Raw genomic sequence first — 141,709 nt, 5'->3', positions numbered from 1 at the left:
GCCCACAGCTCCCTCCAGAGGATGGAAACTGTAATTTCAAAAAAAAAAATACATGTGGTCTGATTAAAAAAATAAATCTTCCAATGATTGATAGTTGCATTCACATAACTTGACATAAGCAGATGGTTCACTACAGCCATCTACAACAGCTTGCAGCAGGTGGTCAGACTGAGGAGAACATGGACGGATTTGCCATTCTTCTCCTCCCCTTGCACAGTGTACATCATTTCTGGCTCCAGGTTTGCTGTGAGGTAATTCATTAAACACAACAAAAATAGAAATATGCAACAAATAAGCACAACATCAGCTAAAATAATGAATGTCTTAATTCGATATAGCCTAATTAAGCAGAAACTTCTGTAAGGCCCTTATCATGTTAGTGATTTATCTCTACACTCCACAACAAAACACAAACTAAGACCCTTGGAGGTCTGTCGGTCTAGGGCCCAGGGGCAGTTCCCTGCTTTGCCTGATTGGTAATCCAGAAATAAGGATATTAATGATATAAAAATATTAAATAATAAAATATTGAACATTAGATTTAAAAATTGATCAAATCTTCTAATCTTTTGGTCTTTTAATCTGTATAATGAGTAAGATAGCCTACCCTAATATTATTTAAACACACTTTAATCCGAGAGTTCATCCTGATTTTAATTAATTATCTTTTGTTTACTTGAGTGGTAACTTCATTTTCTGTTATTTTACAGAAATCTGCTTGACCTATTTAGTTCTGGTGGATAAAGCATCATACCCTTAAGGCAAAGGGCTTTGGCAATGGACATAAATCAAACATAAAAGGATATGGGCATTGAAACCCCACCCCTAATTAGTGTGCTATTTTATATTAACTATCTGTGTTGAATGTTTAGATATCTTTAAATGTTATGTACGTGTCTGTATTTCTTTTTTGATTACTGTTTGCAGCCAAAAAACAAACAGAAACATATAATTTAACATATTTTTCTATTATTAAATATTTTAAAGTAAAATAAGGGACATAAATACAAACAAATAATCTAAAAATGAAGAAAAAACACAAAAATAAAAGACCTTAAAGGGCGCGGCTGAAGCATAGACTGTAAATACCGGTTTATTTGTAATGGAATAGAATAATAGCTGACAGTTAATACCAGTAGGAGGCAGTAATGCAACATACGGGATGCCAAATGCAGTAAGCGTAAAACCAATGACAGTAGCCTATATGAACCATAGACATAATATAGTCTATGCGTAAAGCGTAAAACTCGTTCTCCATGGTAAAAAGAAGTGGAGAAGAAGAGGAGGGCGCGGCTGAGTGAGCGAAGTGAGTCACGTGACTTTTCTGACGTCACTGCTCAGTCTCTTCCGGGTGTTTTCCTTCAGCTGGACGGTGGACGGTGACAGTGAGCTACCTTAGCTTTTTTTTTTAAGTGTTAAAGCCTTAATTTTTGCCGAAATGAACCGAATTTTTGGCAGGGGAACACCCAAAGCTCCACCGCCGAACCTTACGGACTGCATAGGAACCGTAAGTACATTCCCAAAGTAACTTTTTGAACGCTGTCTCGAACAAAGTAAACAAAGATGGATCCCTTCTCGGTTGGGTTAGCTAACTTTTATGGGCAAAAAACAGGCCACCGTTTGCCATATTTATCTGCCATGTTGTCATTATAAACAAGCCTTATAGTTAATAGTTGTTGCAATATTGATAGCAGACATGATTAGATCACTGGGCGTTTTTACCTAACACAATGTAACGTTAATGGTAGTATCGGTCGATAAACAACATATTTAACCAAAACAATTGGTTGATCTGTTAAGTAATGAATCAGCATTATGTAATAGTGAGCAGGAGTTTGAGCTTTTTCACTGGAATACAACAGAAACCAATGTCGCTCTCTCGGTGAAACAGCTGACATTAACCAGTTATACAGGTTATGCGTCTGGGCAGAGCTTTTGTTAGCTAACTGGGCTAAAGGAAGAAGCACAGGATATTATGAATGGTGCTCAATTAGCCTTAACAAGCTACTGTGTAGTGTATGTGTACTTAAAGCTTTCTATGCAAGTCATTAGTTCAAATTGACTGTTTATTCTGAAAGGCCTATTTTTAAGATTATCGTACCGTTAGTAATCAGAAGTTGATGTCCTTATCTCTGTTTTTTTAAGGTTGATTCTCGTGCGGAATCTACTGACAAGAAGATTGCCAGACTAGATGCTGAACTTGTGAAATACAAGGACCAGATGAAAAAGATGAGAGATGGGCCCTCAAAGGTGAGATTTATTGTCTAATGCTGCTGTAAATCAAATAAGGGAATGGGCTCTTCTCTTGAAACCCTTAGGGTGCTGCCAGCCCGGACCAAATTCCACTCACATATCAGTAAGGGAGCATTCACAAACTTGTATCCTTTTTATTATAACACATACATAAGCTGGGAAAGGCAGAGCTCGACACGTGGGTGTGAGTGGACTGTTGGCTATTCAAATGAAACATTTAAGAACAAATTAATGAGTTCTCATTCTTTACTTTTATGATATAAAATACGGTAGTTTTGCACAAGAACACCAAATACAGATCCTATCATTATTATAACAATATGATATCCTTCAGTATCATGAGATATGGCATGAAAATTATACTGTTTCCAAGTCTGTAATGTGTGAAATGTAAACATATTTTCTACAAAACAAATTTTCTTCATTTAATAAATTAAGTCAGACTTCTCAGATGTTAAATACAGCTGCACCAGAATTTTAAGGAGCTATACGATCAAAGAATGAGTAAAAACAAAACATACTCATTATATACTTTTGTCCAGTTCATGTTTCGTGTTGATCATCAGCTGGTATCATTTGTTAAGCATTCTCAATCATTTTTTCATTTACTAGAACATGGTCAAGCAAAAAGCTATGAGAGTTCTGAAGCAGAAGCGAATGTAAGTACTTTTATTTCCCAAAGTCAGTGTTTATAATATTAAACAAGTCAACTTAACCTTGAAAGCTTAAAATGTTTATCTTATTAACCAAAGTTATTCTCGTCAACTGCTGTGAAAACCAAACTTTATTTCATCATAATATCTTCCAGGTATGAGGGCCAGAGAGATAACCTCATGCAGCAGTCGTTTAACATGGAACAAACAAACTACACACTCCAGACCCTTAAAGACACTAAAACCACTGTAAGAGAGTAAATTATCTACCAGATATGATTTTCTTCCACTGGAAAGATAATATCAGAACAAAATGGGTCTTCCTGTTAACATTTGCTTTTTCCTTTCAGGTTGATGCCATGAAAATCGGCCTCAAAGACATGAAGAAGGCATACAAGCATGTGAAAATTGATCAGATTGAGGTAAAAATTTTTGGACTACGAATTTACTTCAATAGGATATATAACTAAGATAAATGATGTCAGCTGATAAGATGGTGTCACAGTAAATAATTGTGTATATATTTAAAGATAACACACCCCTATTCCCCTCCTAGTGTAACATTTACACTACAAAAAAATATTATTGTGGACTAGAAGTGATGAAGGGTACCACACACTGTTCGAAGTGCACAACCAGAACATTTTATTAGCAATGAAGTTACTGTGGTAGATGGTTTGTTAGCTTGGGACAGTATGTGGGACCTTCATTAACCTTTTGTACGGCATTCAGCACAATACAAAAGTCTTTGTTACAGAGTCGATGGATGAATTGCAAATTAATTATTAATTAATAATAATTAATGTGAAAATTCAGGATCTTCAGGATGAGCTCGGGGACATGATGGAGGATGCCAATGACATCCAGGAGGCGCTGGGAAGAAGCTATGGCACGCCTGAAATTGATGACGACGACTTGGAAGCAGGTCAGTAAAATAATTCCATGCCAGGGTTTTTACATTACATGTCATTTAGCTGACGCTTTTATCCAAAGCGACTTCCAATTGCTACATATGTCAGAGGTAATTTGCCTCTGGAGCAACTAGGGATTAAGTGTCTTGACCAGGGACACATTGGTTGATGTATCGCAGTTGGAATCGAACCCAGATCTCCCACACCAAAGACATGTATCATATGCACTGCGCCTTCACCACCTATATCTATATTGATATCCTGTAACATATAATGCTGAGGCCACTGTTGCAGCGGTACAGATAGCAGTCACACAGTGTACAGCTTATGAAGAGGGGATGTTTGTGGTAATATCCCCAACCGGTCGCGGCAGATGGCCGCCCACCAAGCGCCAGGTTCAGTCTGGGGTTTCTGCCTGTTAAAAGGAAGTTTTTCCCTCACCGCCGTCATACCAATTGCATGCTCTTGGGGGGAATTGTTGGGTCTCTGTAAATTATAGTGTGGCCTAGACCTACCTCTGTAAAATCTGTAAAGTGCCCTGAGATATGATTTGATGCTATAACTAAAATTAAAAGTAATTTTAGCCACTCTGTGTCAGTGTTTCTCCAGGGCTTCTAGTGCTCATTTGACTTTGGTCATACTTTAACAGTAATGATTAAATGCCCATTACTCATAAAAAAAAAATGATTTTGTCATCGAGATCCTTCTTTCACACGAGGCGATAGTGCTAATGATGGCTGCCATTTGCTGTTATGTTGAACTGTTGGTGTGTCCACAGAGCTGGATGCTTTGGGAGACGAGCTCCTGATGGATGACGACAGCTCCTACCTGGACGAGGCTTCAACAGCTCCTTCCATCCCAGAGGGCATGCCCGGCGACAAGTCTGTCAACAGGGTACTTCACAGTTTTAGGATTTTTCAGTTTTTTTTATGAGTTTGATAATTATTTTAAAGGGCTTTTTCCATGAATGGACATTCTTCTTTTTGTGTTTCAGGACGGTGTCCTGGTGGACGAGTTTGGCCTTCCTCAGATTCCTGCTACATAAAGGAGCAATCCGAACACTCGTGCTAGTTTTACATGTATCTTCGCCTTTTTTTGTATTTATCTAACTGACACTCCCAGCCTTAGGGTGCAGCATTGAAAACCAGAACATCTTCTGTGCAACGAATGATGAACTACAACTTCAGGCATCTTTAATTAAAAGTTCACTATTATTCTATGAGTGAGCTTCTATGTGTATCTGAGGTGATTGTTTGAATTGGGATTCTCTTAACTTTGTACAGTTTCTGCAGCGTTTGTCGCCAAGAACAAAATAAATTTTATTTTTCAAACAATAAATTGAAGTCATTCAAAAGTCAGTATTTATACAAATGCCACTTTATTGTCAACTTAAATATGTAGAAGTGATCAATAACTAACTATAAAATAATCAATAACTTAACTTTTTTTTTTTACATTTATTTGAAAAAATAAATACTGATTTCTTTAAGCCAGAAAGGGCTCAACCAAAGTAAAGACCCCTGATTTAATGACACAGCATACTAATTTGTATCACCAGCTCAGCCTGTAAGTGTGAGGGAAGATTCTTTGGTGCAGATACTCCACAACACTGGTCTTGTTTTGCAGTTTTTCAAATTCATAGTAAGGAATCTAGAAAAAAGAAGCAAAAAATCCTGATTCAGTCATTTTATAAAAACAAAAGATTGAGCATGTTAACAGAAAACTAAATGGGTAAAACAGTCACAAGGTCTTGTGATACTTGCATTTTATGTAACATTTTGCAATAAAAAATCTGGCAGAAGATGCTCCAAGAACACAAATTGCTGACTCACTAAAGCATAAATGTGAAGATGTAGGCCTAACCTGAACAACTTCATATCCCAGAAGCCTCAGATGTCGCTGCTTGATAGCCTCTTTTCCAAGTAGCTGCCTCGTGTTTGTAGTGAACCTCTTTTGTCCATCAATACAAAGAGCTATCCTGCAACACACGACAGTGCAATGTGTTAAAACGCTCCAGCTCTAAAATTTAGTACATCAACAAGCTAGCAACCTTGTGAAATATATTACTATTACCTTTTGTATACTTCATCAATATGACTGGCAGGCAGCACATATCCCTCTTCATCAAGTTTTATCTCCACATCTACAAGAACAAAAAAAAAAAAGTTAAGCCCATTTAGGTAGACTACTGGAATCCTTTAAGAGATTAACAGCTCTTATATTACCGAGTGTGTAGCAGTACGGTGTGAGAACTTTGGATCCAAAGTATGAACGAGCCCCTAGCAAATCCACCAGCCCGTTTTTCACAGAGTTGTACAGATGTGCGTCCACTGGCGTCTCAAGAGAGCGTCCAGACATGAGGAAAGACTTGACGCGGTACTTGGGAAGGAGCCTGGGACCCTGAGGAGACGACAGAAGGTGTGAAGGAACACAAATACGTTAACACTCTGCAAGTATTGCATAGCCATTGTCTTAAATTCCTACTTTACAACTAAATCCACAAGTACTTATTTCTGATTTCTTGTGAACCACTAACCAAAATAACATTTTCAGGAAAGCTACAGTGGAGTCTGATGTACAATATCTGTTTTGGTCTCAGCCTTCAGAATAAAAAAAAAAACATGGGCATCTGTACCAAACCACATGGTAGATGCACGTGATTCAAACTTGAGTGCTTCAAGATACAATGCCTTTTATTATTGCAACTGGAAATTCGAACCCAACAGGTTTGCATCTGGTTTGTGTTGTTCTACAGTCATTATGGTAAAATGCAGAAAGTCACTTGTACAGGTTTTATCACAGATAACTGGAATGCACTGAACCTCACATACTGATGACATGTTAAGTAAGAGGGTGTGTATTCAGGTTTCTGACTTTTGCATTATTCTTGGCATAGTATCTACCTCATAGAAAGGACACTCCAACTTCAGAGTCATGTAGAGCTGGGTCAGCTGTGCCAGGACTATCCGGTCCATTCCTGTGCCCTGCTCTGGAGCACATTCAATGTTTTTATTTTAGTCAATTGTATCTATATAGCCCAATTTCACAAATCACAAATTTGCCTCAAGAGAAAAAACTCCCCCAAAATAGTAGATAATAGACCAACATAGTAAAATGACTGTATGGACAATCAGAATGACAAAATTATAGCTGAATTGCAAGATAAACACACAATACATGCAACATCAGACAATTATTTGTTTGTGGAAAGGTTATAAATATTGCAAGTGTCTTGACAGGATGTTTTACCTTGCAGTTGCTGGAGGAAGTAACTGCTGAAAACTTTGGATACAAAATTAACAGGGAACCTCTCCACCAGGGTGCATGAGTGGAGGAGGTTAAGCAGCGTTCGGGGCTGAAAGTGTGAAAAGCGTGTACGCAGGATGGTTTCAACTTTCCTGAATACCTCGCCAGCGTTGGGAGGAAGGTAGCCGAGTTTTCCGAGAGCCATGATCTGCCTGGCTACCTGGCTGGTGCTGTAGTCGTCTGCTCTGTACACAAAGCTCTCTGCAACAGCATCAAACACAGTCGGGGACAGGATGTTCCTCCGACCAAAGAACTGAGCCACCTTGGTAACTGTTTCTGGGTGGGAGGTGAAGGCCATAGTGGGCACATACCTTTCCATCGCCTCCACAAAGTAATGATCGCTGTGACCAAAGTGCATTAGGGCCCCAAGCACAATTGTGAGCTCCTCATCAGTGAAGTGAGGTACATGCCGTACAGCCTGCTTACAAAGATTGATCACAAGAGGCATGGCCTGCGTCTGGTTCAGGGTCACAAGAGCACTGAGCAGCCCACTGACAGCAGGGGGATCCATGCGGGAAGTGACCCTCACGGCGTGGGTGTGCATGGCGTTCAGCAGATTGCGGAATTTTCCATATTCACCCACTCCACCTTGCAGAAATCTATAAGCAGCGATGAGATCTGCTAGGCTCCACTTGGCAGGCTCCTGCTTCTGGATTTGCTCCATCACCTGCTCCAGCATCACACAGCCAGGACCCCCCACAGCCAGCATCGCCTGGCCCAGGGTACACAGCTGCCCTACACTCATCTGCCCTCTGTCTAGCCTCTCTTGGCTCTCAGACACCAGCCGTACCATCAGCGTGCTCCAAGGATCCAAGAAGAGGCGAGTGCAAGCAAGGAGAGCTGATACTAGCCCAGCATCCGTCAGACGCCCAGAGTCCTGCTCCAGCTGGAAGCACAGAGCTCTGATGGTGTCCTTCTCCAGCACTGTAGGGTCCTTCAAAGAGTTACCCTCCTGCTCCAGGTCGGCCACACGGTGAAGTGCTGCTGCAGCCATGGTGTCAGAGATGATCTCCACTGTGCGCAGCAGTGTGAAGACCTGCCGGGAAGAGGAGCAGCTCCCTAGACGCTGCTGGAAAACCTGCTCCTCTGCAGCTGTGGGCCGGTGCAGCTGGGTCAAACGGAACCGAGGGCCTGAATCTCTGTGGAGTCCTACAGAGCTGCTAGCGACGAAGGACGGCTCCTTCACGATGGTGGTCAGGCTTCTTATCCCGCAGTCCGACTGGAGCTTTTTGCTGCACTGTCTCCGAATGGCTGAGGTACACAGGCAGGCTACACATAAGGGTAGACCTTGACTGCTGATACTCAGGAGCCTGGTGGTGCACACGGATCCAACAGGAGGGTATCGTTGAATCACGATCTGCCCGAGAAGCGGACATCTCTGGATCAGCTTCAGAGCCATAACCCTGCACCAGGACTCTTCAGACCCAGCTGAAACAATGAACAACAAAAACTTAAAAAAACAACAACAAGAAACTGTTTTAAAGGGTTTACTTGAGGACATGGCACATATTCACACCATGTAACAAAATCAGAGAACAGAACTACTAGCAATTTAAGTACTCAGATCCCTCCTTCCTGACAGTTAACTAACGTTACCCAACCTTGAGGTTGCTGTTAGCTAACGTTAGCTACTTAGCGGCTAGCTTGCTGTCTAGTCTAGAAGAGTCACACCGCTCTGTTTTAAAGGCTGACGGCTAGGTTCAGAGAGACAAATAAATAAGAAATGACAAGATGAAACCGGCAAAATTCATACCTGGACATTCCGACAACTACACAGGGTCACAGAACCGGTGACAGCGAAGATGCTGTCCTAACGTGGTTCCAAGGGATCGTGAGGCGTTCAGGGAACCTCGTTTTTCGGTAGTTGTATGGCTCAATCCAGTGTTTTGTTCGGAATTAAACTAGACCACCTAAAGGTATTCCTCCACGGGGACAGAACTAATACATCCATGGGACAGAAGAGAGAGAGGTGTTTAACGCATACATTTTACGTAGCCTAAACCGCTCCCATGATTTTCGCAGCTCAAATTTTACATCCCAATTAATGAACTGAGATATACGGGTTTATCGGTGTTTTTTGCCCCCAACGGTGCCTTCCAGGCAGCGCTGCCTGGAAGGCACCGTTGGGAGGCACTGCTTATGGTTAGGGTTAAGGTTAAGTTTAGGGCCGGTTAGGTATCTATATATCCATAGATATATCTATGACCATAAGTCATTTTATTGACCTTTTTAGCTTTTGATGGACGTTATGCGCCTCAGGTGTAAATCCTATTTTTAGCGACAGCAAATGAAGGCAACCCAGTTTCACTTAGAAACTTTCGTTCGGACCACAGTCTATGGTTGGTATGGGGATATATAACCAGGGTTCAAAATTAGCACCGTTTACCAGCCAAATGCTGGTGAAACATGCAACTGGCTGGTAGATTTGCATCACTCACCAGCCAAAATACCAAATGGTAATCTATTGAGTGGCTGGAAATATTTGAACATTCACCTTTTTTGCCATTTGGCTGGTAGACGAAAAAGTAAATTTTGAAGCCTGTATATAACCCATTTAAAAACTGCGTAATCCAACTCAAAAAGGTAAAAAAAAAACATGGTAAAAATGCGTAGTATTTATGACATACTATACTATGACTTTTAAGGACTTTTTATGACATACAATATATAATTTTTTATGACATACTATTATATACTACTTTTAATGTCTAATTATATTTTTGATTTAATAGATTTTTTTATCAAAGGCTTCCTATGACTTTGTTATGACATACTATACTATTACTTTTTATATTTTAATGGTATACTTTTGTGATATTTTTATAACATACTATCCTATAACTTTTTATATTTTATGACATATTACTATACTATGATTTTATATTTTAATGACATACTACATTATTACTTTTTATATTTTTATGACAATCTTTACTATGATTTTTCTTTTATGAAATACAATACGATGACTTTTTATGATATTTGTATGACATACTATACTATGGCTTTTTGCATATTTTTAAGACATATTTTAGAACTCCTATGATTTTGTTACGACATACTATACTATGACTTTTTTGGACTTTTTCGACAGCTGGGAAAAAAGAGAACAAAAACTCTGGTTTTGGATTGCTGTTACAGAAACTCTCTGTTAAACTACTGTCACTGAAGGAGTTCTTAATGAAAATAGTCTTCATGCTGTCATCATTCATAATATTCTCTGAAACACCTAAGATCACAATTTATCTTCTCATTATCCATTTCTATTCTTTTCATATTCTTTGTTTTGTGTTGGTGGAGTGGAGGTGTTGCACAGTATTGACACTGTTGCAAAAAAACAAGAAGAACATCCCGTGACAACATTTATTTTTTCAAATACATTTCAAAACAGTTTTTTGTCATAGTCATTGACATCTATTTCACATTTATGCAATCAGGTTATTTCATGTGTAATTTTAAATGATTTGGGGTCGGAAAACCACATGTCCACTTGTATTAAAGATGATATAAAATCACAAGATATTTGTCTTGAATCTGGTGCATCATTATATCTTATCTTAAGATACACTTTTGAATCTGAGCTGATTTAGATGGACCAAAGGGTCTAACTGATGTACTAAATAATGAATAAGGATAACAAGTTAAATATTGTTCATTTCATTAACTTAAGTATTCATGTAATGCATAACTTTTCATTAAAGAAATTTATGTAATCCTGTTTTCTTTCCTCATTTCTGTATATGAAAAAAGTCATAGTAAAGTATGTAAAAAATTCATAAAGTCATACTATAGCATATCGAAAAAAGTCAAAGTATAGAATGACAAAGAAAAGTCATAGTATTAAAAAAAAAGTAATAAAAGGTCATAGTATGGTATGTCGACAAATGTATAAAAAAGTCATAGTTTGGTATGTCATAAATAGTCATAGTATAGTATGTAGAAAAAAGTAATAAAAAGTCATAGTATAGCATGTCAATATGAAGTCCAAAAGTCATAATATATTATGTCAAAAAAGTTAAAAAAGTCATAGTATAGTATGTTGAATAAAAAGTTAAAAAAAGTCCTAGTATAGAATGTCGAAAAATAATAAATAGTCATATTATAGTTTGTCGAAAAAGTCATAAAAAGGTCATAGTATAGTTTATCGAAACAAAATCCTAGTATAGTGTGTCTAAGAAGTCATAGAATAGTATGTCAAAAAAACTGAAAAAGTCATAGTATAGTATATCGAAACAAAATCATAGTATAGTATGTTGAAAAAAGTCATAGTATAGTATGTCGAGAAAAGTGGACATATGTCTAAATAAGTGGAAAAAAGTCATAGTATAGTATGTTGAAAAGAGTGGAAAAAAGACAGTATAGTATGTCGAAAAAGAGTGGGAAAAAAAGTCGTAGTATAGTATGTTGAAAAAAGTGGAAAAAGTCATACTATAGTATGTCGATAAAAGTCTTAGTATAGTATGTCGAGAAATGTCATAATATACTGTGGAAAAAAGGTCATAGTATAGTATGTCGAATAAAGACCGTATAGTATGTAAAAAAAAGTCTAAAAAAGTCATACTATAGTATGTCGAAAAAAGTAATTGTACTGTATGTCAAATAAAGTCATAGTATAGTATGTCGACAAAAGTGGGAAAAAAAGTCATACTATAGTATGTTGAAAAAAGTCATAGTATAGTATGTCGAAAAAAGTCATAGTAGGCTATAGTATAAAGTCATAGTATAGTATGTCAAAAAAAGTCATAGTACAGTATGTCGAAAAAAGTCATAGTATAGTATGTCAAATAAAGACCGTACAGTATGTAAAAAAAAGTCGGAAAAAGTCATTGTACTGTATGTCGAAAAAAGTCATAGTATAGTATGTCGACAAAGGTGGAAAAAAAGTCATACTATAGTATGTTTAAAAAAGTCATGGTATAGTAAGTCGAAAAAAGTGGAAAAATTTCATAGTATAGTGTGTCGAAAAAAGTGGAATAAAGTCAGAGTATAGTATGTCAAAAAAAGTATTGATATAGTATGTGGAAAAAAGTCCTAGTATATAGTATGTCGAAAAAAGTTGTAAAAAAGTCCTAGTATAGTATGTTGAAAAAGGTGGAAAAAAGTCATGATATAGTATGTTGAAAAAGGTGGAAAAAAGTCATAGTACAGTATATCAAAAAAAAAGTCATCCTATAGTATGTTGAAAAAGTCATCAAAAAGTCATAGTACTATGTCGAAAAATTCATTAAAAAAGTCATAGTTAAGTGTGTCGAAAAAAGTGGAATAAAGTCATAGTATATTATGTCGATAAAATTCATATTATAGTATGTCGAAAAAAGTCATGGTACAGTGTGTCAAAAAAAGGGGAAAAAAGTCATACTATACCATGTCGACAAAAGTGATTTTTTGACATACTATGTCAAAAAAAACGTCAGAAAAACTGTCGAAAAAAAAGTCATAGTATAGTATGTTATAAAAATAAAAATATAAAATGTAATTGTATGGTATGTCATAAAAATAAAAAGTCATAGGATAGTAAGCCATACAAATATCATGAAAAGTCATAGTATAGTATGTCATAAAATATAAAAAAGTCATAGTATAGTATGTCATAACGTTTCATAAAAGGTTGTACTCTAGTATGTCATAAAAATATCATAAAAAGTCATACAACAGTATGTCATAAAAATATCATCAAAGGTCATAGGATAGTATGTCATAAAAATGTCATAGGATAGTATGTCATAAATTATAAAAAGTCATAGGATAGTATGTCTTATAAATGTCACCAAAAGTCAAAAGTATGTCCTAACAAAGTTATAGTATGTCATATAAATATAGTCATAGTATATGTAATAAAAAAATCATAAAAAATCATAATATAGTATGTCATTAAAATATAGTCATTGTTTACTATGTCACACAAATTTCATAGTCCATCCATCCATCCATCTTCGTCCGCTTATCCGGTGTCGGGTCGCGGGTCCCTTTCCCGAGCAACATTAACCAGCTCCGACTGGGGGATCCCGAGGCGTTCCCAGGCCAGGTTGGAGATATAATCCCTCCACCTAGTCCTGGGTCTTTCCCGAGGCCTCCTCCCAGCTGGACGTGCCTGGAACACCTCCCTAGGGAGGCGCCCAGGGGGCATCCTTACTAGATGCCCGAACCACCTCAACTGGCTCCTTTCGACGCGAGCAAGCGGCTCTACTCCGAGCTCCTCACGGATGACTGAGCTTCTCACCCTATCTCTAAGGGAGACGCGCCAGCCACCCTCCTGAGGAAACCCATTTCGGCCGCTTGTACCCTGGATCTCGTTCTTTCGGTCATGACCCAGCCTTCATGACCATAGGTGAGGGTAGGAAAAACGACCGGTAGATCGAGAGCTTTGCCTTCTGCAGCTCTCTCTTTTCGTCACTACGGTGCGATAGATGGAATGTAATACCGCACCCGCCTGCGCCGATTCTCCGACCAATCTCCCGCTCCATTGTCCCCTCACTTTCGCAACAAAACCCCAAGGTACTTGAACTCCTTCACTTCGGGTAAGGACTCATTCCCTACCCCGGAAAAGGCATTCCATCGGTTTCCTGCTGAGAACCATGGCCTCCGATTTAGAGGTGCTGATCCTCATCCCAACCGCTACACTTCGGTCCGCGAACCGATCCAGTGAGTGCTGAAGGTCGCAGGCCGATGATGCCATCAGGACCACATCATCTGCAAAAGCAGCGATGAGATCCCCAGCCCACCGAACTGCAACCCCTCCCCACCCCAACTTCGCACCGATATCCTGTCCATAAATATTACAAACAGGATTGGTGACAAAGCGCAGCCCTGGGCGGAGGCCACCCTCACCTGAAACGAGTCCGACTTACTGCCGAGAACCCGGACACAGCTCTCACTTTGGTTGTGTACAAGATTGGATGGCCCTGAGTAGAGACCCCCTCACCCCATACTCCCGCAGCACCTCCCACAGTATCTCTCCGGGGACCCGGTCATACGCCTTCTCCAAATCCACAAAACACATGGAGACCGGTTGGGCATACTCCCCGGGCTCCCTCCAGGATCCTTGCGAGTGAAGAGCTGGTCCGTTGTTCCACGACCAGGACGGAATCCGCTTGTTCCTCCTCAACCTGAGGTTCGACTATCGGCCCGAACCCTCCTTTCCAGCACCTTGGGGTAGACTTTACCAGGGAGGCTGAGAAGTGTGATACCCCTGTAATTGGCACACCCTCTGGTCCCCTTTTAAAAAAGGGGAACCACCACCCCAGTCTGCCACTCCTTTGGCACTGTTCCAGACTTCCACGCAATGTTGAAGGCGTGTCAACCAGGACAGCCCCTCCACACCCAGAGCCTTGAGCATTTCTGGGCGGATCTCATCAATCCCCGGGCTTTGCCACTGTGGAGTTGTTTGACTACATCAGTGACTTCCGCCCGGGAAATCGACGACAATCCCCCGTCATCCTCCAGCTCTGCCTCTAACACAGAGGGTGTATTAGTCGGATTCAGGAGTTCCTCAAAATGCTCCTTCCACCGCCCTATTACCTCCTCAGTTGAGGTCAACAATGTCCCATCCTTACTGTACACAGCTTGGATGGTTCCCCGCTTCCCCCTCCTGAGGTGGCGAACAGTTTTCCAGAAGCACTTTGGTGCCGACCGAAAGTCCTTCTCCATGTCTTCTCCAAACTTCTCCCACACCCGCTGCTTTGCCTCTTTCACGGCAGAAGCTGCAGCCCTTCGGTACCCTGCAACTGCCTCCGGAGTCCTCTAGGATACCATATCCCGGAAAGACTCCTTCTTCAGTCGGACGGCTTCCCTGACCACCGGTGTCCACCACGGTGTTCGTGGGTTACCGCCCCTTGAGGCACCTAAGACCCTAAGACCACAGCTCCTCGCCGCAGCTTCAGCAATGGAAACTTTGAACATTGTCCACTCGGGTTCAATGCCCCGAGCCTCCACAGTGATGCAAGTCCGTTGGACAGGGGCCTCCTCCAGACGTTCCCAATTTACCCGCACTACCCGTTTGGGCTTACCAGGTCTGTCCAGAGTCTTCCCCCACCCCCTGACTCAACTCACCACCAGATGGTGATCGGTTGACAGCTCTGCCCCTCTCTTCACCAGTGTCCAAAACATACAGCCTCAGATCAGATGAAACGATTATAAAATCGATCATTGACCTTCGGCCTAGGGTGCTCTGGTACCAGGTACACTTATGAGCATCCCTATGTTCATAGTCATAGTATATATAGTAGGCTATGTCATACATTTTCATAAAAAAGTCATTGTATAATATGCCTCAGGAGTCATAGTATTTTATAAAAATGTCAAATAGTATAGTATACTATAGTATGTTTATATAGCATAGTAGGTCATAAATATCAAGTCATAATATAGTATTTTATTAAAACATTTTTCTATTTTTTGATAGTCTGCTCTCTAGGGTTTAGGCCTATATGTAGGCTTATGTGCTATGTGTGTGTTGTCAGTAGCTGCACCTAACTAACTGCCCCTTGTGGGATTGATAGTCATTTAATTGAATGTTCTTAAATATCTAATACTAGTATGCTATTAAAAGCCCTTTTCAATAGCACTTATCCTGGTAGTTTAGACTGAAATGTGACTGTGCAGCGTGACTTGATCCACTACAGGGCACAGTTAAAACCTTCCATGGACATCAAGTGCCCTCAAAAGTTTATAAACTCTTTCCTCATTCAAGTTTTGGCATTAATAAACTGTTTACTGCTGCTAAATTAAATTGCACCCCGACACAGTTATAGGATGGGATTACCTTTATTATGCTTGTCTGTTAAATAGGGGGTTTTAAGGTCCCCTGAAGGTAATCATGGGATTGTTTCTCAGGTTGAATTTAACCATCTGACAAAATGCACCCTAGTTTTCAGTGTAGACTGTATTTCTGTTAACTGTGCATTTGCCTTTTTTTCACCCCCCAAGAAAGAATTCAGCTAGTGCTAGTCAGCACACGAATGAATTTTGTGAGGGAGTTGACTTGTGAAGACTTGAAAAGCACACACAAAAAAAAAAAAAAGTGCTTTAGCATTTTAGTTATGCCACAGAAAAAATAAAGAGAATAAAGCAACACGTATTTCAGTTGTCATTTATGGAAGTGAAACAGTCAGCAAAATACAACTTGATAGAAGACTTTATTTAGAAAGTTTATATTATAAAATGTAAAAATTCAACTAAACCTGATCAAATGAATAGCAAAGACTTATCCCTTAGAGTTTCCAAGATGCTGCCACCTCACATCTTTTCATGAAAGGAAAAAGCATTTTTACAACCAATTACATTTTTCCTTCTCATTAGAGGTGTGTACATTTGGCAGTACTGGAAGTTCACAGCAAACAGTGGATAGTTATTGCTTTGGTTTGTTTAAAATTGGGTTTATATTGGAGAGTTGAGACATGCAGCATGGTGATCTAACTGACGGAAGAGGCGAACAGGCTGAAAGTGGCTCTTTAATCGTCCTTGTCCTTGGCACCATGCTTTAGGATGCGTGTGAACTCCACGTAGTTGAAGTTGCTTTTCTTGTCGATCGGGGCCTCCCTGAAGAGCTCGTCCACCTCCTCATCTGTAAAGCGGTCACCCATTGTTGTGAGCAGCTCTCTGAGGTATTCTTCCTGGATGACACCTGAGGGTCAAAATCAGATAAGGTTTACAGAATAAACATTGTCCTGAAGAATTTTCTTTTGCTTGCAATGATAGCATTACCATCTTTGAGAAACCATTTGACTTGAAGCTGGATTGTTTTAGGCAAGGTAACTATCTGTCAAATATAGCTGTAATTCAAAGTGCTTTTATAAAAAAAAAAATAAAAATAAAAAAAAAATTGGAACAAAAAACAAAACAAGCAAAGTAAAATTCACATCTTATTTTAAGGCTCAGAGAGGAAAATGGCCAGGTATTTATTAGGGCAAACTAGGATTCTTGTGTGTATAACAGGAAAGAAATTACAACTGTCAAAATGTACCTGTCCCCTCCTCATCGAAGCAAGCAAATGCATTCCTGATCACATCCTCAGGGTCTGTGCCATTGAGCTTCTCCCCAAACATGGTGAGGAACATGGTGAAGTTAATGGGTCCAGGAGCTTCCATCATCATGGCCTCCAGGTACTCATCAGTTGGATTTTTCCCTATTAAAAAAAAATAAAATAAAAAGACGGGTATATGCACTTAGTCTGAAGGGTTTCGAGTACAGAAGTGACATTAACAACTGATGAAACTAGTTTAAAAACAGCAAACTGGAAAGAGATGTAGGTGCAGACCAGCATGAGTTAAGTGCATAACCGCTAACAGTTTACAGACTTGTTGGTTCAGCTCATCCTGAAGTAAAAACAGACTAAAGAGACTCTTCTACTTACCCAGTGAGGCCAGCATGTCGTGAAGGTCCTCTTTGTCCACAAACCCATCACGGTTTTGGTCAATCATGTTAAAGGCCTCCTTGAACTCCTGAATCTGAGACTGGTCAAACATGGCGAAGACATTGGAAGTTGCACGCTGAGGGCGCTTCTTCGTGGTCTTTCCCTTTGCTCTTTTGCTAGACATTTTGACTTTTTTTTTTACCTATGTAAATAAATATATACATGTTAGATTATACATCCCACAGCCAGGCATTATGACAGCTAGGCGCTTACTCCTTAAGACAAACAATCAAATCAGTGTAAACAGACAACAATAGGGACAGAGGAACAAGACAAAAGGCAAGATAACAGACAATGATGACACACAGAGAGACAATTTGATCAAAGGTAACATGGATCATGCTGTTACTCAAAATAAGAGGTCGTCATTTGTGCCTACAACTCAGTTGCAGGGTATTTTAATTCTCTGGCAGTGATTCCCCAGTGTGGTGTCCCTCACTGGGCTATAAATGGAAATGTTCCCCTTCTTTCTAGGTTGAACAGCTCCCTGCCTTTACGGACAGCCAGAGAACTACTGATGTGAGGACAGATGCCCTTATCAGGCAATGTCTTGAATGAAGACTTAAACTGTCTACATTCACATCTTTATGTTGACACTGTATTTTTGCCACTGGGTGTTGATGGAAAATGGACTCAACAAGTACGGTGTACAATTTGGCTTTGTATTGAGACACTGTCAATATGGTGAGCTAACTATTATTTAGGAGACTGGTAATTAAAAAAAAAAAAAAAAAAAAAAAAAAATGTATCAGGTATAAAATGTGTTCCTAATAAAAAGAAAAGGCTAACGTTATGGTGGCATTTGCTTTGTTTGTGCGCACAACCCGTACAAATCAATAGTTAAACAAAACCAACTTATCCTCACGTTAAATTGTTTTTAATATGGAAGCCCATTTCAGGCAGTGTGATGAAAAAACAAACAAAAGAAACTCCTGTAACGTTATAACGTTTAATGAGAACCGTTCTTACTTAGCATCTGAAAATGATAGAATCTTAAAATTAGCAAGTATCTCAACACAAAGAGAAGCTTTCTCAAAATATACTAAGTTATTATTATTTACAGGATCTGTTTTTTTTTGCATCATATGGGCGGAAATTTCATAGTTTGAGGACCATCTTATCACAACTCCTACCGCATTATTATTAAGTACGTACACAGCCTTAATGGTTTGCGGCCTAGCTTGAGTTAAATTACTGTGCAGACAGCTGTGAACGTTAACACCGAGCAGACGCGGAAGTTACCCATGTTCACAGGTAGATGTTTACCTTTATTAAGATAACAATTAAAATAAGTCAAAAATACACATGTAATATCAACCGATTTGGTTTTAGCCATAAAGTGATTAGCCGCGCAGCTAACAGTTAACGTTAGCAGTGTTTTCAGTGCAATCAACCATACAAGCAAAATGGCACGACAGCATTGTTAATCAGATATACGCCTTTAATATTGGTAACTTACCAGCTGTGTGGTGTCCTAATAGCAAAACACGTATAATGTAAGTAACTGTAATATACAGAAAAAGGAGATTAAAACACAGCCTTACCTGACAACAACCCGATACTTGTCAGCTAGCCCGATGCTGCTCTTTTTCTCAACCACCGCCCTTCACTTCCTGATAATGATGTTGGGTTCCGTACAAACATTCAGAACAAACCAACTAAAGAAAATAGGGGGAATCATTAAGTATTAAAACAATGATACGCTCTTGAAAACGAATGGATATGTTGTTTCGGTGTAAATTCTACAGTTAGATTATTCTTATTTAACCTTATTCGAAAACAGATCCTAATGTTTCATTATTAGTCGTAATAAAATACATAATGTACCCTTACATCCCCGGTGGAGTAAATGTAACTTCCAGAAACACTCCCTTGCCTGCGTTGACATTCCTGGATATGTCCTTTTAAGGGAAGAAAAAAGACATCCTATGTGCAATTAAGGCAAGGAAAAACTTAAATGATCCCGGTGGGGGGGAAATGGGCGTTACTATCAATACGGCAAACATATCAGGAAATTTATATGTAGTATCATATTCAATTGTTTTATTATGCCATATAGTATGCCAGTCACATGCAAATAATAGTTAATTATTCCCTATTGACTTGATATTGTTTTTCAGGGATTAAAGCAGACTAAAGTATTGCTTTTACTTTATTAGGGTCAAATTAAGCACTCAAATACCTAATTTGCATCTCAACTAGGTGTCATTTATGCTCTTTTGTAGCATGTGGCAGTTGTCTTAGCTTGCTTATGGTGTTTGTGTTGTATTTCTTGCTGTAAAAATGCTGTTATGCTGCCTTCTCGACCAGGTTTCTCTTGGAATAAGATATTTTAAACTCAATGTGACTTGGCCTGGTTAAATAAAGTGAAAGAAAAGGAAAAGAAAAGGCAGCTCTTACCATTAAACCTAAACAATAGAGGGAAAAATGTTGATAGGATGGATAATAATAGATAACAGTTGGTGCAGTACCTCATTGCTGTTAAGGAAGGCTTAATTCTGCAGGGCTTCACAATCAAGATGTTAAACTGTTGACTCACAGGTTAAAACAAGCCACATCTGTCTTTTTTGTCCAGTTGTCATATCACTTTCAAAGTTGATAACAAAATGGTTGAACATGTGCCATGAGTCACTCATTGTAATGCGATAGGCCTATTTTGTAACTAAACAAGACACCAGTCTAGAGCTTTATAGTCCTAAAAAGACATGACCAGTGTTAATGATGGTTACAATAGGAGTTGAATTATTGAAAAAAAATTTAAAAAATATAACTACAAATCTCACTAATGGTTGTCTGATCTTTCAAAGGAGGAGACAAACTAAACAGAGTAGTGTCACCATAAACCACTAGAGTGTGCTAGCTTCATAGAAAACCTTACCTTTGCTCAGTGATATTATAGACCGTTTCTTCTTGAGGTCATTAACAGTTTGTCTCATCATGTTACCCAATCCAATGTGAGAGCTCATTTAATTTGTTCATGTCTAGAACTGTTATCTTAAACATTCTAGTAGCTTCAATGTGTGGGTGCCATACTAAGCAGAGCATAAAAATACCCCTAATAACCCCATGAGACGTCCATACAGTTGGAATTTCCTGGACAGCTGAACCTAGTGGTATGGTGCAAACATAAATGTGATTCATTACAAGCCTGATCACTTGGAAAATCAAACTAGTGTGGAATGGACACAATATTAGAAAACCTTTCAATATAATGCCATATAACACAACTTCATCACTATCTGCTATATTGCTCAAAATGACCAAAGATTTGAATCAACACCTTGTGTCAACAAAACTGAACATTATAGGCTTTACAGCTGCATTAGATTATACAGATGTACTCACTGTAATGAAACATTTTATTTACAAGGTGTTACAATTGTTACAATTCTGACAACCATCAAGCACAAAACAGAATCATGTGACATACGATACTCTATAAATAGCATAGAATGAAGTCATTTTTTGGCTTTCTTGCCAAAACTGTCATGTTTGTACGCTGGATATGAAACTACAGCCAGCAGCGGGTTAGCTAAGCTTAGCGGAAACAGGGGAAAAGAGCTAGCCTGACTCTGTCCAAAGGTAAAAAAAATAAAAAATAAGATAAATGATATGATGTGAGCTCAGCATTAGGCAGTAACTTTTGGACAGAGACAGGCTAGCTGTTCCCACCTTCCATTCTTTATGCTAAGCTAAGCTAACCAGCAGTTACAAGCTGCTACCTGTAGATTCATATTTACCTTACAAACGAGAGTGGTATCAATCTTCTCGTTTAACTTTTGGCAATAAAGCAAATAAGGGTATTTCCCAAAGAAAGTATTCCTTTAAGTAAAAATATAGTCCAAATGCAGTTGCATTACAGCACTACAGGCTTAACTGGACACACAGCAACTGATTGTAACAAGCTGTTCATATCACTGTTGCTTTTCTGATGATTAGTTAACTGTCTTGCCTCTTAGTTAATCAAAGCATAATGTTAGCCAATTATTTAGTGGCTTGTGTCATCTTACATTACACTTGTAGAATATCCCAAATTCATTAGACAGCATGTAGTGTTATGGCTCTGCATAATGTATTGTATTGTTCTCCTCAGTGTTGATCTCTTTTAATGTGTTTGCACTTCAGATTGCTGCCATAACATTTTAGGTATGTTGCCATGCTGACTGTTGTGTCATGTGGGACAGTGGTGGCTGAGGGCCAAAAAAGAATAGTGTTCAACACAGAGGCCTTAGAGGTGTTCACTGACATATTTTTGCCATGGAAACTTACCAGGTGTGTGTTGTTGTATTAAATTTCCAGAACAATTTCCAAATATCTGTGGTATAATAAATCAGCATGCTAAATGGCCTTTATTTAACTTTATTTAAACAGGAAAGTCCTTTCTTTACAGGATAACTTTTATACATTTATGTCATCCTGGCACAAGCAGTCTCTCATAGTCTTTGATATATTTAACATTATCTTTTAGTAGCTGTTAATGAGCAGAGGGACAAGACGGGGCATGACATTTGTGTAGTAGGACTGAAAGAGAGAGCGACAGTAACTGGCATGTGAAGCAAGTAACAATAGCATAGCTAAAGTTAGCAACAGTCACAGCTGAGAGTGCTGCGCAAAAAAGTCAAAACAAAAGCTGCTGGGGATTAAGCAGTGATGGCATACTGCGAGCTAAAAGCCAGCAAGAACTTCATGTTTGTGTGATGGACTTAAAAAAAAGGGATATTGAATTAAAAATAAGCCAATCCGGGGATCACTGTCTCTGTAAAAGTTGGACTGTGAGGTGCTTTTGTAATGTGACATTAAATGTAGAAACTGGATAAAGGAGGCAAAAGTAGTGAAAGAATGTGGATAAAACTTGGACGAAAAAATATGGAGAAAAGAAATACAGAAGTAAGCTTGTGCTGTGTTTACCTGCATATCAGGCAGGAATGCTCATTGGCAGAGACCTGCACCCATAAATGTGTTGCCCTACAGGAGTTCACTTGCCCCCCACACTCTGTTCTCAGCTATATTTATCTCCACCCTCACCATAAAAGGTTGTGACTGCTGCTTGGACACTCTGGTAAGGGCCAATATTATTTTGGTTGTGTAGAAACTGCAGCCCTGTACGCACCTACCTGTAGGTTTCCTGGGATATCAAGCTTTAAGTGTGGAGTTGCACCATCTTTTCCTTTAAAGTTTGGAGTTTGAGACTTTTTGTTCAGGGTAAGTGTCAACAGTTGTGTTGGGATACAATGTGATAAGCCAGGTTGTAGTTGTTGCATATGCCTGTCTAAGCATGCTGAGAAAGTGCCTGATTAACTGAATCTTATATTGTGTCTAGCTAGCTGATGTTACAGGTTTGGATGTTCAATTTCATTATGGTTAAAAGTATTTTCCCTGTCGTTTTCTGATCAACATACTTTTTCCATAATATTATACAGTTGATTGATTTAATCTTGAGAGCTAGATTAACAGTCCATGTTCAACTATAAAGTGCATGTTAAAGTAAATAAAAGCATGGCCAGCTTGATGCAGCCAATTACTGACTTCAACAAAAGTCTGTAACGTTTAAAATTAAGTGAAAGTCATGATGAACCTACAGTATAATATAATATTCAATCCACCTGCTCTTGAAGACTAACCACACAGACAAACAGATCAAAAAACTCAGAAACCCTGGGCTCATACCAGGAGCGGCCTGCAGCATGTCTGGATCTATACCATTCTACCAGAAGCACCATCGCCACTATGACCATGGCTACAGAAGCAGGGAGACAGAGTCTAAACTAAGCCAGTACCAGACCAGCAGCAGATATACTGCTGGCAGCAGCACCTCAGCCATCAGCACGAGTAGGGGGTAAGGAAGAGGAAGAGGATCATACCTTTATCAAACCACTTCTTTCTCACAGGGATGCTCCCCTTAACACCATCACCCAACCCAACTGATCAAATTCACCTCCGTCACCCTTGTTGGATCACTTCGCTGTCACTGCCCTGGGATCATCTTTCCTGCTTTGCTGCCATATTGACACCAAAGTAACCATCCTTCCCTCATCTGAATTCTCTTTTATCAACCCTCTCACACACACACACACACACACACACACACACACACCTGAGGATAATTGCTCCTTACTGATTGAAAACTGCTCAGAATCATGCATGAAGCTTTTTTGCATGAAGGCTGAGAGATGCCCTGTTTGCCTTTGTGCATGCTGAGAAAAATCTTACCTGTAACACACCCATTCCTAAATAACTAAAATGATTATGAGAAATAACCTTTTCTGTTTTTTGTCTAGTTTTTGCTGCACACCCCTTTGTTGGATAAGCTGTAAGGGAATGCAAATGTTATGTAATGGCTGAGTTATGGTATATGGCATAGACTGAAATAGAATCTTGACCTTTACATACCAGGATGGAGGCAAAGTAGCAAGTGACAGTTTGTCAGTCTATCTTTAAAACCTGGTAGCATTTACATGTGTTATTATATTGTGGAAACGTAGTTGCTTCCCTTTCTTTGCAATAGACACAAGTTGCTGTTCATCAGTGGTCATTTTTGTTTCCCTGATTTGTGAAGTCCCAGTTGAATGCATTGGTCAGCTGTCCAGTGTTTCTAGTAGAGAATGGGTCAAATGAGGCTTTGTCAGTGTATGTGTCGGTTGTTTAATGTTTTAATAAGTACATTAATAAAGGAACACTAATTTTGCAAGGAAAAAGTAAAAGAGTTTTGAAAAATTTAACAAAAACTGCAACAAAAATAAAAATGATAGCTGATTCTCCAAACTCTTCGATGATGTGGATTCTCTCTAAAAATCTGCTTATCATTCTTATTTTACGAATAACAAAACATCCAGTTTATGGCAATCCTATCTTTTACAGTGTCTTTAAATACACTGGCCTGGAGAGTGTGAACAGGTCAGAGGGCTTAGGTTTTAATAACACCATCTGATCTTGGCCTTTACACTCATGTGGCTGGGCAGCCCACCAGTCACCAAATCTGTGATGAGGAGATTATGATGTGATGAGAAGTTAACAGTCAGTGTGGTTGCGATAATGTTGTTATGGCAAAGATACTGCATTTATATAGACATGAACATTGGATTTGTTATATGAAATAACCTTTGCTGGATATCAGTAATGAAACCGAAGCGCTCCATGTTATAATCTGTTTTAATTGGAGTTGTTGCAGCCTTGATCCTGGAAAGCTGAGAGTGAGTAGATAGTCAGAGTTAGGTGGACAGTGACTCAGATAGATACAGGAAATGTAAGTGCAGTTGCCCTGTCCCCCTTCTTGCCTCCGCCTCCTTATCAGGTTCTTGTTATCTCATACCTTTAGCTCCCAGCCCAACTCTCCGAGGGCTGCAGATAGTGTTGCCACAGACAAACTGTGTGATGTTCTTCTATTACTCCTCTTGTCATAGCTTCCCTAAATGTATTTTAAGAAAGCACATAGAGTGAGATAATTAATAATTAGATTAGGGTCTGTTAAGGATTGAATAATTACATGGTGCTCATATTGTCATATCAGATGGCTTTTGTTGATTGTGAAAATTCAATTATTGTGGAGGTGTAAACATAATCAAAACTAAACTACCTACACTACTTTCCCACTGAAACTTCATCTACAACTCATCTACCCTGGCTTCATCCCCACATGTTGATGTTATTTTATTAGTTGCACTGGCTGGTTGAGTGCCTGACGGTATTCTATATGTCCCAGACTTAAAGTGTCTTCACATTCTGGGCTGGAAGCAAGCAGACTGAGCCCTGTACCCAAGAGAGCCAAGCCAACTTACTTGGCTGTGGATAAAGAGAACCAAATCATCGGCTATGTAGTGCCTATCTTCAGGGGCAGGTAATGAGTTCTTCACCGTATGAAAATGGAACTTCCAGAATGTTTTACAACAAAAGTTATTTCAGTTTTAATGGTGTGCCTTACTCCCCACATCCATCCCTGGCTCTGCACTACAAACTCCTAGTCAAGAGTTTGTTACAGGATTTTCGAATACAGAGGAAGCAAGGGTGAGGGACACTGCTGCATACATGGCCCGCAGGGATTTGTTCACCAGTGGCCTGGAGATGGAGAGGTCAGAGCAGATCTCCAGGAGGGAGACCATGCGCGAGTCGGCGGAACGCATCTCTCTGAACAAAAGGGTCAGTGGGGGAATTCTACATGTAGCTCTTTTGAGGTCATACAGGAGGCCATATACTTATATATATATATACATAACAACATGACTGTGTATTACTTTTACATCACAGAACATCGGTGACATATATTATGACACTGTCATACGGTATTAGTGTCCAGTTTAGTCCTTAGGGTTTGTTCTTATGTGTCTTTGCAAATCAGTATCCTTCATGACATCACTGATGGGCTTTTCATACCCACAACATCACTGTAGACAAGACGTCACAGACTGGCTTTTGTTACTTGTGACATCGCAGCAAACAATCTCAGTCATGACATTACAGATTGACTTCTCCTACTTGTCAATTCGCTGTAGACCATTCTCTTTCAGATTGTTTTTTGCTTGTTGCTTGGGTTAATTGTGACTTCACAGTATGCCCATTCTGCTTTTTTACATCATAGAATGGCTTTTCTTGTTTGCAACATCACAGTAGACCGTTCTGTTTCATGGTATAACATAATAATAATTATGCTATACATAAACATTATTTGTAATTGTGACTTCACAGCAGAAAATCTCAATCATGGCGTCACTGATTAGCTTCTCCTACTTTTGACAGGACACAACATCATAGAATCACATTGTTACTTGTGACATAACAGAAGGCTGTTCTGTTTCACGACATGGGATCACATTGTCAAAATCAAAACTATGAATGAACACATATGGAATTATGTACTTAACAAAAAAGTGTGAAATAACTGAAAACATGTCTTATATTTTAGATTCCTCAAAGTAGCCACCCTTTGCTTTTTTATTAATAAGGGAAAAAATTCCACTAATTAACCCTGACAAAGCACACCTGTGAAGTGAAAACCATTTCAGGTGACTACCTCATGAAGCTCATTGAGAGAACACCAAGGGTTTACAGAGTTATCAAAAAAAGCAAAGGGTGGCTACTATGAGGAATCTAAAATATAAGACATGTTTTCAGTTATTTCACACTTTTTTGTTAAGTACATAATTCCATATGTGTTCATTCATAGTTTTGATGCCTTCAGTGAGAATCTACAATGTAAATAGTCATGAAAATAAAGAAACACATTGAATGAGAAGGTGTGTCCAAACTTTTGGCCTGTACTGTAAATGTTATCTACATAGTCACATTACTGAGCATAATTTATTGCAGTTCTGCTTAGGAACACCAAGCACCTGTGAATAAGTAGTTGTTACTACTACTTACACAATTAAGTTATTAATGCCCCTTGTGGTAGAATTTTGCTAAATTGAGACTAGTAGTCCTCTAGTCACATTCAAGTCACAGGTTAAGCCCAACATGTTCAATTTGGAAACACTTCATCACAACCTGTGTAGACAGAGTTTAGGGAGACTGAGCAGCTGTATGATAACAAAAGTCTCTCAAGGTCCCTGGCATTAGATAAGGCCCCCCACACACAGGGAAGACAATTGAATAAACACACACACCTAAGGATAGGCTCTACTGCAGAATGGTCAGGGTGACATTGTTTTTAGTCTGTGCTGATGTGTTTGGGTTCATGATTTAGAAAGCACATGTGTTCATGGTGCCAGTAATATCTTTGTTTGCATAGAAAGCCTGTATTTTGGTAAACAGCTAAATTTAACTACTCCAGGATAAGTTAAATACTCCTTGGAAATGAAGATATCCTCAGAGTTGGGATTACACTACATCAAACTACACTGTGGTTAAATCATACTGGAAATTGTACTGCTTCATCCTAATTCTCTTTGATCAAGATTCATTAAATGCTTCTACATAAGTCATCAAAGTCTCCTGAAACTTCTTCAAGTGTCCCAATTTTGGCTCTCAAAAATTCTAAGACATCCCTGGGTGATTATGTGAAGTAGTAGCCGGCCATTCATTAAGCATCATAAATCATAATCACAGTCTGTCTCCACTCTGCCATATAGCCGTTCTGCTGCGTGACAAATTCCTCAGGAGATCATGTTTCTTGAGACACAGGGAAGCAGTGTCCCAACAGTGTTGTCATAGTATGTGTTGAGTTACTGGATGCACAACGAGACAGGCTCCTTGACACCTCTACTATTCATAGGACATGAACAACACACACTCACACTCATAACACGTGTCACGTTCAAGCATGTGTAAAACAAATAAAGACATGTTGGGATCTTGCTCAATTTGTGTTTGTAAAAGCTTGGTTTTTGCCTCAACCATGCATTGTGAATTCCTGGTGAAATTATGGGGATTTTCTTTTTTTTTAAGCTTATGGTTGGCAAAGGTAAAATTTTCCTGAGTGATTTAATGCATAAGTACTATTCTGTTTGTAGATCCATGAACACGGGGAACACTTTAAGCGCATGAACGAAGACAGCCTGATGCACGCCCCGGAGTTTGTGATTAAACCACGGTCCCACACTGTGTGGGAGAAGCAGTGTGTGCGACTGCATTGCACTGTCAGTGGCTGGCCCGACCCAAGGGTCGTCTGGTAGGTCACAGACATACATCACCTATAACATAATCTCTAATATTTCCTTTCTGTTCCATCAACATCCTGCTTATTCCTTTATTATTTTCCTCTTGATTCTGTTTAATCTTTTTCAAGTGTTTTCTGTTTCCTCTGGTCTGTTATCTTTCATGTATTCTGCCTCCCATTACAAGGTACAAAAACAATGTGGCAATTGACCCGATTGGCAATGCTGGGAAGTATAAACTTGAGAGCAGATACAGCGTGCACTCACTGGAGATTAACAGGTATGTGTAGCTTCTCCTTTCCACAGTTCTCAAAATAAAGTATTCTCAAAAATCCACTGAAACATCTTGTTTCATAGTTCAAAATTGTCATGTCACCACCATAATGGGTTTTGTAAATCCAGAGGAAGCATTGCAAAAACAATTCCAGAATATGCATGCACTTAGCTTGTGTAGATTTATTTTTCTTGTGCTAGCTTGGCTTGTTATAAGCTCTTTTTTCCACAGGCTTTATCCAGAAATATTGCAATTCTCAGGCCCTATCACTTGAGTTTAATGCAGCCAATATGATTATTCACCTTGATAACAGACCATAGACTGTAGAAAAGCATGGAATGGAAGTAATGTCAATAATATCTCCCATTGACGGGGGTACGTAGTTAACATTCATATAACCGCCCCAGAGTTCAAGCACAGTCTTTTAAAAATATGTTTATGTTTTACAGGAAAAGAGAGAGATCTTTATATAAAAATAGTCAACACTTACATATACAGTAGCATATAATGAGAGATTAATTCATAATTTATACAATTATTTAAATGGACAATTATCCAAATTACCAACACGCAGGAGAATGAGTGAATTAAGTGGTTAATTTGGACTGTTTAAACATAACCAGTCAAATAATTTTCATACAGCACCTTACTTTAGCATTGGCTTCATCTTTTAGTCATGATTGTACCCAGTGGAAAAGAACCAAAGCTTCTGTCTTTGTGTGTGTCATGGCCATGTTGATATATGCCTTTGGCCCTGCATAACTTGTCCAAACAGACAGACTGTGAGCCAGAGAAGAGCCACACTATTTCCTAGGCTTCCACAGATAACAAAGAGCCTGTCTAAACATAGCTAAGACCTTTTCACCATTTCAACAAGCAGCCAAAACTCACAAAGAGGAATTTACAGTATGAGATTATCTTTATGACGTTTTAGTGGAATATGTCGGCTCGACTCAGCCGTAGATACTTTTGTGTACAGCGACCCAAACCACCTGGTGCACATGACATCACCAGCGGTGTCTAGTTATTGCCCGAGTATTCCTGGCCAGGAGTTATGGAAGGCTTTACAGTCGGGGCTCACATAGTTGGTATTATTTACATGGTTGATGAGGGCTGAGGTTGAGGTGGGGGAAGGGCACTGTACAAGTTAATCCTTAAAACAGAATGTGCGAATCATGGACATTTATCATCTGATGCTCTCCTCTTTCAGATGTGATTTTGATGACACGGCGCAGTATCGCGTCTCTGCCATGAACTCCAAGGGAGAGCTGTCTGCATATGCCTCTGTCGTTGTTAAAAGTGGGTTTCACCAATAGAAGTCTTATAAACATCACACCCCCAATGCTCTCAACACGAACAAGCTCTCAAAACTGTTTTGTCGTGATTACAAAATTATTTTAAATCACAAGAAAAACAAAGTACAGCTCACTATAAGTCAGTACTATCAGTGTATAAAGTTTCTAAGTTATTCTTTATTACTTTTCAATATCTTTGTCAATATTACTTTATTTTACAAAATTGATCTTACATTTTTGTTATTCTATAGGCACTGGTGTTAGCATAAATCCTTATACACTTTACATTAATTTCTCTATTGTTTTATTCTTATGTTGTTGAAGTTTTTAAACAATCTCTGGCACAAAACTTTTATTCAGGATTAATAAAGTTCTATCTTATCTTAAATGTAGCTTTAAAGGTTTTCTTGTTAATAGATTCTGTAAAACTGTAATAGGTCTCAAACACAGGAACCAAATGTAATTTAAGTTGTAAGTGCCATTATGATTAGAGACCCACTATGTGAAAAGTGATTTCTCATGTGATTTTGATATCTTGTCAGTATAATACTGTTAACACTATATGTGTGTGCTGTAATTGCTGCTATTCTCCACAGGGTTCAAAGGGGAAATTGATGAGTCCCTGCCATCCCCCAGACGTAAGTGTGAATTTACTGTGTATTTGTTTTAATTTCCAATTGTGCTGTTTTGTGAAATTTAAAGCTGCATATATTCACTTATGGCCACCAGGGGGCAGATGAAGAAGCTGAAAGACACAGCCTTGACACAATTTTTTTCGATGTTAAGTTGTTACGGCTTACGTGTTAGAAAAGTTGCTTATCTAAACATTCAGCAGATGCTGAGCAACATCAGCACTCATTTGGAGCTATGTTTTTAGTCACCTAAAGATTATAAGTCACTCTCCTTACAGCTCTGTTTTGGTCTCTTGAGAAAAATATCTGTGTCTTCAGCTGCAAGATGTTCGATTCTCTTCACCAGCTTGCTAATTTTGTCTGCCTGCTATGTGGTGCTGTGCCTGTAGCTACCGTACAGCTGAGACTATTTGCTGAAAACATCTGCCCTCTGTTCCTGGAAGCAATGTTAATGAGAGCAATGAAACTAGATAGCAAATATTGTGGCAAAAACAAAACGATGAGCTAAAATAAGCTAAAAAAGCTCCAAACAAGTGTGTAATAATGCTCTATTGGTTTCTGGCTCATTTCACATAGCATGTAGTCATTTGATTCAAAGTTAAAATAATGCAGCTTTAATGTTAGCATTATGCATTTATCCCAAAAATAATTCAATATTATTAACATTATCATGCTAACTGCTCAAACATGACTGACTGCAGCGATGAGTGCGATGTGTTGGGTTGGGGGCTGTTAAGATGGGTGGGTGCTACTGCACTAACAACTTTTCTGTTTCCTTGATGCTACGGCGACAATGCAGGGGCCAGTACTGAAGGTAACAGGGTCACTGGAATCTGGTTTGAAAACATTTTGGTGAACTTGATCGTTTTCACTGACTACATGTCCATGCATGACTCCTCCTGTCTGTGTAGAGTTCACGGTATTCTCCTGAAGTTGTTCATATGGAAAAATCTACCGATTTTTCAGCAAGTATGCAACCTTGTAAGTTTATGTTCTCGTTAGGTAGATAGCCTGTGATGCTGTGAGAAGATGCATCTGCATAAAATGAGTACATGTTGTTGTCATTTGATAATAATAGAGCCTAACTAGGCCTACAATGTATTGGGAAAAGTAGCAAACTGTTAGTTAGAAGTATTTCTTTTTATTTTAGAGAACAAAATAATTGTATTTTCAACTATCAACAACTAAAATCACTGGATATTAAGTTAATTTTTAATTTTCACATGTCTGCTGTGCTTCACTGTTTAATGCATGATAAGTTGCAATATTTCCCCCACTTCTTTTTGTGAGCACTGTACTGCAGTTTCAGAGTAACTCTTTTGGTCTGTTTTGTCCTTTATTCTTACAAACGTGATACATGTTCTCTTCTCCACCTTCTTCTGTCTGGCTGAAAAGTTTTGATCCAGCTTATTGGTTTTTCTGTGGATATGATTATTGATGTGGTAATGTTCTGTCTCTTTTACAGTGCAGTGTTTTGTTCTTCGACTTGATTTGAACACTCTTTTTACTTGTTATGTGTGTCTGCACAATAATGCCAGTCGGAGCTCTGATTCTGTTTCATGCTTTGTCTGTAGATGGCCCAGTGTCTGAGTATGGCATCAACTTCCAGACTCACATTGTTGATAAATTTGGTGTATCGTTTGGAAGAGAGGGTGAGACCATGAGTCTGGGATGTACGGTCATCATTTATCCTACCCTGCACCTCTACCAGCCAGAGGTCCAGTGGTACAGAGACGGTAAGAAGATGATGCCAAACTGTGGATTATTTAGCCACGTCAAACCTAGTGCCTGTATTAGGGCTGGGCAATATGGAGAAAATCAAATATCACGGTATTGTTGACCAAATACCTCGATATCGATACCGCAACGATATTGTAGTATTGACTATTGGTGCTTTCACAAAATATTTACACAATGAGATTTTTTATATATAATCATCAATAATGTGGATATAATGACTAAGTGAGTAAAGGGAAATAATAGAACAGTTACAACGGTCTGGTAAGTTCAGAAAATGACATAACTTTACTGTTATGCAGCCTTTAAAACCAGGACAAGACAACACTGATGCCATATTACGATATTACGATATCCAAAATCTAAGACGATATCAAGTCTCATATCACGATATCGATATAATATCAATATATTGCCCAGCTCTAGCCTGTATCCAGGGGCGTAGCACAAAATTCTGGGCCCTGTAGAAAGGCATATTCTATGGGCCCCTCCCCGCATCCACAGCTATTCATTCTAGCATCTTTTTGGGTACTCAGTCCCCTTTTCCCCCCCAGTCCGACGCCCCTGCCTGTATCAATATCACTGGGATAAGACTTCAACAGTGGTGGAATAAGTACTCCAATATTTTACTTAAGTAAAAGTAGCAATACCAGAGTGTAAAGATACTCTGTTAATAGTCCTACATTCAAATTTTTCTTAAAAGTATTGGGATTAAAATATACTTAAAGTACCAAGAGTAGAAGTGCTCATACAGAATGGCCTATTTCAGAATGATATGTATTGTTAGTGGATTATAATTATTGATGAATCAATGTGTTCATCACTCTAATGTTGCAGCAGGTAAAGAAGGAGCTAATTTGAATCTCTTTATATGCTGCTGGTCAGCTTGTGAATTTTTTATCTTAACCGATAATAATACATCATAATTTATTTGTTGATTATATTTTCTATTAACAATCTGAATCTGCAGTCACTAAAGGTAAATATAGTGGAGTAAAAAGTATAATATTTGCCTCTGAATTGTAATGAAATTTAAAGTAGCAGAAAATGGAAATACTCAAGTAAAATTCCTACCTCAAAATAGTGCAGTACTTGACTAATTGTACTTAATTATTTTCCACTTCTAGATTTTAAATTCATTATTTATCTGATCTGAATACATCACATGTATTATTTTGGTTGGGACAATAACTAAAAGTATGAAATGAGTAGTTACTTTGTAAGCTTCCCTGTGCATGTCTCTGCTTGGTATATTATTTTATAAAGAAGGATTAGATTAGTAATTCATGTTACTGAGCCACCCTCCATCTTTTTTCCCTCAGATGTTCTGCTGTCTCCTTCTAAATGGAACCACATGCACTGGAGTGGAGATCGAGCCACGCTGACACTCACACACCTCAACAAAGAGGACGAGGGTCTCTACACCTTACGTGTCACCACCAAGTCTGGATATGAAACCTACTCCGCCTATGTTTTTGTCAAAGGTGGGTGCACCTTCCTTAACTTGTCATTAAAACGTTAGATGACTCTCAGCTGCTCACTAGATAATGGATTATAATCTAGTTTGTGTAAAGATGGCTGCTGCTGCTGCTGCTGCTGTATGTAAAATATCTAATTTGGGAGATTACAGTCCCAAATCTGTCCAGATCCAATGTTGCTTCCAAGACTTAGACTCCTTCAGAGGTCTCAAAGCTCTGACTCCTTAGTGATTATCGATTAAACCTCAATAAAGCCTGTTCTAACACCTCACTTCATGCACATTAGGAAAAAAGTCTTCAAGCCTTTAATTCTGTAAAATGTTACGTATCTAAGATGTCTCCGATCAGACACTTCACTACCATCCTAGTCAACACACGCTAAATGAAACCTGATTCCCCCCAACTTTGTTTTCATCAAGTATGTCATTAGATCATGGTTAAAGGCACAACAGCACGTCCTCTGGCACCTGGTGACAACACCACATCTAATAGTCAGGGTTTGAATGTGAGTGACTGGTTTTAAATAGGATATATCTAATAGAGACAACAATAGAGTTCCAACTCCCAGGCATCTGGTTTTGATACAGTGGAAAAAATGGTCAGTGAAGCCTATCTTTGCTGCCTTCAGAGACAATCTGACCTTTAAAGCTTCAGCTTCTACACATAGACCCTGTTGTTGACTCTGTTACGGCTCAGGGTCGCCCAGTAAAGAAGAGGTTAGGTACAATCTCCTAAGAGCCTTGCTGCAGTCAGGCTATTCTCAGAGAGCTCAGCTATGGAATGAGTCTGGCTGTGAGCGCGCAGATAGATACTGTAAATATCTGCTTCAAGGAGAAACAATAGGCTGCCCTGTTTCCTTACTGTTCTTTGTGGCTCTTTGTGAGAAAACACACTGTCTGATTATAACCATCTTCTCTTTATGTATCTCTCAGTATGTTGTCATAATAGACCGATCATTATAAAGTTGCTTAAATAAAAAAATCCTCTTTTGTAATTTTTTGACCTGTTACATTTTTAAAAAGTGTCATTTTGTTGATGGTTTATGGTTGTATAATGCAGGCTGCATATGTACATGTACCCAATAATGATATGCCCTTACTTTATGATGGAACTCTTGGAGGCCTAGCTTTACCCCTTATGTTTCTTTAAGAGTCACCTCTCTTATCCCCTTTCACTCTGGGGGCGGGCTGCAGCTAATTCTGTCCTCCTGCCACTGATTGCTCTCGGTTCTCTTGTGTTTGACTTGATGACCAGAAACATTCCAGGCTTCATGCCATGCAGCTACACAGTTACGCACAGGGCACAGCTCACAGCTCACAGCTCACAGCTCACTTTCAAACCACCAGCTACAGTAGAACAAAAAACAAGAGTGTGTAAGACAAAAGAGAGTATGCATCCTGGCAATCCTGATGGTGTTGTTACTATTTGTTTGTGTTAGATGCTGATGCTGAGGTTGAAAGAGCTCCCGGTGCCCCTCTGGATGTGCGCTGTCTGGATGCCAACAAGGATTACATTATTGTCACCTGGAAGCAGCCAGCGGTCGATGGTGGCGACTCCATCCTGGGCTACTTTGTGGACAGGTCAAGCAATATGTCGCTGCTAAACATGTCTGTCAGTCGTCTCACAGCAGTGGTCATCTGGATAAAAACCCTTAAATAGTTAAGGGAATGGGAGAATCACAGTTTTAAAATACAGTAATGGTCTGTGACATGGTTAGTGATTTGACACTCCATAGTAGGTACTAAAATCCATGAAAACGTCACACAGCGCACATGAAGCAGCTATATTGGTTTGCTTTAAAAACTAAAACTGGATATATACCACAGAAATCAATACCAACTACAGAACTTCTTATCAATAACAATAAAAAAATAAATAGAAAAAATACAGAAAAAGAAAAGATTAAAGAGCTTTTTTAAAACCAGGTCAGGTGTGAAAATAGAGTAATACCAAGAACACTGCTCATCATTAAAACTATTCCTAAAATAAAAACAAAAGCAAGAATATCACTGACTTGATATTTTAAAATCAAACACCTCTGCACACATTATCCCACAATTGTAATTACTTGGAAGCATTTGAATAAAAACTTAAGTATACTAACAATGATTGTAAAATGTGTACAGATGTGAGGTTGGAACCACCCACTGGATCCAGTGCAATGACACTCCGGTTAAGTTTGCCCGTTTCCCCGTCACTGGCCTAGTGGAGGGCCGTTCCTATTTGTTCCGTGTGCGTGCCATCAACAAGAGCGGCATGAGCCGCCCGTCCCGAGTCTCTGAGCCAGTGGCTGCCATGGACCCATCAGACCGCGCCCGCATGAGAGGTACTGCAGCTTTTCCTGTATGTCTGATTACAGCCTACCAGTCTCCTATCCATATTTAAATAACCTTTATTAACACAGGAAAGTAAAAAATTGTAGAATGAGAGTAATAGCAATGTATTTGTTGACAGATACATTGATATCGGCACATAAACAGTGATTAAATTTATACTTTTTTAAATTACAATGTATTAATTTTTGTACAGAATTTTTGTACAGAATTTTTTCTATGGAATAGGTGTTTTTTAATGTTTTAATAAAGGCGTTTCCACTACTACTACCTAACATACAATTCTGCTCAGAAACACAAATAATTTGAAAATGGACCAATTCAAAAATTGTAGAATAATATAAAAATATAGAAATGTTAAAACCTAAAACAAAAACTCCTGATTTACATCAGATTCCTAACTTTTCATGATGATCATATACTTGCTGTCAGGTACATCTGCTCCCTGGACTGGCCAAATCATTGTCACAGAGGAGGAGCCTGCAGGTAGGACATTTTATACAACACAATGAGGCCACATTTCATCATTTACCTGCTGCTGTGTTCAGGGACCTCATTCTTTATCTTTGACCATCAGAGGGCGTTGTTCCTGGCAGACCTCTTGAGCTGCAGGTGACAGAGGCAACCAAGAACTATGTGGTGCTGAGTTGGAACCCACCTGGAGAGAAAGGCCTCGAGGGTGTCATGTACTATGTAGAAAAGGTAAATTATTTATCAGCATTTTCTTACATGTTACCTGTGAAAGGAAAAATCCACACTAACACCTTGTATCCTTGTCTGTCAGTGTGTTTCGGGCACAGACAGCTGGCAGAGGGTGAACACAGAGATCCCAGTCAAGTCTCCTCGCTTTGCGCTGTTTGATCTCGCCGAAGGGAAATCCTACAGCTTCCGCGTCCGATGCTGCAACTCTGCCGGTGTCGGCGAGCCATCTGACCCAACGGAGGCCATCACTGTTGGCGACAAGCTTGGTCAGAAAACACACATACATGTATCTTAACAGCAGCAATGTTACGTTCTCAGTTAATTTGACCCAAAACATGTTAAACGTTCTGGTCCACAGATATCCCATCTGCCCCAAGCAAAGTTGTTCCTACCAGAAACACAGACACATCAGTGGTTGTGTCTTGGGTAGCATCCAGTGAGGCCAAAGAGTTGGTGGGCTACTACATTGAGGGGAGCATTGAGGGCAGCAATGTGTGGGAGCCATGCAACAACAAGCCTGTAAAGGCTACCAGGTAAAATGAATCCTCTTTCTTTTTAACCAAGGTTTATATCGTCCACTTATTTCATATAAATGCATTGCCCCTATCATATTTGCAGGTTCATCTGCCATGGTCTGATGACGGGAGAGAAGTACGTGTTCAGGGTGAGGGCAGTAAACGCAGCAGGGCTCAGCCAGTTCTCCCCAGAGTCTGAGGCTGTGGAGGTGAAGGCTGCTATAGGTGAGTACAACTGAGGGTTCACATCTGAATACAAAAAGCTAATGCAGGAGTTAGAGGACACTGAGACATATAGATTATTATTGTATATTCAGATGTGTGGCTAAAAGGAAAAATGTAGAAGAAAAAAAAACTAATGTATGTAAGTAATGTTTAAAAATCAGCAGTTGGTGTTGTAGCTTGCATTTCTGAATTAATTAATTTTGTTATTAATTAGAGTATTTTTATAACATCCTTAACACAGAAAATTATGTTAGGATATATTATGTTAGAAAATGTCTATGATATTTAATTTCTCATAAGAAATAATTACGCTATCTGTGTAAAAAAAATTAAGGGCTTCTCCCTAGACTATTTAACATTGAATTTTAATAATCAAAAGGCAACAGCTAAATTAGAAAAAAATATAATCTCCTGAATTTTAGTGTATATAAAAGACACCTTAGTTCAAAAGCTATTCTGGGAAATGTAGGAAACCAGAGCCTGAAATCTGAAGTAGAGGTAGGTGAGGCAGGTTTAGGGGAGTTCACTAAAAAGAGGAAATGTCACCACAAGATGACTCCTGAAATGCATGAACACCAAAGAATGAAGATTGGTTCAAATATTGGCCCTAAGGGTGGAATTGTCCTTTAAAGTTTGTCTACATTTTTAAGGGAGAAACGTTACAAAAGACATGCAAGAATTGGCATTTTAACATGATGTTGTCTTTTGAGAGATGTCTTCAGTTTTATATATCATCAGCATCTACACTCCAACACTTTCTTCACCATGGTTCCACCCTGTCACCCTGTCACATTATGCTGCACTGTTATGTGCCCCCACCTACCCACCACCCTGTCCAGCCACATCCACCCTCCCTCCTCCTTCTCCCTGCACAGCCTGAGGCGGGGTCAGGACTTGTAGACTTCCTCTAATTTGGGTCAGTGCGATCCAATTCAGTGGTTGTTACAAACCAGCCCAATGTCACACACCACCACCCCCCATTTCCCTCTCCTTTCCTGGGCACAAGGCGTGTCGGCAACCCCACATGGTGCTAAAGGTACCAACACACACACCTCTCCCACTCCATCGGTACCCTCCAACTACAGTTTCTCTGTCTTAATCTCAAAACAGCTAACCTGGCAGTGGAATTGCTCTGTTGGATAGCCAACCGAATTTTAATGCATAGACTATGAATTATTTATGAAATTAGTACAGTTAAAATACACACAGTCCCATGGCACACACACATTGATGCCAGATTAGCCTATTAGCCTATATGTGTCACATGAACCAAAAAAAACGTTCCTACTGTATATCTGAATTGTTTCACTCAAATCTGAAACACTGTACACACACTAGGGCTGGATGACATGGCTGAAATCACTCAGCATTTTTCAAATAATGTAAAAAAGTAAAACTTCATCAGAAAAAAACTCTACACATTAAAACATGAGCTCTATTTTATTAGTTAAAAAAATCATTAAAGAAATAACTTAGTATCTTTACGATATAGTCGATAAATGATAATATTGAATTGGAGCACATACTATGTAAAACAGACCAATTCTGCTGCTGTGATAATTGTCAGAGTCACTCTTTCTGATCTCCTGCATGTGTTCCCTAAAGTCTCTCTGCATTATGATCAGCATAACAAAAGCCTTTGGATGCCTGACATTCAATGGCCAGCTTTGTTTTGAGCGGCATGCTCTGTTTTCCCTTGTGAAACACACTCACTTAGTGTACCATCAGTAAAAATGCCAGTGTGTTTCTCTGCAGGCAGACGTATTGGACATATTGGTAAATAATCATTTCTACTTTGTTTAATTACAAAGAATGGAATGGGCTGTGCTATACTACCATCTGTACTACAAAACCCCAATCTACTGTACATTTAAATAGAAGAAAGGCTACAGCTCATATGAGTTATATCATTCAATCTCAACACACAAAATTTCATATTTTCAGTAGAAATGTAAGAGGTGATGGAATCCATTGGCATTGTTACTAAAGTACAGTGTTGTTTCATAGAGGGTTGGTGCAAAGCCTGCACATCCACTGTCATTGTATTTCTACTTCACTCGCCTGCATGCTCCCATAATCGCAAATGAAGCCTACTCACCTCCTCACCTCCTCACAGGGATGTCACTTGTTGGTCATCTTGTCTTCATTTTTCACTTCCAGTCAGATGAGGACATTTTACTGTATTTGATAGGCTGATGTACTGTTTCTGCTCATATTCTTTTTGCTCTCTGGATGTTGTGTGATTGAGAGGAGCTGTGACTTGTGAACCGATCTGTTGCCTGTTTAAAAAAATAAAAAAAACTCTTCTGCTTTTCTTTGCTAACTCCTGTAGGGGGCGGCATCCCTCATGGTGTGTTGCCGGAGATGGGGCCGGGGGGTAACGCTGGCCAACTAACCGAGCACAGGCCACGCTGGACGGGCACGCATGAAACTGTCCAGTCCCTCCCTGACACTAAGCAAAAGCGCAGTAAAGCTCAGGCTGACACTGAAGCCAGGCAGGGGGTCGGGGCGGCTAGCTCGGCCCTCACACAGCCCGACCCTGTGGATAGTAAACGCAAGGGGGGCAAGAGTGGCAATGTGTCCTGGGCCCCTGACCTGGCAAAAGACCTGGTGTCAGAGTCTGTGTCAGACTCAGTTTCTGAATCACTAACTGACATAGCCACAGCTACACACTTAGACCCAGTCACTGCAGAGGTTCAGAATCAGGCTGTAGAGACAGCAAATGAGTCTGATGCCCAACAGGCACGTAAGTTCTCTGTAGATGCTTCTGCTAATCGGGAGAAAGCGGCGCCCAGGAGAGAGTCGGCAGGTGAGCACCGGTCACAGATGGAAATCTTTTCGTCAACTCCACAAAAAAACCAAAACATTTCCTCCGACTTAGAATCCATGAAACTATTCTACCCTGACTTAGAGATTTCCCTTCTGCAAGGTTCTACTTTTACATTCACATGCTTTTGACACAATAATCAATAAACAGTGGGTGAAGTTATCTACTGGTAGTCTCTACTCTTTAAGGTAAGTAAATCAACACCAAACTTTAACTCAACACAGTCACGCTTCTTAATGGTTTAACTGGCCACCACTTTCCCACAACCTCCTCCCTGGGTGGCTCAACATCAGTCACCTGGCACCTCAGGACCTGCCATCATATTGAGTACCCAGAGCACATTAACACACACATACAATTAATTCATGGCAGGAGCCGGCTAGTCACACCCTGTACTTGAAAAGTGGGTCATCCAACCAACACAAGATCAGGACACTTGTGACCTGAGACCCTTTTGGTAGCGCACTGTGTATTCCTTCAGATGTCCACCTCTTTGACACTTTGACCAATTTCTCACCCCTAAATAGGGGACAGTATCAAGTTGATGTGACTATTTGTGTACGACAGGCCAATTTATTATCACCATGTTACATTATCCTGCTTTTAGAAACCCTTAGCTCACAGTTATTCCTTCTTTCAAGTCCCAGAAATCACTGTGTCCTTTGTTGGAATTTTCCTACCTATATAACTAGCCTATTTTACCCAATAGTATAAAAATAGTATAAAAATAGTTTGACATTTGGGAAATATGCATATTTGTTATGTGTTTCTTTAAAATATTTAAAATGTTATATCTGGTTCTTTGAATCTGTTCAAAAACTGAAGTGTAAAAGTGATGGAAAAAATTTAGTTTTACAGGGGCTTTTGTGTCTGACCTGTTTTTAGCCGGGCGCATGACTTCCTGGCCTGTCTGGTTTTCACACTTCGGTTTTTGCATGAATTAAACAAACAAGATACAACATGCTAATTAGTGAGCTTTACTTTTCAATTACCTTTTTGGACAGAGTTAGGCTAGCTGTTTACCCCTGTTTCAAGTATTTATTCTAAGCTAAGCTAACCTAACCATCTTCTGGCTTTTACACAATCGAGTGGTGACTTCAGTGATGCTTGGGCCATGGCAGACATTGACCCAATACCTGCTGTAACTAGAAAAATAAATCAGTAACGGGACGCTGAAGCTCAACATCAACAATAAACTAAATAAAAAAGAATTTCGAAGATTTCAAAGGATTATAAATAAATTAGGAGAAGTTTGGGAATTAAAAGTATCATCTCATTGTAGTGCTTCAGTTTCCCATTACAACACTGTGTTCCCCTAGTGAGGCATTATGGTGTTAATTTGTGTTTTCTGTCATCTCAGCATCCCCTGCTCCACCCTATGGCATCACTGTCCTGGAGTGTGTGTGTGACTCCATGGTGCTGGCCTGGAAACAGCCAAGCTTCATTGGCGGTGCTGACATCACTGGCTACTTTGTGGATTACCGTGAGGTCACTGATGGCGTGCCGGGGAAGTGGCACGAGGCCAACATCAAGGCTATCAGCGATAGGGCCTACAGGGTGAGTTATTAAATTTAACAACCTAAATACAGGGTTCAGTTGATTAGATTTTAAAGGACAATTCCATAAGTAAGGTTTTGTCTTCATGTCCCTTTGCCTCCAGGTGTCTGACCTAAAGGAGAACAGGAAGTACCAGTTCCAGGTGCGCGCAGCCAACATGGCAGGTGTCGGCATCCCTTCACTGCCCAGTAACACCTTCCTGTGCGAGGAGTGGACCATCGCCGTGCCAGGTTGGTTAGACATCCTATTTAACCCACTGAAAGGGTGATGAACTATGAACTCTTTTTAGACAGTCTCTGTCCGCATTAAATCAAGGAAGAATATGGAACAAGAAAGCAGGGTGCAGACATTTTTCCATTTTACTGTGTATAATTGTTAACCCAATGCCTGTGAGGTATTTATGAACACCTTTAACATTAGTAAAACATATTTTAACCTACTGATCAGCAGTTAGTTTTTAGCCGGTGTGTGTTTCTCATTTCTTCTGTTTTGGACCACAGGACCTCCACATGACCTGCAGGTAAGAGAGGTGCGAAACGACTCTCTGGTGTTGCTATGGAAACCACCTGTGTACCAGGGCCGTGATCCGGTCAACGGATTCTACGTCGACATCAAGGAAGCGGATGCACCAGAGGAGGTGTGGAGAGGAGTCAACAACAAGGCTACGGAGAAGACGTACATCAAGGTCGCCATCGTCCGGCTGAGCACTTCTTCTTCTTCACTTACATGTGTGGCAGCAGCTGGTGTGTAATCTGATTATTTTCTTTTATTTTACAGATTAAGAATCTGAAGGAAGGAGAGAGGTTTGTGTTCCGTGTGCGCGCTCAGAATAAAGCCGGTGTTGGAGAATGCTCAGACGTGACAGAGCCGGTCCCAGCTCTCACCAAACCAGGTAGGAAAAAAACGTTTGATGGTGAAGAACTGCAGGTGACGAGCTCCTTATGTCAAGATGTAACACTATACCGTCTCTGGGTTTCAGGCACCAAGGAGATAGTAGTCGATGTTAACGATGACGGCATCGTCTCCCTGAACTATGAATTCTGTGACTTGACCCCCGACTCTAAATTTGTGTGGTCCAAGAATTACGAGGAAATCACAGACCAATCCCACCTGACAATAGAGACCAAGGGAAACAAGTGAGATGACTTTTTAAGTTCTTTGATCAACACACTATCACTTAGTAGTCTTATTTATTATAACTCCTATGCTGTGTTTACCCTGCAGATCCAAAGCCATTTTCAACACTCTTGGGGAGGAGGACATTGGCATTTACTCATGTCTTGTCACCCACACTGATGGTGCTTCATCCAGCTACACTCTCTCTGAAGAAGGTGGGTTACAAAGTCACACGTTTCAAGAAGTAAACGTATAAAACAACTTCAGTTTTTTGCTTTTTATCCTATTTATGAGTCCCTTTTTCATATCTTTGTCAGAGTTGAAAAGGCTGCTGGAGGTCAGCCATGACCACAAATTCCCCAGTAAGTGTAATCACAGCTGTTTTCTTTTTAAGTATGTCATGGACTGGACTGTTTCTTTGAGCTGGCTCTCACTCTATCTTCAAACTAGTTATTCCCCTGAAGTCAGAGTTGGCTGTGGAGCTGCTGGAGAAGGGTAAGGTTCGCTTTTGGCTGCAGGCGGACAAGATTTCAGCTAACGGCAAAGTCGATTATATCTTCAACGAAAACGCTCTCTCTCAGGGGGAGGTCAGTGAACAGTTTGTATTCGTAATATATCTTGGAGATATGTTTTTGTGTCATTTTTGTGTGTTGGTGAGAACAGTTTTAAGAGTGCTGTCTTTGTTTTGTAGAAATACAAGATGAACTTTGACAAGAACACCGGCGTGATTGAGATGATCATGGAGAGTCTGACTCCGGCTGATGAGGGCACCTTCACCTTCCAGTTGCAGGATGGGAAAGCTACCAACCAGTCCAGCTTGGTACTGATAGGAGACGGTATGTTCAGTCAAACAATAAAATCCTGAAGATGATAATAATTACAAGTTCTATTAAGATGGAGTTCAGTGATAGTTTTGTTCAGTTTCAATACAAAATCATATTTTAGAGGCTAAAACGCATAGAGAATCATTGAATACTTACTTTTTGGCATAGAAATATAAATAAGTGGTGCAAGAAATCAGTTGTTGTCAGCTTCAGTTTAAACATATTATTATAACAGTAGTATGATTAAGATTTACAGGCCACTAAGTTCAGTAAGCTCAGCTACAACACGCAATAACCAAACTGTCTTTTCAGTTTATTACAACTAAGTTGAAACAATTATCCTATTCCAATCATTATTTTGTCAGAGCATTGTGATAAAAGACCTGCAAACACTTCTGTTCAATATGAGTGAAAATGTTTAACATTTAATGTAACATTATCTAAAATATGTTTATTTTAAAAAGCGCTTCCCTAAATGCAAATAAAAAACTGGGCTACTCATATGACGATTGGGCCAGTTCAAGGCTCTGATTGGGCGACTATTTGTCAGTCCAATGGCAATACTGATCCCAAACTATCAGTACATTCATGTTATCACATAATTAAACAGCAACCAAACATGTATCGCATGTTATAGATATCATGGATAGATGAAGCGTTGTTTTGAGCCATAAATTGTTAACATTGTAAACTCTTTTTATTTGCAGTGTTCAAGGAGCTGCAGAAAGAATCAGAGTTTCAGAAGAAAGAATGGGTCAGAAAGCAAGGTGTGGGACACTCACTGCAGCCCTAAATACTCACGTGTTTATTGCTGCATACTCATATATTACTCATGTATTTAGAGCTGCAACTAATGATTATCATTACTGATTAATCTAGTGATTATTGTCTCGAAACAATTAGTTGTGTTGTCTATAACACGTTAGAAAACAACAACAAAAAGCCTGAGTTGACATCTTTTAATGCCTAGTTTTGTCCGTTGCAAAGATAGGAAAGAGAAAAGCCGAAAAATCCTCACACTGGAGAAGTTGGAACCAGAAAATATTTGGCATTTTAGCTTAAAAATGGACTTAAACAATTAACTGATTATGAAAATATTTGCAGATTGATTTCCTGTTGATCAATTAATCAAATAATTGACTAAACGTTTCAGCTCTACTTGAGTCACTGTTGAACTACATTTACATGATACGATTTCCATTTTTGTAACTGTCATGTTTGTTCCAGGTCCTCACTTTATCGAGTATTTGGGTTACGAGGTGACACCAGAGTGCTGCGTTATACTGAAATGCAAGGTGAGACCGAACTGTAAAGGGTGTTCATGCTGCTTTCTTTTTAAAGAAATACTTTGAGTGTTCATTTTAATCACATCCTTCTGTTGTGATGCATTTCAGGTCGGCAACATGAAGAAGGAGACCTCTGCGCATTGGTACAAAGATGGACGCGAGATCAAATCAGACGAGCATCTCGGCTTCACTGAGGGAGTGCTGAAACTGGAAATTGCTCAGGTAAGAATATGAGAAAGGAAAGCTTTGTGACGTGTACATTTATGTATATATACAGCATATACATGTATATTTATGTACTGTATAATTGTCAATTCATTTGCATATATAAATGTTAATGTGGAATCCTTGCACAGCTCTGTTTATGTCTACATTTCAAAAAACATATGGATCCTTCACATTTTATGGCATTCTTTCCCTTCAATGCTGGCCCACAAGAATCAGGTCTTTGAGTAAGTTGGAATAAAAAAAAAAATCATCAAAAGGGAGTTGTTAAAACTTTTTTTTAACTAATTACACTAAAATGTTTTATTATAACAACCAGCATTACTTGTCTTAAATTCTTTTTTTTTACATATCATATTTTAATTCCTAACTATACAATTAAATGAACTCATTCCGTTATTGCTTTCTTTCTCTAACTGTTCTGTCTTCTTCTACTCTGTTTTCATTCAACCCTCTTTTCCATTCTACACCTCACAACTCATTGCCATCCCACTGTGTCGTCTCTAAAAGTCTGTCCCAGTGTCATTCAGTAACCTGACATCCTTCCAGGTGGTCTAACATAAATGTGATGTCACATGTGTCCATTTCAGCGCGACTCCCCTGCAGACACAGCAGACTATGCCGACGGCCTAATCTGGAGAAGACTAAAAGTGTGGAACAGTTATCTGTTGTCGGCACGGGCCAACGGCCACTTCTGGTTTTGCCGTTCTGCCTGAGAATGCTTTATTTATTCATGTTTGTTTGTTTGTCTGTTGGCTTTTTTGCTTTTGCGTCATATATGTGTTTTCTGCAGCACCCATAGCAGAAGAGAAGCGCTTGCCTTTTCAGATGAATACAAATCATATTCTTTGTCCGGTGTTGTTTTTACGACTGAATTTGACGTTCCTGCTCTCTCTGTCAGATTTCCAAGAAGGACGCTGGTGTGTATGAGGTCGTTCTGAAGGATGACAGAGGAAAGGACACTTCTACATTGAATTTGACAGATCAAGGTAACCTTTGGGAGTCACAAACTGAGATAACCAATTATGACTGTAGCAAATGTATCACTTAGGATGATGATTTGTTCTCTTTAAGGTTTCAAGGACTTGATGAATGAAGTTTTCAGTTTCATCGGTAAGAAGAGAAACATTTTGTCCGTACACTGGTGCTTGATTCATTTAAATTTTCAGTTTGACCCGAAAATAAATATTTGACTTGCAGCCAATTCGTCCACTCCACTGAAGATCACAAGCACAGATCAGGGCATCCGCCTCTACACCTTTGTCAGCTACTACAACGATTTACTCCAAGTGACATGGCACTACAAGTACGTTCTGAGGCTAGGTTGCTATCTGTGCAAGCATGTGTATATTTGTTATTCAAGTTATTTAGTTACAGCAACTCTAAGCAATGCAATTAAGATGATCTATTTAAGAAAGATGATTCCTTAAAAAAATATTTGCATTTTTAATTACACTCGAGAATAAATCACTTAGTTCTAGTACTTTCTGTATATGTGTGCCCTTTTTACAATAGTGAAATATTTCAGTGCTTTGTCCACCTGTTGTCTTATGATTCTGTGTTTCCACGTCTGGGATTCAGGGATTCAGCCATTGCCTTCTCTGACCGTATAAAGAGTGGTGTGGTGGGAGAGCAGCTGTGGCTGCAGATCTCAGAGCCCACAGAGAAAGACATTGGCAAATATGCCATTGAGTTCAACGATGGAAAAGGTGGCCTGAGAAGGACCGTTGAGCTGTCTGGTCAAGGTGAGACCGTCAGCATATTTGAATCTTCTCTCTTACCCACACTGATTGTATGTTTACGTTAATGTTGTTCGTTTTACTGTTTGAGAGAACAATGTTTAAAATGTGTTTTTTAGGCATTAATGACTTCCAATAGATCTCTTGTACTTCTTTTTTTTTAAATTAGATTTTTTTGTTTTGAATTTAGTGTATCCTACTCAAGCCTTCATATTCCAACAACCTTTTTTTGTTTTGCAGCATTTGACGATGCTTTTGCAGAATTCCAGAGACTGAAGTAAGTTACTGACTACTGGACCATGTTACTGGCTTTACAGTATGTAGCTAAAATCACGGCATGCACATTTTGTCAATTTAAACCTACAGTGATTTGAGGAACTACATGAAGGTCTATGCGTGCAGATCAAGCCTTAACTTTGACTTCTGATTCTGAGCAACCTTCATCTAATTTGTTGTTACCTCTTCTCTTTCTTTCTTTTTTAACTTCATCAGAGCTGCTGCTATTGCAGAGAGAAGTAAGTGTTTTGTGTTTACAGTGGCTTTGTGTTTGTCAGTTTTTAGGCCTGGATGAGGTAACTGTTGAATCATCAAGAAGACCTGTCCTTCATGTATTGCTTAAAATACTGTATAATGGAGTTTCAAATGCTACAACTTGAATTTTAACTCAAAGACCACATAACCCTTAGTCTTTCCACATAATACGTACAGAGTCCTGTAAAAAAATAAGAGTCCACTGATTACGTTTAAAGAAAGAAATTATCCATATATATATATATATATATATATATATATATCTTAGTTTAAAGCTATAGTGCTCAACTATTTTATATCAATGAACGTCGGTTACATTCAAGCCATTGCCAAATGAGTTGAGACAAAGCTAATTAAGTCTATTAGCTCCACAAAACTCTCTCTGTGTTTCTCCATAAGGCTATGTTTACAAAATGTGTCGTCCGGTTGACATTCACACGCAGCAGCTCGAGGATAATTACCTCTTCTGAAGAGTCCATCATGTTTTTTTAATCCTCCGTGTTAGCAAATGTGTGGAGGAGGGGAGGGGGTGCGATCACCGAAGGCTTGCGTCATGTGGATGCCTCAACAGTGTTGTTGTCATTACTGAGAATTCCCCATGGGGGCGACAGAAACTACGCACTGTAGCTAACGTGGTCGTTTTCTTTCGATTACCATAGAAATTAAATGTATTTGTTGTAATTATTATAAGTTAACATTGTTTCTTTCAGGTCGTGCTCGAGTAGCAGGAGGCCTGCCTGATGTGGTCACTATACAGGAGGGAAAGGTAAACTGTTTCAGCTGATATTATGTGGCCTGCACCTTAATGACATTTATAGAGACTGACTCTATGTGCCTGAACATAGTCTATATCCACAATGTTCCACTGCAGGATTGCTCCGTTGCCGCTGGAAATTCCGCCGAATGTCACTCTTTACGGCCGGATGTCCGTTACTTTCCGCTTTCTTTGTGTTGGAATTTTAAACTCCAGTGGATTTATGAGGACCATGGTTAACTGCTCCTCGATCTCTGCAGGGCCAATCCAGACAGCTAATTAGTCCAATCTGAGTTTTCTGTTGCACGACTAAAACAACTTTTAAACTTTTGAATGTTCCACCGAAACAAGTTCCCTCTCAAGGCTATTTTGCAGCGGCATGGTGGCTCTGTTCGGCACTTTGCGCTGCCCATGACGATTGTGATTGGTTTAAAGAAATTCCAATAAACCAGAGCACCTTTTTCTCCCATCTTGGAATGCTGTGTGGACTAGCCAGACCCTCCTCCGCAGCGCTGTGGAGGAAGGTCTGGCAAAGCGAGACTAGCCTGAACATACTGTATAATATTCTGGTTGTTTGGTGCATGTTATCCTCTTACCAGGCTCTCAATCTCACCTGCAACATTTCGGGCGACCCTGTGCCAGAGGTCACATGGCTGAAGAATGACAGGGAGATCACATCCGACGACCACTGCATCCTCAAGTTTGCGTCAGGCAAGTTTGCCAGCTTCATCATCACCGGCGTGACCACGTCGGACTCGGGCAAGTACAGCATCCTGGTGAAGAACAAGTACGGCACAGAGAGCGGGGACTTCACCGTAAGTGTCTTCATCCCTGAAGAGGCGGGCGGCAAGAAAAAATAAAAGCGGTCCAAATCTTGTCGTAAATATGTATAAATGAAAAACACTGGAAACAGTTCAAGGAAAGAAACAGGCTTGAGGATGTGTTAGATGTTTTTATGTAGACTATAAACATAACTGTAGGGGTGCTGAATCTGAAATGAAATGTCAACAAAAGTTCAGAGAGAAATCCAGTGTGGTGAAATGTTGTGACGTAAAATCATAATAACATGTATTATGGTCCAATAATAACAAAACTCACATGTCACATTTCTCACAAAAATGTTACTGGTGCAATTTTTTTGTTTTTGCTATAGTGTAAAGTTGTGACAAGTTGTGTTGATAGGATGCAACACTCAATCATAGGAAAAAAAATCATGAAGTTAAAATGTGAAATGTCTATTAAAAAGCCAAATGTTTTTACATGTTTTATCCCATTTGCTAATCCTGCATACTGTACTGCCAAGCAATAGTTTCAACAGCTTTTCTTTCAGGATGCAATTTATTTTAGTTTATTATTTGATTATTATTGAAATCTGGAAAGCATTTTGCAAGGACTTGAAACATGCTTGAGATACTTAAAGTCAGGAATAACAGTGATGAGTCATCTTCCCTTTTGTGCTATAATTGTTGCATGTAGGAAGTCGTGGTGCATTCATGTGCTGGTGGTAATCTAGAGCATCAGAGTTTTTTAATTCTGCTGTCAAGCTTTCTGCTTTCAATAATGGAGGCAGATTTCTGAGTCATTTTTGAAACTGTGTATCCTGTATTTCAGACACAGGTAGACAAAAGCAGGCTTCTCGTATTTTAGATTGTATCAGCTGTGGCTAGTTAGCTAACTTAGTTAATGTTAGCTCTGTGAGTTGGTTGCTCAATGAGTTGGAAACGCCGTCTCCGATTGACAAAAAGTTTGCACCCTGTTTGTATTGTCAAACTGTATGTTTTCACTTTGAAAGTAACAAGAGAAACGGCTTTTAGGAGGATGATGTAACGTAAAAGTAACGCTATCTTCCCCAAATCGAACTAAAGAGCAGGACAGAGCCACTGACTTTGCTATAGCATCTAGGACTTATGTAGAAATACTAAATACAAGCTAGGCGTAAACATTTTTTTTTAACGTAACCTGGACCCCAAAAACTATGATAGCCTATGCTCCTCCCTAGCCTTGGAAGTAATGCTGGGTAAAAGTAGAAGTGAACTAAATTGGTTGCAAATGGGCTAAAACATGCATTGTGTCATTTCATCAGATTTTACATTTAGACCTGTTTAATATTATTCATAATCATTTAAATGTTGTGATCATGACATCACTTCCATTGTTTCCCAGACTGTAGTGAATACTGTATGTTTGCCCACTGCCCATTGTTATGAGATCCCCATCACAGCCCTTCATTAATGATTATGATCCCTCCTTCATTATGATGATAACGATGGCACTGTAATGAAGACTGTTAGATCACTGTTCATTAACAGTGGTTATTGCATCACTTCCTATTCCTGTTTCTTGATGACACTAATAAAAACGAGCATGTACTTCCCCACTTCCTCCTCCTCCTCTTCCTCTTTTTGTTGTCTCACTTTGGTTTGAACCCTCCACCCTTCACTATTCACTCTCTCGTTTCAGTTGACTCTACCCTTTTTCCCTCCCAGTCACGATTTTTGTAGACTTGGACTGCCGAAGATCAACCACCAGCATGGAGACAATCCCTCTCTTTACTGTAACCATCATGGGCTTGATCGATGATGCTCTGGAAATAAAAATAAATAAATAATCAACTTTAGATGAGCACAAACAGAGCAAACAAAAGCTCACCTGATTGGAATTGAGAGAAAACTAAGGCTGTTTCCCCTTGTTGTCTGGTCACCAGCATCTAACAGTACCATACTGTAGAAATACATCCAAGATTTTTCTATAATATAAAAGTGAAAAGTATAGTCATTTTCCTCATCAGTTTAAAATCAGTGCTTTGCCAAGAAATACTCCAGCACATAAGTGCCCGTTTAAAACAAGTTTTTGTACTTTTTAAACAAACAAGATATAACATGTTATTTAGTGAGCTTTAGAGATGCTGTTAGGCAGATTTATTGATCTTTGAACAGAGCCAGGTTAGCGGTTTCCCCCTGTATAGGCTACAGTCTTTATACTAAGCTGAACTTCTGCTGCATGTAGCTTTCAATTGAACTGACATGAGAGTTGTATCGCTATTCTCATCAAACTCTCAGCGAGAAAGCATATATCTCAAAATGTCTATTATACCTAACTATTCATTGAACAGACCAGGACTACTGTATGTCTGACTAGTACTAAGGGCTGTCTCTATGGCTAAGCCAGATATTAGTTTGAGAGAGAATAGATGAAAAACATTGACAATGGTTCTTATTAGAAAGTAAGCTGAAATAATCAAAATATACATATACGCATTATAGGGTGTCTTTACTTTCATAATTTGGGAATCACTGGTTTTAAAGTGGCCAAAATAAGACAATAATACTTAATTTGAGGCAATATCCTTACTTGTGTTTCAGAGTCAGTCAAAGTCATTTGAAAAAGATTGGATAGAATACAACAGCGGCATCCCTCTGAAATAAAATGGGTTATAAAATGTATAATATCAGGTGAATACATTTATTAAAGTTTTTAGTCAATTGTATCTGGATTACTTTGGCAGTCAGTGATAGGTCTCACCTCACTGTACGTCCTGGGTAAGTAGCTGACATAATTCTTTGGCTGCTTTGTTGGTTAATTCTGGTTAGAATAGGTTTTTGTGGGGATTTTTTTTACACATACTGACATCTAACTCCAGTTTCTCTGCTCTCAGCTGGAAATCACAGAGGGAACACCTGACTTGGGGGTGACTTCATACTCGACTGACGCAGAGGGAAATGTGGTGTTTGGCCCAAACACCCCTAAGGAAAAGATGAAAACCACAGTAACTGGAACGAAAAAGCAGAAGGGAAAGGGTGGGAAATGAATGTGTGATGTCTGAAACATTACAGTATGCCGTAATTTTGTCGCAACTGAGATCAAATGTTTACTCATGATTGTTCTCTTGCAGATTCTGTAACTAAGACTCTTCCAATGGAAAAGGTTGAAGACAAAGATAAAGGAAAGGTTACAGTTGAACCCAAAGCTTCAGATTCAGAACAAACAGAAGATGCAAAAGAAGAAGTTGCGGAGCTGCCTTTGACAGCTGACCAATCAGAAGCTCCTGAGCAGCCTGCAGACAGAGTGGAGGAGCCTGGACCAGTAGCTGAAACACAGCCAGAAACACTGAGTGAATCTAATTGAGAAAAGTATTGATTATACTCATATATACGTACATATGCTACAAGTTTGATGTGGGCTTTTGAGCCTTTGATTGCTGTGTTTCCAGTTTGACGTTGCATTTGCTCACATCAAATTTTAATGATGAGGATATTCCACATTTGTGTAATTGAATAGGTATCTTATGGATAGACAGGATTAGGAATGAGTGACAGCTCCGGTTAGATGGTTTAAAGTCGAAGCGAGAGAGGCGAGATTCAGATGGTTTGAAACATGCACAAAGGCTGTGGTCCGCTGTGGCGACCCATAACGGGAGCAGCTAAAAGAAGTATTTTATGGAACATTAGACTACTTTTTGTTTTATATGATGTACTTATAATCACACTTTACAGACCACAGTTTTATAGTTTGCCTGCATTTGATTTGGATATTTTGTCTATACTGTGTTTATCTTTTTTTGTCATCTTTGATTGAATAAAGGCTGTTGACATATCTATTGGTTTAAGTGGTCACACTTGTTAGTATGTAGTGACAGAATAATGTACAGAGGGACACAGACATAGAGGCTTACAGAGGTGAGGCACTCACTAGTTGGAGGGAAGAACAAAGCAAACATGAGAAATGCTTGGGATGAAACAGGGCAGAACTAATTCAAATCAACACGTGTAACAGTTGTATAGGTCCAGGAGTACTGGCCACTTCTGCTTATTTTAATGTTCATTCAAATTATTGAAATGTATCTAAATACTTTGTTACACTGCTTTTGATGTATTATTAAGCTCAGATACAAGCAGATTACAGCATCAGTAAAGCTTGTAATGTACTGCTAACTGACACATTTCAGGGACATAGCAAACAAAAGCAACACAAGACCTAACTTTATACTGTGCTTCCACTAAATGCAAAAGCTGTGTTTTTATGCAAAACTAAGCTACAAGGTCCGCAATCTAGGAAATCCCTGCGTAAACATAGACTGTAATATTAACAGTCTATGGTAAACATCCAGCCAAAGTCTGACTCAGAAGGTGTTTTATGGGGAACTGAAACGTTCTACTTCCCCTGCAGAGCTAGTGGATGGTAACCCTAATTTGTTCCTCCTTACTTTTAATTTGTAAGACAGCTTGAGGCACTCAAAACAAGCAAATTCCTAAATATCTCATACCACCTGCGCGCTGCACTTCATTTCAGTGTAGAAACAATGGGTTAACTGTGCAGCATCCACATTTGATCAAATCGTATCACTTAAAAACAGGTTAAAGATAGCCTATACGTTATTTATTGTCACATGCACAACAATTACAGATAAGCAGTGGTTGGCAATAGAAACCTTAGATCTCAACTTCCCTCCAACAATGCTCATTATTAAATATGTACAAAAGAAAAAACAAAAAAGTACAAAAATAGTATCTATGACATAAAATAGTATAGAAGTTAAAACATAGGGATATAATCTGTAAATATAAAACAAGTAATATATATTTGTGGTAGACAGTAAGTGCAAAATAAAAAAAAACTGTAATGTAAAAATGTATATGAATAATGAGAAGTAATAAATATATTCTTGTGGAATCAGGTATAATAAAATGAAATGTTTTACATTGAGGATGTGCTTTATGGGGACTACTTTGTCTGCAGGAATCAGGCTTTATGTTTGTTCTGGTGAACCGAGTCATTCCATTGCATGCAGTGCCTGACGAAAATATATGAAACGTCATATGTAAGAATGAAACAGAAACAAGGAAACTGATTTAACAGAAGTACACGGTCTATGCAGCGAGCAGCAACTACAATAGCCTATACTGTTGATGTGATATCTAATGCAGTTTTTAGAGATACCTTTTAGATAGATAGCCTATATTTTTCATCTATTTTTTTCAGGGGGTGGACTTCCACATGTTAGAGGTTTAACAGTGCGTGAAAACATCCTCAACATTCCTCACAGATCTCTAATAATTAACGTAATAAAGAACCTCAGCACGTCCTCTTGCGTTGTAATCACGTGTAGCCTGAGCGCTGCAGGGTCACGTGCAGTGTCGGCTTCATCACAGCAGCAGAGACTCAAAAAAAACGGTGGAGGAACAGACTGAAGGTGTGACTGCCTGCGGGTGAGCCTCTACTCCGGCAGGTAGGATGATTTCATGAGTTATAGTCCTCTGTATATATGCTCATTTAACAGTTCTAGAAAATAAAACGACACAGCAAGTGTATTAATGCTTGTTAACGTCGCAGCGCAGTCATTGAAACCGTCTTTAGGAGGCATTTTGCGGCTTGTGTGTAACTCGTGAGAATTGTTTGATACTAAACATCGCGTGTGAGGTGTTGTGATAGAGGATATTATCGATAAACCCGGACAAGCAGACCCTTTGTATCCCCTAATGTAGATAAACCGAACATTTACTGTACGATACGTTGTTGCTGTTTATAACATTTTAGTCTTTCTCATAAATGTCTGTTTTGTCAAATTAAACCCTGCAGCTGTGTCCCTAAACGCATCGTAGCTTTAAAATAATTTCCAAATCTGAAGACTTATTGTCTACAGGTGCTTATGTAGAGATTGGACTACATTTTGGCAACATCATTAAGATTATGGGGTAGATATGTTTTTATGATGTTCTCACACTCAGTGACTGATGGTGGGCTATGCAGGATTTATCATTTGATTATGTTAAACAGCATGATTTCTAATAGAGATAAGGATCTTGATTTGTGAGATATATATCGGTGTTGTGTATCATATTGCAATTGTGACACCAGAGTCAGTATGAACTGAGATTTAGGCTACATTAACTGCTGTCTTTTGCGTCTTAAAGTCTGCAAATACAACTGTGTGAGCAGTGAATTATATAATAGGCTATATAATGGTTCTGGTTCCAGCGCTTCAAATGTGAGGATTTGCTGCCTTTCTCTGTTGTATATTCAATAATGTGAGGGTTTTGGACTGTTAGACATTTTATAGACAAAATGGTTAATTGATAAATCTAAAATAATAAAATATGGTTTAATCAAATACAAATAATTGTAAGATGCAGCCCTAGTTTCATTATAAACATTGTGGTGTTTGATTTGTCAGGAAGTGGTGGTTGAAATAAAAATCTGCAGTTACACAATGTTTGGTCAAAAACAGCACTGGTAGACGCAGGATCACATTGGACACTTGGACGTAGTGAGAAGGACAAACGTGCCGAGACAGGGGAAAGCTACATATGTCCTAATCTTGTAAACAGGATTAACATCTCTTAAGTTTCCCTCAGGGTGTCGTGGATGAGATCTGGTTGTGCTGGATGCATTTCAAAGTAGGCCTGCTGGGCATTTAGTAATGCAGCACAAAACAAAGCTTTAGGGCTTTGGTCAGCCTTCTAATTGTACTGTATCCATAGAGACAGCTAGCTCATTGTCTTAATATGAAACTGTGGAGCTTTAAACTATTGAGTCATTGCAATTTGCTTACTGTTAATGACGAAGAAGCACAGCCACAAAATGCAAGAACAACACCTTTAGCTTCCAAAGGTCTTTCTCTTTCTGTCTTGACCTTGAAACACAAGTTGACAAAACAATCTCAACTCAACCACTTCCTCACTGTTTCTGGAGCATGCGAGCAGTCTTCATCAGCAGAAAGACTTTGCTTTTTTGTCTTTGGAACTAGAGCAGAAACATTAGTCAGTTGACATGCATTTTTGAATAAGAAGTATTTAAATGATTAATCGATTTACAATTTAGTAGTAGTTTTCTTCTGTGATAGTAAACTGAATAACGTTGTGTTTTGGACTTTTTGTTGAACAAACAAGCAAATCGTGATGGCCTTTGTTTTGTTATTTTGATTTATTAATAAGAAAATAATTGTGAGATTATCATATACATAATTGTTAGTTGCAGCCTAACTGGGAACTGTAGAAGTCTCTTTATTTGGGACTTCTCGTCCATGTTGGTTAAAAGTAGGGCTAGGCAATATATCAATATTATATCAACATCGATTATGAGGCTGGATATCGTCTTACATTTTGGATATCGTATTATCGTGATATGACACAAGTGTTGTCTTTTCTTGGTTTTAAAGGCTGCCTTACAGTAAAGTGATGTCATTTTCTGAACTTACCATACTTACTAGCTGTTTTATTGTTTGCCTTTACCCACTTAAGTCATTGTATCCACATTATTGGTGATTATGTATCAAAACTCTCATTGTGTTAATATTTTGTGAAAGCACAAATAGTCAACCCTACAATATCGACATTGATATAAATAAAGTGATATTTGATTTTCTCCATATCGCCCAGCTCTAGTTAAAAGTTGAACTTGACAGTTCATCTGATGATGAAGAGCGTGTAATATGGTCAAAAGCTCCAGAACAATAAGTTGCCTTTCAGTTGAGATTGTTTTGTCCAAACAGCGAGTTTGTATTGGTCCCTAATGTGAACGCTAGTATTGATCAGATAACAAACTCTAATTTAATTTAACTCTAATTTCGGCACATTTGAAGCCCACACACACAGAATACCTGACTTTGCAGAACATCATCATAGACTACCGAACGATTTTTATTCAGCCTGCAGCAGAGGGGTCTATATTAAGTGCTGTGGGAGTTGAAGCTTTTACTAAATGTGTGGTGTAGATCATGCAGACAGTGTGTAGTCAGCTCACTAGAGAGATCTGGTTGTGCAGCGTTGCTATCACGGCTGATGACTCTCATCTAGACTCTTCTGCTTTGTCCATTAAATGAGCACTTTCACTCTACAATGTGCTGCAGTTCGCTGAGGGGAAAGCCACAGACAAACACAGTGTGACACTATTATCAACTGGTAGCATAATACACTGGATGCTTGCAGTAACCTTTTGTTATTTACATTAGTTATCATTCAGTAACAGCTGTGACTTAATACATTTTTGGTGGCAATTACGGTCAGTCGGCCTACTTATTGGGTCAAGACTGAAATATCTCAACAACTGTTGGATGAATTCCTGTTTTATTCAGACATTAAAGGTACACTGTGTAGGAATTTCTCCCATCTAGCAGTGAAATTGTATTTTGCATTCAAACGAATAATGCTCTCTAGCGCCTCACTTTTTGAAATACGTGTTGCAACGGCGGTAGCCGTTGTGTACCAAGAAGCTTTTCATCGAGTTTTCTTTCGGGTGATGAGGTTCGTTATTTCAAACAAATTGCAAACTGCATTGAATCATTAGTGTGAGCATGTATAAGTAATTACCCTTGTACTTTAGACCGTAACATTGACTTACCGGTCGAGAAGAAAACCGGCAACTTCAGCGTCCCTTTAAAAGTCTTTCTCCTTCATTAGCTTTTTCCACCTGGGAAAGGCTACCCTGATGTTTACCCTCGTGTTATAATTAGCTGGTCACATTGCCTTTTTCGGCGTTGAGGAGTCCTTCTCCTGTGGCTCGGCGTAAGTATGATCCTCCATTATGAACTAAAGTGCAGTGCAGGCTTGCGTAATTTGCCAAGTCAGCGACAAACGCCTCTCACTGTTCTACTTCTCCGTTTTAGCTGGTTTCAGTCATGTGACGCTGACTGAACGAAAACGCGTTGCTAGTGCTTTATGTCCCTCTCAGCGATTATAGTTTTTCAAAATGGCCGAACAACATGGAAGCCTCCTTGGACTTACCCATCCAATGTAAATACAGATAAGAAATACTTTGCTTATGAGGATAAGTCAGATCATTGGCATTGGTAATTTTACACCAATGAGGACATATTTATGAATGAAGACATTGATTTTAGTTAATAAAAATACTTAAAACACTACACAGTGTACCTTTTTAAAAGATCCCCAGGCCAGAAGCTGAAGCCTACTGACTTTGGTGACTTTTCATGTTGCTCCACCAACTGTTAAAATGTAGTTTTAGTTCATGATCCCTAACACAGCTGATCAAATTACTGTCAGCTTCAGCTGTACCTCAGGTGAGATTAATGCTAACATACAATAGCGTGCTTAAATGTGCTGTATATGGTTGGTCCAACACTAACATGTGAAACACAGATTTTTAATGGGCTTTTGTCATTGTTTCTCACATTATAGAGTAAATGATTCCTCTATTAGACAAACAAATCAATTAAAATGTTCCCTCAAGCTATTGTGAAGTCTCTGTAGAGACTTTTAGAGCAAACGATGGCGGTCACAGTGGGCCGTTGCAAAGAGACTTATGTAAGCGTTCTAGGACTCTGGCTGGGAGAAATTTTCCCTCAGAGTTTGTGCTCAGTCAGAGGGGTTAGAAAGGTCGTAGGAGCTGTGGTGCGTGACACAGAGGAGTGGGTTGGCCAAGAAGAACGGGGGAGGGAAGGGGAGGGGAGCAGTCCTTAGCTCAGCTCCTGTTGCCATGACATGGAGCTTTCAGGGAGGTCACCTGTAGAGCTGCAATTCTGGTAGCATTTTCCTTTGGACAACAACTACTAGCTGTCAAAAGTCTGCTGTGAACCTTCTACTCTGGTAAACCGAACTCTGACTTCATCCTAACCCCAGCTCCAACTGTAATCTTGACCTAATTTTTTCTATTTCTAACCCATACTAAACAACTGTAGACTACCGTTTTATATGGGATGCCAATAATGGATAAAATATATTGAATTATCACCTGGATAAATCAAATTATACATAATATTACATGACATTAATCTGCTCTGTCGCAGTCGCTCATCCACTGCCGATTATGTTTTACATGAGCACAGCGCACTAGCTCGGCTAATAGCAAATTGGACGAGCTAAAACAAAACCTGTCTGTATGAAGTCTAACTGTTTATCTTAGTTTGCTACGTATCCTAAAATTTGGCAAATTCCTGTAAACTTAGTTGCTGGCTGAGATGAACCAGCACCTCCTCCTTCTTTCAGCGGTAAATCCACATGGCTTATTGTTATGCGCGTCAATGACATCGGAAGGAGGACAGAGGTAAGGATGAATGACTGATACTGCCTGATGTCTGTGACAAATGCATCTTTTGAATCTTCAATCTTTCTAAACTTCACTCGGTATGAGTTTATAAAGTGACTTTGCTTACTGTTGCTGCTCTAATAGTCTCACTTTGCCAAACCTTCCTCCACAACACTGCAGAGGAGGGTCTGGCTAGTCCACACAGCATTCCGGGATGGAAGAGAAACGTGCTCTGACCCAGGCCCTGCTGGACCATGGTGCAGCGAAAAAGAGCTAGAGTGGCTAGATATATTGACCCAAATTGATATTTTTTGTAATTTTAGTGTGTGTTCCTTGTGCGGACAGAAACGCACACTGTCCGCTCTGCTCTGCAGCAGCCTTGTTGCTGCAATCGAGAGCCTGATTAAGTCTCCGTCAGCTCAGGACTCTTTTGAGGAAAATGGGACAGAGCCGCTGTGTTTAGGGACCTCCTTGCATTTCCTTTGCAGACTATTCTGACGGGACACTGACCTAGTAAGACACAAAAAAAAGTAGAGTGCGGTTTCATTCTGCGGGTAATTTAGATGTGTTAAAGCTGTTTAAGTAGTTAATAAATGCAGAATACGGTCTTTACATATATGCTAATAAATGAGGTTTTTTTTTGCTGACAGGTGGACACCATGAACTACGTGGGGCAGCTGGCAGGCCAGGTGCTGGTGACAGTAAAGGAGCTGTATAAGGGGATCAATCAGGCAACTCTGTCGGGCTGCATCGACGTGATCGTGGTCCAACAGCCTGATGGGACATTCCAGTGCTCCCCTTTCCATGTCCGCTTTGGAAAACTGGGGGTGCTGCGCTCTAGGGAGAAAGTAGTGAGTGCCCATATATTGATATCACAGAATCTTTTGATTTTGATCCTTACTTTTTGAGTCTTGTAGAAACAAATTAACTAACTTTGCATTTGTTCTGAGGAAAACATTTACGTACAAATGCGGCATTCTGTTGATAAAGGAAGATCAACTGCTATGAAAAAATTGTGCATGATTAATTTTGCAACTAAATGGATTTCTATCTGAAAAACAACTCCCTCACTTTACAGCAGCAATGTATTGTTATATTTTACTCTTATAATCAAAACTCTGGTCGACACTTAAAGGTCTCATATTATGCTCATTTTCAGGTTCATAATTGTATTTAGAGGTTATATCAGAATAGGTTTACATGGTTACATTTTCAAAAAACACTATATTTTTGTTGTACTGCACATTGATGCAGCTCCTCTTTTCACCCTGTGTGTTGAGCTCTCCGTTTTTATCTACAGAGTGAGGCATCGCACTTCTGTACCATCTTTGTTGGGAGTCGCACATGCGCAGTAGCTAGGTCAGCACTACAAGCTAGTCAGAAGCAGAGTATGAGGGCGTGCCACACTAGCAGCTAGGCAGGCATTATAACGTGTGTTACAAAGTGACGCACGTTCATCACAGAAGTAAAGGCTGGACTACAATAGAGCTGTTTGGAGCAGTTTGTGAACGGTGTTTTCTGTTGGAGATGGTAAGTCCCATATATAGCACAATAAAGGAAAGGGAGAAAGCCAAAAAGAATATGAGCACTTTTAAAAACATGCATTAAAATGAGGGATAGCAGCAAAATACGTTTTATATCTCTCTTGTAGTCCTCTGCTGCTCTCCTTCCCTTCTGAAGCTCTCTGCTTCTCACAAGAGCCGATTGCCCTTTCTCTCTATTTATAGACTGTGTGTAGTTGTCATCTGAGGACTAAGGTGGAATAGACAGATTAAAGCTCAATTTGGCCTCTTATTCCCAACTTTACCTCCCATTCAAGGAAACAGAAGAGACTTTTCTTTCATAAGCTCACAGGAGAGTCAGGCAGTGCAGGAAGTATGTTTGTCATTGTTAAGCAGCCAAGCAGAAAAAAAGAAACAAAACCTAATCTTGACCTCATATCAAATGTCAGCATCTTGCAGACAGTGTATTTTGGTCAATTTCTCAAAATGTAAAGACCTAAGAAAGCATCACTGTGCACACAAATTGCACAACAATACTATATGCTTACTTATGTTGTTGACCTTTTTTAACAACCTAATACCAGCCAGGCAGCAGGTATGAGTAAACCCATGTCTGTTTAGTACATGGATAGAAACTTGTGGCATTTGCTGAAAATAGCAAGCCTTCGTACAAGCTGTTCCCTGTTTTCTTTCTCTGGCTTAACTCTAATTCATCAGGTAAATCTGTGGCACAGTTTCTGTTTTGTCCATAAGCTGTGTTGTGCATGCCTATGGTGCTTTTCTGCTGTTAACAAACCTAATTAATGTCTGCTTGAGGCCAAACTGAGGACTACACAGTAAAGCTTTGTACATAGTATTTCTAACAGAGGTGTGCTGTATGACTCTGCAGATTGACATAGAAATCAATGGGGAACCTGTAGAGCTGCACATGAAGCTAGGAGACAACGGTGAGGCCTTTTTTGTCCAGGAGACAGAGCAGCACAATGTGAGTTTTCAAGAGTTTATGATGAAAATGAAAAAATATTACTTAATATTACTAAATAAATTAATGTGATAACAACACACAACACTTCTTGCTTCGTGCCAACACGCTAAACTAAGATGGTGAACATAGTAAACATTTTAACTGCATAACATCAGCATGCTAGCATTTAGCTCAAAGCATCGCTGTGGCTAAGAACAGCCTCGCAGCAGCATGTAGTTTATTTTTTTACCTCGACACAGGAGATTGTCCCTGCCCACCTGGTGACCTCGCCCATCCCCACAGAAGAGGCTCTGTTCTGGAGCAGAGAGCCCAGATGTGGTGGATCAGCGGCGGACAACGGTCAGCCTATGAATCCAGAAGATTCTGCCTCTGGAAACCCCCAACCCTGCTCCAACAACGCCGGCAAGAAGAAGAGGAGACGCAGGAGGAAGCACAAGGCCGAGCCACGCAGGGAGGAGCAAACCACACCTGCAGGCGGGGAGCTGGAGCTGTTTGACCTCAGTTCAGATGAGGAGCACAATGCGCAAAATGGACGGTAAGTAGACCCCTTAAAAGCTGGATTTTTGTGCGTTATTCGTCGTAAACCATATGTTAATTTAATTACTTCCTGTCTTCAGGGCATCATCGCTCTCCATGGTGAAGGAAAATATGGACTACAAGCAACATTCCCCTCTCACCGCCCTCGAATGGGACAGCTACCCTTTCTCCGATGGAGACTGGCCCCCTTGCACTACGTACGCCCCCCGACTCTGTCCTGTCAATTTCTTACATTGTTCATACAAGCATAGAGAATCAGTGAGACTATCCACTTTATCAAAACAGGCAAGGCTGAGTAAAACAAATCACTGCCACAGGCTTGTTATAGCTGACTCAGTGGAAATGTGCTGTTTGCTTACAGCAGGGAGATGTCGGAGCCCATGTCACCCAAGAGTGACTCTGAGCTGATGGTAAAGCCAGCAGAAAGCATGCTCAGGGCTGAGTCCCACATGCAGTGGACCTGGGGAGAGTTTCCGGAATCCACCAGGGTAAGCCACAGATCTAGACTGGTGGAATCTGGTCTAAACTTTGTGAAACAAGGGACATTTGTGGGGTTGAATTGCAAGTTTATACATATTTAGAGACTTAGTTAGGACTTGTGTATGTATATTATAGCTTTATCTTGTGCTGTTCTTTCTTGCATCCAGGTCAACAAAAAGGACAAATCAGAGCCAAAGACGTTGACCATCACTCCCTCTGAGAACACACATTTCAGGGTTATCTTGAGCACAGAAGCCATGGAGGAAAGGGAAGGAGAGAGAACCACGGATCCCATTTGCAGTATTGTAAAGCCAGAGCCTCGGACCATCAGAATTGATCAGTGCGGCTTCAAACCACAGCCCCCCGAAGCTTCGCCATGCAATACAAACATTACCAAGCACAAGCCAGACCTTTCAGATTTAATGTCCAACAGTTTTACCTCTGAGCCGTGTCCCACTAACACCGACCTCATCCCAAAAACCGCATGCAAGCCCAAGTGGAAGTCTACCCCACCCAGCTGCAGGGACAGCAGCACCGCTGCCAGTGTAGCCGCTAACATAGCTGGAGACTCGTCAGCTGTTTGTCCTGATGCAAGAGCCTCATCCAAACCCACCGACTCCCCCGCCAAGAGGAGAGGTAACACAACCTCCTTTTAGAACTAGGTTTCTTTACATTGTGTTCCTAATTGAAGGGAATTAATTCAGTAGTGTTGATATAAAAAGAAAAAAAGAAAAATGTGTTTCAGCCTAGTAAGTATTCTAAGAATGATTTCAGCTATTTCTGATGTAGGTACAGTAGTAGTTGTTGGTTTGGTTTCTCTGCAAAAAAAAACAAATGATCGGGGGGGCTAAAACCTTTAATTCTATCTGCTACTGCTTATTGAATTTGAATTTTAAAAAGATTATTTTGATTGTCATTTAATTATCCAATCATTCTTCAACGTGGGAAAGTCTTGAGTCAAACTCCAGATTATGTGAAGGTACTATACTTGAAATGTAAGTGAATGGTAACAGGAAGGATGTGGTTTCTATTTGGGGAGAGGCTGAGTGTATATTCTGTGTCTGCTCTGCATTCACATGCAGACGTTTTGAACAAAAAAAGAAGTAAAAAGTAACACACAAAATTGAAGTCAGCGAATTCTGAGTAGGAGTCTCTTGTCTTGCTTTCGTAAAAGGTGTGAGGAAGAGGAGCCAACATCAGGGACCTGAAGATATTTACCTGGATGACTTGAATGCACTTGAACCTGATGTTGTTGCCCGGTACTTCCCTAAAAGGTACAAACCTGGGAATCCTTTCAGTCATGTTACCTCATTTAGGATTATTGTGAGTGTATGTACCATAGGTGAGAAAGAATTCATTGCCAACTTTAGGAAATAACAGTTTCCGTACTTGTGCTGTCTAGCCAAATATTGAGGTTTGATACCCAGCCCTACCTGTAAACAGAAGTAGTGAAAATAACTGCCATCACTTATGCATAAAAATGGCTGCAGCTATTTATACAACTCTGTGATGAAATTGGACTGTGTGTGTTTTCAGTGAGTCTGAGCAGGTTGAGGTGGAGAGGCGCTCTGGATCCCAGTCTCCCCAGTCTGTTGGCAGCGCAGCAGCAGACAGCGGCACTGAGTGTCTGTCTGATTCTGCTGGCGACCTCCCTGATGTCACCCTGTCGTTGTGTGGAGGCGTTGGTGAGAACTCAGAGATCCCTAAAGGTACCCACTAATATTAGCAGCGATTTATTTATTGCAGCAACACTGATAAAACCTGTTTCCTCCTACATCGGTCTTAAAATTCCAGTAGTTATATATTCTAAAAAGAAATACAGGATGGACAGTAGATTTTGAAAGCAGCAGCTGATTGAACTTTATTGCTCATACAGGATGTTAACAGTCATTTTCTATGCATTTGCACTATGCCCATTAAACCTTTGCACTGCCCTGCACATTGCATGCTTGCTACATATTTACATAACTTGTTAACTATATTTATACATTTCTATCTTGAATTTGTGTCCTTTATATTTTCTCTAATCCTTATTTTTCATATTAGTTTTTTTAGCACATTAGGAGTGCACCACATTTCACTAATCGTATTGTGTATGTGGCAAATAAAGCTTTGAATCCTTGTTGACAAGTAAATAAGCAGGATACATTACCTGTTGTGACTGTGTGTTTCTCAGCTCCTGCATGCTGATGGATTTGTTTTTAATATTATGGGCAAATACCATCATTTAAAATCAGGCTTTTATTTTTCATTTATTCCAGAAAAATTCATGGAGCACATCATTACCTATAATGAATTTGCAGAGAATCCAGCAATAATCGACAATCCTAATTTGGTAGTTAGAATTGCAAACAGGTGAGTTTTCCATCTCCCAATTCAGTTCCTAAAACACTCACCAAAGTGGAATTAATATGATTCATGAATATGTAATTACATGATGTGCACATTAAAGCTAAAACTTATTTTTTCTCCAGGTATTACAACTGGACACTGGCAGCACCGTTGATACTTAGTATGCAGGCTTTTCAGAAGAACTTGCCAAAGGTATACTCTTTGTCAAATGTGTTTATAGAGTACTTTTTGATCTTATACTGTATCTGCAAAGTATATCTATTTATACATGAATCACGTATCTGAATGGCAGGCTACAGAGGAGGCCTGGGTGAAGGAGAAAATGCCAAAAAAGTCTGGACGCTGGTGGTTCTGGAGAAAGAGCAGCGTAAAGCAGGTAATGAATGAGTGACTCAGCCAAAAGTCTCTTAGGTAAAGTCACAGCTCCATCTGTGTGTTTACAGTATAGCAGAGGTCAGTGGGAAACCCACACTGTTTGAGTGACTTTGCATTGTAAATTATTCTAGGCAAATAAAGAACAGGTTGACCAAATGCATCAGTAACCATAGCATCCTGGTTTTGCATTATGTAAAAAAAAGAAGCTGATAATGTCTTCTCTTTTCTTTAGTTATCATCAGAGACCAAGTTAGAGAGACAGGAGTCTCTGACCACAGAGAGCCCTTCCCTTCACCAGGCCCCAGACATACAGTGAGTCAGCTTCTTCACAACATTACAGTCAGACACCAACACAGGCAGTGTTGGGTAAACATGTCCCACACAGGCTGGATTAGCATTTTAGTCATTTTATGGCTCATAAACTCATCGTTGAGAATTCAGGAGGAAGACAGTTTGGACCAGGCAGCTGGGAGATTCTGGTTTTAACTTTGTTTCAGGGATTATCAAGGATGCATGCAGGTTTTGTGTAAAATAAGAAGTCAAAAAGATTCTGCATATTCAGCAGGGCTCGACCTTAAGCCTTGTCCGCTTGTCCGGGACAAGTGGATTTTTTTTGTAGGGCAAGTTGAAGAGAAATTTACTTGCCCAACTGGACAAGTTAAAACTCTAACAAAATAAAATGGCATGTTACTTCATGTTATGTGCCACTCATTACGTTTATTTTACCGATTTGAAACAAATACATTTTTTTCCCCCACAATCAGTCGAATCAGCGTCCAACTCAGAATGCTTTGATTGGCCAATCAGGAGTCGGTCCACGTAATAATTGCCTGCAGTTTAAACATACATTTTTACCTGCCTCAGAAGAACAGTGGTGGAGAGTGATGTTTCTTCAGGCTCCGCTGCCCGGCCAAAGGACAAGTGCCTCAGAGAGTTAATGTTGAGCCCTGTTTAGTGTTAAACAAAGCAGAGTTACAGGCAGGGAGGTCTACTGCCCTCTGGTGGCTGTAAATTATTCTACTGGGTTGGCTGGTTGACCCTGCCTCACACACAAGTATAAATATGGCTTTATGTCCGTGTATTGCCTTGTCATTGTGCTTATGCTGACATACATTTTTCTAAAACTCAGTCACCATCATATTTGCTGGTCTCACTTCAGACTTCTTCTCTCCTGCAGGCAGAAAGCAGCAGAGTGGTCCAGCGACGATGAGACTAAAGAGCTAAACGCTGCTGGGCCATCTACTGAGCACGTGCAGACAGAGGGCCCAGCACTGGCGCCTTGTCACTCTTACAAGAAGTCCCTCCGCCTGTCGTCTGACCAGATAGTAAGACAAGTGATCCCTGATACTGGTAGTGTGGCTAAAATTAGGCAAACACAGAAGCTGTCTCGTCAGTCTGCGGTTTTCTGATGATGTATAAAGAATATCTCTGGTCCTGCTGCATCAAATTTGATGAATATTTTTTTGTAAACTCTTCATCATGAGTCTGACATTTTTATAGGAAAGCAATGCTAAATGAATGGGTACACTTTTAAACGCCACTGATTTTCTGTATGTTACAGGCCAGCCTGAAGCTAAGAGAGGGCCCTAATGATGTCACCTTCAGCATAACCACTCAGTACCAGGGGACTTGTCGCTGCGAGGGAACAATCTACCTGTGGAACTGGGACGACAAGGTCATAATCTCTGACATCGATGGCACCATCACCAAGTACGAGAAATATCCACCTCTTCATAATTCTACTGTGTTCTTTCTCAGGCAGCAACAAATAACACTGTCCTGTTCTCAGTCTACTCACAGAGACTTAAAACTAATCCAATCCCATTCACAATACTTGAAAGAGTTTTTTACGACCCTAAATCATTTTCTAGGTCAGATGTGTTTGGTCAAATTCTGCCTCAGCTCGGAAAAGACTGGACTCATCAAGGCATCGCTAAGCTCTACCACTCAGTGCACGAGTAAGATACCAATTTATTTCTATTCTGTCAGCATAAGAGACGTCAATCAGCGATGGGGCTGAAGTTAAGTAACAGGTTTAACCTATCAATAAATATCTTACTGCTACAGGAATGGTTACAAGTTCCTGTACTGTTCGGCCCGAGCAATCGGCATGGCTGACATGACCCGAGGATATCTGCACTGGGTGAACGATAGAGGGACTCTCCTGCCTCAAGGGCCGCTCATGCTCTCCCCCAGCAGCCTCTTCTCCGCCTTCCACAGGTAAGAAATCCTTTACCTAAGCATTTATTCTAAGCTTCAGTCAACAGCATCATGTGGCTTTAAGTTATAAACATTTATCGACCGAGGATTTGAAGCAGCATTGGCAGATGTCTGGTATTAATCATATCTGCAAACTCAGAAGGGCTGAAAAAGGTGACACCCCCCCAAAAAAAGAAGCACAAAACGACAGTTTATTGCTAAGGCCACAGGGTCAAAATTAAATGATTTATTAAAAATGTAATAACAATAACTTATTTCACCAGTAAATTCCTGTTAAACAACCACTGGATGGGCAAAGGGTATTTTACAATAACTTTGAATGCACCACGAGGCTGGCGAGGCTGTGTTGTTTTTCAGACGACGGCAGCAGCAGACTGTTGTTGGAATCCTACACAGTGAAATACAGACAAACTTTTACACCGTTTAGGTGTCAGCATTTTAAATTTAAACAAGTTTACTCCAGCTGCTAGCTAACGGTAGGCTAACGTTACCTGCTGCCACGTGTAGTGTTAACTAGCGTCCCGTGCGGCGATGTTTCAGTTTCCTCTAACGTCTGTTTAGGAGCATCAGAGAGAAGCGCAGGCATTTAAGTAGCACCTAAATAAGGCACCGAAATCCGCGTTGCTATTCGGTCCTGTAGCTACCGGTCGTTAAGGCACCGGTGCCGTATTAGCACTGGTTCTCGAACCCCCCTCCCCCCCCACTCCAGCAGCAGTGAAAGGTCAGAGGTTAAGTCTGTAATCCTTTCTTTGTAATTCTCTTGTTAGAGAGATCATAGAAAAAAAGCCTGAGAAGTTCAAGATCGAATGCCTCACAGACATCAAGAACCTGTTTTTCCCAAACACACATCCCTTCTATGCAGCCTTTGGAAACCGAGCAAACGTAAGTATTATTTTAAGTTTGGGGGTTTATCTTCAATAAATCCTAGATTATATTTTTATATGAAAAAGAGGTACAATGTTATGGCCAGTTACACACCATTACTCTGAAAATGATCTTTGTTGTCTTTTCCTGTGTTTTAGGACGTGTTTGCCTACAAGCAAGTGGGCGTGCCCGTGTGTCGGATATTCACAGTGAATCCCAAAGGGGAGTTAATCCTCGAGCAAGCCAAAGGCAATAAAACATCGTAAGTGTCTTACTAAACATTACTGGAGTCGTCGTTTGTGTCTGTTAGCCGTTTCTCTCAGAGACATTTTTATTGTTCTCATTGCTGCTTTTTATTTTACAGATACAGCCGGCTGAGTGAGCTGGTGGAGCATGTTTTTCCTTTACGAAGTTCACAACACAGCGCCACCTTCAGCTGTCCAGAGTTCAGCTCCTTCTGTTACTGGAGACAGCCAATCGCCGAGGTGTGTTTTGAGGAGCTGCTCTAACTCAAAACGATGTTAACATTTTCAACGTAACTCGGAGCAGTAATGCCTGTATGCACTGGTTTATAATATTGATAAGTTTTTGTAATTGTCAATTTTGTAGGCTACTGGAATAGTTTGATATTATCTTAGACACATTCCACTGAAGTGAAGAAGTTTGGGATATGAATGTATTCCATATTTTTTAATGCACAACATCTCATTTCATTTATTCCCTTTGCCTGCTTGTATTCTTTGTGCTTGAGCTACACAGTTAAGAGGTGTATTTGAAGGCGCTGTAAGCTTTTGGCACATACAAAAGCCAAAAGTATGACATACTGTATGAGTTATTATTCTTACCATTTGAATAGTTTCTTTTACAGTGCTTATAAGAAGATATTCCCTAAGCACGTATTTAGGAATGGAGGTGGTTTAAACTGGCTACTGGCTCAGTATGAAACAAAAATACTTACTGTATTGCGCTCTCTCCCTGACTTGAGTGCTATCCTAAAAATACAAGGTAATATTCATAGCAGCTATGTTTTTATCCCTTTAAGGCCTTATCCACTCTTTAGTGGTCGCAATGGTTACATCTTTGCTCCAAAGCTTAATGATTTTGCACTATGAGAAAAAATGTGAAATGAATAGTTAATAATTGCATTACTGCAATTTGAAAAAAAGCACTTTCTGTACTGTACATACTGCTATTTGGTATAAGGTATTTTTTTCTTCTCCAAAATCAAGATTTAGTTAGACTGACAGTAGAAAAGTATTTTTGATTAATCTTTGCTGAAGTCTTTGCCAGACTTGTTTGATTTTGTCATTGTGAAAAATGCAGTGTACCAATGCTAGGCCTCTTTGTTTATATCCTTTTCAAGCTCAGTTGTGCAGCTGTAAGTCAAGTTGAATGCATTCTTTCTATGAAAGTGATGAACTTTGTGTGAAGAGAACACAGTATTTTCTTGGTTTAGTGGTCTTATTTCACTTTTCAGTGAAGAACCTTTGCTGCTGCTGCTTAAAGTGTTTTCTGTAGATTATTGTAATTTACCTCATGGCAATCCAATTTACATTGTGATGTAACAATGTAAGCCCAAGTATGTTTTGGATGACTGTTTTGATAAATACATTTAATCTGCTTTTCTTTTTGCTAGATTGTCTGAGAGTTGAGCTCAGAAAACATGAATTATTTAAGTATTAAGTTAAGTATAAGTTAATAGGTATAGTATGAACTCTGTATACATATTATAAACTATATGTGTTGTAATAATAAACTGTTAAATCAAATGATGAATGACGCATTAATAAAACCACAAACTGTATTTGAAACAATCAAAGCTTATTTTGCACGTTGACAATTTTAGCACCAATACGAAATATAAGCAATAATGAAAACTGGTATGAACTGTAGAATGCTTCTGAGAAAATAAACACTAACTGATTTCCTAAGTAAGAAATGAACAAATTGGATCAACTGGTATTAGCACAACTCAATAACATCAGCAATTACTAGGTGGTGCACTTACAATACACAGTTTTTAAATACTAAGGAAAAACTGATTACTGCAGTGGACCACAAATAAATGTATGTGTAAGATCTAGGTCATAGACAAAACTTCACAATGAAAATATAAAACAATGCAATGTATACACACTATATATAAGTACTAATGATAGAAATAATCTCATTTAACGTTCCGTGCTGGTAAAGACATTTCTTTCCCTCCTCTGATAATGTGATATCATCATTAGCCTTAATGTGTCCCCAGTAATGTACACCATACTCCACTGGCTTATACGTATAAGGTGTCTTTAAAAAGGGCAGGGCTACCGTTTTGATGGGCTGGGGTAGAGAAGCACAGCGCTGAAAGACGACAGGATCTCAGAGGAGGCTGAGCTGGCGAGTTTTCCAGCAGTCATGACCAGTCCTGCTCGATCTCCTCTCCTCAGCGACAGAACCAGACTCAGTGAGGCTGAACCGCTGCAGTTACACCGATCATGTGAGGGCGGCGCTGCCGCTTCTGACAAAAAGCCCGCAGAGTCCAACCTCTGGATGCTGTGATTGGACACCGACAGGACCGCCTCGACCCTCTCACCACGCTCTGCTGTGAGCACAGCGGTCACCAGGTAGCGGCCGTCAGTGGGAGCTGTGAAGATACCTGAGAACAACACCCATATGCTTTTAATACACACACTTGGGCACACAGATTAAAATATTTTAGGATTCCCATGGAATTTCCTTCAGACATTCATGTTCTCCAGAGAATTAATCCTACCAATAATAGTGATCCTCTGACAACGAAATGCAGTTTACCATCTAACAAGACATGCAAAAAAAAGTGCAGAGTCATTTATAGAATTTAGAGAAAAAAATATAGAATAAATAGAAAGTGTAATAAACAGTAAGGGGTATACATTTCATTATAAATAAATTGAGTACAATGTTGTTTTGGCCTGTTAGTCAAACAAAAGAATAGTCACTTTGGATTTCTTGTTAATTGTGATGGGCATTAAACATTTTTTCATACAGTTTATAGCCTAAAAATTTAATTTAATTACAAAATAATTGCCAGCGTTCAAATTAAATTCACAACAAACAGTTCAAACTGAAATTTACAATAAACTGTGGAGTAAAATGTAGGTTTATGGTTAATAGTTTAGGCCAATGCGACTGTAGTAACAGTTACCTGTATGAGCGTCATAGTGTCCTCCATCATTGACCAGCACGTTGTTGAATCGAATGATTCCGATCTCTCCCTGGAACGGAGGAATAGTCAGACCAGCTGAGAACGACATCTTCTCACCTGAACACAGGAAAGGAAACATTAACTAACAAACACATTAACAGAGGTAGAAACCTGTGGACTGAATACATTATAACCTGAAGCAGAGCCAGGTTGCTGTGGTGATAGTCTGTGGGCCATGTTCACATCTGTTGATCAACACTAAAATATTGGCATTCACTCTTGAAAGGCTAATGTGATGCAGCACAAAGAAAAAGGAGTATTTACCTGAGATGAGTGGCATGCTGGGCTTTAGCGAGTCAGTAGATTTGACTGCGGGGGCTGATGAAATAAAACAAAAAAATGAGACGCATGAAACGATCCTGGGAAACATGCAGTGTTTGGTGTTTTCAGCCCCCAACGTCGTCTTCCAGGCAGCGCTGCCTGGAAGGCACTAGGATTAGGCAATGGTTAGGGTTAGGTGCCTTGAAGTCGACGGTCGCAGCGCTGCCTTGAAGTCGATGTTTTGGGTTTAAAACATGCAGAGCTGAGTGCATGTACATGTGGGCGTGACTCACCTGGAGCTCCAGCAAAGCCTTGAACAGGTATCATGCTGCCGTCTGTCCCCTTGGGCAACTTGGACGAGGACATCTTGCCGGGGGGTCCCGCCTCTCCGGTCTCTATCACAGGTGGTTGTGGGAGGGAGGCGAGCGGAGGACCAAGTGGCCCCGCAGGGCTCTTAACTAAACCGTCCTCCACAGCAACCTGAACACCTAAAAAAAAAAACGATATGGAGTGAGCGATGGAGAGGTTGCAGCTAAGAGAGAGATAGATGCATGGACGCAGATGTTTGGAAACCATTTCCAGTCAAAAACATTTCAATTATGAGCAGAAGAGGCATTGATTTATGTCATGGTATAGGTCATTTTACAGTATATTTCAATATTGTGCAATATTGATTAATATCATGATAGCAGTATATTTTCTAGGAATTTAATTGAGAAAGTTGTAATGGGTAAAATGGAAATTCTGGGAATATATGATTGCCATAAAGCAGTGCTAAACACGTTTTTGTCTAGTGTAATGGGTTCTCAAACTGGTGGCAAGGCCACTGCAGGAGGTCACACATGACTAGGGGGAAAATGTGGAGTAAAAAAATATAAATAAAAGTCATATTCATGAAGAAACAATAAGCTAACAAAGGTGCTTTGAGTCCTGCAAAGCAATCAAGGTTAAGTTTTGCGAGATGTCTTCAGACCAACTGGCATGTACAAGTTTATCATGTGTTATTCATTTGCACATCAATTTGTGTTTTTCCCAAGGGTCATGGCATAAAAAGTTTGAGATCAAATGCCCCAATGCAAACAGAGATACTGTATTTAATGTTAAAGCAAAGTCTCTTGACAGCGGACACATTATGTCATTTAACAATGTCACATACCTCCAATACATACTAACATTCATAATACATTTGAAATCAAATGAATACCTCTCTTACACAAACACAAAAATGACAGGTTTCATGACAGTAGTATTTACTGGCAGGCCTTTGAATGACATTGGTCCACAGCGTAATTGTTTCAAACTTTTGAATTGACTTGTTTGCACCAACAAATGTTGACAAACCTCATAGCAATAACGTGAAATGATATTCTATGTTGTATTTCTTTTTCACTCGCATTTGAACTTTTTAAGAAACATGCGTTTATGTGTATGGCAGGGCTACTGTTGACTCATTAACAGCCAAACAGTGAGTGATTATCCAAGCCTGTTCTAATGGCCATAAACAGAGAAAATGACAGACCAGCTCTGAATGTGCCGCTGCATTCCTGAGAACCAGCGCTGGGACGAACCCTAGAATTTATCAACAAATCAACCCTCCTGGCTGGGGGGCACAAACTCTGCTCTACAACAAGACAACAGCCCCCCAACTCTTCTGTTCTACCGGGGAAATCAGCACATAAAAGGCATACCAGCAGCATACCAAGGCACAGCCACATGTTCAACCACCAGGCAGCTTGTCCCCTCACCCCGGGGAAAAGGGTCATTTAGTATAGAAGCCAGAAAAGTCTGCCCGTTAAACACAACATGTGGCGAGGGACCGGCGTGTAACCATAAAACAGCTAAGGGGGTAAGTCTGCACATACGCACATGTGCATGTGTTTCACTGGTTTGCGTTTGTTAGTCGTGTCGCTGCTCATATAAAGCGAGGTATGTGAGTAGCCTTTGATGGGAGGGATTCAAAACTGATTTCAGGCCTAGTGCTACAAGGATAAAAGAGGCAAACACAGGATGGATGGATGTATTCAAGAGTGTATGTCATGATGAAAGAAGTGAGCTGTAAACAAACGCAGCTGGGTCTGCTGTTGGCTACAAATTTGCAATCTATCCAGCAAAGCAGCATGGGAAACCCTGGCTCTGTTGTTAAGTCACTTAACCCCACACAGTTCCAAAATACAACAGCCCCTAGTGTCACAAGAATGCCTACTTTCCGCATTACATACCACATAATAATGACCGCACAGCAATTTGGTTAAGTGTTGACTTTATGAGTCACTGTTAGCCAAAAACACACTGCGCTCATAAGACTTCATTTAGGAATCAATAAATCTAGCCTCAGAACTCAGGAGATAAAAGGGAGTTTGCTAAATGCCTCGATGCCGCACCCTCCCTGTCAAGATAAGAGGGTATAACATGAGCAGCCACCAAATGCTGCAGGCAATATTGTTCTTGAGGACTTTCGCTTAGGTCCCATCTTGTTTTTGGTTCACGGGGTTATCATGTTTGACCACTGACCAGAGAGCGTCACCCCTACCAATGACCTCATCTCTCGTAGGTCACTGACCCACCAGCTTAAACACTGAGCGCTGTCAGAAGCAGGAAAGCGTGCTTCACTATCTCCCGTCCCCATAATAGAGCTCTACGGTGCTTTAAGTGAGTGGAGGGCCCCTTGTCAAACAGAATGAGAGAGATGTGCTTTAACACAAGTAAAAGGATTAACTGAGGAAAAGGCACTTTGTTTGTGTATGGCTCCAAGTATGCAAAAAACATTGTTTGTGATCAATTGTTTATACAAAATATAATAATAACAACAACATATAAGGGGACATGAGGGGTGTTTGCACCGTTACCATGGATTATAACGTGTGCGATGTGGTTGAAGGCGCAGCGAAAAAGCCATTTAGTGGACCTTGTGTTAAGATTTGTTGGTACAACTTTCTTATAAGTCATACTTTATAAAAGGGTTTATATGTTAAAACTAATGGCATAGTTAAATAATTTACTAATATTGCTTTATACATTAGTTATAAGCCATTGATGAGAATAATTTTAGGTTGCCAGATTGGAGAAAATCCCTTTATCCCTTTGGTGTTTATCTTCCTCCAGCTGCAGGACACTTGATTTATCTTTTAGACAGCTATTCGTTCCATCAGGTAGTTACTCCCATGGACCTCTTACCTTTTAGGAAAACCTGCCCGAGTATCAGGACGAAAATCTAATTATTAACAATGTATTAACAGTTATAACTCTACACTTGATTGGCTTAATAGAAAGTGTGAATTCCAAAAGCCTTTTTTTTTTTAATAGATTACCTACATTTATAACTACAGTCTTACCAAATAAAAAAGAAACACTAGCAACCCAAACGTTTCTCTTATTAAAGGATTATCACTGATCTGTTAAGAGTTATTAAACGGTTGATTAATCATTAATAAAACTATTAGCAACAACTTTTAAACCTTTTAGAAATGCTGCCTTGTTTAAAAGTGCGCCAATTTCTGTTTCAAACTATGTCAAGGTCAAGAATCAAGTGAAATGCTCATTTCAGTTCAGGTATTAATTAATAATTCAGTTTTTCTAAACTTTGAGCAACTGTACATGCAGTTGTACTGCATATTCACTGGAGGCCCACTGTTGACTGAAAAAAATGGGGGTTTTCAAGAAAAACCTCAGTGGCTTATGTATTTCTGCCCTGTGTCAACAAGCCAAAATAAAATAAAGCCATGACGTCATGATTAGCAATTAACAAAATCATTTCATGAATGACACATTGCATCTGTCTTTGTCCCTTTCCTGACCCTGTCATTTAAGGTTAACAACCGGTCTGACATCATGGTAAACACATTGACAAATGACCCTTGGGACCCTGGTGCAGCTTTAAGTGTTCACACTGTTTATTTCAACAGAAAAGGAACTCAGCCATGCAAGTTAAAAAAAAGAAAAAGTGAGACAACGGCATGGGACTTGAAGAGTAAAATAAAGCACTGTAGAGTGATATAAATGTTGATTCCAGTAGTACCTAATCTATACAAACTGAAGCTCTTGGCTCTGACATAAAGACGGCCATTAGTGCTCGCTGTGATAAGCTGTGTGGAGATCTCTCTGTAATGGACTTCTCAAAGGAAGGTTTTTCCACTCTCTTCAGATAAGCCGGGAGGGGGAGACAATAGGATGAGACAGCTGGCAGGACAAAGACAACAAGGAGCCACTGGTCAAAATGGCCCATGTAACATTGCCGAGCAAGAGTGGAAATCATGACTAATTGTGCTCCCACTTGTAAAACTTCCCAATGACAGAATGATGAAATTACATTATGACCACAGCCATTGGGTGGAGTGGCAACATGTCCCAGTCATTACAGATTGGCAAAAATTAGAAAACTGAAGAATCAGCCAGAAAACATATGATGCAAAGCCTCTGGTCCAACTTGGACTAGAACCAGAACCGGAACCAGAACTATTTCATTCCAGCTCACCTCCCATAAGATTCTGGACTGGATCACATCTGGCATCACCTGCACCATTAAACCAACGACTGAAAACTAGCCGGTCCCAGAGGAAGAGACTTGGCTCGTAAACATTATGGGCGTGCTTCTGGTTCCCATTTACAACTGCGAGAGTCAGAAAAGTCCAGCTCGGTCTCATAGGCACCATTATAAGCAGGCTCATATCAGAAATATGCAACATATGCACTGATATGAAAATCTGTACTCTGAAATATGCTTACCGCAACTAGTCTTGCAATAATTTCCAGCATTACGGATAAACAAATAGATCCATATGATATTAAACAAGGTGACGTTGTTCTCACATTTCACTCCCAAGAAAACTATTCATACATGTAGAGTTTATAGGCACACGTGAATGCACACTTTGATCCAAAAAAAAAATTTCTATGATTATTTGTAAGATAGAGAATATGATTGTTTCATGTTATAACTGTATAAATGTACAAATAGTGTTTAAAAAAAAGCCAAGCAAGCAACATTTCTTTATGCCAAGGCATTGCTCAACACAAGTTGGGTATATTACATCAAGCATGTGTCTTTAATAAACCCTGCCTCCTTTAACTGAGAACATGGTTAAATAAAAATTCAACTTCCTCTCACTCACACACTCTAACACACTCCAATGTCGCAGCCTCTCCCGTTATTGGACTCAACAAATGGACTATAGTCCAAGCAATGATCTGAAATGTTGGGAAATATTACACATATTTCATTGATCTTAAGCTTATACTTAAACTTCTGTGGATGAGAAATCATATTTAGCCTGTGTTTAAAGAAAGACGATGTAACTTTGGCTGAAAAGCACCCACTGTGGTCACAAGTGAAGTTTACAGATAATAGTAAAATACAGTAGCACAAGCAGATACTAGTCCGTTAACTCAGTCAGTGTAAAGTCTGTTAGACTATTATAACATTAGCTAACATTAGCCATCATAAGTCTGTGGTGGTCATACCAGACCAGGTACCAGACTTGAGGAAGAGTGCGTTTTGTTTCAGGTAACTTTTCATTTGTGAGAAGAAGAATATATTCAAGAGTTGCTTTAAATCGTTACTTCACGGGTAATCATTCACACCAAGGAAATAAAATGGGTGAGTTTATGTGCGCATAGCAGCTTACCTGTCTTCCCGGGTTTGCTGTTATTTAACACCTGGAGGTCTCTGCCTGCATTAGAGATGTGGTTCTGGAGATTCTCACAAGTTCCCCTCAGTCCTCCGATATCTCGCGCGTGAGCTCTAACTGTACTATTCAGCTGGTTGACACAAGTCCACAACCCAGTGATGTGTTTATTCAGACCCTCTTTGATTCTCTGGAGGCTACCGGAGATGGGATCCAGCTTGCCGCATAAACTCTCCACACTAACAATGCGGCTGTCCATGTGTGCGATCACCTTCCCGACATCTTCTGTTTGGTTCTTGCAGTGGTCGGCCTTGGCTTTCACCTCCCTGCCCAGCTCATCCAGACGCTTTCTCAGCTCTTGATGCTGGGTCCTGTGAAGCTCCAGAAGCTCCTTGGCCTCCTGCTCAGCCCCCGTTTTAACTTGACCCCAGGTGGAGTTGAGGATCAGAGACACCTGAGACTGCCGGTGGACTACATCTGATAGCGAGTCCTCCAACCTGCCCACACGGCCTTTCAGATGGCTCAACTTGCTGTGTACGTTCTCAATGCTGGCGCTGTAGTTGAGGAGTTGCCCCTCCATTGCTCCAAGGCCATTTATCTGGCCTTTAAGACTACTCTCCATAGCATCTACAGCAGTTCTGCAGCTCTGAGAGTCTTGTTGAAGGTTTTTTACAACAGTCAAAAGACCACCCGATGGGGAGTCGGTGCTGGTATCTACCAACAGGGTGGTGAGTCTGTCCTCCATGGAGGCCAGCTTTTTCTCCAGAGTCTCCTTCAGGTCTTTGATAACCTTGGCTCGTTCTTTTTTCAGCTTCTCCTCCACAGAGAGGCACTGGGCCGCTACAGTCTTCTCAGATGAGTTCAGACCGATCTCAAGGTTCTCCACAGGACGGGTGTCTTCCTTTCTTGGATCAACCAGCTTGGTCTTAAGGTCCTGGATCTCGCTGCGCAGGTCAGTTTCCTTGGAGTCCATGAGCTCGGCCAGGCTGAGGTAGATGGATTCTTGTCCCTCACACTGCTCCTGAACGGACATGATTTTATAATCGCACGAGTTCTTCATGTCTGCCATTTTGATGTCCATGCCCTCCATTAACTCCTCTCTCAGAGCGCGGATCTTCTCGTCCAGGTAGGCACGCAAGTCTGTAGGAATGGCTGGGGGAGGGGGTGTGGACAGCTGGTTGTGCCCCGCCTCCATCAACAGATGAATTTGTTCATCATGACGGTTGACACGGCCAAGCAGGTCATCCAGGGTATTGCTCTTGGACTCTAGATCGTCTGTGACCTGGCTGATCTTGTTCATGACATCGTCCATCTGCGTTGTCTCGTGTCCAAAAGAGAAGTCCTGAACCTGAACAGTGTGGGTCTCTGCGCCTCTGGCACTGGCAGGCTGCCTGTAGTTATTCAGCAGCGTAACCAACATTTTACTGGCGTCCTCTTGGAGATCCAGTCTCAGATTGGAGGACATGTCTGTCATTCTTGCTTGCATGTCAAGGACCATGTGGGATAGTCGCTGCACCTCCTCCTCCAGGTGTTGTGCACTTTGAGATCCTCCATGACCCTCCAGTGGCCTGTGACCTGGCTGACCTGCAAACTGCTCCGCTACTCCCCATGGATGGTTCCTCTGGTTCTCTGTTGGCTGTTCTGGAGCTATAAAGAGAAACACAGAGAGCGATGGGAAACAGGAATAGGACTGCTTTTATTCCAGCATTTTTCCAGCAGATACTTGTTTTGTTTTGTTTCACATATTTTCATGCTAGATTTCCTTAGTTATAATGATGTCTTTCACCTTGTGGGACTGGAATATGTCCAGAGGCAGACGGAGCATGGGGTAAACGCTCCACTTGGAGCAGCTTTATGTCTTTCACCTCCCGGCAGTCGTGGCCCTGGTACCCGGGGCAGCACCTCCACTCCAGCTCCGTTACAGTCTTGTATGCAATCTTATACATGGGCCTAAAGTGTGTCTGATATCTGGAGGCATTCAACACATGAAGACATGATTAAAAAAAAAGAAAAATTCAGATGCTTATACAATGGTATGTGTTACAGTATAATAGAGATACTAATTCTTCTCATTAGATTCTCAATATAAGACTCTCCCTCTCAGGAATACCATGTAAACTCGGAGTCACAGCACAATAAAGTCTGTTTGTTGACAACTATGACTAAATAAACAATAGTCACATTTGCATTGAATTAATCACGCAGTTGGCAGGAAACAGCTACGACTTTCCACCACTTCCACGTTATGAGGACAGTGTTGGCCCACAGACCCCTGCCACTGGATGATTAATTACATCTCATAAGTGTGTTTGTTGCTTAATGAAAACTGAAACAAAACAAAGTCAGAGTTATGTCTGACCATATTGCCCTTCATGAAGATTCAACACAGATGCTTGAATAATGTTTTTAAGATTCTTCTAAGAATGAATATCATTTATATTGTCTCTATTGCGAGCCATTTTTTTTCTTAATTACAGTTTTGAAGTATTCATACTTTAAGTATTTCCATTTTATGCTACATTAAACATCTACTCCACTACATTTTGGAGGCAATTATTGTCCTTTTTACTCCACTATATTTATTTATACATTTACAAAATGTTTATACAAAATGTAGATCAACTAATATATATATATATATATATATATATATATATATAATGTTCGTGTGTGTGCAATAAGCTGCACAGAAGTATATGAATATTATATTGTAAGTACTTGCAAGTATATTTTGATGCCAATACTTTTGTACTTAAATGCAGGACTTTTGAAACTGATTATATTACACTTTGGTATTACTACTCTTACTTAAGTATGAGATCTGAATACTTCCTACACTACTGCTTATAAAATAATAAATCACTAATGCAGATACATATTTTCATTTAATGCTTTGTCAGTTTTGGCCCTAAAGAAAAAAAATCTATAATACAAATATAAGAATATAATGACAACACAGAAGAACATAGAACACTGGGGAATGTTAGAGGAATAGCTTCATCCTACCGCCCTACCGCAGACGCATCTGACCAAGCTCAAGATTTGCATTTTAACACCACAGTAAGTTTTTTAACAGTGCATAAATCCACGCTGTACAGTATAAGCAATAGTATTGCCTGACATTGTTAAAAATAAAAAGCAAAGAACATCTGCCCTCCATCCAGCGTCCTGGACTTCTGGGAACTTACATCACTTGTTGCGCACAATTTGGCAGCTCCGGTGGACACGGCAAAACCTCTGGCTGCAGGAAACTCTCCGTGCCTCCCACGACGGCACAGCTCACGTTCTTGTGCACAACGTAGGCGCACCAGTTTCTGCAGAAATAAATCACCGTTAATCACTCTTGGCATAGAAAGCTGCGGTGGGTATTCATTGCATGGGTTACTTTTCCTCAAGTGACGGAGTTAATTTAAACACACAGTAGAGGATACACGAGGCGCTTTAATCAGTCGAAATGAGTGGTTCATCAACATGCAAACATGATATAAACAGTACATCCATTACTCACTTATTTCTCTGTCTTGTTTCGGTGCGAGAATATGCGTTACCGCGGAACATGCTATGTTGGAAAGGTGATCCGCTGATGAGAGAGAAAGTTATTAAAAAGTGAATAAGTCCGCAAAATCCGCGCTTCATGGTTAAAATGTGAACGAAATGCTCCAGTATGCTTTCAGAATGTCACCAGTATGTAAGGTCTGTGATCAAGTGATCAGTGAAGCGGGTGTTCCCTCTCTGTGGTGCGCAGACCGAAACAAGCTCCTCGCAGAGTCCTTGGATGTGACGTGTCGGGACCCCCCTCCAATTCCACCTCTTTCGGCATCCAAAAACACAATGTCATAGGCCTACATAATTTCCGGAGGCTAACTTCGGATAATGATTGTCTTTGCTTCGAATAGGCACCGTAATCACCCCGTGCGTAAAATGCGCGCCCAAATCCTTAAAACTAAGACTTTATTTTTAAGGTCTCTATTTCACTGAAGTTATTATTTAGTAGAAATAACGACACAGGCAAAGAGAGATTTTAGTACAAGTTTTTTTATAGAAAAAAAAAAAATCAAAACGTTCTTTGAGATATATTTTGCCATGCACAAAACTTTGTCAGCAATTTTGAATAGAACAACAGTGTTAAAATATACAAAAATCAAATCTGTATAAACACAAATCAATTACAACAACTTCGTAATTAACTTAAACATAAAAAAGAGGTAAAAAAAAAAGAGTTTTGTGCTCAACCTATCAGGTTGAACTATAGACCACTTCTCATATGGATCTCTGCTTTGTTCTCTTTGCAATGAAGCTGGATGGCTCGCCACTATTCTCAAGACCCCGTTTCACTGGTCTTACTGGGGTTGACACTAGAAATAGAATACAGACCAATTAGAAATCAATAATACTAAAAGAATACAAGGCAAAAAGATTGTATACATGTTTTCCTCTGCCCTTTCTGCCAAGTCAACAAACATACCAAGTTGTCTCTCAATCTCCTCCAGCTGTTTCTTTTTCAACTCCATTTCTTGATGCTTTTGTAGCATTTCAGGCGACTTCATGCTTTTTAAATGCTCGTCACGCGCCTTTGCTGTCTGATCCCTCTTCTCCAGAGTTAACCTGTGCTGGCTGATCAGGTCTGTCAAAAAAAAAAAAAAAAAGAAGTTAAAGCTAAATCTAAATGAACAGCACAAAAAAATACTTTAAAATAGGACTATGAGAGACTCTACCTATGTGTTCCTGAAGAGTGTAGTAATGTTGTGGGAGTGGGGCTCCAAACACTGGTGTGATATTCATTGGGGCTTTGTTCTGTGCGCCTCCAAACTTGCCCCTGGCACTGATCCTGTCCCCCTGCCTGGTCAGGATGGTGGGACACTGCATCCTATTCTGTACCACCTGTAGGCAACAGCACATTTAGAGGAAAAATATCCACTGGACAGTTAATGTATGGCATGGCTCCACCAGCAAGCACCACTCACCGCCTTCCTGTAGTTGGTTCCAGAGTTCAGGTCATCAATCAGAATAGTGTCTGCTAGGATGCTTTTAAAAGCTGCAAAGGAAACCGAAGCAGGAAACGGTCAGAGCTGGTGAGACAAATCTTAACATTCATAACTTTTTTACAACTGAAAAACTTTCACAATCATAAATAAGAGGTTAAGGGAGAATGAAGACCTTATTTGAAATGGCTATTGATACATTTATGTTTATCTATATCTATAATAGAAGGAAGGAAGAAAATCCTTAAATCAAAAGTAATTTTAATGTGGCAAAAGAGGCCCAATTTCTGCTCCAGTGACGGGGCCCCCTCCACCACTGTGAGGTTAGATCCCAGGTGGAACCATTTTACCCAAGACTCAAAAGGAGTAGAGGGGGCATGACGGAAATACCCCAACAACAGCAAACACAAAGACATGGGAAGCCTCTAGAAAAGCACAGAAACACTGGTCTCGTAATATAAATCTGCTATGAAAATACAACAACAACTAGGCAATGTCACACTGAGCAGGGGAAATGTATTTGGAGGTAGCTCACCAATGTTACAGCTCTCCTGGTCGCGGGGGAAGATCAGGAGATCTCTGGCGAGGACTGGGTTCCCAGAGGGATTGAAGAGCATGCGGCCATTTCTTATGTGTGGCATCGGCCTGTAAGCAATTCAAATTTTAGCAAAGAATCTACAGAGGTGATCCAAACATTGTTTTTAAAAAGGACCATAATAGTGTTTTTTGAAAGATTTAGCTCCTGAGCAAAAAATTATATCATACAAAAAATGCTCAACTCAGTTCCCCAGACCCAATGTCCTCAAATGTCTTGTTTTAACCGACAAACGGTCTAAAACTCAATATTCAGTTTACTACGATATAAAACAAAGAGAAGCAGGAAACAAGCGAGAACAAGAACATTTTCATTTTAATTTGTAAAATCACTGAAATGATTAATCCGTTATTCAAATAGTTGCCGATTCATTTCCTATTGATCAGGTAATAGGTTCAACTCTAAGTTACATTATTGTTTTGAAGTTTAATTTGAGCTGAAACAGTTCATCTAAAATAATTGGCAACTGTTTCCGATTGTTTAAATCATTTTTCAGGCAAAAATTATAAACTTATCATAACCAAAAATAAAAATCTGTTAAACGGTACCCACTGTAATCCATGCAGCATGGTTTTCTAAATGAATAACTATGATAAAAACATGCAACACCACTAGTATGGCCATTTAAATAACTGCCATCAACACACAATCATCAACCACCACAAAGAACAGCCAGAACGAAGTTGCTCTCCTTCTTATATGATAATTATAGTCACCAATATTTGTACAAAAATAACATGTATGAAGTCTTAAATTATAAAAGCAGAACTTACATTTAATGAGTTGTGGCCCTCATGGAGTAAGATTCACATGGTATTGCCCTATTGTTTTTAAAGGATGCATTCATTTGCACAATCATTGCATGTAATCTGATGAATGAAAGCAGGACTGACTTAGCTGTTTCTTTTTTTTACAATCTATCTATAATTTGGTCAACCAGATTGTCTATACTGTAACTTTTACTTGTTGGTCTATTCTGTTCACACAACCGTTGTGTCTGTCCTGGGAGAGGGATACCTCCTCTGTTGCTCTTCCTAAAGTTTCTTCCATTTTTTAGGGGAGTTTTTTCTCATCTGAAGCCCCTTGAGGCAAATTTCAGATTTGTGATATTGGGCTTAATAAATAAAATTGACTTGACTTCACAAAATTTGCCCTTGCTGCATGGTTGTTTAACAGTCTGTGCAGGAAGAAGCTGCCATAAGATCTTTAAATTACTGTTGTTGGAAGGCTTTGGGTAGGAGTAGGCTTAAACATTAAAGACTATAATAAAAGACACAGGAGTCTTATCAGGAAGGCAACTCAGGCGCCAAACAGCATGCAGAAATGAATGATGGTGCATGGAGGTACAGTATGAACCATGTGTTAGGCTTGATAAACACACTTAAATACAGCTTTAAGTGCGGGAACCCAATTGAACATTTTAGTGTCCCAAAATACTTTAAAGTACTCATATTATGCTCATTTTCAGGTTCATAATTGTATATATAGGTTTATGTGGTTTAATTTACAGAAACCCTCATATATTTGTTGTACTGCATATTGCTGCAGATCCTCTTTTCACCCTGTGTGTTGAGCTCTCTGTTTTAGCTACAGAGTGAGGCATCTCACTTCTGTACCATCTTTGTTGGGAGTCACACATGCACAGTAAGTACTGCTAGCTTGTCAGTTGTATGAGGGAGTAACACGCTAGCAAGTGTGTTACAAAGTGACGCACGTTCGCCACGGAAGTAAAGGCTGGACTACAATAGAGCTGTTTGGAGCAGTTGGTGAACAGTGTTTCTGTTGGAGATGGCAAGTCCATTTGGGGTGGACTTTGGGCTTTTTCACTTTGTAAACCTATTACATGCACAAAAAAGATATATAACACAATAAAGGAAAGAGAACTTTAAGCATTATTTAAAAGAATCAGTGACGCAGAAGGTGTACCTGTTGCCTGGTGGTACATAAACACTGTCAAGGGCCATGACCTGTTGGCTGCCGTGAGTGTCGTCAAAGATCTTCATTGCTGCTGCGGTCGTTTTGGTGATGACACAATCCATGTCACCCCTGATATGCCAGGAGATAACCCTCGCAGCATCATTGTCCTGCACAAAGGCCAGGTGGCCAACCTGCATTCAAAAAGGTAAAAGGTGAAACACACACATCTCCTGGAAAATAATTCGTTGGACAAGTAAAAAATCTGAGAATACTTTCTTTAGTCTGGCAACGCTGCTTTCACACCCACATATTAGGACAAACACTGATTGGACACATCTGCATTGAGTTTCCTGAAACTACACACTGACTTTTAAGTAGAGATGCACCGAATCCAGGATTCAGGTTCGGATTCGGCCGAATATTGGGCTTTTTGATGACCTTAGAATTGTTTTCCACCGAACCAAACCCTACGCTTGCACTACACGCGCTACGCTGGTCGACGTAATGACGCCGCCGTTGATTACGGGAAGGTGTTTATGTAGGTTCAATGCAGTAGGCTGTGAGAAAGTGAAATTGGAAAAAAGTGTTGTTTGTTAGTACTTTGAGTCAAAAGAAGGCGATTCATGTCGAGCGACGTGTTCAATTTGCAATGCCGATTTGTCTCGTGGTGGCAAGGACTCTAAACAATACACAACATCGCCGCTGTTAAAACATTTGCGTATGAATCAGCTGAAAGAATACGAGTTGTGCATGAAGGAATCTACAGACAGCAGCCAAAATGCAGCAACTTCAGGTACGGCAAAGGAAGGACAGTCGCAGCTAAAAACTTGTGTTAACCAGACAGTGTCTCTCCCGGGCTGTCAGCTGTTCTCTCGTTAAATGAGTCTCCCTACAGTGGGAGCGGAGCCACCGAACGGCCGGCTGCTGCTCGTTAGCTAACGTTAGCTTTCTAATTTCACCCACACAACATGCCTTCCATCATACACTGGCTAGCGAAAATTTGCCAAACAAAATTGTCACTCATCTGGCGATAGCGATGTGCTTTCCTACGATGTGAAAAGAGCAAATGAATTCAACATTAAGTTGCAGTTACATATATACTATATTAGAGGCTGTGGACGTTATTTACTTCATTAATGTGTTTACTGTGTTAATGGACTGAGGATGGGAGTAGGATTCGGTATTCGGTTTCGGGTATGGTGGAATCTTAACCAGTGGATTCGGTATTCGGCCGAACCCCAAAAATCTGGATTCGGTGGATCCCTAGTTTTAAAGGCGCAAAGCCAAGTTTTTCGTTCCCATGATATTACCATTCCCAAAACATCCTGCTGCCCGCCAAAGTTATCACGGAGGGAACAAACTCTTCTGGGTGCATGTAGCACACGGCTGGCTTCCATCGTCTTCTGGTTTAGGAGTCTGTCAATATCTGGGATCTACCAAGAAAAATAAATAAATAAATAAATATATAAATAAATAATATATATATATATATATATATATATATATATATATATAAAAAAAATATATAATATATAAATATATATATATATATATATATATATATATATATATATATATATATATATATATAATATATATATATATATTTATATATATAAATAAATAATATATATTTTTATTTATTTATTTTTATTTATTTTATATATATATATATATATATATATATATATAAATAATAAATAAATATATATATATATATATATATAGATGAGATAATAATGTCTACAAACCGTTTACTTAAGTAAAGTTTGGATACAAATAATATTTTTCACATACACTTTGTGCTATTTCCACGTTCCTCCTGTTCAGCTCATTTCTAAGGTCAGCCTCTTTGTTACTTGCAACCAGGTGATGAGCTATGATGGAAAAAGTGCTTGCAGTTAGAGACCATTTCAAACATATTGGCAGAAACAAAAATAAAGCACAGACACAAGTGGGGGCTGGCTTTATACTAGTACAATACTTTCTTGGTACCGGTCAAAATGCGTCAAGCATGAAAAGCCGGTATTAAATATCTAGTCTTGTTAACTTATTCTTCGATCAGATACTTCCTCTTTTCTCTGATGTAAGGTGTATCAAAATATATTGTGTTGGTATCAGTTTTGGAATTCACTTATTGATTGACCCTAATGTGAAAATATTTCAAAAAGGACAAACTTTTGTCTGGTAGCCCACTGCATATTGACTTATTTGGACAAACAAGAAGAAGAAATCAAATCTTACAGGTCAGCAAACTAAGAAGTTCACTACATGTAGAAAAAATGTCTGTATATTTGGCAACAGCAGTAGTGAGCTCATCTTTCTTCCTGGACAGCTCAGACATTTTCCGTTGGTTCTCTGAATCTAAAAACAGAAAAAGATAAATAGACAAAATGTAAGTTTAAGTTTAGTTAAAGCAAATTAGAAATATAACATTTTCACATAGTTTGGGCTTTATTTGCCCAGTTTGATATCTGTCTCGGAAGAAGAACAGATTTTTTGTATTGTATTGGAGTAGTGACATTTAATAGACCTATATCTCAAAACCAAAACTCTGCGTGGTTGAATACCACTAAATGCGAGTGAGAAAATATCATTTTTGTAATTAAAAATGAAAAAATCTTCTTTCTTCTAAACGTCTCATGTTCATGCACCAATATCTGCCCAAGTTTGTTTTTATATCATACCATTGAAAAAACGGAAGGGGAGCTCAAAGGGAGCCAGAGACGTGGGGACCATTGACACTTGAGGGATGAAGAGGAGGACGTATGTAGTGCCATTCTCACCGGGGCTGTTCTCCATGATAGCAAGCCTCTGTACAGAATAAATGATACAGTTACCATACAGTATGTGTTACGTGCATCACGCCACCATTCCAAAATACAGGTTTTGGTGTGTCCAATGAGAAATACGTTACTCACAGCCATGTGGGCCTTTCCTTCTACCAAGTTAATTTTCAAGCTGTTGGCTTTGCCTTCAAACAGAGGGAGGCTTTTGTTGCCTTCTCCACCAGAGTTCTTTATAGAAACGACAACCTCCCCATCCAGGTCCTGTCCTGCTGGATTTCCGTATGAATCCTGAAATTAGTCAAAGCAACTAAGTCAGGCTGTATATCAGCTGATAAACACCCAAACTACAGCTTTAAAATGCAGATATCTAACTGGAAAACGTAGGCGGTTTCTGCTAATTTGTAATGAGTAAACAGTAAAGCGACCCGACACTGGATAAGCGGAAAAAGATGGATGGATGGATGGATGGATAAACAGTAAAGCCTCACCATTATCCTCAGGGTCATATTCTCCACCAAGGTTCGGTTGGCAATGACCTCACTGTAGGAAACAACTGGCGTTGGTGGCTGAGAGTCGGGTGCCAGTTTGACAGGTTGATTGGCCACCACATGTATAGCAATCTAGGAGACAGGAAACAGTGCTGAGGTTAGTCATTCCTCGCAGTGAGTCAGGATAATGACCTACACCTCTGCAACAACTCAATGAACAACCACTTTCCTCTTAAACAGATATGAGAGACAACACTGTGGAGGCCATCTCCAAATGCCTAGTATGTTTTAAGTCAATTGGGTGTAAGTCGGTAAGTACAGTTTATTTATATAGTAGGCCATGATCTGAGGACCTCAAACAACATACACTAAGGGTGCAGCAGATTACTAATGTAAGCTGGTGCCTGACCACAGATGGCTCCGTATGTAATTACAAGAATCTTAAACTGGATCCAGAATCTAACAGGTAGCCAGTGCAGGATGGGGGTTATATGACATGACCAGAATTACAATAATCCAAAAGCGAATAAACAAAAGGCATGTATTATCATTTCTAACTCAGCGTAGGATACAACACGCCTGAGTTTTGCGATGTTTCTGAGCTGGACAAAACAAGTGGATGTTAAGGACTTGACATGCTTGTCAAGGTTTATAGCCTTATCTGGAAATTGGTGTGTGGAAATAACTCATTAAGTTGCTGTAATGTTTCCAGATGTTAGGTTCAACCAACCTGATTACTGTACAGGACGTTTGTTTTGTTTATTCGTAGAAAAAACTGGATGGTGTACTTTCCAACTTGTTCTGGGATCTCTTTATCTCTGCAGTGAAAGAAAACAAAACCAATATTTACATTTCTTAAAGGAATACTAAATAAGCTGGACAGAGCCAGGCAAGCTGTTTCTTTGTTTCCAGTATTCATGCCAACTTCATATTTACCGTACAAATAGAAGAGTGGTATCAAGCTTACCATCCAACTCTCTATTCCTTCAAACATCCTGCAACAACCCAGACAGAACAGACAGGATGTAAAAGCATTTTACCTGAAGTGGAAACGGTCATTCCTTTCATTCTCCATGGGTTTACTACACTTCAGCTCAATGGCCTAGACAAGGGAAGAGAAAAATATAACAAAAAAAATATGATGATAGTTTTAATGAAAAGCAATAACAAATGAGTGACAGTCCCTCTGTCTCTAAGTTAGTCACTCACCGTTTGTGGAGGTGTTTTTCCTGATGGCCCTCCCTTCCACAGAAACATGGACACAGCAGCGGGCTTAAAAGTCATAATCGGGCCTCCTTCATCAGACACCACGGTCACCGAGAAGACTGAACAGACACACACGGCTGCCCTTAGTTTGCTAAGAGACACTAAACTGGTTGCATATAGTGAAACAAGAGCTCAGAAGAAAAATAGAGAATAGAGATGCAAACCTGGGAGGATGCCTCCGGCAGGAAGCTTGGCATTGGTGTCATACTCCACTGACAGGCTGACAGGTTTGGTGGGATCAGGGATGACCGTGAGATTCACTGATGGACCAGGGATGGGTTTTTGGTTGAGGGAACCTTTAAACACCAGCTGATAGTATCCCCTAGTGGAACAAGAGGGTAACAACACTCCCAATAGTAAATGGTGGGACATATCTCATGTATACAGTATTGGAAATGTGGACAACTGTTGATACAATCACTGATTTTGGGACACTGCTATAATTATATATTATATTAGATTATGAATAGAAACTCACTTTGGTCCACTCAAACGATTAACAGTGAAAGAGGCTTTCCCTTCTGCGTTTACGGGTTGTGATGTAACAGCTGTTGTCACCTAAAACAAGAAGGTCTCATTACATTTTTCCACATGGATCATTCCGTACAACTGAAAAGTTCCTGGCCATTACAGACTTTTAAAATACACAAATATGGAACAGGGTAAATGGTACATGTTTATATTGCTTGTCAAGCTAACCTTTAATGTCGGGGGTGAAGATTTCAATCCTACCACCACCCTCTGGTCTGTAGTGGGGTTTCCCCACTCATCACACAGTTGGACGAGGAACGGTGTGGCGATGCCTTGGTCATTCAACACCTGCAAAGGCTTTGGATACAAAAGAATATATAGATCACAATTGTGAACTTAAAGTGCTCATACCATGATTTTTGGCTTTTTCCCTTGCCTTGATTTGTATATGTAATAGGTTTACAAAGTGAAAAAGCCCAAAGTCCACCCCAAAGGGACTTACCATCTCCAACAGAAAACACTGTTCACAAACTGCTCTATTGTAGTCCTTTACTTCCGTGATGAATGTGCGTCACTTTGTAACACACGTTATAATGCTCGCCTATCTGCTAGCGTGGCACGCCCTCATACTCTGCTTCTGGCTTGTAGTACTGACCTAGCTACTGCGCATGTGCGACTCCCAACAAAGATGGAATAAAAGTGAGATGCCTCACTCGGTAGCTAAAACGGAGAGCTCAACACACAGGGTGAAAAGAGGAGCTGCAGCAATGTGTAGTACAACAAAAATTGTGTTTTTTGAAAATTAAACCATGTAAACCTATTCTGACATAACCTCGAAATACAATTTTAAACCTGAAAATTAGCATAATACGAGCACTTTAAAGCATCAAAAACCTAATTAGTATAATCATTTATGCTTTTATTTTGAAAATGTATAGCAGAGAGGAGACAGGAAATGAAGATGAAGGGAGAGAGAGAGGGGATGACATGAAAATTCTCCAGCCGGACTCAAAACGAATACTAAAAATACTTTCATACCTTCTCTGGCCCACTGACTAGTTTAAGCTGCGCAGGGACCCCAGCGACAACTTTAACTATGATGCGCTCCACATAACTCTTGTAGGTGAAGCACATCTCTCTGTGGCCAGGAGTCCCGGACTGGAACCTCACCCCCGTAACCAGAACAGAACTGCTGCTCCCCTGGTTTCAACACACAAAGTGAGGATCAATTCATCAGTAATTATCAGTTAATCTACACAGTTATGGAAGAAGTATTCAGATCCTTTAAGTAAAAGGATTGATAACACAATCTAAAAAATACTTTGTTACAAGTAACAGTCCTGCGTTTAATTTATTGTTACTTAAGTAAAAGTATGAGCAGCAAGATGCACTTAAAGTAAAAGTACTCATTGTCACTGTAGTATTTTATTTATTTATTTATTTATTTATATATATATAATATATATAACCTATATATATATATATATAAAAAATCCAAATGATGCCCAACCCTAGTCAGGAATGCTTCTGATACTGCCTTCCTTAACTCTCTCATGCATATATCACGTGTTTGGCTTTTTAATGGTGTGGAGGTTGGAGAGGGAGAGATTTAGGGTGACCTCCTTGCCCAAGGTGTCACAGTATGCAGCAGTAAAGGGGGAACTAAGCCTCATGCCAAGCATTGTTAAACCCACCACTTGCTACAAAAAAACATTTGGAATACTCTTCATGAGCTATTTAGTAGAAACTTAAAAACTAAATAAATATGTCCTCTTAAAGTTTGGAAAAAGCTTAGATAGAGGTGGGCTGAACAATTCCTTTAATATCTGAATTCTAAGTCAAGTTTTACTTTAAGTTTGTGTGTCTATTTTCCCACCTGCCATCTAAAGACGACAGCCGATTTGTCCAGACCCTCAGCTTCCACAGCCATATGGTTCTTACAGGTGGAGGTAAGCGTCTTGGTTGCATTATCATACTGGTCCACAAGCTCCAAGTCTGTATAAGGAAAAAGAAGTGTGTCATCTCGTATGCAATTATATCCTCAAAAAAGATTGTTGGGTGATTAGGTTTATACTCACTGATGTGTCCAGGTAGGATTTCACCCAGCTTCAGTGTGCTTTGGAGTAGAGTTGCTTTCAGTCGTTTTGGTTCATCTGGACGAGGCCTACAAACAAAACAAGCAGGGATGCAGACCAGTCTGGATGTGGATATTTAAAGAAATGTTTGATTTGACATTTTGGGTAATTCACTTATTTTCTGAGAGTAAGATGAGAACATCAATGCCACTCTTATATCCCCAGGAGACAGTTTGTTTAGCCTAATATAGACTGGAAAAAGGGGAAACTTCTAGCTACTCATTTTTATACTTCCATTTTTGTACATATTCAAGAAATACTTCACCCACAAAATGACCATTTGTATATCAATTATTCACCTAGTGTTGCCTTAACTTTGTGGAGATTTGTTTTAAGCCGCGGTGGAATAAAAAAAATCAGCACCTCAAGTGTGCTTTAGAGGTGCTGATAGGCAGTTTTCTTTTACCTTGTGACAGAACCCAGCTAGCCGTTTCCCTCCATTTCCAGCCTTTATGCTAAGCTTACAGATTACTTGCATACAGAAATGGGTATCCCTTCTTCTCATCTTGGCAAGAAAGTGAATACGCATATCTTTAAAAATTGAACCATTCCTTTAAGTTTACCAACACTGAATCACAGCTTTGAGTTGGGTATGTGTCTTACACTATGTTGAAGGAGACAGACACACTCTGGTCTTGGTAGGACACCTGGTAGAAGCGTGCTTCCTGCACCTGCGTGGGCACCTGTAGGTCAGGCAGCTTGCCCTTGAGCAAATCCTCCAGATTTACATCTCCTGTCCAGTTAACCTTAAACACAGTCAGCGGGAACAATGAAAAGTCAGAGCAATAAGCTGGGAATAAATACAATGACTCCTAAATAGCTGATTTAGTGCAGAACTGGTTTGTTTTATTTATTATCACACAGCCAGACTACAGGATTTTTTACAGATGTAAAATATTGCTCTGAAAAATATGCTAACTAAAAACCAACATCTGTATAACAGGATAGTACAGTAAACATTACAGGAAAACAATGCATTATACAGTATATGCCAGACACACCTTGATCTTGGAGGCTATTGTAGCAGTGGGAGGTACCTCTCTGCCAGCCTCATCATACAACTTATAGAACAGGTTCTCCAGCAAGCCTCCAGCCAGCCACTCTATCTTTTCGTTGTTCCTTAGCGTCAAATTCTCATCATCCTCACTGCAGAGCTCCATGCGGGAGACTCTTGTGCTGGGCACCACCTTCAGCTCCCTGACAACCTTAGCCATCTTCTTCTGACTCTTGAGGGAAAACAAAGAAGGGATGGAGACATCATGTCCAATGTTTTTTTTTTTTTTTTTTAAAAAGGGAATGTACTATAAAGCAGGAAACTTTTTTTTTTTTTTACTTACAGGCAGCTTTGTTTTTGTTAAGTTTGTCTTACTTACAGGCATCTCAAAATGAACTTTGAGGTTTTGTGGTTCTCCCTTGATCATTTTCAGGTTTATGGGCTTTGTCACAAGCTGTCCAGCTCCAGTGGTGCTGCAGTCAGTTGCCACTGGTGGTAACCCCTGAACCTTATTTACAAATATAAGGATGAGGATAAGTTAACTATATATATTTATATATATATATATATATATATATATATATATATACAGTTTATGTTATCAAATAAAAAAAGAGGGAGAGTTATTTAATAATGACCATTCAATGTATGTTATTACATTAAAAGAAAGAGGGGGGAGTTGTAGGAGTAGGCCCAGAAGGATGAGAACACTACCTTAAATTTATTTATTACATAGAGGGGAAAAAAAGTTACTGTATGATGTATGATGTTCCCTATTAATCAAACGCAGAGGAGAGTCCCCAGCATTGATCATTATAGGTTTATAAAATTAAAGCAAAGTAACTAGTAACTGTAGCTGTAAAATAAATTTAGTTGAGTAAAAAGTACAATATTGCCCTCTGAAATGCTCTGGAGTAATAAAGCAGCATGAAATGGAAATACTTAAATTACTTCAAAATTGAATTGTATAATATTAAAATGTGTGAAAATCTGCTTAAGTTCACCACACGAAAAGTTGCATCTCAGTTACAGATGCTAAACAAAAAATACAATAAAATGAGCATGAGTGTAATCATCATATTTGCTGCTGTGTATCCTACGACTGCTGGCTTCTTGCACCTCCTGTAATAATTTGCGCCACAAAGACACTTCGCCTTAGTCAGGAATTCTTCTGATACTCCCTTCCTTAACTCTCTCATGCATATATCACGTGTTTGGCTTTTTAAATGGTGTGGAGGTTGGAAAGGGAGAGATTTAGGGTGACCTCCTCGCCCAAGGTGTCACAGTATGCAGGAGTAAGGGGGAAACTAAGCCTCATGCCACACAATGTTAGAAAAAAGGTAAATGCATCATACAGTGACTTATTAATCAAACGCAGAACAGAGTCCCCAGCATTTCCCAACATCTGCACACCCATACCTGGCAGCGAACAATCTGTTTGGAGTGAGCGGTGATGTTTCCGGCCTCATCGTGAATTTCAACATTAAACGTGACAGGGTTTCCATTCTGGACTGTGATTGGGTTGTCAGCTGGTGTCACATGGAGAGCATGTGGATTACCTGAAAAACATTGAGTTTTTTTCTCAACGGTCAGGATGATTGTCCAAGTCAAACTGATTGTTCCGATTGGCCGACCAGTCCGTTAAATATTAAATCAACAGTTATATAAAACAGGGAAAGACAGTAAATCCTTACATTTAAGAAGCTAAAAAATGTTTGGCAATTAACTTAAAGTTTATTTTACCCTTAAATGATTTGATCATTTAAGTTATTGTGTCAGTTCTAAAAAACAAAAATGTGCTTGTTGTCTATGAACTATCACTGTCAAGCATTCAACCAATCAAGGTCCCTTAATGTTCAAAATGAATAAATAAATGCAGTCTAAGTGAGGTCTTACCAGGAAGAAGACTGATCGTGATAGTCTGTGTGTCTTTCTTCAGGCCAGGCATGGTCACTCTCAGCTCATATGTCTGCAAAATACAAGTTTGAAATAAACTGTTTACTCTTGGCTATCAAGCAGTTGTTTGTTTTTTGTCAAATGTTGTACTCTTGTTTATAGGGCTGACATTTCTTTTTCACTTTTTGCATCAACTTTTCTAGTAAATATGCAAAATGAGGTCTTCTGAGATTGTTTTTCTAACCTTTGATTGTTGGTAATTGAGGACTTTTCCTCTTGCTTTGACATCGAAGATGGTGAACGTGGTCCCCCTGCTGTCCACTCTGTCGTAACTCAGGTCCAGGCCACTAAATAATAACAATGATAAGGTAAACAATAATGGGACCAGAACTCCCAATTAAAAACGTGATGAGATTTATGATAAATTGAAGATACATGTATACCTAAGCTTACAAATCAGTTACAGTTAGTCGCGGTTACATGAAAAAACAGCCTTGCAAGCAATAAGAAAAGAAGGGGCGTCTTAGTAAGCTGTCCACTAATAACATAGGAAACAACAAAACTAAGGTTACAAGTTTTTTGTTTTTTTTAACGACGATAGATGTTTTACAGATAAAGTGGAGTGACCCACCTGCATTTGAGTACAGGTTTAACATCAGGAGGAGACGTCACTGAGTGGTCATAACCATCTTTCAGCAGCAGAGGAATGTTGAATGGCACTCCCACATAAAGAGAGGGGCTCACTGCACCGATAACGAAAGTCTCAGCACTACCCTCTGAGAAGAACAAAAACAGTGGACGTGTGTGATTTGGGCATGCAGAAAGGATAATAAATATAACAGCCAAAATTTTGCGGGTTTTCTTACCGCTGATGGTGAAGTTGAGTTTGTAGCTTGGAAGCTTTTTCCCTCCAAAGATGGTAGCATTGTTTTCAAATAACATAGTGTTCAGGTACAGAGTATACTTCCCTAGGTCGGTCAGTTTCTCTGCCAAAGATGAGATGTTGATACATGATTTTTTTTAAAAAATCAGGGCATCCAAAAAGTTACCAATAATGACAAAGTTGACAAATAAAAAGAAATGTACCAATTTTTTTGAACCAGAAACCCCACTTCGTTGAATGCTGGGCAACAAAAGAGACAACCTCTTGATTGGCTTTAGGACCTACATATGAACATTCAGAGAGAAAGAAAAATACAGTTACAAACCATATACCAATTGAATGCAATTAGAATTATTAGAATGAAGGGCTGGAACAAAGTAGAGCTGAAAAAACTAGTTAGTGGAAAAAAAATGTAATAGCACCACTTTCAATGGCAGTACAATGAAATAGTTATCTTAAAATAACCAATTCAATGTGTTTAACATTTTACTTGCTATCACATACTAATTTGAACAGTTTTTGTAGCTTTTATGCATCACCATTCTAATAATCTTTATATAGAAAATATTTGTTTACTGCTATATTAATGTGCTAAATATTGAGTAAAGCCTCTTCAATTAGTTGGCTTACTGTATTACTATGTTTATCTCTAAAAAGTAAAACACAGCATAGCAGCTATAAACATCATACTATCATATTTCATTACTCAGATGTTTATAAAGGAGTGGGTTTCTTTTTTCTTACCGTGCTGAACGACTTTGAGTTCAATAATCAGTTTTTTCACTGCTCCATGGCCCACTGCTGGCATCGTGGATACAGACTCTCCCTTCTTGTTTAGTATTTTGATTTGGAGTGGCCCTGAAATGATGTGAAAACACAAAACAAACAGTGAGGCGTTTGCGCTCCATGAGAAAGCGCACTTTTCAACATGATCACGTTTCACAGATGACCGATATGTTTACCGAACGGAGTCCCAGCCATACGAGCAGCATTCTGTGGCCAGGGGTTACCTTCCGGCCAGTCCACTTTCAGAATCTCTGGAAGCCTGTAACAAAAAAAGTTTACTTGATCTGATAAAGTCTCATCAAGCTTAAACTACTAGGTCTAGTCAGGACAAGGAGATAAAGTGGAGGAAATGAAAACGTAACGCAAAATACTTCCAATTGATAACACATTTATTACCAATGAATCACATCTAAACTAGAATTACCGCCTTGTGGTTGTATGCCTCCGCCAACCAGTCAAGTTGCGGTTGAGATGCATGTCTGTTATGACATAGGATATATGTACTTAGACTTTGAGGCAATTTAAGTATTTTTTTTAATGCTTTACACACATCTTCAACCCAAAAGCACAGAAGATCTATACAATCGTTTCAAGGTGGGCTCCCAAAATTAGTGTCACTAATTCAGTATCCAACCAAATAACTTTTATTTTCTTCATTTCATTTGTGAGCGTGAAGTGATGCAATTTCCTTCTGCTGTGCACTTGCCCTATGAAACAGAACAACATCTATGACAATGTTGAATCGGTTACATTCCATTCTGTAAAAACTCAGAACAAAGCCTCTCTCATCGGTTTTAATGGGGATCATAAATTTGTATCATAAATTGTTAACCCGTTTTTTTTCTTGCTGAAGATGCATCTGTGTGAACCTATCTTGAACCAATCCTCCTTTTCTCTGGTGCAGTTTCTTATCCATCTACTCTCACGTCATCGAAGTGAATGGAGCGATTTTTCAAAAATGTATATATTCTTATGTGTCTCATTAAACCTTCAGAACATTGTGAACTAAACCCTGCTTCATGTCACTTTGTTGTCCGAGATCTTGTAACTGCTTTCAGAGTCAACTCATAGAGGTCAAGCCAGTTTTTTGTGATCAATTTTTTATCGAAAAATTTACAAAATAAAGCCAGTTGATGATAGGATACAAACGACAAAACAATCATGATTGGATCGTTTCACAACAGACAAAGTGAATCTTGAATCTCTAAATGTGAAATATTTGTGCTGTGTAGAGGTATATATGGTGGTCTTGCTTTGTGTTATAAATGCATTGTAAAGCCTATATTGGATGCTAGCAGCATTGGATGCTAAATGCTTACTCACTTGGCGGAGTCTTTGTCAATGTTTTTCTGGATGGCTTCATCAGTGGCGCTCTTGTCAATCTTGGAAATGGCTATGGTCTTGATCTTGTCGTAACATGCTTTGGGTTCCTGGGAAACAGATTTGTTTATCAATATCATGCTAAATAGTAGTATGTGAAATCAAAAAAAGGTTATTTGCCATTTTCACTAAAATCAAATGCTTTACTCAGTACACCACATGTATTCCTACATATAAATGTAATGGAAGAGAAGCGATTCCAGAGAAAGTTTCCGGTCACTTTAAAACATGAGGAGCCACCTCAACCCTGTTCAGGTCGGAGTTTCCTGATGCCATGTTTGAGTACAAGATTTCTGTGTAATACATTATTTAAGCTTTCAAAAAGTCAAACATTTACTTTCAGTTTTTAGTAGTTAGTTTAGTTTTTTTTTTAGTAATAAAATCTGGCAGTTTTTCCTTTATTGAGCATACAATGGCTTTAATTACAAAGACAGCAAGCTAAAGAGACAAAAAGGATTGACATGCAAAAAAAAAACCTCTTACTTCTATCACTTCTATCAAACTACATAATTCCTTCCTTACCAGAGCCACTTCGACCAGTCCCCCTGTGGCAAAGACATTTCCGTCATGTTTTCCATACAGCAAAAAACGAACCACTCTACCATACAGAATGGGCTGTGTTTTCTGAGACTTCACCTGTATGAAGAAGTATGTCGGCATCAATATAGAATACAGAACGATCAGAATATACACTCAGAAAAAAAAAAAAGCAAACTGATGCTCACAAGTTGGCCCGTTTTGTAAATGTTGCCGTCCCATTCGATGGAGGAGAATGTCGCCCAGGGATACTGATCTCTCTTTACAGACACATCTGTTCTTGTTATGGTTTCCATATAGCCCATGAACTTTACTTGCTTGTCCCACTTCTCGTGACAGTTTTTTAGCCACTGCGTAAACTCCTTCTGAATGTTACTTCTTTGTGCCTGTGGACATGGAAATAAAACAGTTCCAACAAAATACCTGATGGTTCTTCTAGTTCTTAAATTAAAACAAATGGACTAATGCTGCATTAAAATTAAGATAATTGTCCACAAGGAACTCGAAAATAGGTGCTCTACGAGTTGTGTATGGAGAGGCTGCTGAAAGCTGTGACACTCAACCACACGTCAATGTGCAGACTGAAGAGCCAAAATAATGAGCTGAAAGCTGTTTAGAGCTGCAGACTTGTGCTAATCCTCTTTCTGCACAACAGGAAACCCTTTTTGACATTATGCCAAATAATTTGATTCAATTTTAAAATTAAATCTTTTGCTTAATACAGCTTTAATCAATCCATACAACAACAACAGCAACATATCCTGCTGAACTTTTTTTCTCTCAACTTGTTTAAGCACCTTGATTAGGGATGGATGTAGCAGCAGCCCTGTTCTTTCTGACTGATCTTTTCTCTCTGTCACACTCTCACTCACTAGGGGAATACGACATACAAAGAACGTCACTGATGGGCTTACTCTCGGACTCTATAGCGTACCACAAACAAATGATTGATACATTTATGGATTAATTTCCTGTCTTTAGGTTTTTGCAATAGTTAGGCACCTTGATCAGGGAGGGAGGTAAGTGCAGATCTTTTCTTTTCCTGTGGACACTTCCAATAATAAATTTCAACAACATCAACAGCGATAAAATAATCCACATGTAACTTTGTATGCACTAATCAATCTTAAAAATATAAAACAGGTGCTACAGGAAAAACTCTTGAATATGGGGCAGCAATTTGTTCTAATTATCAAAGAAATGTGTATATGACCACCTGTCCATTAACAATTCGTGTGAAGATAGTGTCCTTGTTCTTCAGTATCAGCTCCAGCTCTATGAAGGTGAGCTTGTTCGTGCTGACCGTAAATCTGTCATCAGTGAAAAGCACCCCTGACACACGACTGTAACACTCTGCAAGGTCCTTTGCTCCTTTACTCTGACTACACCAGTCAAACCTGTAATAAATGGACAGCATCCATGTAAGAAGACCAACATACTGTGCAAACACTGTAATAAATAAAGTTAAAGTTGGGTTCTTGCCTAGAATTAGATATATAGCTGGAGCCAGGGGTTGATTAGTCTAGCTTAGCATGGAGACTGAAAGCAGGGGAAACAGTTAACCATGCCCTGTTTGAAGTTTCAACAAAACTAGGGCAACATTAGTCCACAGCAACGCTAGCAACTGCTAAGCTAAGCTAACCACCTGCTGGCTCTGGCGTCCTATTAACAGATATAAACATCGGAGTATTATCAATTTTCTCATCTTACTCTGCAAAAAGCAAATAAGCATGTTTTTCACTATGTTTTAACTCTTACATAACAGGTAGCTGTAAAAAAGGATGTAACAAAATAGTTTAAAGTATTTACTCAGACACTGTGGTGTAAGGTATGAGCCGTCCATTCCAGAAACAGTTAAATATCGGCCTTTTCCCTCTTGCCTGATGCAGGACTCTAGACTCATTATCGTCGTTGTCATCATCAAGAGAGGCTGATAAACAAAAAAACAAAATAAACTCCACAATTTGAATCCAAATGTGCCATTTGTGATTACATATATTCAATACAATAGAGTTTGAATACCTTGGGCAGCATCAGGGTCTTCAGGGTAAGTCTCCTTGTCATAAAGGAAGGGATGATACCGAATAATTCCCTCCACCGTGCCAGAGTTTTGTTCAGCGTAGGCCTTAAACTCAAATGTGTCGGCAGCAGCATTTATGTACAGAGTCTGCATGTCGTTCTCAACTTCCATAAGATTCATCGCACGGGGACATCTGGGAGGCTTCTCCCGCAGAGTGATCTGATTAAAAGAGTCACGTGATAATATTAACTGCATTAAGGCATAAGAAGGATGCTAAGAAGTAGAAGTCACTCTTGTCAACAATGAAACCCTTAAAGAACAGCTGCCTCACCTGAATGTCAATGTTAGGGAGATGATCTGACTTTGTAGAGCTGCTACTCATGTTCTTTCCATTGACTCCATGAATGTAATAGTGAAATGTGTGACTGAGATATGGACAAAACACATCCTTTTTACATTAAAGCAATGAAACCAGTTGGGACCCGTTAAAGGGTAACTACCGTTTTTTTCAACCATATCCCTATTTTCCTATGTTTTTGTGTCTAAGTGACTTTGGTCCAGTATTAAGCAAGATCGCTGCATTTGGCAGCAGCTACGATGTAATTTATGGGGCAGTTGTCCAGCGTGTATTTACCTTCACGAAAACAACATTAGGGAAAGGATCTCTAAGGAGGTCGACCTTTCTGTTAAAGAGTAAGATCCTTTTTTTAAAAACAAAAACATCCGCGAAATCGCATTCGCTACACCAACCAGAAAAAGTAATTTTAGCATCGTAAAATACACTTCATTCAAAGTCAACAAAAACAAAATATAAACTATGAAAAGCAGTTTTGGGTCGTCTTTCCACTTTTCCAACCATCACAAGTATAGTTTTGGTTGAAATAAACAGTTTACTGATTTACAAGTGAAAATACGCTGGCTCTATACACGCTAAAAGTATTGCTTTTTTAAATGAAGTCTGGTGGGTTTCGAGCTAGCGCCTTCAGAGCTGTTTCTGGTTAAACAAAAAAAATTCTCAAAGAGGTTTTAAAGGTCTATCTCTGATGGGATCCTTTCCATAATGTTGTCAGACACTTAGAATATTAATCTGAGCCTGTCAGTGGCAAAACAAGCACTTTTGTGAAGGTAAATACAAGCTGGACAGTTGCCCTATTAACTTACATTGTAGCGTGTTTCGGTGCTGCCGAATGCAGCGATCTTGCTTAATACTGGACCAATGTCAAAGATTGTTGTTCCCATCACTCATTTAGACACAAAAACATAGGGTCCAGGTTGAAAAAAAACAGTAGTTACCCTTTTAGACTTTTGATTATATATCAGAAGGTGTGGGTGAATGAACTCACGCTAGCTGTCTGGTCCACACTGCAAAATCGTCTTTCAGAAATTTTATATGCTCGGGCAAGACTCCCATAATGATCACGGCTGTGAAGCTTTCCTTTGCAGATTCCTCAGCGATAAGGGAATGGAGGAAGTGCTCATCATCTTTAGTCACATGTGAAGAGTCACCAACCTGCAGGATGAGGATGAAACATCACACAGAGGATAAATAGCAGTAATGTTAACAAAAAGAGAGAGCATCAATAGCTTAAATTTCATATCATAATTAAGTTATAAGCGTGCATGTACTTCATCTGAACAAAGGCTTTTAAAACCGAGCCCTTACCTTCCTGTTTTTAATGGTCCCACTGTAAACATCTTCTTTGTTCTTTTCTTTTCTCTCAAAGTCCTCTTTGGATATAACTAGCTCATGAACATCTGGGGAGCCAACTGTTTTAGTGATCATCTAATAAACAAAGGAAACCAATTTATGATTATTTTTTGCTTATTCATTTGAACGAAGTCAGTCTGGCGACGCAGTAGGGGTGCTGAGGGAAAGGGCTCTGGCACACAAAAAAACAGTGACCACTGGCAAAAAAAGGTTAACCGCAACGTTTGCTGCAATTTGTAGCATAATAGAAGCAATTAATATTAATTAATAATCAATTAAGATTCAAAATATATGACAATAACCAATAAGTCAAAATAATCAGTCAGTACTAATACAGTAAAAGCCGGTACACACCAACCAGACGGCCGACCCTCGGCAGAAAAGCCAGTCGGGTCCCCGAGGTCCAAAAAACTGCCTCGGAACACACTGAGGCGACACCGACTTGAGAAACGTAATACGTCTCCATAGCAGCAGGCGGCGCTACTCTGTATTGTTGCCCAAATAATGAAACCCGCCAGCTGATTGGACGAACGCGCCACATGGGTTTGTTTTCTCCGGAAATTCAAAGCCAGACTGTCATGGCGGCCGTTCAGAATACGATCTCATATTGTACTAAAATAGTTCACTGAAACATGTTTCTGAAAACATTTTAAGTGAGAAATAGGCCATGCAGTTGCTGAATTTCTCTTCATTTCAGCTCAACAAAGGTCAGTTTAAAAGATTTTCGATTTTGAGACACTCTAGTCACGCTTAGAGATGTTCCGATACCGGCTCCGATACTGCCTAAAACGCTGGTATCGGTATCGGGAAGTACTGGAGTTTATGCACCGATCCGATACCACGTAATGAAGCCCTAAAGAAAATCTACGTTAAAGTAGTTTATTTATGTTCTTTTTCATTATAACTATAAAAGACAATTCTGGGGCATTCCTTGTTTGCGTTTGTTCATGTTTCACAAAGAGTTTAACCTGAGCCAGACCGACAACAAAGAAAGAAATCATATCACATCCATACAGAGATAGTAGTATACAGATGTTAAAACATAATGAAATATATGACTCACTGGTATCGGATCGGTACTCGGTATCGGCCGATACGCAAGTTCAGGTATCGGAATCGGTATCGGGAAGCAAAAAAGTGGTATCGGACCATCTCTAGTCACGCTCATTCCACTCGCCATTTCCGGGTGAGTCCCGACTGCCCTGCCGCCGACTGAACATGTCAGGTCGGCCAAAATGAAGGCCGACAGTCCCCCAGACTGACGATGGCACGGGACACACCGAACAGATTCGAGTCACTGACCTCGCCAGACTGTCCAATGGCCGATTTTCGGCCCTGTGTGTCCCGGGCTTTATGGAAAAACCAGCTTTTGCATGGCTTGACGAACCAAGAGTTTTGGTGCTCCCTTAATCATGTTCAACCTCTCCTATGAGGTTTGTAGGTAGTTGAATATTTGGTATTTCCTTCATTACCGCTACAAACGCAAGGTCAGGCTGGACCCAAATGTTCAACTATTCGGCTATTCGTTTGTTAGGTAGGTATTCCATTTTGGGATTTGAATACTCATTTTATTCTTCAATACTGTAATATAACAAAATCCGTTTAACCGAGTTTAACCGAGCAAAGAATTCTGCTAACTCGGCTAGCATGGCGACGGCTAGCGAGGTTTCGGATGCTAACGCGGACATACGTACGGAGGAGGCCATGGCCAGGTGGCAAGGCAACAAAGCGGGCTTCAATCAGCGGTCGGCATCGCAGTGAAGGAGGCGTTAGCAGAAATTGACACCTCGCTTCAACACATCAGGACAGAGCTGGAGAGGCAGGGAACTACAGTAAGAGATTTTATACAGCGTCTAGACAAGGCGCAGAAGGACAGCAGACAGATGAGAAACATGCTGAAAGCCTGTATTGATGATCAGAGGAAATTTGAGCTGAAGTTGGCTGAACTGGAAGATAGATCGAGAAGAAATAACGTCAGGATCATCGGACTGAAGGGGGGCAGCAAGAAAGATGATTTGAAAACAGTTGCCAAAATGGATTCCATCTCTACAGAACAGGGCTACCATCGAAATTGACAAGGCACACAGAATCTACGGCAAGAGTGCAGGAACACACACGCTGATTCTGAGGTGTCTGAGATACCAGGACCGTGAGGCAATTATTCAGGGGGCGTGACAGGCACAGCAGGAAGGCCTGAATCGAGATTCCAACGCTGCGCTTTAAGCCTGACTACATCGCTTTCACTACCCAGTGGCGCCAGGGATTTATAGTAGAGTGCAGCGGAAGCTGCATGCTAAAGGCATCCCAAACTTTCTTATTTATCCGTCAACTCAGAGTAAATCAAGGAGGGAGAACGTTCACATTCACTGCACCCAAGGAAGTAGACAAGTTCTGTCGGGATTTGGATACGAATCAAATGTATCCATTTGATTTGACGGCATTTTATAATCTATGTCTATTACTCCTACATGGCTGATTTGTTTTTCATACAGTTTATTTCAGAACTTAATAGATGGTTGGTACTTAGTTTTAAGGGTTTTTTGTAACGTTGTTCATGTTTAACATAGGAAAGCATTAGACCGGTTTCAGTTAACCTGTGACTTTAGACAGGAGGGGCAGTTTTGAACTGAGTTTTTGTGCGAGAACGCACGCACGCACAGTGGCCAATCAAATACATGCAAGCGCACGTGCCTGGGAGTGTGCTTTGTAATGTGAATGTCATATTCCTGCTGTTTACCTCCCGATTGTCACAATGAAAGATAAAATGAATGTCAGTGTGATAACTTTCCATTGTTTTAAAAGTTTTATGAACCAAAAAGTACAGAAAAAATGGTCCTGGGCTACATTGGTATTCCTCTTTTTGGTAGTCATTACCGCATCTGGTAACGCTGCACTATTTTCACAGAAGACATACCCTGGCTGAGTCTCCGATGTAGAAAGCAGCCTGTTTTCCTCCAGCTCCAAAGTAGGATATATCACTGTTGAGACTACGAGGGACAGGATCAGGCCGGACATACCCCTCTTGCTTACTGTAGTGGAGTAGTAAAATGACACATAATTGGAAGCATACCGTGGACAACCATGGCTAACCTGAGGCTAGAAAGTAAAACGCACCAACCTTCCAAATGTGCCGTTGTCCCTGGAAAATTTAGAGAGTTTGTACACTGCCCAGTTATTGAGCTGTTTAGAGGTCATCCCGCACCCATTATCTAAGACAATCACTGCAGGTTTCCCAAGACTTTCATCAAACATCTGATAACACACACACAGAGAGAGAAAAAAAAAAAAAAAAAAAAAAAAAAAAAAAGAGAGATCAGTCAAACTTTTTTAACTCTCTGGACAACTTGACATGAATATGAAACCAATATGCAAAAGGTGAAGGTGAAATATTTGGTTATAAAATAATATGCAACTGCAGAACCAACCAGTCTTATTTCTATCATCCTCACTCCTGTGTTTTTAGCTGTGGCTGAAATAGAGTTGTCAATCAGCTCAGCAAGTGTGTATGCTGGAAGAAAATAAAAGGTAGCAAGTTATGAGTGATGCTATGCAGCTTAATGTTTCTGTCTCAGGTATACTACTTTAATTATACTATATAAGCACTTACGCAATGGTTTCTGGCCTGCACTAGCATAGTACTCATACATGCCACTCCGGATCAACGTATTATAATGAGGCTTAAACGTGATGGACTCCTCTGTTGCCAATGCCAGAGCTTGGTCTTCCCGTTGCAACAAGTGGAGGGTGCTGTCATCCTGAAGCTTCTCTACAATGAAAGAAATTAACCATTGTAAACGGATATAAATACTGATTTATAACTAGGGCTGGGTACCAAATTCAATACTTTTTAGGCACTGACCGAATTGCCTTTAAAATATTGAGAATTGAAAAATGCCTTGTCATTCAATACCCAATTTCAATCCCTAAGGAGTAAATCTCATCATTGTCAGTGTGCCAATAAGGCTTATTATTAGACAGAACATTATCAGATGTTGGTAGAAGCATGCAGCATGCTTATTGAATAAGCACGCAGCATGCTTCTACCACGATCTAATAATGTTTGTGACTGGCTGGCTAACGTTACACGTCGTAGAGGTAGACAGGAAAAACTCTACGTTACACACAGAGACAGGGCTCACGTAGTAGGATGTAAAAAGGAAATAACGATATACAGTACAGGCCAAAAGTTTGGACACACCTTCTCATTCAATGCGTCTCCTTTTTATTTTCATGACTATTTACATTGTAGATTCTCAGTGAAGGCATCAAAACTATGAATGAACACATATGGAATGATGTACTTAACAACAAAGTGTGAAATAACTGAAAACATGTCTTATATTTTAGATTCTTCAAAGTAGCCACCCTTTGCTTTTTTATTAATAAGGGAAAAACTTCCACTAATTAACCCTGACAAAGCACACCTGTGAAGTGAAAACCATTTCAGGTGACTACCTCATGAAGCTCATTGAGAGAACACCAAGGGTTTGCAGAGTTATCAAAAAAGGAAAGGGTGGCTACTTTGAGTAATCTAAAATATAAGATATAAGTTTTCAGTTATTTCACACTTTTTTTTTTTTTTTTTTTTTTTTTTTTTTTTTTTCTACAATGTTAATAGTCATGAAAATAAAGAAACACATTGAATGAGAAGGTGTGTCCAAACTTTTGGCCTGTACTGTAAGTGCCGTGATGTGTAATTTTGTGGTTTCTTTTTGTTTTATAAAATTGGTATCGGAAAAAGTATAATTTAGGAACCGGTATAAAAGTCATGGTATTGATATCAAAAGTGTTGGACGATACCCAGCCCTACTTATAAAATGAACTGAGAGTCAAGTATCAACATTGAAAACAAACAGAAAAACACAGCACATTAAGAACAAAGTAATAAAAACGTACAGGGTGATGACATTTGCAGTACAAATTAACCACAGTTTAAAACATGTTTGTTTAATTTTTTTTTAATCTTTAATTAAAGGCAGCACATTGTTTACTTTTGCAACTACACGGACAGATTTACTCACCAAAGTTGTCAAAATCCAGGACTGTTCGGTCCGTTGTGACCAACACAAATGTTTCATGTGAACGGATTGCAAATTTCTGTAACAAAATGTCAAAACTGAGTGTTAATTCTTACTTTTTTGTTTCAGTTCTTAATTGTAGCTGGAACAATCACTGATTAGTACAGTGGTTCATTTTCACTATAATTCCATCCATAAGTAACACAATGACAGAATATTAACTATTTGGGTTGTGGGATTCCTACACGTTCTGTAATAAAACTCCTAAAAAGCAAAATCAGATGGGGGACCCTGGGACAAAATCTTATCAAATGGGGGTCCATAGTCTAAATTGTGTCAATTTGGTGGTCCTTGCCGTGAAAAGGTTTGGGAACCATAGGATTAGTTGATCAACAGAAAATGGAGTGGCAACTATTTTAGTTGTTGATTAATCGTTTCAATAATTTGTCAATAAATTGGAAAACTGCCAACCGTTCTCCAATGTAAGGATGTGTTGCTCTTTATCACTGCGAACTGAATTTCTTTGGGGTTCGGGACGGGTTGTTGGTCAGACAAAACAAGACATTTGGTAATGTCAAGGAAGCTGTGATCAACATTCTTCACTATTTTCTGACATTTAATTTACAAAACGACTAATCGATTAATTGGAAAAGTTATAATCAGATTAATTTAGAATGAAAATAATTAGCAAGTGTTTTGGGCAAATCTTAACATGGTCAGAAAAATAGACACGTAGGCTGTACTGTCATACGCTTGGGAAATTAAATTTCAGAGACAACCAGGGCTTTCAGCAAACTCTATCTTCATTTGGAATAGCTTACACCTCTCCATGTATTATCTAAGATGGGTGGCTTTATTTCCTGTTGGTAACCATGATCTTGATAACATCCCTGTAAACATGTCTGCTTTCCATTACCATGCTTTCTTGTCATGGTAGAAACAGTCAGGGAGAGAAACTGGTCTGTGCTCAATCTGTGTATGCAACTGTTCCTCCCACTCAAGTGTGTATGTTATAGATCTGAATAAAGCTGCATCTAATCTGAAGACATCTGAATCGGTCATCTGTGAAGTCTCCTCAATCCATTTCCAGATATCACTGGGGATTATGCGATAGTATTTGGTGCAATACCGTCTGGTGTCTGTATGCTGTTGATTTGTTTAACTGTTTTAGTTCAATAAATGCAAAATCTTTTCAAAAGTCATTGAGTAATCTTGTTAAATCATCGTGATTTCAATATTGACCAAAATAATTGATTATGATTTTTTTCTTACAGTGCAGTCTGTGCATTTAGATGGCTTCCAGACCTACACTGCAAACCATGTGCAGTCTGCTGCACCCTCCCTCACTCTTGTCATTAAAGGCCACATATCTAAAGACAATCTCTAATACAACAGGACAGAATATCAAATGCTTCTTAACAACAATACTTTCCTGTTATTAAAACAGCATCATTTTGTTATAATAAGAACTGTCCTCCAGCAAGCCATCTCTGTATGGGAGTGGCGTGCAACAGGAATGAGCATTACTACACCCACTCAAGGGACAGTTATACCTGTGTATTAGTGTATTGTTATATACAGTCTATGGTACTGGCTAAAGTCAGCTTTAAAAGTGTACCAGATCCACCTAACTGTAACATAAGAATGTATGTCATCTGTTTTTCTAGGAGTATTAACATTAAATCAAATGTAAAATTAGCATCAGAATGAAGCATCATAATCACCTCCAGATAGGTGAACCTATGAAAAACCGTTGATGTTGTGCTAAAATAAATACAATCTGCACATCAGTAGAATCTTCTATGGCTGAAAGAATACAGAGTGAGGTGTATTCATAAAAGTGGAATTGTATTGCAATGGAGCATAGTTTCATTGCCAGTTTCGTTTCCTTGAACCTGGATGCAGGTAGCAATAGTTATATAGGCCTACTCAGCTTTGCATGGTTTAGGTAAATTACTGAAATGTTTCATACGTAGGCCTACAATATTGGCTTCCAAAATGTAATGGAGTAACGTTAAGTGTACCGTACAATAGAAAATACTTAAGTAGCAGTAGACAGCCTGTCACCTCAAACCAAAGTAAAGTTAAATAATATTACCCGGTGCAGAATTTTAAGAAAGTCATTGAAGTCCAAACCGCTTGTTTCCAGCAATTTCCCCGTAACTTGCTGCTCGTTCTCAGAGCGGCGGTCGTAAACACGGATCCTTCTTTTGACTCTTCCTGCCTCCATTGAGGTGCAGAGAAACGCTGAATGCTACAATTTAACGTCTTCAACTTCAGTGTAATTTAGCCAACTAGCTACGTACATTGTAGTTTGCCGTTTTCTTCGTCCGTGTGTAACGTTAACACGACTTTTCACATGTCCCGATGTTGATTAAACTGTATTTTATGTTTTGCCTCCTCGCAGCCTTGCCTTTAAATCAAAGGTGGTAAACACCGCTATGGAAACCCGTTGGGGACACATCACCGCCCTCATCTAGCTACTTCCGCGAAATGAAAACAGCAGCACGCAGCTGAGCCTCGCGCTCTACTTTCGGTATCGTTTTCAGGGAAATCGAGTTGTTTCGTCGTTTTAATGGTTTTAATAATCATGCCAGCTAGTTTTAACCATTAGTTTTCTCGATGGCCGTGGTGGTTCTGAACACGCAGGGCTGGGTTTTAGATGCACGCTCACTCATTGATCAGGGGTATTCGCGTTGCATCCGATTTATAAATAATAATCAAAAGTCACATATAAACTGCCTTTTCAAAAGGCAGTGTTTTCAGAATGTAAAAAGCCATTATAGTGCCAGTGATGCCGTGGATGGAGGGAACACGGATATGTTGCAGAAAACAGACAAACCGTCAAAGGTAAATATAGGGCTCCAAAAATTACTTTACAGCGACGACTGCTGGCGCTATGCTGTGTGTGTATATATATATATATATATATATATTAGTGCTGTAGAATAACTGCTGTCTGTGACATGTGATAGCACACCTATTTAATGCAACGTCAGTTATCTTTTGATTCTCGAAGCAAGTGTACACAAAGCTATAACTAGGCCTGAAGCAGTTCAGTACAATTGCCCTGCAATGATCCCTGAAGATTTTCATTTAATTGGATTTTTGTCCACTCCAGTTAGGCTATGTCAGTGAGGGTAGACTTGGAAACCCCTCTTGGCATCAGAACGTTGAATAGGCTACCTATTCTAAGACAAAAAGCGAACATTATGAACTTTATAAGGGAAGGATTTATTGTAGTATTAGACTGCATTATGAACCAGCAACTGAGCGAATAGCTTTAGAAATCAGAGTTGTATTAACCATCTATAAAAATTATAACAATTTTGTACAAATGTATTTGTTAATGCTGTGATACAAATTAATTCCTCACCTCAAACTGTATAGTTTCCAGATTGCTGAAAACACTGGAAAAAGAGACAGATTTGATCAAATATTGTTTATTATAGAAAAGGCTGTCTGAACATAGCAAAACAAAGAAGGGCTGCAACTATAAATATAATTTCTCATTATTGATTAATTCGATTGTTATCCATAAAATGTCAGAAAATAGTGAAAATGACCATTATCATTTGCCAGAGCCCAAAGTGGGGTCTTCAAATTCCTTGTTTTATTTGACAATTTGTCCAAAACCCAGTTATTTAGTTTACTATCATATATGACAAAGAAAAGCAGCAAAATCAGAAGTTGAGAAGCTGTGCTTACCATAAATTTTTCATCATAAATTTGACTTTCAGAAAAGGAAACGAAAACACAGTGAACTCAACCACGGGGAAGTTGATTCACAGGCCTTCCATGAGAAGGTAGGTTAAATCTCATTCTTTAACTTTGACTCTTAGCTGCATGTATCATCCTTGGAAAGAGATTGTGTTGGCGGAGATTGTTTTTAAACGACTGAAATGAATGTGTCACAGAGAACAATTTTAACTACTTTATAGACTGCTGGTTAGTCCTGCAAAGTGAACGCAGCACAGTACAGGAGTTTACCCCTGAACAGAACGTAGGCACAATCTTATATAGGCCTATATTTTTTAGTCATTTTCTAACTGCTCTTTAATGTTTTATGTAAAGCACTTTGAATAGCCCTGTTGCTATACAATGTGCTATACAAATAAAGCTGCCTTGCCTTGCCTATCGTTTACAAGGCACTGTCTTACAATGAATAGATTACTGTTTACAATAAATAGGATGAATAGGACTTATCATAAAGGTTGGTCTGGTTATCTAAATTAATTTACCACTTAGTCACGCAAATCCTTTACAACCTAAGATAATAATGCTCCATATGCAATTAAGTGCACATTTCTTTGTGCCTCAGGCACTTAGTCAGGCAGATATGTCGCTGTTGAAGGTCAGATAGAGCTGATGCAGCAGCAAAAGCTTAACTAATTTAACCCTATTATAGAGCTGGGCAATATATCGATATTATATCCATATCGTGATATGAGACTAGATATCGTCTTAGATTTTGGATATCATAATATCGTAATATGACATAAGTGTTTATCTTCTGTCTTTTCCTGGTTTTAAAAGCTGCATTACAGTAAAGTGATGTCATTTTCTGATCTTACCAGACTGTTCTAGCTGTCCTATTATTTGCCTTTACCCACTTAGTCATTATATCCACATTACTGATGATAATTTATCAAAAATCTCATTGTGTAAATATTTTGTGAAAGCACCAATAGTCAATACTACAATATTGTTGCGGTATCAATATCGAGGTATTTCGTCAAAAATATCGGGATATTTGATTTTCTCCATATCGGCCACCCCTACCCTATCATCAATGTATTATTACATATATTATTGTCCTTCCATCACAAAACATCATAGAGTTTCCCCATGAATGAATACAGCATTCATTTGAGGTATACTTTGGTTACATATTCACTAAAGAGGTTCATCTAAAGTCCAGAAGATTAAGGTGGTTACATTAGGTGGTTTCCTACTACATATTCTATGCATTTCCAAATACACTCTCTTCCAGCACCAATCTCCTAAATAATAATGTATAATATAATAATGTGTACTGATGCAGATCAGGTCTGTGGTCCTGGAGGGAACCAAGTCCTTGGTGGACTCTGCCCAATCCCTCGGATATCTAAACGGTGCAACAGACACAGTGAAAGAGCCTCTTCCCTCTCAGGAATGCAGCCTCGCAGCTCTTTGTGAAATGGCTAAAGAGCTTCCTCTAGTGGACGATGAGGAGCACGAGGAGTGTGTTCAGATACTTGTTGCTGAAGATGGCTGTACGTCACATGTCGACTTGTTCTCTTGGGTAACAGAGAACAGGGTGGACTGGGCTACAGTGGTCACACTGATGGGAGAGGAATATGTAATACCACCACACACAGCCTTCCTGCTTTCTGATTTCACAAGAATACAGCCCCTAGTCCACTGTGAGTACAATGTTGGGAACTGAAAAATGTGTAAACATCTGTCCATCTCAAGCAGATTCAACAAAATGTCTTACAGTTGTAGTCACTGCACGAATGTGGTAATATTAATGCATCATTGTAAATAATTTTAGCATGACTCATTTCTCAAGAGAGAGCATTATAGTTGTCTCCCAGCCTGACATTGTTTACTAAAGCTGCTCATTTCCCACACAGATGGAAGGAGGTTTGACTTAATAGTTATGGATCCACCGTGGGAAAACAAGTCTGTGAAAAGGAGTCGCAGGTAATCTGGCATTCAAGCACTTTAGAAGGTGTAAAGCAGAAAGGATGATAAGATAATTTATTATAATTATGTATCTCCAGGGATTACATTTACATGTTACAACAGTACATGAAACAGGCTAAAAACAACAGTTATAAATAAATAATTTAAGACATTAAATTCAGCAGCTACAGCATACAGTATATACATTACATTACCTTTTAACAGTAGTGTAGGGGAAAAAGTGCAATCTTATTGTAAATACTTTGTTAAATATTGCCTTGCTAGGTTTAGTCTTGTGATGCCATAACCCTTACCCTAACCCAGACTTGGCGAGGAGGCTCTCTGTGTAACGTGACAGGTTTGAGTCAGGTTATTTGGGTCCAAACAGTAGGTGAGCAAAACAGGAAATCTAGAATCACCAAAGTGCATACAGTCAGTGTTTCAGCACACAGCGGAGGGGTTTTCACTCTGAAGAAGCTGAGATAGGGATATTAATGAATGGTGTGCATAAAATTGTGAAAAACTCACCTGTGCCTGGCTCCGTTCCGAGGTAGCATGATCAATGACACAGGAATGATTAAGTTATTGCAACATGTATTGTGTCTGCATAGCAGAGCCAAGGGCACTAATTAGGCTGTGCTAAGCAAATTGGAAACTCTAGGGAGTGTCATGGCAGTTTAGGCCTGAACACTGAAGCCCAGGAGAGCGTTTTTTTATATGTAGTCGGAACTATGGCCTGTCTGAATACAACATCTGTTTGATTAGCATATACCTAACAATGTTGCCAAGCAACGAATTGGCTGGGTCACGAAGACCTCGACAAAATTTTCAAGGCCAGCTTTAGATGTAAGAAACATGATGTACTGTAAACCAGGTGTCCAACTCACATCACCCTGAAGGCTGTAGAAAAAAAAGTCATGTGCAAATAACATTTGGTTGTCTATGCACAATTGTCTACTCCTGTGTTCAGTTCATGTGTCCGGGACAGCTCAGTTTGCTTGTGAACATGTATTTGTTGCAAATAAACCTGCATAAACTTCTGCAATCTCTGGTGTCTTCGTTGAGACATCATCTGGCTCATTACACATTTAAAATTAAGCAGTGTCTACTGAAGACCCGTTTTTATAGGCCCTTTTTATTATGGCCCTTATGTGGACATTATCTTATTTGTGAGATAAAAAAAAATAAAAAATAAGAATCGGAATTGTAACAGATTTATTTCTCCTTTTTTATTTGTTAAATCATTTTATTATTCCTCAGATTATCTTGGAAAACATTGGGGGGCCCTGACGCCAAGGTTGGAATGTACTGGTGTGCAATAAGAATTAGCCTAGCAATAATGCATTTATTCATTCTTATATAAGGCAGTATAGAGACATTTTAATAATCAGACTGAAGTAGAGACTGATAGTGGTTCCTTTACACATCATGACCTTTTAAATATACTTTCTCAACAAAGGTACAGTTCTTTGCCCTCATCCCAGCTCAAACGGCTCCCTATCCCTCTACTGGCCTCCGTGAACTGTTTAGTGGTCACCTGGGTCACAAATCGGCCCAGCCACCTGCGTTTTGTCCGTGATGAGCTGTATCCACACTGGGGGGTAGAAGTTGTGGCCGAATGGTTCTGGGTCAAGGTACAGAAACTTTAAATAGATACAGCTCTCAATCATGAACATCTGACCTGTTAGTGTGATTCCAAATATTTTACGGGTTTGCTCTTTTTCCTTCAGGTAACCACATCTGGCCAGTTTGTGTTTCCACTGGATTCACATCATAAGAAGCCTTATGAGGTGCTGGTGCTGGGCCGATATCGTTCCGCTGCAGATGACACCACAAGGTGTGAAATGTTTGGCTTATCTGTGTTTATTCTGTTTATGCTATAACAATTAAATATAATATATTTGTTCAACCACTTTCAGCTCTTCAGAGACATCAGAGCTTCCTGTGGAGGATCAGCGTTTGATTGTCAGCGTCCCATCAGCTCTCCACTCCCAGAAGCCGTCCCTCTCAGGTAAATATTTAAATTTTTCTGAAAGCCAAACTACTTGGTATATCTAAGAAGTACAGTACTGTTATGTTTTGCTATACCACCAGAGGGCAATGCTGCAACATTAGAGATGGTTATCTTGCTGTACAGCTTCAATGAAAAGATATAAATCCCATCACAGTCTGCGGTAAAATACGCAAAATCAAAGGCACTAAGTCTAAGACAGTTATTTAGGTTTGTATGGCTGAAATATAAAATTCAGATTTTATTCCATGTTAGAAGATGACAAAAGTTACTACATGGAAAACGATGATTACAATGTGTTGTTATATGAGGAACGAACACACTAAAGTAATAAATTATTGATTATTACATTATATAAATAGTAATATCACCCTATTTCAATGTATAACTTGCTTTTCCAACACAGAAAGTTGTCTAGAGAGTCATGTTGGAGGAGAGAAAACTTGTCAAACACAACATGCAGGGTCTCTATTGTTTTCATAATAAGAGGAGGACTTGAATCCTTAACCTATAAAACACATTTGATTTGTCAGAGTGGAGACTTGACTTCCAACATGGACTCTGCTACTTAAAATCAATGTAAAACCTTGACAATGAATATGCAGGGCCTATGAATAAGAGAGGCTTGACGTCATGTCTCTCCCTCTCAGGGGAACGTGATTTATTGTGCAGTATGGAGAGCAAAACACAGCCAGTGTTTACCAGCACCGTTTCAGGAGCACAGAAAAGCCTCCACCTCATGAAAGTGGCTAGATATTCGTAAAATATAATGATTTAAATGATAATGATGCCATTGTGGAGCTGTGATACCATGGATATTAAGTAGATTAGGACACAGATTGTGTTCAATCTCCTTGTGTGATTCTTTGTTAATGGCCAAGCCTCAGCAGGTTTCATCAGAACTGTTATTCCAGTTGCTGTATTTGCTGTTGTGGAGGTTTATTTAATAGCTTGTAATGCAGACAACATCTTTATTTAGATGTACAAGGCTGCACAAGATGTACATTGCAATAATAATTAAAGACAAAATATAGACAATGGCTTTGCATTTAAAAAAAATGTGTGACTACTAAATGGCCAGCATTTGTACTGTGGTGGGTGTACCTCAGTTGCATCTCTTTTAACTCCAGTTACTATGCCCATTTTGTTGTTCTGCAAGAGGTGAGAAAGCTCTGTTGGTGGTGGGTGTAGCTCAAATCTATGAGTGTTATAATTGTAAATTGCAGTGTGTCATGAAATATTAAAAGGGCTTGACCCAACATTTGCAGAGCTGCCAATCGAAGCAGCAACGCTTTATTTTATATGTATTTAACTATTTGACAAGATAATTTAACACCTCTGGCTTGAAGGAGTTTTGTTCACAATAGATTATGCAACTGCTAGAAATTTTCAAATATGTCCAAAGAACTTTGGCATTAATCAACCTAAGCTTTCTTGCTCTCATCTCAAGCTCTCATCCCTGTCATTCTGGTGCACTTTGTCGAGCATGTCAGGTCTGCTAGGACTAGTGGGCAGTCTGCCTCAGTGGTGCGAAGCCACAATCATCAGGTCTGGAGCGTTGAGAAACCCTGACCCACTTCTCCTCCCCTCTCAGATGGGGCTCCTATCACTGACATTTTTGGTTGCTATGGAGAGATAAAGGACACCATTATGGATACAACACATCCTTGCCAGATGGTCAAGCTGCAGAAAAACAAAGTGTGGTTTTAATTAATTAGGGCCCCCTACACCATCAGAAATTGTGAAAAATGAAGTCCCTTCCCAACTCGGTATTATAATTAGTTGTTAAATGGCTCTTCTAATATTCATGTCAGGAAGAGGCTCACTTACTTACCCAGTTGTATGGGTTACATTACTGTTACAGTAATTGGGGAATGGATGTGTGACAGTCTGTTTCATTGGCAGCTACAATATTTGGCTTTCTTTGTCAACTATCCCACTTTTAAAAATAATACAATCAAATTTCAATCAAAGGGATGAATTCAATTTTGTTGAGACTGTGACACTGTAGTATTTCAGATGGTTAAAATCCCTTTGAGACAGTCTGGTGTAAGGAGCAGCATCGCCTCTAACAAATGATTGTAGATCGCTTGAATTCTCAATAGCAACTTACATTTTCTCTGGATCCTCTGAGAAAGATGTAATTGTTGCATTTAAATCTGATCTGTGAAATCTTTAAACAATTCTTAGTAAGATGTGTAAAGATGCTTAATTCATAGAAATAAGCTGAGATCCTGTTTTCTTAACTTGCAGTATTATTTTGGCCACTTGGGGCAGTGCAACAAGCTGTAAACAAAATATTAGCATACTATCACCTTACACCCATACAGAAAACAGCAAACAGCTGTTTAACATTGTGCAGTTACAGAGCAACATTTTCTTTTATTTAGAGACTTATTTTAGTTTAACATTCACTCCTGTTTTTGCTCTGGTTTGCTATTCACGCTCCCTAGGGAAATATATTGCTTTTTAGCTGCTAAATGCTTTTTTCGTTTTAAATTAGCTTTAATTTTGTATATAAAAACTCTTTCTGCTAGCTTCATTTTGGTAGACATTGTGCTTATTTGTAAGCAGCGTGCGTGCGTGCGTGCGTGCGTGCGTGCGTGCGTGCGTGCGTGCGTGGCATCAGCACAATAGTAAGAATTTCTGTTATCTTGGGTAATAGTCTGTCCATTTAGAAGTATGTAAATGAAAATTAAGATGGGGCCAAAATCAAGACCATGGGGGACTCCACATGTGTGCTTAGAATCAAAGTAATGTGTTACATTGATTGAAGGTATCATTGGAAGGATAGATCCAAACATAGTAATAATGTATTACTATATATATAATATTATATGGGTAAATATTAATTTAAATTAGATGTGCAGTGTATCAAGGAAAAGTATAATAGAAACTGTGGAAATAGTTACTGTACTGTAATTGAACTATTGGAGCAGTCCTGTAGAACATAATTAGTTTGCTCTCACTTTGTTCATCCTGAATCAACCCCAGAGAGAATATGAGGTGCCTGTAGGCAGAATATAAATATAAAAGACTGAATATGTTACTTGTCCAGAGAGTAGTTTGCCTCAGGCCTCTCTTGGCAGAAGTTTTATGCGTTGTCCCATTTCAGAGTTAAGATGATAATTAGACCTTTTATTCTCTGCTAAACTTTGAGAGCTGAGTCACAGGTTGAGGTTGGATTAGTCAGAGAGCTGCATGTTTGGCCTTTCTACTCTGTGACTGTGTCTCCCTGATGTGCAAAGGAAGAGAAAACGGTAGGCAGGACACCACATTGTGCAGGTTGGATTGGTTTGGGGATCAGGCTTTTGAGCTCATTAAGTCCCTGAGTGTTGGCTGAGGCGAGTGTCAGGGTGGTTTGAGCATGCACAAGAGCAGACAGAGTAGCACCGGGGCAGAGGAAGTGAAACGTATCTGGCAGGAATGCTGCTCCTGGAACATCATCTCTTTATAGACTCAAGGTCACTGCCAGTTTCCACATAGAAAAATCTGTGCTGTGGCGTGGAGGAGCTGGGCAGTTGCCAGTGCTGTCCTCATCTGCCTATTATCAAATAAAGCTCCCCCATAAGAAATGGATGCAGTGCCGTAATCTTACAACCTGAATTTTTTCACAATGTTTACTCCTTGTCCGTTCATTTGGAGAAAATAAATTAATTGCTAATGTATTGTCGGGCCGGGGCATTATTCAAACCTTATCCTCCACCTGTGGATACACTTCTTAATCCTCCAAGTACACACAAAGAACAAGAAGACGAAAAAAGAAGAAAAATGGGGCCCCAAGACACAATCTAGTTATAAAAACAGTATCAACTTGATCATTACATGGTGCATTTTCTTAATTACAGTTTGTTTTTCTATTTTAACAGAAACTTCATGTTAGATTTTGAAAAGAGGAAAAATACAGGTATTCTTTAAAGTGCCCATATTATGAAAAAATCACTTTTTCTGGGATTTGGGGTGTTCTTTTGTGTCTCTGGTGCTTCCACACACATACAAACTTTGAAAAAAATCCATCCATGCTGTTTTGAGTGAGATACAGTTTCTGAATGTGTCCTGCCTTCAGTCTCCTAGTGAGCTGTTCAAAATCTGCTCGGACTGTGACGTCACATTCCGAAATGAGCTGGCTAACCACAACCGTTAGCTCGTTAGCATGCTAACCGTTAGCATTAGCATGCTAACGCTAATGCTAACGCTAGCATGCTACGTCGTTCTCAATAGCAAAGCACTGCTACAACACACACAAGTTCACCATAATCTACAAAAGAACTACTTACATGTGTGCCCTCATTTAGAAGTCTCCCAGCTAATCCTGCCTTGTAACTGACCAAAGTTGGAGAAACAGGCTTTCTTTTACTGTCTCTAGAGTTAGCTAGCTGACATGGTCTACATCTGAGCTACTGAGCATGTGCGAGTGCAATCAAAGATAGTACAGAAGAAGAAGATGAAAAGAGGTCTCACTCTGTAGCTAAAACAGAAACCAGGTGAAAAGAGGATCTGCAGCAGTGAGAGAGAGCTGTGCAGTACAACAAAAATATGGTGTTTTTTGAAAATTAAACCATGTAAACCTATTCTGGTACAACCTTAAAATACAGTTATGAACCTGAAAATGAGCATAATATGGGCACTTTAAAAAGCAACTTAAATCTTGTTTTTGCTGACATTCAATGGTTTACATCTTTACCATGCTACTGTGATGTGGAAGTGTACTCCAGGATGTGTCAGTGCATCGTAACATTACTGTTTCAGGTGTGGTTGCAGGTGCAACAGACTTGAAACCAGAGAGGGCAGTAAACACTGCTTTTCAGCCCTGAAACAGCAAACCTAAGACAGGCAGAAATGGTTGTTTATTGGGACTCTAGGTGAAATTTACGGTTGCTATGTGTAGTCTGCAGTTTGCACTTAATTTAAATTTTAAGGCGACAGAGCACAAACAGTGCACAGAAAGTGAGAGGAACAGGGACTCAATAAGGGACTTGTTTTTTGCCCCAGAGTGGGTTAAACCAGCCACGATAATTCCTAATTTCTTTCTTTCTGTAGAGGTGTTGAAGCCCTACATCAGAGCTGAAGCAAAGTGCTTGGAGCTGTTTGCCCGAAGTCTTCAACCTGGTTGGACCAGCTGGGGCAACGAAGTGCTAAAATTTCAGCACACAAGCTATTTCACTTTGACACCTACAGATGATGGAACGAACGTCCCAAAAGACGAGGCTGCAGATGACTGCGCAGACAAACCCACACTCACACCATTGTTAAGCTCACCTGGAGAATCCTCTCGTCACAGTCGCTGTCCCACCACTGTGGACTAATGACAGACCTTCAACATGTGTCTCATCAGTACTTCAGTGTGTAATGAATAAAGATTCAACACCAGAATACTTCTTTACCAGTTTCTTTTGATCTGTACTTATCATGCATGTGGGACCTTTGGTTTCTTTGGAGGGGGGTCTGGGTACATTTTTAAGGTAGTGAATCGCCGGGCTGATGATGCATTTGGAGAGATGAAAGTGCATTTTTGTGCAGCTATGTTTTGAACTTCCCACTCTGGATTTAGATAAACAACATTCACAAGTTTATTTTTTTGCCTGTTTGAGTAATCTTTGGCACAATATGTGTCTTAAGGATGATCAAAGTATTTCTATTTTTACTCTATTTCAAGCTGTTATGAACTGAATTTTAAAATGTTTCCCACTATATATCAGCAGTCTATACTGAATGCATTTGGTTAGTTGCAGTTCTTTTTAAAAGGTCCAATGTGTAACGTGTTTAGTTGTTAATTATCAAAATCTTTTTTTTTTTTTTCTTCCTTTTTCATGAATATTTACCACCACCATCAATTCCAAGTATTCCGTTTGGCTTGAAATTTTTACATTTGCATTTGCATGAACTGGGGTAGACGCTCCATATTCATGCGCCATCTTGAAATACGTTAGCCAGTAAGGGACATACAAGACATACTGCTCTGCTTTTTTGCGTTTTCGCTGTCGCATGAAAAACTCACAGGTGCTGCTAATGCTGCTAATTGGTATCATAGCTTCCTGGCCCCGGCAAGTTTGAAGAAGGAAACATGGAGGACCACACGTATTCAAAATCCAAATTTCAGGAACAGGAGTCTTCTTCGCCCAGAAAAAGAAAAAGGATATTGAAAAGAGCAATAGCGTGAAGCGTGAAGGCTACCGTAGCTGTAATACGTACTTTGATCTGCGTGGTGCGAGAGAGTTGATTGCGATATATGATCTCAACGCTAGATGGGAGAAATTCCTACACACTGGACCTTTAACAGACCTTTTGTTCAAAGTTTTCACTTAAACAACACACTGCTGCATCCTGTCATGGACGCCCAGTTCTATGCTTACATAATGTAGCGGTGACTTTTTATTCTTTCCACTGAAAGACGTACTCTTCCTGTGTCACACTTCTAACCACTTCTAAAGCATAATGACCTACCTTTTCCTATCGCTTTGCCTCTCTAATGATTCTGTGGTCTCCAGAGAGAGGGGGAGATGGTGTGGTGGTGTTGTGGGGTCCAGCAGGGCTGTCGTTAAAGCAGATGAGAATGAGTTACGGCCACTGCTGCACAGTACACATCACAGCTAATGGAGCCAGAGTGTGACTCCAGCAGGATCATTGACACATTAGCTTGTCATGCTCTCTGTCTCTCTAACACACCAGCCCATACATCTATGTCTCCTTATCTGAAATCAAAGTTCTTAACAGATTTACGACAATTAACTAAAAATAAACACTGACTTATGCTGAATGTTGTTGAGGGTCAAGTTAATATCTGTTAGTGCTTACTATTAGCATTTTGTAAAGGTTTGAGTGTATTTTTATTCTGTATCCATGAGGTTTAAAGAAAGAATGAAATGCATAAAAATCTGTATAAAACAATGAGTCATTACAGATAGATGGGATATTAACTGTCATCTTTGATTATTTTTAAATACAGCATCGTACAAAATCCTAATATAATTACTTACTTATTTTTCTTTTCAGCCATGCATGTTGGCCTTTATTTTCAGATGGAGTTCATTCAGTTGTCATGGAGAAGGTTTTGTGTTTTCACAGAAGCCTGGAAAAAACAGCTATTTCCGGAATGCTACCTGGCTGCAATGGCACATAGGGGAAGGCTGGAATCATATGTGTGGGCTGATAGTGAAGTGGAGTTTTTCTTCAATATCACAGTCAAATATAAAATTATCAAAACTCAGTAAAACGTGAAAAGTCCTATTAAGGTCAAAACCAGCAATCTTTTGGCCATGTTTTGTAACGACTCACCAAGGAGATAACGCTCTGATGTTGCAAGCCAAAATCTCAGCTTTCCCTTTCTACACCCCATAAGGACTTTTACAAAATGCATTTTTAGTGACCTTAAACATAGTTTGTATAGTTAGTTTGTGTAGAAGAAAGTCAAAAATGCATAGAAAAAGCTTTGTTTATAAAATACCTGTATGGACAAGGCCTGAAAACCACTATCACAGAAAAAGACTTCCGAAAAATTCAAAAGTGTTTCGATGACAGTTTTCTTTTTCACTTCAAGTTTTCTTTTCAATGCCAACATTTCAAGTCCCTGTCCTGGCTCCATATATAATGTGGAATAAGATGCAGGTGCAAAGTCCTCCCAGATTGCTTTATACAAAATTGTATTATCTTAATATCGAAGCAATTTATCACTTTATACAGTTGCTGTTCTGTCATTTAATGCAGTGAAGGACACATCCCTCTTTCAGCCTTTCAAAGTTCTGACTGAATGAGGTGCATATACATATAGTCAAAGGTCAAAGGTTACTACTAACAATTGAGAAACAACTGAAAAGAGTCAAATGTCTTAATGAAATGTGTTTTTTTTTGCAAGATGGAGATGGAGGGATACTGAACATTGCCAGTCAAGTCTCCAAGGTTTTTCCGTTGTCTGCGTTCCCACGGAAACGAAAGACAAATCAAAGAAACTCTCACCACTCATACTTGAACATTTCTCAGAAACCGTCCCTTTATGAAACTGGCCACATATTAATTTTCTCGTGCCTGCAACTTCTGCAACACTTCATCTGCTAAAATTTGAGACTTAATTCTGACAGTTACTATGTGAAGTCTGAAAGGCTGCTTTCCTCTTGCCTGTGACAATCATTGAGATACAAAAAGATTGAATTAAATCATAACAGAGCCTACCTGAAATCTACCTTATCCAGGGCACATTTTCCTCCCCTAATGCTATGTGGAGTAGCCAGAGTCACAAATATCTGACCCTTTCCTTTCCTCATCACTGGCTTGTTTTTGCTCAATAGTCATGATCTCTGTATTCGCAATCACTCTCTAAAAGCCTACAACGCACTGCAGAGTGATGTCACTGTGGGCATCATCTCTCTTCCAGGCGCCAGCAGATGGAGAATGTCCTGTCAAAGTCAAGATGAAGCACCTAAGTGAAGACCTGGTCATCCCTTCCTGCGCCAGCTCCCCCTCCTACTCTGCTAAATTAACTTGTACACCAGGAGCAGGAGATTCACCTCAAATTGTCAATTGTCAATCAGCTGATTGCTGTTGGCTTTGTGGGGAGGAGATGGACGACTAAGAGCATTTATACATCAGATTTCCTTCAAACCGACTACAGTTTTACCTAATGTGCTGTATGATTTCTCTTAACATCAAGGGGAAACACTAAGAACATAGTCAGGTCTAGCCCACAGATCACTGATCTTGAAGGCCATGGCCTGTAATTGACACAAGCAATGAAATCAATTATTATAAAAAGTTAATCAGTCCGTGGGGTTGTGAGATAAGGAAAGAAAAAGAAACAAAATTCTGCTGCAACAATTTGTATTCATTTTTTGGACTTTTCTCTAATCTTTGCTTCTTTTTTTTATTGGATTATGTCACCTATTTGGTCCTCAAACTGTTATTTAAGTGAAGCGATTTGAGAAATTTTGAGGGGAATTGTCACTTTGTTGGAACTGCTAACAACTTATATAGATACATAGTCTCACTTTGCCAGACATTCCTCCACAAGGCTGCGGAGGAGGGTTTGGCTAGTCCACACAGCATTCCTGGATGGGAGAAAAACGTGCTCTGGTTTATTGGCATTTCTTTAAACCAATCAAAATTGCCTTTGGTGGCGTAAAGCACCGGGCATAGCCACGGTGCCACTGCCAAATAGCCTCGTGAAGGAACTTGTATTGGTTGAACGTGTACATTCAAAAGTTGTTTTAGTCGTGCAACGGACAGATAGTCTAGCTAGCTGTCTTGATTTACGAGATCTGAAGAGCAGTTAACCATTAGCCCTTATAAATCAACCAGAGTTTAAAATTCCAACACAAAGAAAGCAGAAGGTAACGGTCATCCGGCCGAAAAGAGTGAAATCCGGTGGAATTTCTGGCGGCAACGGAGCAATCCTGGAAGACTTTTTCAACTTATACATCCATGATTTTCAACCGCAGAGTAAGGTCAGACAATCTGCTTCCTGTTTACACCGGCACCCGCATGCCCAGTGTATACGAATGGCCATGTGATATGCGTTGTCAGACGTGTTAATATGAACAGAGATTAGTTCTGCTACTGGAGCTAAAACATTTGTATGGCCAGAGATAGTTTTTGTCTCAAAAAAAAAAAACACCTCTTAAAAATGAAATCATAGAGAAGGAATGTGTTGTGTCTTCTTGCTTTGATCTGATCAGACACTTTGCTTGTTGTACTTAAGAGTGGTAATGAATGATTTTGTGCCGTCCCTGCGGTATGTAAGCCATCACGAGAGACTATCCCCATATTGCCAATGAAACTGCCATATTTCCCATGTAATCCTGGGATTGAAAGAGTTGCAGAAAATGTTGCTGTAAATACTCAGAAGCTTTGTCAACAACTCAGCTCACAGAGGGAAAAACAAAGCCTTTGGTTTGGAGACAGCCGTGCAGAAAACTGGCAGCCATCACCGCTAGATCTCCCACAGGAGGCTGCGGGTGGATGAGAGAGATAATTATTTCCAAAGAGGTGCTCCTTCTCCGCGTCTGTCTCGATCCCTCAGCACTGTCCTCTGGGCTGCCTTGCTAGTTACACGTGCAGCTCTGCAACAACTACAATGAACCAACACTTAGTAGTTTCATCAGTTCGCATCATCAGAGAGAATGTGAAATCTGAAGTTGAGTGTGCAGACGTAGGAACGATTCCCAAGTTATACATTTCTTACCCCCAACTGTGATGTTCGTGGTAGCAGCTAGTATGTTCTTACACTTCTAATGAAGAGCTTTGTGGTAAAACGAAACATCACCAGTGGATATTTCTGAGTGGTCTCTTATTTATTTTTTTCTTCTACAAGACAAAAAAAGGATGCAAGTTCTGATTTCTTCACACTTTCTTATTGTTACACACAATATCACACTTCTTGCTCTCTGACTCAGACTTCATTATTCATCAGCAGAAATATTAATATTTAGTGATTTTTTTTCACAGTTACTTAAACAGGTAGCAGAGTTAGCTTTGATTTCCTTTCTGATACACATTCAAATGATAATTTTATCTCCTCAAATGATTCATTTACCTCCAAATTTGAGATGAGAGGAATGAAAGAAAATGCTTTGCAGAATATCTTGAATGTATTCATGAGGATGTAGACTCTGGTAACATAATCTGATTTAACGTAGTGCCATGTTCTTTATGAAATGTTTCAAAGTCACCCAAGGGATAAGATATATCTGGCTGTCATTAAATATACATATGAAGAGAGGAGAGAGAGATGAGCATGTTTCAGAGCTAAATTGAGACACACTGTAGAGCTCATCATTTTACAAGAACACACTGTAGCTCACAGATCTCCCACTTTTATCCTGAACAGGAATCATTGCTGAAAAGCCACATTAGCTGGACAATGGTAACATCAGCAGTGGTTCCAGTATAGTGAATAGATAGTAGTAAAATAACACTTGGCTCAAAGTTTAATTGTTTCTTTATTACGTTATAGCATCAGGTGGAGCATTCAGGTGGGTAGAGATTGTTAAACGTTTCCCAAGTGATACATGTAAGGATCCCTGTTATGATGTCAGTCTAGGTCTTTCAGGAAGTTATGTGGTTAGTTTTGATAAGGGTCAGAACTGATATGACACATGGGGGGGCTGTGTGTGAAGCTGATTTAACCCAGCCCACAGGCAGGTGGGAGAGATTGAGATTGATTCCGGAAGGAGGAAGACGGAAGCGAGCACGCTGCAGGCTGACGCTGAAAACACAAAGACTATAAAAGACTATTCTTGTTTTCCCACAACACACCTTTTTTAAATACACCTTTTTTTTTAAACCTGAACTACACACCAAAGAGCGGGCTAGCAGAGAAGTCTACGAGAGACACTGGAGCTGCTCGGAGCACTTGAGCAGGCTGTCGCTCACGATGACTGATGCTAGCAGGCCTGGCTAACATGGTGGCTATGTCACAAACCCTCTTAGGTAGGTAAATATACACTAATCCAAGCCACCTTAGCTTCATTCTCATGTTAAACGCAGCACACAGGGAGAGGAGACAATATAATTAATGTTACTAGCTACGTTAGCCTTTAGTAGCTGTGTTTTCTTGTTATATGAGCCCAGGTTAGCTTAGCATTGTAACAGTTCCCCTCTGCACTGTTACATGTTCTCATGTGTTGCCGTTAACATTAACTGTTTCTAACCATGAACCTGATCATTCGATAATTTCAGGTCAACACATCCTCATATCTAAATGTTAAGCAGTTTTAAACACGTGGTTAACGTTGTGAAACGGTCACAGTTTGGTTAGGTTTAGGCAACAAAACTTCAGTTACGTACATTAAAGAGTTGGTTGAGACCAAAACAGAGTTAAAAACGAGAATATTGGACTTACATTTGCTAGGCGGCTATGAAACGTGACTCTAAATGAATGATTATGTTGCTCCATGTTTGTTTGCTGTGTCAAAAGGCAACTGTTTGCTAATGCATTTGCATTATATAGTGATAATATGAACATTTATGTTTACAAGTTGTATGACTCCCTGAGTGGTAAAAAACAAACAATTAATACATCTTTAAGGTAATAGCTACTGCACCTGCATTTGTTCATGCACAATATTTTCACTTACAGAATGTTCAACATCACTACTAATGACAAATAGGAAGTCCTGCTGCAAGCTACTGACAGCCAAATGCTAACAAGCTAACAAATCAAGCTCATAAACAGTGAAACACATAAACAATTTGTCAGATAGAACTGTGGAGACACACACATCTTGTTCAATGGTATGATTTTCTGTTATTTTATTCCACAGAATGACGGGTGCTGTATGGTATCTAATGTTTTATTTACATCATATGTCTTCAGTTTTAATTTGATTTACATTAATTAGTCCTCCCTGTCACTGTGTGGGGTTTGGCTTCATGCTGCTCTCCTCCCGCCACACGTCCAAAGACATGCACGTCAGGTGAAATGGAATGGAGAGTCCTAATTGCCCACTGTTCTAAATGTGAGCGTTAGTACATTTTGTCTTCAAACTGGCAACCTGCTGTCCAGGGTATTTTCCTGCCTTCTGCCCAAGGCATGCTGGGATAGGCTCCAGCTCAATAGATAATAAATATGCTTATTTCTTTATCCCTACATTGAACCTGCCTTCTGTCTCATTTCCACCAAACCTCTTTCTCTTCATCTGCTTCTTTGGACAGTCGCTTTCCGCATATTGACAGAAAGCTCAAAGCTAATATTTCAAATGTTGCACCTCCCATCTCGGCTTTACGAGGAGTATAAATGCGACTGAAACTACTCCTTGACTGCTTTTCCCCTGGGCTCCCTGGTAAATATTAGAGTCTCATTCACATCAAGCTTATTTTCATATTCTTTTCAGCCTCTTGCTGCTTCCTGTCAGCATTCAGTGTCAGCGAGGCCTAATTACAGATGGACAGATGGACAGATGGACAGCGCCATCCATATTCATTCACAGGATACCTCATATCTCCCATGTAGAGATCTGTCTGTCAGCAAGCAGCATGTGTCAGTCAGTCAATGAAAAGGTGTCAAATAGAAAGAAAAACGACAGTTTGAACATCCAAACATGAGCAACCAGTCCAAAATAGTCACTGAACGAGATAAATTGAGGGATGTAAGTAGCTTAGGTGTCAAAATAGATGACAGGTGGATGGCAGCAGGCAGGAAATCACTGCGCCAGATTTACAAATCTTCTGGCTTTGTTAAACAGAAAGATTCATGACAGCTCTCTTTTCCTGTCCATCCTAACTCTGCTTGCTATTTTATTTAATCTGTTTTATGCATTTATACCAACACGGTACAGGAGTAGATTGGCAGTAGCAACTATAGGAGTAGTAGAAAGGTGAATTTGTGAATGGGCAACTTTTAAAAAGGAAAAGCTCTGCTATTCCTCAGTAAATACCTCTTTTTGCTCACTTTGCCTAGGAGACGCCTCATTATTTTGCTAATGAAGCTTTTGTTAAATATTATTTCTATGTCAGCGATGGGTCATGTTGCATCACAGTGGATGCGTTGCCGCAGGATACTCCACTATGAGAGGAGTAAACAAAAGACGTGGAAGTTTTTAATTCTGTGGGAGAAAAATTAATCTATGCTAATGAATAAAATGCCAAAGGCTGCAGATTGCAGCCAAGAATCCCTTTGTGAAATGGCATTTGAGTGATTACAACTACATGATAAAATTGTATTCATGTGTGATCGGCAAGCTTAAAAAAGCAGTAATAGAATGATGCTGTTAAACAGTGAAGAGGTAGGCCTACTTAAACAGGTGAGTGAATACTTTGGAGAGGAGGTGGGTTGATAAACGACATACAGTATGTTTTTAGACTCATGTGGTTTACTCAACTGATTGACAGTATCGCTATTCACATACAGAAAATTACCAAAAGGGGTTGTTGTTCTGCTTTGAACTGGGCCCCCTTATTCCATCTTAAAGTTCTAACATACCATGCTATTTTAGTTAACAGTGTGTTTGGGGAATCATAGTTTTCCCAATTAAGTGTGGACGAACAAAGTGGTGGTCGAACTTGGATGGGGTTGAAGTCTTTGAGTAGGCCAATGGTAGGAACACACTGCACAGTAAACCCATGACAATGTACACTGACAAAAACCAATGACCAAATGCTCTGCTCCAGGTCTAAAGGGTATGTGAGGGACAGAAAAGTCAGACGGAAAGGTATAATAAATCAGAATATTCAGTATACCATCAGCAACTATCACTGCCATCTGAAACTAAAAGCAGCACTTTGTGTACTGCCATATAAAACATTCTATTGTTTTCCTCCTTTGGTTATTTTGAGTGATATATCTTCTTTGGGTAATATTTTGATTTTGTACCCACTATGATTGATTTGAGCCCATAATATATATTTTTTCTTCTTTAATCTATGTTGATATTTGAATGATGAATTGGTTTATTTGAGAGACTATTGTTTTACTAATGTTTGATAATTATACACATTTTCCCTACTTGTACACCTAAATCTATCCAGGCATCCCCTTTGGCCTCACCTTTTCTAAGTTTCTTAAATCGCGAAGAGTGAGCATCAGGATATTCACGGCCATGGCTTTGGAGTGAGATCTTCAACATATATTCGGGTATAATGTTCAGCTGTTTTTTTGTTTAGTGTCCATTTTGGCCATTTAGTAAAGGAGCAGCTTCTCATACTGAAAAAAAGCAATTGTTGTCATTTCTACATTGACTGTTTGAACTAGACTAGATGAACTAAGGGACTGTGTGGAGGTATTTCTTGACAGCTATTATGACCCTGGTCTATCAAACATGTGCTGCTATACTTGAGAATATAAGATTTGTTCTTGTGTAAAACAAAAGGTTGTTGCAAAACTATTGCTTGTTATTCCCTGACAGCATGTGATTTTGTATTTGTCCCTGTCCCATAGTGACACTGAACTCACTTTATTAATGTCATGCTTTTCCAGGAAATATAGTGACACAGAATCGTCCTCCATTCCCTTAGTGAAATCCGTTTTGCTAAATTGGCTACAGACAAAATAGCAGCTTCAGTTGTCTTGTACTCAGTAACGGACCAGAATGTATGCAGCTGGAGTTCCAATGCTGCTTGGTTTGTGAATCATCACTTTTTTCTGGAACAAGAGAAGCAGGTTCAGCTGGAGAATACCAACCCCCCTGTCTCTACTGAGCAAAGGTCAGTAGTGTTCCAAACAAAGCTCAGTATGCCACTGGTAATAATATGACAGTGGGTTCTCCTCTCACTTTCTCCTGGCACACACTTTAAAGAGCCTTGTACCTTTGTTGGTGTTTGTAGGATTTGTTTTTTAAATCAGCGGGCCAATGGATGATCCAGAACAGTCCGGAGAGGGATATAAAAAAATCAATGCACAACTTCAGTTGATAATTTGACCGAATTGAATTTGTAATGACTGTACAAACTCATGCTGTGCAGCTAAATAAAGTCCCCAACATTTTCTGAAAATACCAAAACAATGTCAGGCTGAATTTTGGGTAAATGTGTTTAACATAATGCAGAAGACATCTAGAATATTTCCATATTATGCTGTTGTGAGCCATAAAAACATGTAGTCTTGGGTTTGGATATTTCAAGGTAAGACAAGGCAATGGAATACTTATTTGTAGAGCATTTTTTATACACAAAGACATTTCTATTTGCTTTACATAAGACATTTCAAAGAATAGAATAAAAATAATTGTATTCAAATTTGTTTCTAATATTCTTGCCTGTTTGCAAAATGGGATGGCAAAACATTTTCATCATGTGTTACGTCATCTCGTCTCATCTTCTCATCTTCTGAAATGGTTCAATGGTACCCGGCTGGAGAATTACTGTAATGCCACCAGCTGTTTATCTCAATAAACTATCTATAGTGTTTGCATAGCTAGTGGATGGAAACGCACATTAATTCTCATTTTCTTTGGTAAATTTTCTGGACATTTGGACTCATGTACAGCTCTGACCACATGAGGGTGAGTGCTATCCGTTGGCAGCTGAGGAAACGGCAGATAAAGCCACACCTGGATTCTTTCTTGAGAGTTAAAAATAGAGGGGAAAATTTGTCAGCTGTTTGATCCATGCAGTATTAACAGGATATCAGAGCAATGGCTGTCACTGCTGCACTGGGAGAATGTGAGAGCAAGTAATTCTGTGAGTGTAGGATGTGGGTTTGTGTTGATGAGGCTGCAGCGCTCGCAGATTGCTGCTGGTAAGAGCCAGTTATTCAGAGGGGTTTCATCAATCACAGTCCCAGTGGCGTGTCTCCACCTGCCTAAACTCCCACCTCTACAGTATAGCAACAACAACCCCTCATTTTTTTTACCTTGACCTCTTAAAGGAGTACACAGACTTAAAAAAAACAGAGGTGAGATCAATGACATATAAGCTTCATTAGAGTGTAGTGTGTAATTTTTAGTTGAAATATGATAATGCAATTTTCACAAATGCTACAAATATAAAAAAAACAATATACAATCTTTAATAACTCCAAACACATGGGGAGATAGCACTGTCAGCCTTTGTATCAAAATCTGAGGGAATACATTTGAGAGTAATAACAATAGCTTCAATTCAATAAATCCCTGTGTAAACAAAGCCAGCAGTAGGGTGACAGTTTAAACAGGCTGCTCATACAGCAGTATGGATCAGTTCTTTATGGTAAGAATCCGATGGATAACCTTTGTTGAGTATTGACTCAGACTCTCCAGATTAGTGTTCTGATATTGAGCTGGCTGCAGGATAAGTGATGAAGTGGAAGTAATGTAGAGCTCTGTGGATTTTATTTGCTCAAAGAGGCTTTTTTTCAAAGTACATTTTACAATAATCTATTATATTAACAATAAACAAAACATTGAGGGCTTTTTGGGAAGTCCTTTTCTGGTAATCTGTGGCAAATCATCACTCAAAGTACTTTAGTTGCAGTCAATTGCTGCAGGGCGTCTTTACTTAAGAAACTTTGAATGTCAGAGGACAGTGGTGCATCAACTCATTTTAAAGTTACATTTTACAAAAATAAATCTGATTTGTGAAATATAACTGTATCACCAATAGAAATGTATCAACCATCGGCCTGAGGACACGCTGCTCACATCTTCAAAAACAAAAAGAAAAGTAGAAAAGTATTGCCATTTTCTAATGCCAAGGGATGATGAATCATCCACACTGAATTTAGTGAGATCTTCTAGTCTGTAATTTGAATAGCAATCAATAACTAACATTCACCACACTGTCAAGATGCTCTATTATACATATTGTGTCTGTTTCACGACTAAAAACAAAACAAAAAAACCTGCTGACTTCTAGTTTAAAAAAAAAATAACTTTTCTTCAAAATTCTTCAGGCCTATCGAAAGCCTTTCCTGAAAACTAGACAACAACAACTAATGTGAATGGATTAAACAGTTTGTTTATCTGCTTTAATGTAAACTGTAATAGCATGTCTGGCTAACTAGCTTAGCATTACTTCCTGGATGTTATCAGGAGTTTAGGCTAATGATAGCGGCTCTGTCCTGCTCTTTATCTCAGCAGTCTTTTATAACGACATCATGTATGAAGCCATCAAGTATGTTTATGACCCCTTTTATTAGGTTCTCGTTTCTAAACTAGTCAACAAAAGTATTTATAGTCAGCTGGAGACGGTGTTTTAAACCAAGTTGTAGAGCTTATGTGACCGTAGATAGCTAGCTACAGCTGATAAAATTTGTTATTTCAGCCAAAACAAACGTCCATTGCCAGGTAGAAATGATTAGCCTGCTTTCATCTAACTCTGTGTGAAATCAAGGAGCCACATTTTTAGCCAATACGAGTGGTAAATCTCCCACCGTTATGTGCCTTACGAGAACGGAAAACTCAACCACTGTAATCTAGCTACAGTAAGGGCTTAGTGAACGGTCAGTGTTTCACGGATCTGATGAACTTGAAATCGGTTTTGCCACCACTGTTATATAAACCACAGCCCTTTTCCACTTTCAACATTGCTGGAACGTTTCTTTTCCTAACAGATCCAGGTCTATCAGTCCTGTCCAAAACCCTTCTTCAACAAGGTGGGAAGGGTCTCATTAAAGATCAATGACTTTCACCTTCAACGCTGAGTGGTTGTGATGGAAAATGACCTATCTATAATGAATTTTAGGTCAAATAAAGGTAGACAGAGGGGTTCACACGTACGTCTTTTCTAAAAGTTAATTCGTTACAGGGGTTTAATTGTTCATAACAAGTCAAGCTCTCATCTGTTTCTGCTGTTATCTTTGTAATTTGAGCCATTTATGACTTTATGTTTTGGCTTTCATAGTGATAGCAGTCACTAAAAAGCCTCTCATACACAGCAAACGTAAGAGTAACTCCAATGACTTTACATGTAAGAGACCTCTCTACCTAAAAAAACTGAAGAAAAGTATGAATTCATTGTTTGAATGGCACTTACCCAAGCAGATAAAGGTCTTCAAGTTTAGCTATACTGGAAACTAATCATACAAAGGACTTAATTCCAATTTTCATTTTCCAACAAGCCCTGAGGCAGTCTCTATAAAATATTGTCCCTAGTGTTTTGAAAATTTCCATCATTATATGTCAGCAACAAAGAAATACAGCCACCCACACCCTCACTTGTGGCTTTTATTAACCCACAAATTACAATTTCAAATATTTAGCTCAGTATTGGGGACAGGATGCCCCACAGCACCTGTCATGCCACATAAAGCCTTTCTCTTTGGTTTAAGTTACATTTCCAAGTCCACACTATATCTCTTCCCTCCTTATTCCCCATGCCCCTGACAGCTCGCAAATCTGTATCACTAAGTATGTCTCCTCTAATGGCATAACATAGTGTTTCCGACAGTTTAGGGAAATCCATTTCTCGGACATCTGTAATTACTCTACCCTCTGGGCTCAGGGGAAGAATGTGGCTGTAAACCAAATTAACCAGCAGTCAAAATCACTTAGACCTGCCAGTGAGACTAGCATGAACACACTTTCTAGAGTAGTCTTTTTGTTTCATGCTGAAGCTGGAGGTTTGTGTTGAAGGGATGCTGCAGAGTGACACAAGGAGTGAGACAGGTATTTTCGAGGTGCTTCCTCTTGTGAAACTTTTCATCCGGTGAGGATTTTTCTGAGCTGGTGTTAATAATCTGAGGTGGTGAGACATTGTGCCGCCAACGGCCCAGCAAGAGAGAGCGACAGGCCGGTGACAGGCTGGGGCACACGGGCCTCAGTGAGTCACTGATATGGGACAGCGATGACATGCCGTCACTTCAGCATCCGCTCTCCAGGGCTCTGGAGCTCTATTTTAGAGAGGAGAGACTTACATGGAAACTGAATGCAATAGCAAGCCTCACTGTGAGAGAGGGAGAGGGCAAAAGGATGTAGAAAAATACCAGCCCCCTTTTATCTCATTTATACAGTAACCATCAGAAATAAAGTTGAAAAAATGGAGGCCATTGAAATTGCGTCATCATGGCCAAACAGAAACACCAGAGGAGACTTCACCGGTCGTTTTAGCAAGAGTCCAAAAACGTCATGTGTTTACGGTGAAGTGCAAAGCCCTCGTAGCGACCGTAGAAATCATGACTGTTGTCCAAAAGGAGGAAGTAGTGTGACGTTGTTATTGAGCCACAAAGTCCACAGAGGGAGGAGGTCTGGGTGGATTGACAAGTCAAAACATCAGACTTTAACACGGGGGACCACCATACATGTCCCTTTTATTGACATGTCCATGATCGTGCCCTAGCATTAACCTTGTAGTTATTATTGTTACCATGATGATGCAAGTCCCCTATCGTTAGCAAATAAGTAATTTAAACCCAAATCATGATCTATCCCTAACCCTAAGAAAATAATTTTGGGATTAAATCTAGCCAAACCATAATCATATCGTCGTAATATCACAAAACAGTCTAAAACTAAGGCACGTCCTGTTGATGGTTAAATCCAATATGAAAATGCTTATATGCTGTTATATAAGTTATTATAGAAAATGAAAAATCGTATTAAAAATAAATGAATGATGTTACATATGATGTTACTGTATAGTCATCTGTACTACCTTTTGAAGAAACAAGTACTGGAAAGGTAATGACATAAACCCAGATGGTTACAGACTTGTGCCTTGAATAAACTTATTTACATAAAACAAATCCTTCATTAGGAGTTCTCATTCACAGCCGGTGGCGACCACATCAATGAAGGACTTGGGTTTGTGCAAAATAGTTTACAGAAATAATCAGATGAGTCAGACAGGAGTTGGCTCGGAGCCGGGCTCGAGTGAAAAAACAGGAACTGAATTTGCTCAGTGGCAGAACTTCTCATCACACCAACATGTTAATGATATCATCTATTCAAGTTCATTTTTATTTTACTAAAGAGCAGGGTGATAACACCTGGCAAAATATCAAGCAGTTAACAGTGTAACTCACATGCTGTGGCATATTGCTCGTTCTTTCATACGATGTTTGATGTTAAGATTTCATATGATAATTATTACATTAAGAGTAATATATATTTTCCAAGCAATTATGTCACAGTCCTGCTCTGCGGCCAGAGGCCTTCAGAGTTTTTGTTGTCTAGATTCTAAGTTAACGTGTGACAGTGTGTATTTAGTTGCCTTTACTGCTCTAGTGTTTGTCTCTGGTGGATTTTTTGTATTTGGTTTTCTGTTCATATTCTTAGCTTTCTGTGCTTATGCTGTGTTTTCCTTCTTTCCCTGTAGCCCTGCCCAGCACGTCTTCCCTTGTATAAGTGTCTAGCCTCGTCAGCCTGTCTTTGGGTTGCCAGTCCTTGTTGTCTTGTTACCCAATAATAGTGTTTCCCTCTGTATTCCAGTTCCTTGCCCACTTAGCTGTGCCTTGTTTTGTAATTACTCCTTGTGAATTTTTACCTGTGTTCTTTGAGTTCTTTTTCCCTGTGCTGCTCCTCGCACTAACCGTGACAAATAATGTGTTTCCAGTGTACAGTGTGTCCAGTGGTAGTTGAAAATTTGCACACACACACACACACACACACACACACACACACACACACACACACACACACACACACACACACACACACACACACACACCCTCTGATCCACTAAGGCCAGCTTGACCTTTGATATGCTGTGGGTCCACAGGTAACATGTTCATTCTTTTGGTTTGAACTTGCCTGATATCAGACAGAAATGTCAACTCGTTACACTACATTGCCTCCACTCTAACCAATATATGTGGGGGAGGGGGATAAGATTTTCCTTAACCAATCACTAGCGACCAATGTATGTACTACTGTCATTTTAAGACGACACTGAAGCGTAGCCATAAGAGATACGAGAGACTTTATTGTCATCCATCTATATACAGTACAGTGCAGTAAAGTACATTAGACAGTTTGAATCGGTGGATGCTTTTAAGATGTAGCCTAAGAAGCACTTTTATTTTCTGGTTTTTAATTGTGTTTTTGTGCAATACGCCTTGATAACACTTGACCCCAGCGGCGTTCATTGGATTAATTTGTTTTTCAATGGCGAAACCAATGTTTCATGTCAAATTCAAAGGTCTGGAGCAGGCAAGGTTTGAACTGTTTTCATTTAGTATTCAGCTCCTATTTATTGATCTGACGTTCCACTGAGGATTAATTGCTTGCCTTCATTTTTGGAGAGCTTATTATATTTCCTTTGATGTGGTGATTGACATCAGAACCAGAACCTGTTGCATGAAATCACATCATATGGCCAAATGTGAGGAAGTAGCAGTTAATGTCTAAATCTAGAGCAAAAAAAATCTGACACCCTGGAAACACTGAGTAAAGAAATGTGTCAAATTTAGTCAATACATGCAAGTTTTCTTTTTTGAATGAACAAATATCCTTAAAAATGCAATACAATATGGTGCTAAAAATGCAATGGCCGTGCCATTTTCTTTTCTTCGACCATTTATTGAGTGAAAAAATGAAACGTAATTTAAATGTGCCCACTCGTAATTCATTGAGCTGAAGAGTCTGTAAAGGAGGGGTAAATTGAGTGCCTCAACCTTCTCAAACTATGCCCATGCTAATTAGCTGCACACATCCACATCCCCGAAAGCTAGAGGGAGACAGACAAGCAGGAGATATTTCTAACATCGGTCATTTAGCTAAGTAAAAAAATGTGCTTCAGGTGGAGATAGGCACTATAGGTCTGCTCTGCTGTAAGAAATATTGTCAGGTTCTACTCCCAAATGTGAGCCCTTTTTTGGCGTCATCGGGTTCACTTTAATACGGGGAGGAAAGTGACAGGTAGCCTCAAACAAAAAGCCTTTAATAGCATAGACACTTTGGACAGCTTGTTATAAAGTTAGGACAGGGGGCAGCCAGTTTGGCCCAAAACTGCTGATATTCTGCTCGCATGCTGGAGCCTCAATATATGATTGATGCTCATGCGAACATAGCGGAGGATTTTCTCAAGGACTCATCCATAACATTTCGTTAATGATTACAGGCCTGCTCCCTCGCCAAGAAGGAGATGAAGTGAAAGGCGAAGATATAATGGTTTGACCACAAAGCTCACCTCACAGCCAGCGAACGGCTTAATTAGGCACCTTTTGGGCCACTTTGGCATTTACTCTCGCCTTAAATAAAGTATTGTCCAGCAGAAACAACTGCCCTTCCACACACACACATACAGACACACATCTCCAACACCTTTCTCTTTTTAATCCTCCAGACAATCAAGATCAAACTCACTTTCCCCCCAATTATGCAAGCTGACGGGATGGCGCTCTTCCTCTTCTCTCCTCAGAACAGTCAGGGATCTGCGTGGTGTGTCCTTGCATTAATGGTTAACTAATTCCTCCATCAGTCAGTGAATTTGTGCTTGTTTCCTGTGACCCTAAGCTAGTTATTATCACCACCATGGCTATGGTAGGGAGTTAACTAATGACCTTTAGAGTAGTTTGATATTTGTTCTGGTCTAAATTTCCACTGTACCTCCAGGATGATTGTATTTTTCTCAGCATGAATCTATTACTACTATGCATTTCATGTATTTTGTGTTTTGTGTCTGTTTGGCAGGGTTGGAAATTAGGTACATTTACTAACTTAAGCACTGACAGTACTTAATTATAAGGGAATACTTCTTCCACCACTGGTAGCAAGATCAAAATGTAGTGAGATCTGTGGAGTAAATGCATTGAATTGTGTACTACAGTAGATATTGCTGTTTCATGGGAAAATAATGCATTGTCTTCTCTGTTTCTTACTCCTGGTTAGCTCACTTCAATCAACTAAAATGCCTCATCTTAAGCTAAAGTAGTTGCTATTTTTTGAACAATGCCATTATATAAAATTAACAGTGCTAATAAAAGCAGAGCAAACACCACAGCCCTGCGTGGGATTCCATAATATGTTGAATTATTATGAATCTAAATATGTGGAAGTCAATAGGCAAACATGCCAGAGTTCATTTGGACAAGGAATTACAAGCAGTTCTGTTGAAAACCCATTTGCAGAGGCTGCAGCCGAACCCAAGGTCCTCCTTGATCTTCTGTGTACAAAATGAGCCTCTACCTGGGGAAAAGTGCCTGTGACAACTTGACTTATCGGCCTTTAAAGAAAAGTCTTCATACAGATGTATCTGGTAATGGGAGCTAGCAGCGGGCCGAGACCTGCAGAGAGCTGCGTCTCGTGCCCTACTTAACCTGTCAAGGCCAGTCTTAGAACTACTCAATCAAGTCTCAATGGGGGGAAAAAGAAGACTGAGGCCGAGATATCCTGACTTTTATTCTGTAGTAAAATGAACTTCATGTGTGAAATATGGGGACTGGCCCTTTAATTTAGTAGAAGAAGTAGTTCAAACTCCACTTTAACCAGCCACAACAGTAAAATGCTGCTTGCACATCAAATCACAATCTAATAATGTCAGTTACAGGGAACATGCAGAACTAGTACTTTTACTCTTGATACTTTAAGTACATTTTGCTGATATTACTTATCGACTTTTAGTACATTTGTGAATGCAGGACTTTTAGTGAAGTAATTTTATATTGTTGTATTGGTACTTTTACTTAAAAAGGTGCATTGTGTGGGAATTTCTCCCATCTAGCATTGAGATCATATATCGCAATCAACTCTCTCGCACCACCCAGTTCAAAGTATGTATTACAGCTACGGTAGCCTTCACGCTTTCTTACTGATGATGCCGGTCTCTTGCTCTTTTCAATATCCGGGCAATACAGATTTTGACTAAAAAAAAAAAAACACTGGACCTTTAAGTAAAGGAACTGATTACTTCTTCCACCACTGAAATTGATGGTGTTCTCCTTTAATATCAAACAGTGTTTGTTTGGGACCGCTCGTCACATTAGTAGGCGCTTATATAGTCCAGAAACAGACAGGGACAGCGAACGCACACACAAACAGTTCTGTTTACACCACATTGGGGGTCTGCATAGATGGACCTGTTAATATTTTCTGGGCATCATAAATCTTGGGCTGCGGGCGGTCCTTTATACTGTATGTGCTAAGTATAAAGGAGTTGTGTGCAGTCTCACCAAACATAATATACTGTATGTGCATGTGTGTGTTCTGAGGGTGGGAAAGGGTTTAGTGTTGTGTAACATCCACTTGAAAGCCAATGAAATCATGAGACATGATTAATTAGCTATCAGGATGATGATGCACAGTAATTGGTCACGACAAAGAAGGTTTCGGCAGTAGCATGTGTGCAGTTCACTCTCAATACACATCATGAACACACAATCTTTACGGTGTGTAAACTTTCACGCTGAGTCTTTTGTTCCACTGCTGATAACATTACATCTCAAAACTGATGCTTCTTCAAAAAATAGACAAAAAAACAAACATGACAACCTGTTTAACCGTTGTATAACAATTCTTAAAATGGACATCGAGGGAGTAACCCATGGGCATCACAGTGGGCAGCGACACAAGAATGACACTTAAATCCTTCAATATCTGGTGGTGTAACCCGACACAGGGATGGCATCACTCTGTGGGGGGCTCTTGGTGACATTTGAGTCCAGCTCCAGGAGGGCCAGATGTGCTGCTTTGATGGAAAAGCGACGTGTCAGCTCAGAATACCAGCCTGACAGAGACGGCACATACAAGGGAAGACCAGTCCCAGCGTTGGGATGTCACTGTCCTTTTCCGAAACCCAGAGGGGAGAGTACTTGCTGAAAACTCTTCATACAATTTCAGGAGGGCTTTAAGAGTGTGTCCTTCATTCACTGATCAATCTGCACTGGATAATCCTTGACTGTAAGAGACAAAATAAAAGGAGGGAATAAATAAAGTCAGCTTTATCGCTTGCGTGCCGTCAATTAAAGTGAGGTCTTATCAAAGCTCTCCAGCTTTATTAAAATGCAGTGCACTGACAGGCGAATAACTTCTGACAAATTAATTGAATTTTGACAGACGGCTCATAGCAAGAAGAGAGCAGTGGAGATCATTAAACAGACATCGATAAGCTTGGCTGTTAGATGGCAACAAAGCACATTATATGACTTTATTATACAGCAAATATCTTCTAGTTCATTATAAATTCATCCAACAACAAACTTTTATATTTTAAGATTTTTCTTTAGGGAGAAGAAGACAAAACAAAGCAGATCATGTAGTTATTATTGACAGATTCTTTATGAGGTGTTCAGTTCACTTAAGGCTAAACTTAAATGGACAGTTAACTCCAAAATCAAAAATACACATTTTTTCTCTTACTTGTAGTGCTATTGGTGTGGGTTGCCTAGTGTTGGAGATATCGGCTGTATAGATGACTTCCTTCTCTCACCTTTTTGTAGGAACGATTTTCTTTCTACTAAACCACACCCACCAACCATATCATGGCGCGGAAGAAGCGTACACATGGACGAGAGGCTCGTGCTCATGACAGCATGAAATGTAAACATGAATGGTGTCCTACTAGGCAGAGCTGTAGTGTTAGCTAACTCAGGTGAGCTAGCAGTATCAAACTATTAGTTAGAATATTATTGCAAACTAACGTTACAGCTCAGCTGAAGTGCTTTGAACACCACAAGACAAGTGCTATCTAGTTCCATTATATTGGAGAGAAGGCACAAATCTCTACGGCCGACATATCACCAACACTGGGCAACTCGCACCAAAACAATCTAGATTGATAAATAGCACTACAGGTAAGAGAAAATATGTATTTTTGAATTTGGGGTGAACTGTCCCTTTGAGGCAGTGGTCTTTCACTTGTTGGCATGTAAAAGCATAACATAATCTCTAAATGCAAAACCTTTGCTGTGAGCGCAGGCAAAATGTATTTTTTGTATTAGTTTCATTTTCCGGTTGTTATAGCTCCTATAATAATAAGGCTTTTCCTTGGGGAGAGCCACAGTATCAATAGCTCTTGACCACGCTGGAATCTCATCTGTGCTGTCACCATACTGTCCTTTTTACAACCTCTTTCTCAGTCGAAATGCCTTCCCCTCCCCTTCCAGAGAGCTCAGGGATTTATCAATGATCCTTTCATCATTAAAAACACCTTTTTTAATTTCTTAAAATGTTGCATGTATACTGTTTAATAATGTTTCCTATTATATAGCTTTTTTTTCTTCATTTGAGCACCTCCCACCTTGCAGAAGCAGCAGTGTTGAGAAACATTGCCTTTCATATAAGGTTAACCTTGGGGCCAGTGTAGTATTAGT

General features: G+C 39.5%; 8 protein-coding genes and 2 long non-coding RNA genes across 25 annotated transcripts; 4 read left to right on the top strand and 6 right to left on the bottom strand.

Moving 5' to 3' along the window:
- The first annotated feature begins 1,338 nt into the window (after positions 1 to 1,338).
- On the top strand, positions 1,339 to 5,155 carry chmp5b (charged multivesicular body protein 5b). Its single transcript, XM_039790628.1, has 8 exons — positions 1,339 to 1,507; positions 2,146 to 2,250; positions 2,866 to 2,912; positions 3,062 to 3,155; positions 3,257 to 3,328; positions 3,723 to 3,831; positions 4,596 to 4,711; positions 4,812 to 5,155. The coding sequence occupies exons 1-8, from the start codon at positions 1,439 to 1,441 to the stop codon at positions 4,860 to 4,862; spliced, it is 663 nt and encodes a 220-aa protein (XP_039646562.1). The 5' UTR covers positions 1,339 to 1,438; the 3' UTR covers positions 4,863 to 5,155.
- Positions 5,156 to 5,172: 17 nt separating this feature from the next.
- fastkd3 (FAST kinase domains 3) lies at positions 5,173 to 9,052 on the bottom strand. Its single transcript, XM_039790627.1, has 7 exons — positions 8,877 to 9,052; positions 7,067 to 8,551; positions 6,721 to 6,806; positions 6,043 to 6,217; positions 5,891 to 5,960; positions 5,681 to 5,795; positions 5,173 to 5,467 (listed from the first exon to the last, which is right to left on the bottom strand). Exons 2-7 carry the CDS (start codon positions 8,520 to 8,522, stop codon positions 5,369 to 5,371), a joined length of 2,001 nt encoding a protein of 666 aa, XP_039646561.1. The 5' UTR covers positions 8,523 to 8,551; positions 8,877 to 9,052; the 3' UTR covers positions 5,173 to 5,368.
- A 7,145-nt stretch (positions 9,053 to 16,197) lies between these two features.
- Positions 16,198 to 19,192, bottom strand: myl12.1 (myosin, light chain 12, genome duplicate 1). Of its 2 annotated transcripts, none has more exons than XM_039790257.1 (4): positions 19,079 to 19,192; positions 17,475 to 17,676; positions 17,085 to 17,246; positions 16,198 to 16,745 (listed from the first exon to the last, which is right to left on the bottom strand). In XM_039790257.1, exons 2-4 carry the CDS (start codon positions 17,656 to 17,658, stop codon positions 16,573 to 16,575), a joined length of 519 nt encoding a protein of 172 aa, XP_039646191.1. In that variant the 5' UTR covers positions 17,659 to 17,676; positions 19,079 to 19,192; the 3' UTR covers positions 16,198 to 16,572. The 2 variants fall into 2 exon arrangements, with proteins under 2 accessions (XP_039646191.1, XP_039646192.1); XM_039790258.1 differs by having other exon boundaries at positions 17,475 to 17,674; positions 19,076 to 19,179.
- Positions 19,193 to 22,581: 3,389 nt separating this feature from the next.
- myom1b (myomesin 1b) lies at positions 22,582 to 52,772 on the top strand. 12 transcript variants are annotated; one of them, XM_039790241.1, is made up of 41 exons: positions 22,582 to 22,736; positions 23,150 to 23,370; positions 25,234 to 25,368; positions 25,493 to 25,667; positions 27,977 to 28,134; positions 28,308 to 28,400; positions 29,605 to 29,693; positions 30,286 to 30,327; positions 31,121 to 31,135; positions 31,896 to 32,057; positions 33,381 to 33,542; positions 34,975 to 35,116; positions 35,663 to 35,862; positions 36,302 to 36,355; positions 36,447 to 36,571; positions 36,654 to 36,837; positions 36,930 to 37,104; positions 37,190 to 37,311; positions 39,644 to 39,661; positions 41,499 to 41,695; positions 41,799 to 41,925; positions 42,196 to 42,380; positions 42,473 to 42,587; positions 42,675 to 42,831; positions 42,920 to 43,026; positions 43,129 to 43,173; positions 43,262 to 43,398; positions 43,503 to 43,647; positions 44,343 to 44,402; positions 44,863 to 44,930; positions 45,030 to 45,143; positions 46,048 to 46,135; positions 46,221 to 46,259; positions 46,347 to 46,452; positions 46,728 to 46,891; positions 47,126 to 47,162; positions 47,378 to 47,400; positions 48,127 to 48,182; positions 48,770 to 48,985; positions 51,826 to 51,967; positions 52,063 to 52,772. In XM_039790241.1, the coding sequence occupies exons 2-41, from the start codon at positions 23,219 to 23,221 to the stop codon at positions 52,293 to 52,295; spliced, it is 4,764 nt and encodes a 1,587-aa protein (XP_039646175.1). In that variant the 5' UTR covers positions 22,582 to 22,736; positions 23,150 to 23,218; the 3' UTR covers positions 52,296 to 52,772. The 12 variants fall into 12 exon arrangements, with proteins under 12 accessions (XP_039646175.1, XP_039646172.1, XP_039646180.1 ...); XM_039790238.1 differs by having other exon boundaries at positions 51,826 to 51,970; XM_039790239.1 differs by having other exon boundaries at positions 22,595 to 22,736; positions 23,205 to 23,370; positions 51,826 to 51,970.
- On the bottom strand, positions 33,521 to 36,461 carry LOC120552321. Its single transcript, XR_005637985.1, has 3 exons — positions 36,402 to 36,461; positions 35,641 to 35,926; positions 33,521 to 35,186 (listed from the first exon to the last, which is right to left on the bottom strand). It is a non-coding gene; the product is annotated as an uncharacterized LOC120552321 (long non-coding RNA).
- Positions 49,103 to 57,772, bottom strand: LOC120552320. Its single transcript, XR_005637984.1, has 2 exons — positions 57,507 to 57,772; positions 49,103 to 50,754 (listed from the first exon to the last, which is right to left on the bottom strand). It is a non-coding gene; the product is annotated as an uncharacterized LOC120552320 (long non-coding RNA).
- Positions 54,250 to 70,234, top strand: LOC120552316 (phosphatidate phosphatase LPIN2-like). 3 transcript variants are annotated; one of them, XM_039790253.1, is made up of 20 exons: positions 54,250 to 54,396; positions 59,801 to 60,001; positions 61,542 to 61,637; positions 61,877 to 62,172; positions 62,255 to 62,371; positions 62,536 to 62,662; positions 62,822 to 63,290; positions 63,829 to 63,928; positions 64,191 to 64,363; positions 64,916 to 65,009; positions 65,129 to 65,198; positions 65,299 to 65,382; positions 65,614 to 65,693; positions 66,559 to 66,706; positions 66,943 to 67,091; positions 67,253 to 67,339; positions 67,449 to 67,601; positions 68,369 to 68,483; positions 68,624 to 68,727; positions 68,830 to 70,234. In XM_039790253.1, exons 2-20 carry the CDS (start codon positions 59,810 to 59,812, stop codon positions 68,972 to 68,974), a joined length of 2,799 nt encoding a protein of 932 aa, XP_039646187.1. In that variant the 5' UTR covers positions 54,250 to 54,396; positions 59,801 to 59,809; the 3' UTR covers positions 68,975 to 70,234. The 3 variants fall into 3 exon arrangements, with proteins under 3 accessions (XP_039646187.1, XP_039646188.1, XP_039646186.1); XM_039790254.1 differs by lacking the exon at positions 54,250 to 54,396 and adding an exon at positions 58,577 to 58,711; XM_039790252.1 differs by lacking the exon at positions 54,250 to 54,396 and adding an exon at positions 59,071 to 59,168.
- Positions 70,235 to 70,252: 18 nt separating this feature from the next.
- emilin2b (elastin microfibril interfacer 2b) lies at positions 70,253 to 81,582 on the bottom strand. The gene is made up of 8 exons (XM_039790255.1): positions 81,085 to 81,582; positions 80,765 to 80,890; positions 79,363 to 79,544; positions 77,577 to 79,223; positions 72,249 to 72,443; positions 71,959 to 72,012; positions 71,635 to 71,751; positions 70,253 to 71,106 (listed from the first exon to the last, which is right to left on the bottom strand). Exons 1-8 carry the CDS (start codon positions 81,210 to 81,212, stop codon positions 70,775 to 70,777), a joined length of 2,781 nt encoding a protein of 926 aa, XP_039646189.1. The 5' UTR covers positions 81,213 to 81,582; the 3' UTR covers positions 70,253 to 70,774.
- A 78-nt stretch (positions 81,583 to 81,660) lies between these two features.
- On the bottom strand, positions 81,661 to 109,862 carry smchd1 (structural maintenance of chromosomes flexible hinge domain containing 1). Of its 2 annotated transcripts, XM_039790236.1 has the most exons (49): positions 109,540 to 109,862; positions 107,445 to 107,520; positions 106,031 to 106,189; positions 105,849 to 105,931; positions 105,542 to 105,675; positions 105,338 to 105,452; positions 102,379 to 102,498; positions 102,059 to 102,225; positions 101,047 to 101,140; positions 100,718 to 100,934; positions 100,505 to 100,625; positions 99,912 to 100,092; positions 99,698 to 99,737; positions 99,493 to 99,566; positions 98,884 to 99,081; positions 98,681 to 98,794; positions 98,102 to 98,208; positions 96,955 to 97,037; positions 96,737 to 96,850; positions 96,196 to 96,273; positions 95,976 to 96,095; positions 95,741 to 95,885; positions 95,354 to 95,456; positions 95,110 to 95,182; positions 94,633 to 94,772; positions 93,593 to 93,721; positions 93,221 to 93,445; positions 92,823 to 92,965; positions 92,163 to 92,248; positions 91,961 to 92,079; positions 91,123 to 91,284; positions 90,313 to 90,441; positions 90,092 to 90,171; positions 89,778 to 89,935; positions 89,557 to 89,672; positions 89,388 to 89,449; positions 89,078 to 89,165; positions 88,348 to 88,479; positions 87,992 to 88,147; positions 87,758 to 87,884; positions 87,315 to 87,434; positions 86,868 to 86,947; positions 86,381 to 86,503; positions 85,080 to 85,261; positions 83,094 to 83,203; positions 82,541 to 82,611; positions 82,292 to 82,457; positions 82,042 to 82,200; positions 81,661 to 81,931 (listed from the first exon to the last, which is right to left on the bottom strand). In XM_039790236.1, the coding sequence occupies exons 1-49, from the start codon at positions 109,669 to 109,671 to the stop codon at positions 81,837 to 81,839; spliced, it is 6,006 nt and encodes a 2,001-aa protein (XP_039646170.1). In that variant the 5' UTR covers positions 109,672 to 109,862; the 3' UTR covers positions 81,661 to 81,836. The 2 variants fall into 2 exon arrangements, with proteins under 2 accessions (XP_039646170.1, XP_039646171.1); XM_039790237.1 differs by lacking the exons at positions 99,493 to 99,566; positions 99,698 to 99,737 and having other exon boundaries at positions 109,540 to 109,861.
- A 57-nt stretch (positions 109,863 to 109,919) lies between these two features.
- Positions 109,920 to 120,502, top strand: mettl4 (methyltransferase like 4). Its single transcript, XM_039790256.1, has 8 exons — positions 109,920 to 110,291; positions 111,182 to 111,247; positions 112,486 to 112,846; positions 113,060 to 113,129; positions 114,571 to 114,745; positions 114,842 to 114,948; positions 115,031 to 115,122; positions 120,163 to 120,502. The coding sequence occupies exons 1-8, from the start codon at positions 110,064 to 110,066 to the stop codon at positions 120,426 to 120,428; spliced, it is 1,365 nt and encodes a 454-aa protein (XP_039646190.1). The 5' UTR covers positions 109,920 to 110,063; the 3' UTR covers positions 120,429 to 120,502.
- The last annotated feature ends 21,207 nt before the right edge of the window (positions 120,503 to 141,709 follow it).

Source organism: Perca fluviatilis, chromosome 22 (genome assembly GCF_010015445.1).
Source record: "Perca fluviatilis chromosome 22, GENO_Pfluv_1.0, whole genome shotgun sequence".
In the NCBI taxonomy this organism is placed as follows: domain Eukaryota; kingdom Metazoa; phylum Chordata; class Actinopteri; order Perciformes; family Percidae; genus Perca; species Perca fluviatilis.
This window is presented reverse-complemented; position numbering and strand designations above follow the sequence as displayed.

Coding starts and splice junctions, on each gene's coding strand:
- LOC120552316 (XM_039790252.1), top strand. CDS start 59,136: ATGCGCGTCAATGACATCGGAAGGAGGACAGAG. Junction 62,173..62,254: donor CACAATGCGCAAAATGGACG/GTAAGTAGACCC, acceptor TCCTGTCTTCAG/GGCATCATCGCTCTCCATGG. Junction 65,694..66,558: donor CACCAGGCCCCAGACATACA/GTGAGTCAGCTT, acceptor TCTCTCCTGCAG/GCAGAAAGCAGCAGAGTGGT.
- smchd1 (XM_039790236.1), bottom strand. CDS start 109,671: ATGGAGGCAGGAAGAGTCAAAAGAAGGATCCGTGTTTACGACCGCCGC. Junction 105,932..106,030: donor TGCAGGCCAGAAACCATTGC/GTAAGTGCTTAT, acceptor ATTTTCTTCCAG/CATACACACTTGCTGAGCTG. Junction 95,457..95,740: donor AAACCTGTACTCAAATGCAG/GTGGGTCACTCC, acceptor GTTATTATTTAG/TGGCCTGGACCTGAGTTACG.
- myl12.1 (XM_039790257.1), bottom strand. CDS start 17,658: ATGTCTAGCAAAAGAGCAAAGGGAAAGACCACGAAGAAGCGCCCTCAG. Junction 17,247..17,474: donor CGACATGCTGGCCTCACTGG/GTAAGTAGAAGA, acceptor TTTTTTTAATAG/GGAAAAATCCAACTGATGAG. Junction 16,746..17,084: donor CTTCGATGAGGAGGGGACAG/GTACATTTTGAC, acceptor TTTGACCCTCAG/GTGTCATCCAGGAAGAATAC.
- fastkd3 (XM_039790627.1), bottom strand. CDS start 8,522: ATGGCTCTGAAGCTGATCCAGAGATGTCCGCTTCTCGGGCAGATCGTG. Junction 6,218..6,720: donor TGGAGTGTCCTTTCTATGAG/GTAGATACTATG, acceptor TCGTCTCCTCAG/GGTCCCAGGCTCCTTCCCAA. Junction 5,796..5,890: donor ATTGATGAAGTATACAAAAG/GTAATAGTAATA, acceptor CGTGTGTTGCAG/GATAGCTCTTTGTATTGATG.
- emilin2b (XM_039790255.1), bottom strand. CDS start 81,212: ATGAAGCGCGGATTTTGCGGACTTATTCACTTTTTAATAACTTTCTCT. Junction 72,013..72,248: donor AGGCTTTGCTGGAGCTCCAG/GTGAGTCACGCC, acceptor TTATTTCATCAG/CCCCCGCAGTCAAATCTACT. Junction 71,107..71,634: donor ACACTATGACGCTCATACAG/GTAACTGTTACT, acceptor TGTTGTTCTCAG/GTATCTTCACAGCTCCCACT.
- chmp5b (XM_039790628.1), top strand. CDS start 1,439: ATGAACCGAATTTTTGGCAGGGGAACACCCAAAGCTCCACCGCCGAAC. Junction 2,251..2,865: donor TGAGAGATGGGCCCTCAAAG/GTGAGATTTATT, acceptor TTCATTTACTAG/AACATGGTCAAGCAAAAAGC. Junction 3,329..3,722: donor TGAAAATTGATCAGATTGAG/GTAAAAATTTTT, acceptor GTGAAAATTCAG/GATCTTCAGGATGAGCTCGG.
- mettl4 (XM_039790256.1), top strand. CDS start 110,064: ATGGCCGTGGTGGTTCTGAACACGCAGGGCTGGGTTTTAGATGCACGC. Junction 111,248..112,485: donor CACAGGCCTTCCATGAGAAG/GTAGGTTAAATC, acceptor GTACTGATGCAG/ATCAGGTCTGTGGTCCTGGA. Junction 114,949..115,030: donor GCTGCAGATGACACCACAAG/GTGTGAAATGTT, acceptor AACCACTTTCAG/CTCTTCAGAGACATCAGAGC.
- myom1b (XM_039790238.1), top strand. CDS start 23,219: ATGTCTGGATCTATACCATTCTACCAGAAGCACCATCGCCACTATGAC. Junction 41,696..41,798: donor TCAGCGATAGGGCCTACAGG/GTGAGTTATTAA, acceptor CTTTGCCTCCAG/GTGTCTGACCTAAAGGAGAA. Junction 47,163..47,377: donor GCAGAATTCCAGAGACTGAA/GTAAGTTACTGA, acceptor TAACTTCATCAG/AGCTGCTGCTATTGCAGAGA.